Below are 144,179 nucleotides of genomic sequence, written 5' to 3'. Positions count from 1 at the left end.
TGGACCAATTAATGGCTGGGGTCATCGAGAGGTTTCAGAATACTGTGGAGTGGATGGGCACTTACCGTTGCAGGCGTGCTTGCTCATGTATGTGAGTCTTGAGCTGCAGGCATTAGACTCCCTCTCTAAATGATACGCTTTAAAGCAAGCGTCGGTTCGCTACCATTTGCACCCGCTCAGGAATGCTTCAAACTTCCAGCCTATATACAATGTTATACAAGGCCCTGTTTACACCTCATATTAAGATGTGTTTTGGGTGATCCAATCACACGTGGAGAGGCAAGAAACATCAATGTTAACACCTGGTTGTAATGTGTGGCTCTTTTGACCTCTTGCCAGTGATCGGTTTGAAACGGGACATCACTAAAGACAGGTGCAAACAGGGTTGAAAAGGGTCTGAGATTTGATCATTTTAAACACATTCAGAGGTGGTTGATTGTGGTCAAATGCATTTGATCACATTGATCTTGTAGTGTAAATGCTCCTCCGTTCGAATGTGTACGAAGAACAGAAGAATGCCGCCTACACACCTATCAATTAACAAATGCGCTAAAACAAGAGTTTAAACTTTGTTGGTTACGTGCGACTTTAAAATGCTTTAACCATTTGATCAGAACATTTATAAAAGCAAATACACGCATAAACGCTTCACAAAACTCCTTTGGTGTGTCTGAAATTAACATGCAAGGACACAGATGAGAAGCACATACATATAAAGCTCAGTTAAAATGGGTACTCAAATAAAATAACTGAGAAATCTGCTGTAAACATCATGTTTGTGCTTAGAATAAATGCAGGTATACTTAAGATAAACTGTGTGTGGCATGAGCCTCCACAAGCTGGGAGTCTCCGCAGTGTCATGTACAGTGAGCCACGTGTTAAGATGCGCGGATTGACTGTCTCAGAAGCGGAGGCAACTGAGACTTGTCCTCTGCCAACCGCATTGAGGTGAGTAACCGCGCCAACCATGAGGACCAACTAAGTAGTGGGAACTGTCCATTTCAAATTGGGGAGAAAAAAATTAGTTAAACTGCACTTCTTTTGCACTTTATCATGTAGTGATACACTGACATAATAATTGATGTGTTATCATGAAATCAGAGACCCTTCCTTTGAAATCCCAACAAAAGATGTCAAAAGAGATGCTTATTGCAAATAGGTGTAAATGGTGCTGTATCTCGCTTGTCCATTTGTGACCGAATTGCCAAAAATGCATCTTAATACCAGGTGTAAACAGGACCTGATTTCATGATTACATTAATTCAATCAATACATTCGTTTGTTACTGCATGATAATAAAGAGCAAAGAAGAAAATAATGCACAAAAAAAACGACACTGTTTTTCTCCCAGTTATACTTTCATTTAATCTAAGCAGAAATGTGATGCTTAGAGCAGAATTCTGTTATTTAGTGTAGTACTTACTGTGATTTAGTTGCACAGAAAAGTAAATGCACTTTCTATTTAAATTTTTCCTTTCAGTGGGTTGATTGACAGGTGAGTAGGCATTTTGAACACATTTGAATGGATGAACATTTACACTATGAGCCCAATGTGGTCACGTGCATTGTGGACAAGTGGACAAATCTCACAGCGTTTTGGACCCTGTAGCTGTCTGTATTCCATTTTTACAATTAATTGTGCAGCCTTACCTCGGAAAAATGGTCACTGGCAAAGTAAATAAGGATGCTTTTGTGAAGGTTGCATTTAGCAAGTGAAACTCACCATTGCTGCCCTTATTTGCCCCATTGGTTGCCATGGTCACAGGAATAAGAAAAAGGGACAGGAAGAGGACTGTTTTGAGTGAGAAACAGAAGGGACCAGGTAATGACTAGGTATTGTATGTAGGCTTGATCTATAGTGTTTGCTACAACAGCAGTATATCAAAGTCCTTTTGCAATGATTTTTTGTTCGTTGTTTCTTTCAAAGTAATTCAGGTGGAAAAAAACAGCCTCGAAAGCTTTATAGAGTCAGACATTTACACCTGCGCTTTGGAAACAATGTCTTCACGTCTTGTTATCCCACAGTAATTCTTTTCTCCTCTTCTCAACCTGTAGCCAGCAGGGCCGAGTTTAGATTCCCCTTCCAATGAGGAACACAATTTAGCAATGTAAGCAAGGACAGAGAGCCTTCAAACTGTTTTATTTCCATGCAAGAGTTTACCCTTCTTAAAGTGTTGACGATATATTCTGGTAGTTATATAATGGTTAGACCACAATGTAAAGTGCTGCGTGTACATGCAGTGCTGTTGATGCAAAAACAATTTTTTTTGTTCAGGGTTGCTATAATGTGTAAGTATAAGGTAAAACAGGCAATAAATGAGTTTCTCCACCATCTAACAGGAGCCATGGAGAATTAATCTATGGCTGCTTGTCTGCAGGCCAAAACAGCTGCTCTGTGACTGCGTTACATAAGTCTACAGAGGAACGCTCACTCAACAGTCATTATATCTGTTCTGATGTACTAAGCATAGTCTGGGAAGACTCCAGATTACTACCAAATACATGCTAACACTCTCACGCAAGCCAAGAATCCTTAGTCAGAGAAAACAGGGGAAAAAGTAAATAAATATATTTTCCTTTTTAAGAAGTTATGGAATTATTGGGTTTGCTTTCTCTCTCTCTCTCTCTCTCTCTCTCTCTCTCTCTCTCTCTCTCTCTCTTAACTTTAACCACATTTTTTCGAAAGGTTATTACACACTTGGAGCAGAAACATAGTTTACACAAAACATACAGAAAAGTGCACGCATTTCCAAAACATGATCTGGTGATCATGCTTTATGTGCGTTTTTGTGTTACTGTGGTGGTAACAAACACCCATACTCAAGAGGTCAATAGAGTTACCTTTAAACTTTTGTGTCATTAAAATGTATATGTTATTACGGAGATAAGATGCTATAAATATATTGACTTTCGCTTTAACCTTCTCTTTAAAGGGTAACTAAACACCTGCTCAGAGTCTGACTCCACCCAGTAGAAATATTTGAAAATGCTGGAAAAGTGGGCAGACCCCGGCGGGGATAGAGGGAACGAACCGAGTGCGGGGCTGAGCGGGGGCACCTGAGACTCGTAGTGACGGATTAATTGACAGCTGCTGTCAGACTCTATGTTATTATTATTCCTCACACGGTCGCAAGACGACATGTACATAAATCTGGCGTGGTGAGCTGGAACCTGCTTACGTCAGCTGTCACCGCTTACGTCACGAAGTACCGCAACAGCCAATAGGAAAATTCAACTGCAGTAGCCACCGTTCAACCTGAAGAGGGCAGCACTCAGACGTTTTTACACCATATATTGTACAATTAAAACACTTTATACACAAATGTCAAAAAAATTACTTGAATCAATGACCAGTACTAATAAAGCCCCATTCTTACAGATCATTAACTAAAAAAAGTTGGTTTAGGGTTTAGTTACCCTTTAAACTCTTTAAACACTCTGCAATGACAGTTGCTGACTTGAAAGAGAAACCTTGTTGTTCAAGCAAACAGTTCACACTAATATCCGCTATAGCAACCCTAGAGGCAACGTTGATTACTGGCAAATTTTGGAACGCAACAACAACAATACATGAAATCGAGCTTTCATAACTACAAACGCCTGGTTTCACGTACTTGCACAGTATATGTTTTGGTCTTATAAGGGCCTTATTCATGAAGCATGAGCAGAATATCTGATTATGTGTAAAAGTATGTAAATCGACAATTTACTCACACATGGATTTATAAATGGTTAAGAAGAAATTGCTCGTGTTTCATGAAGAATGGCCATTTTTTCAATAATAAGTAAAGGATAAACTTGAGTCAGTTGGTCATTATCGCAAAATTAACCCCAACTGGATGGGCATCACTTGTATAAAGGCCGATAATAGTGAGTAATGGCTGATTAATTAACTGGCTGACTGTAGAGCATCACCCTTATTGCATAGCTGCCTACCAATAAATAATTAAGTAGTCATGACATAATAATTTGAGTTGAAATTGCATTGTCAGAAGACTTCTGTTAGTGTTTATATAGCAAAAATTATCATCTGACTGTTAATTATCCAATTTCTTAAAGACAATTTGCCAAATAAATAAATAAAAGGTCATGACATTTTTGAGTATTTGAGTTAAAGTTATTTTATTAGCATACTTGTAGAGATTGCAGAGTCATGCAAGAAGTAGGAAAGGTGACTCACAATACCTGGATGATCAGTGATTGTCCCTGGATTCAGAAACATCAGATCGCTGGATGGCGCTTTTAAACAGAGCTGTGCCACAGTGGGTAGTGCACGTGTATAAGGAGCACTTTTCTCAAAGGGATCTAGGTTCGAATCTGTGCTGATCCCAACTTTAAACTCTTTACCTCCCTATAAAAGAGAAAAGCCTCTAAATCCAATAAAATAACAATAATGTAGCCTGTGTGCAATAATAAGCATTACTAAATAGTGATAATACAATTTTTTAAAGAGTTCTCGCATTGTGTTCAGAGATGGCGTTATGTAATTATATTTTAATGAGTGGAGACTGGCTCTCTGCATGTGCCTGTGCTGTGACCTCGTCTTGAACTCTGGCCACACACTGTGCGTCCACTCCACCCCTGACATGCCACATCTCATCCCATAAATCTGGAAGCCTCACAGTCTCAAACCTGAATGATGTCATCCTTTTGTCACTGCATGTACATTGTCACCGCCAAATAAGCCTTGCAGCTGAGCTAGAGGTGATGCTGTTTAAAGCTATTGTTTTATAAGGAAGTATGATGTTGATGTCATACAGTTTCCTCCTGAAACATAAATTTCATTAGCATGTGGTAACTAGGATAAACCCCTCAATTGTTTTTCTGTACAGTGCAATATATTGTGCTGCAACATTGAGTTATGTTCAGTCAGTGAGATGCAATGAAGTGGAAATAATAGTGTTAAATCCATGTATCATTCGTTCATTTCATATTCAATTAGGAATTCAAAATCCAAAAAATGACTTATTTATTAATAATTTATTTACAAGACCAATATTAAAAACAAATAATGACTTGATTTTTGTAATTTCTATTTAATGCTCAAGTTAAAAATAGGAAATTGGAAAAATAGCCATGGGACACTGTGCGTATTGATTATTTGATTCGCACCTGAAACGGCCCTTTCTTCTGATTGGTCAACTTGCACCGTTCAGATAAATTTGTCTCAGTTAATATTAAATTATTTACCATTTATTCTCCCAATCTTGCCACGTTCATTGCATCTGAGCTATCTCTCTCATAAATTAGTCAGACACCATGCCTACACACAACTGTATAATGTTCACTGAATGCAGACAGGGTTTCGTCTTCATGCGATTCAGCATTCGAACAATCATTGCTACGTGAAGCAATTGATAAGAGCGACACACAAAAACATTATTAAGATGTTTTTTAAGATTAATCCCTTGCTCTGTATGCCAAATGTCTTTTCACAGTTATCCTTCTTCTTGCCACTCAACTTATTTATTCATTTATAAATGGCGCTCTCCAGTGCAGTCGCAGATCAGTTGGGCACTGGTGGAGAATCAGCTGGCATTCGCAGTTAGGGTGACCAGACATCGCTTTAAAACTAGGCAGTTCTGATTTTACAAGTCATGTACCGCGTCACGGTGGACTGACAGTCGAGACGGGTGTTTTCAGACCTGTAGCTTGTTTAAATTGTTCCGAAACAGAGGCTAAAGTGTTACAATGTTGCATTTTCTTCTTGGTTCAGTTCACTTTCACAAGGTTTATTTCTAAACTGACCAAAACTGTGTTAATAATTGTCCAATGTGAGCAAACTGTCCTCTTATTGGTCAAAGTTTGTGTGATGTACAGGTATTTAGCTCTTACATCCAAAATACCGGTTATTTTACCACTTAGATCAGCTGACCAATTTCTGCTGAAAGTTTGCTTATGTAAAACCCAAACTGTGGAACAAGCTTTCGCTTCATATCAGGACTGCTCTGAAACAAATTTTTACTCATTTGCTTTTGAATACATTTTAATTATGGATATATATTTTAGGCTCCGGTATTTATCAGTATTTATATAAGGGTATATTATGCATGTTATGTTGTGACTGAAATGTGTATTACAAAGCACTTTGGGTCAACTCCTGTTGTTATAAATGTGCTCTATAAATAAAAGTTGAGTTGAGTAAAATTATATACCTGCATAAATTTGTCAACTGTTACAAATTTTAGTCTACTGTTTATGTTCACTTTTACAGCCAACAACAGAACACTTGTGATGCTTATGAAGCTGAGACATTATTCTTCTCACTGTATCTGCTCCAACGCTGAAAAAATGGTGGATTGTGTGAAGATCACTCTGGGGAGGATCTATGATAATAGGGTGGAGTCCGTCATCAGTCGTGGGGGAGTCACGTTAGAGCAGAAACGAAAACCATTCATTTTGACACACTGTTTTTGATTGATAGAAATATAAGAAAGAGGAGTGGGTGAACTTTTAACTTTGTAGGGTGGTTGTGTACACACACTGCTGACTCACTTTTATGTACACATGTAAAAGTGAATTTTGCATAATAGTCCCTTTTTAGGCAGCTATAGGTTGATTGCTTTAAATAAGTGTTTTAAATTGACATTGCTGTTCAGGAAATATACAGACTTAACAAGACAGATGAACATTCATGTCAGTGAATTATAACAGCTACAACTGTAAATAAAAAATTATTAATAATAACAAATAAATTGGAAGATAATATTACACTTAATATATAATATAAGACAATAAGAATTTACATGGCAGCAAAGAATACTAAATTCTAAGCTCAAATCATTCCGACATCCATGTTTTTTAATGGGAGTACATGGGAGCCTTTACCTACTCGTATATGTGGCAGTTTTGTGTGCCTTTTTTTATCTGACAAATGTGAAGGCTGTGTAAATGCTGATTTTAAATTCACTGGTTGAGCTTGTGAGAGAGGAGCATTCATGATCTTTTGCATAATTTCCATGATTTGCAAGTCCCTCACACCTAAGCTCCCAGAGTGGGGTAAAGTTATTTTTAGGTTCAGTATTTTTTGGATTTTCATGGGGTGGAGTTTTTGGACTGTCCCTTACGCACCATAGGCAAATATCCAATGAATATCAAACCTAAAACTAACTTTACCCCGCAGTTAAATGTAAGCCTATGTCTTTGCAATGTAGGCATGTGCTTCAATAGTATTATGAATGTATGGTTATTTTCGTCATCTCATTTAAAACCATGCCTTTTCAAACCGGAGCAATGTCAAAGACATCAGGTTTATGTGTAGGGCAGTCTGATAAATCTAGCTTCTTGATGAGAGAGATAGCTCAGCTGCAATGAACATGGTGAGTTTGGGAAAATAAATGGTAAATAATTTAATATTAACTGAGACAAATTTATCTGAACAATTAAACAGCAGATAACTTTTATTCTGTCTCGCAGCATTGAGAAGACGATGATGCAGGTTGACCAATCAGAAGAAAGGGGCATTTCAGGCCCACCCTTATGTGCGAATCAAATATTTTAGCCATATATTAGTGAAATCAAATAATCAAAACACAGTGTCCCATGGCTATTTTTCCAATTTCCTATTTTTGACTTGAGCATTAAATTGAAATGACAAAAAACAAGTCATTATTTGTTTTTTTGTTTTTATATTGGTTTTGTAAACAAATAAAGTTTTTAGTTTTTTCTGATTTAAAACTCCTAATTGAATATGAAATGAACGAATGATACACGGATTGTGTTAGTCCAGATATAATGGGCATGCCTTGCCTCTGTCATTTATGTGTGGTTTAACTTGCTTTTTTACTTGCTGTGGTGATCTGAAAGAATAGCAAGGAGGTTTTTTGCCAAAACGATAACATTCAAACACCTGGAATGAATAAAAAATGCGAAATTTTACATTTCGTTGGTAAAGTAAGTTGTACAAATTAATTTTTCCGCATAAAAATGTTACCATTAAAAAACTAAATAAGTAGCACTTTTGATTAGTAAGTTTGAAATGAGATAAAGACTCCAGTCATATCAGTGGCCTAGAAAAAGTTATTTTTTATTCTGCCAGGTGGGTCGCCCCCTCATGGTGGCCGCCATGTTGAGAGTACATCACCAAGCGTGTCTTTCAATTTGTTAATAAGCACAAACTTTAGACAAACTTAGTATACCTTAAGACTCTAACTTCACATGAACACCATGGGTGGTCCTCCATAGGAGCTAGTGGGGCTGCAGAGGCTAAGGCCAGAAAGATATAGTTTGCATGCACAGAATTTAGAAGTAAGCGTATGCAGTTGTTATTAGGAAGGTCATTTGCTATAAATATATTGGCTGTAAAAACCTTCTCAGTAATATTCTCTTAAAACTATTGCTCTGCCACGAAAGTTGCTTGCTTGAAAGGGAAAACAAATCTCTACTATATCGCTTGTTGCTGCAACGTTGAGAATGCAATGCATACTTTGAACAATGTACAAAATCGAGCTTGCGAAACAAGAAGCGCCTGTGTTCACGTACTTGCGTAGAGTATATTTTAGCCTTAATGCTGTCGAATTGGTTGCTTACAAAGATGAATAGAAGCCAGCGAAATATAAACATGTCATTACTTAGTGCAGTAAAGCACACTAAAATATTTACTAAAGGTAAAAACTTCTCTTGCCATAAACTTTTATTACTCTGCAAAATAATTTTGTCAGTTAATAAATGCATTTTATTTCAAAAACCAAAATATTGCATTAATGCACTTCATGTGTTCTATGTTGCAGCTGATTTAGAAAGACAGAGAGGACACTTTTGGAAATCTAGCAATGTGGAGCTGCATGGTTTACAATGAGACAAACGACAGCGTGGACCTCCGGCTCTGCCAGGACCTTGGACTCATTCTGTCCGTCTTCTCTCTGGTGTACCTCATTGTCTGCTTTCCAGTAGGGTTTTGCTACAATGTCCTGCTGGTGGTGGTCAACCTTTCCAACAAGGTTACCATGACCATGCCTGATGTCTACTTTGTGAACATCGCCATCGCTGGCCTGGTGCTCAACCTGGTGGCTCCGGTGGAGCTGTTGGGTCCCAGATTTACACGCTGGCCCATGTGGGAGTACAATAACGAGATCTACATCACCCTCCTCATCCTCTTCAACATCTCCTCTCTGGTCATCATGTACTCCACCACCTTGCTCAGTCTGGACTATTACATTGAGCGGGCTCTTCCACGCACCTACATGTCCAGTGTTTACAACACCAAGCACGTTTGCGGCTTCATTTGGGGTGGCGCTGTCCTTACCAGCTTCTCTTCGCTGCTCTTCTACGTGTGTAACCACGTGTCCACCAAGATCATTGAGTGCTCCAAGATGCAGAATAAGGAGGCTGCTGATGCCATAATGATGTTCATTGGGTACGTGGTCCCAGCGGTGGCCGTGCTTTACGCGTTTGTGTTGATCCTACGCATCAGGAAGGAGTCCACCCCTTTGGACCAGGACTCTGGGAGGCTAGACCCCTCGATTCACCGACTTCTCTTGGCATCTGTTTGTATGCAGTTCTTGCTCTGGACTCCATATTACATGACCTTACTGGTGCACATGGTGGCTGGAGCTCCTGGGAGCCATTCCACCCGGCAGCATGTCACCATGTACTCCTTTCTGAGATGCATATCTGAGTTGCTCGCATTCTGCAGTAGCTTTGCCATTCCCCTCATGTACAGGCAAATGAACAAGAACTTCTCAGTTAAACTCCAGCGGCTTCTAAAGAGTCTGCACTGCAGGGACCAGTCATGTCCTCATGAACACTCGGCAGTACAACAGGTGGTTACATGAGGGCTTCTGTCCAATCAGACCTGCCTCTCCCTCACTGGCACTTACTACAAAAGCCACAGAAGTCTAGCTAGTGCATTAACCTGGATATATTGTGTGCTGAAAGGAAGTATTTTCCTCACCACAAGGAGTGGAATGTGTCTCAGTGAATTTGTGGAACCTCCATGACACTTAATGACTTAACATTATTTGTCCATCTCTGTGGTGAATGGGCGACAGAGAAGAAACCACTAAGTGCTGTTTTCTTGTAAGCTACATCTATTCTCTGGAACTGGCTTCTTGGGCCTGGGGAAAATCTCAACCCATCTAATGACCCTTTCGGTAAAGGGGGAATAGTGAATTTGTGTAATGTGTGTAATCTGTTACAGGATATGCTGCATAGCCTTCTAATGTAATGCTTTTAGACTAACCTGTTCCCATTTAGCTCAAGGCCATGTCTTGCCCCAGACTTTCTGTTTGTGATCCACGACACATAAGCTCTTCAGTCTGGATTTCGTTTTCTGGTCTCACTTTCCATAAAACCTCACTGGCTAGATTGTAGACGCTAGTAAACGCAATGTAATTACCTCAATTTCACACACCAATGGGCATTACATTGGAACAATGTAACCAACTTTTACAGCACCCAGAAATAACTCAATGAGGCTGATATCAGGTAGCGGGAAAGATGTGTGTATGTGTATCAGTGGTTGTGTGTGTTTGTATGTGTGTGTTCTTGAGTGCTTGCTGCTAAGATTATGTGCAACATAAATGCACAGCTGCTCAGCCATATTATTACCAACAAAGAGAATCTAAAATAGAAAAATCTGTATAGCTCACTGAGAAAAGCTATTGGAATGATCCACCAGACAATGGATCATAGTTTTTTTGTCAGCTAGTTAGAGATGTAATTGCCTTTATACAATAACTTTTCAATCATTAGACTATTGCTACTGTAACCATTATCTGTGCACCATGACAAAATAGTTAATAATTCCAGAACATTTTGTGCCCAGTTAATCATTATTTGAATAGTGATCAAAGTTCTTTTGATACGGTCAAACATATTTGAAAGCAAGCCAGATATTCAATTAGATTTGCATGAACAGTTGCTTAAACTTGTACTAAAACATACGGTTAATGATTTCTGCAAGTAGTGATCAGACTTTAAGCAGATTTTAACAGCTGAAATCACATTGGGATAACATTTTATTCAAGTTCAGAAGAAATAGTCTTTATTAAAATTTGTTTGCATGATTGATTTCATTGTATGCATATACTGTATAGAGATATCCATAAATGCTCTCAAAATGGGGGGAAAAATCATAGACATTTCAGGAAAGAAATACAAGGAATCGCACCGATGAAGCTAGTAAAATGGTGTCTTTATCGAAAATGTCTTTACACTTTTTTTCTTGGTGATGAGCCAGCGAATGCGAAATTAGTATATATTGGAGAGAAAGCACTGTATGTGAATGGAAGATTTCAAGTCCCATTTAAATCCACTTATGTAAGCAAGGGTCAGAATGTATTTAAATTCATGAAGGGGAATAAAAACAGTGAACCCTCAATCATAAAACATGAAAACAGCAATTGCAATATTACAGCTGTTGTAAGCTTGGTAATGCCAGTATGTATAATATTAAGAATGTGTATATATTGTACTTCAGAGATTTACTGTAAAGAAAAAGAAACAGATATGCCATTTTAGATTACAGTGTTATTTTTTCAGAGATTTATTTACATACTAAAGTGTCAGTCATCCTCTGTCCTATACTGCGTCAAAGACTTCAATAAACTAACATAAATATAATATTACTTGCCTTTTAATTGACTTCCCACATCTAAGAACAGCTTTCCAAATAACAAATGATGCTTCAGTTTGTGTCAACAGGTATGGATGACTACACTCACTCACTCACTCACTCATTCATACCAAAGAAAATAAAATAATTATGGCTTAGGTAACAGATGCTAAAACATATTTTTTTCTTGCTCGTTTTGAGCCTCAGAATATTGCCAGGAGCAGAAACCACACTGAACTGTTCTTTGGCAGAATTAGTTTGTTTAGCTGCCCATCTGCAAGAAGAAAATACCACATATATTGGTACTGTGAAAATGTGCTTTTTGCTTGTTTTTCTTTTGGAAACTGTGATACTTTTTGCAACACGTGTTAAAGCATATTGAATATTTAGCCACTTCATTAAGATTTTATTCAATAAGAGTAGATTTGAAACAAGAGTGCTGGTTCAAATAATTTATTAAAGTTAAGGTGTGTGTAACTTGTGGAACCAAAAGCAATTGCTAAATTTTTATTGTTTTAAAACAGATCTCCTTAAAAGGTACTTTTCCACACAGGGATTTTTCCATCTGCCTTTGGTCACAAAAACAAAACGTACCACCCAAACTCACGCCATTGGCTGAGCAAATGTTGCTGTGTCGTGAACGGCCGGGATAAAACAAATGCAGGTGTCTCCTGACCTCCTCACACATGCGCTCTTGACATGCATATCAGCTGTTGTTGTTTTTACCTTTGTCTCACTTTATTTACCAGTGCTTACATCTTCTAGCATTTGTTCTTGACAGCAACGGCTCAAATGTGAGTGTTGCAACCTTGTTGATCCACTAATGCGTGCATATAATTCCAGGTGCATGCGCATTCTGGATTGAAAAATCGGGCTGCACGTGTTCAGTGATCACGCACTCTGCTGATGACAAGATTTGCATCATGTACGCGAACGCTCAGTGGCTGACCGAAGTAGACTTTGGGCTTAAGCTTTACTTGTTCTAAACCTGGAACTTTCCTTTTGGCGTTACATACAAAATACAAATATCTTAGTTTAAAGTTTAAACAGGAATACACACTTCATGAAATAAGCAGACTACCTCATAGTTAAAATGTACATAACCCCCAACTGTTTCAAATTACATTTACCGAGCGATTCGCATAGCTGTGCTAAGAAGTCGTTTTGTGCCCGCAGAATAAAAGAACTCACCTGGGTTTTGTTATTATTCGCAGAGTGGGCACCTTGATTCAGCAGAGTCAGCGGTATGTGCATGTTTGTGTGTGTGTACCTTTGGAATCGAGCAAGCCGGGTCAGAGTGGGAGTAAACCGAGGGGCCCCGTTCAGGCCTCAGCACTGTGTGCAGTCTTTCCTAAGTGCCTGTGGTGTCCCTAAACCAATCCGCTAAACCCCTGTGAAAGGAGTACATTGTAGACATCCCCAGCACTACATATCTGCCTGTAACAACACAAGAACAAGACAAGGACGCAAATGGGAAACACAAACAATTAGGTGTAGTTTGATATAATTCTCCTGAACTTTATCACTTAAAGGAATAGTTCTCCTAAAAATTATAATTCTGTCATCATTAACTTACTCTTGTGTCGTTCCAAGCTCATATGACTTTCTTCTACAGAACACAATAGGAGATTTTAGGTAGAATGTTGGGAATACTATCTGGCACAAAATAATAATTAAAAAAAATCTTTACAGACATAATATGTGTTTGGGGTATTTTGTAAGTAGATCACTCAGTCAAACTGTTCTTGACTGGCCACATTTGTAATTACTTTAGAGGGGCTGAAATTTGAGCTTAACCAAATGAAGGCACCACTGCATTAAGGACAACCCTTTAATCTACTTTGAAGGGGAACCTTCATAATCATTCCACTGCCGCTGCATGCCTTCTGTTCACATGTGCATGTTCAAACTCTTGCTTTAACCGAAGCATGCTAAAAGGGTTCAGTGTATTGCACACACAACTTAAACAAGTCACAGATATGCTCGATCTGCCAAATGTAAAACTGTCTAAGCACAGATCTGCTGAGCAGTTTGTTTTTTTTTCTTTTTTCTTTTGTACATCTGGATAGCATAGAGTTGAATGCCATGGATGCTTCTCTCAATTAATAATTCATGAAGGGCAAATCAGAAATGAATTAAACTGTGTACTTCTCAATCACAAGCCATAATCAATGTGCATTCTCTATCTGTAACACATTTTAAGTTCGAAATTCTGTCATAATTTGCTCAATTCATATCGTTCTAAACCTTTATTTCATTGAACACAAAATTGGAAATAATTTGAAGAATGTATTGGCCACTATTGTTCATGCAATTAGAATGAATGGGGAGTGGAGCTTTCATACTTGTGGCCCATCCGACTTGAGCACTATTACAAAAATCAGACCAGATTTAATACAATTATTCACAAAATATTTTGACATATAGTTTTCTAGGCGAGCGTTGATGAGAAAAATATCATCTAACTATGTTCGATTTGAGAGTGAATTGTTTAGACTGATCTTGTGAACCGGATCATACTTTTCATTGAAAGGCTCAAACAAACTGGAAAAGAACGATTCATTGGCGAATGAGAAAATTCACGAAAATTGTGCCACTTTTGTGTGTGATATTTCACTTATTCACTAACCACCTGCAATCTAGTTCAAGCAGGCCCAATTAGTACTGTGTCTTGAGTATTTTAATTAAGACATTGACGTTACTTTCCACGTAAACACACCTCTTTTCTGTGTAAATTAGGCTCATTGTAAATTGCAATTCATTTAAAAACTCAGTTTACATTGCACTGTTACCACCTGTGGAAAGCAGGTGGATTTATTTTCATTTGTGTTCAAAGAGCGTTGTAACCTGGCAGTCTAACCAGATGCTCGTCGAAGTCTTGCGCACTTTTGTCATGTTAAAGAAATTATTCAGGTCATGGGAGACTGTGATGGTCTGCAGCTTTCTTCTCTATATTTCTTCTCTATATCTATTACCAGCAAGATAGTTATGGTGCTGTGTAAATTGTGTTCAGCACAGATTTTTATGGATGTGTTTTGCACCTTTAACTGATCTGCATCAAAATGTAATTATTTATTTATTTTTGTGGAATGGGCACTAAACCAGTGCAGACACTGCATGCAAATAAATAGCACTTTTACAGGATGCAATTCATTCTTAGTGAATCCCTCCAGTCTCCATTCATTGCAAGCATGGAAAAGAGTGAGCAATACAATCTTCAGAGTTTCTCCTTACGTGTTTGAATGATGAAAGGAAGTCACACATGTTTGGAATGCCATGAGGTTGAATACATGTTTATAGCATTTTCATTTAGGGTGAACAATTCCTTTAAAAAAGTCTTTACAATCAACAAACATGCTTTCTAGAAACAGGTGGACGAGATGCTGAGTTACTTCCTCCACCAAATTACTGAAGCATCACCCCCTCTCTCACAAAGCAACACATGAGAGTTCAATATCCTGTTGCTAATACCCTATTATGTCCTGTCTAAAGAGAAACCCAGTTAAGTCAAACAACTGTGGCAGTTCTTATTATCACTGATGCTGAAACACCCCCGCAGCATGTTTGTTCTCGTAATAGCACCTCTCCCTTGACCATTCCAATTCCTTAAAAAAAAAAACTTCACAGTTTCTTAATCTGAAAGGCTCTTAATAATTAGCTTGAAATCCGCCCACCACACAAGCAGAATGTTTGCACAATGAATTTAAATCCCATGTATTGGGTGACTGGCCCCAAATAACGTTCTAACTCCAGACATGAGCTCAATTTACCCCTAGGAAGCTAGGGTCACAAATGTTCTCTGGTCTCGTTTCATAGTAAAATCGTGCTGAGCTTAAAAAGTAATTGTTTCACAGAGTGGGTGAGCCCAGCTCGAATCAGCTACAGAACACAAGACCACCAAGGTTGCATGCACATTTGGTTTGTCGCTTAAAGTTCTTGCTGTTTGAGTTGGCTCCCTCCCAGAACTTTCCCAGAAAATGAGGACAACAATTCCTTTTACAGGGTCAGGGTCAAATGTAATTGATTCACATAATCCTCTGCAAAAACATCAGATCCTCACAATAATAGAACAGAACCTTTAACATGACACCAACATGGGGGAGAATCATGAAAAGTAGAAGAAGAAAAAGAAATTCCAGACAATCACAGCCAGGCAGAAAGTGAGATTTTTTTTTTTCTTTTTAGTGGCTTGACCAGGATTTTAAAATGTCAAGTGTCTGAGGTTTGACCCCTTTTTCTATGAGTGTGACATCCTAACAAATGGGTCAGGAGCTTTGTATTTACATGTCTGATCTACCCAACCCACCTCTAACTATTTTAACCATGATAAGCAGAGAAATTCAGTCATGGGACCCAGAGTAACCTCTCTTTAGATCATTTTACTATTTTTCCACCAGAGATTTCCAACCTGGCTTTATGGCAAGTCGTAAAATTAGTATGAGATGGTGAAATCATAGTGAATGCAACAAGTTGGCATGTGTAAAAACAAGAAATTCTAAACGAAAGTTCAGGAAAAGCCCGATCATTCAGACCTGTCAATCTCGCCAGTTTGTCGCTAGTCGAGAAAATATGGCAAAAATTATGTTTGTTGATTGGTTGGTCTCCATGCAAATAAAAGTTGTATCTTTTTTTTATACAACAGTTAGTTCCGGTCCTTAAATCTGATTGGACGAAACACGTTCCATGAGAAATGATCTCTCATAACATCAGCACTCGGACGCTTCACTGTTTGTCTAACTCTCCTTGTGTTTGTGGTGTTCTAAACTAAAATGTAAGAGTAGCACAGATGTGTAAAAGAGCAACAGTGGGTGTGTGGTTTTTTTTTCACTTTGACATTAAAGGTTTTGGCCAGCAGGTGGCGACAAAATACAATCTTCATGTGTTATGAGCCAGTTAAATTTGACGTGCATTGAGTCAGCGCCCGTCAGTAAGCGAACGGTTTCTTTGAAGTTATCGTTGTTGTCTCTCACTCAATGATCACTCAGATTACTACTACACTACAGCTGGGAACAGCTTCAGCATTAGGTTTATCACAGCTGAAAAACACATCCAACGGAGTAATCACACATACTCAGGACACATACCTGATTTTCACCATTGTGAGGAGATGTAACAACATGGTGGAGGAGAGAACGATTTCTATAGTGAATTACTAGTGCACCTGATATGCTAAATACCCTCGATCGGATGGCTATTTTTACACAGAGAAAATAGGATGTATTTGATCAAAATTCCCATTATCTTCAGCAAGATGACACTACTGCACTACTGCACTACACTACAGACTGGGAGGCGTGACATTCGCAGGTAATCCCACAAGTTCAATCGCTCTCACGCTCTCTCTCTCTCTCTCTCTCTCTCTCTGTATGGGTAACCCTTTACAAAATATCATAATAATATCGTATTGACACTCATAATCACACACAGTTTGTTTCTGTCACAACGTGTCTTAACCAGAATCAGGATCAGCTTTATTGCCAAGTATGCTTACACATACAAGGAATTTGTCTTGGTGACAGAAGCTTCCAGTGCACTACAATACAAAAAATCTATAAAAAAAAAAAACAGCAGCAAGACATAGATAAAATATATATATATATATATATATATAATTATACATATACTGTACATACATACATACACACAGACACACACCTTCATACATCTAAACATCTATACAAATCTAAAACAAATCAAATAAAGTACAAAAATACAGTAAGGCAATGTAATGGCAGAAGAGGTAGATGTGTTAGATAATATAAATAGACTTAAACTGTGTGTTGCACATAGTTATTGCTCAATGGGACAGCTTTAACTGTTCATGAGATGGATAGCCTGAGTGAAAAAACTGTTCTTGTGCCTGATGATTCTGGTGTTCAGAGCTCTGAAGCGTCGGCCAGAAGGCAAGAGTTAAAAAAGTTAGTGGGCTGGGGGTGTGGGGTCCAGAATGACTTTTACAGCCTTTTTCCTCACTCTGGAAGTGTACAGTTCTTGAAGGGGGGCAGGGGACAACCAATAATCCTCTCAGCAGCTGAACCAAACCAGACAGTTATTGAAGAGCAGAGGACAGACTCAGTGAATGTGAGTAGAACTGTATCAGCAGCACCTGTGGTGGGTTGAACTTTCTCATCTGGCGAAGGAAGTACAACCTCTGTTGGGCCTTTTTCACAATGGAGTCGATGTGTATCTCCTACTTCAGGTCCTGTGAGATGGTAGTGCCCAGGAACCTGAATGACTCCACTGCTGCCACAGTGCTGTTTAGAATGGTGAGGGGGGACAATGTTGGGGTGTTCCTCCTAAAGTCCACAATCATCTCCACTGTTTTGAGCGTGTTCAGCTCCAGGTTGTTTTGACTGCACCAGAAAGCCAGCCGTTCAACCTCCTTTTTATATGCAGACTCATTGTCATCTCGGATGAGGCCGATGACAGTGGTGTCGCTCTGCAAACTTCAGGAGCTTGACAGAGGGATCCTTGGCGATACAGTTATTGGTGTAGAGGGAGAAGAGTAGTGGGGAGAGCACACATCCCTGGGGGGCACCAGTTCTGATTGTACAGGTGCTGGAAGTGAATTTCCCCTGTCTCACAAGCTGCTGCCTGTCTGTCAGAAAGCTGGTAATCCACTGATAGATAGACATGGGAACAGGGAGTTGGTTTAACTTAGTCCGGAGAATAGCTGGGATGATGGCGTTGAAAGCCGAAATGATGACGTGACCAGACGTGATGAATTTAAGCTTTTATCCTAAACAGCCATGACAAGCAACAGGACATTTTATCGATCACATGATTCTATCCAAAGTTTAACTGACTGACAGTTTGGTGGCGCCAGGACACTGCTGGACTGTTTTCTGGTTCTTGTCGCCGTAAGAAGCAATATAAACACCATTGAAACGAGTGATCCAGATGGAAAACAGCAAACATTTTAAGTGCTGGTTGGAGTAAACTTCAGGCTCAAATTGTGCAGTTGTTGGCTGTCATAACAACTCAAAGTATATAATGATATCAGAGTAACTAACCTCGGGTCATCGGCTTCATGCCATCTACCCACTCAGGTGAGGCACTGTCAAAAGACAATTTAATATGCTTGAGGGTGCATTGCAAAATTATGGTGAATCAACCAAGCTCCCCCCTTTCCTGCTAGGATGGTGAAACGAGAGAACCTATTGTCCACCCTTATGGTCAAAATGCCCCAACCCCAAAGAACTCTCTTAGTACCGGCCCTGGGCTGGGTGCCATACTGGGTAGCCCTGCCCACTGTGAACTTTCATCGGTCTGATTCAGTAATCCATATGAAGCTCCATTAACAGGCGCAGATATTGCCCAACAGACACTTTGACAAGAGTTTACATGTACAGTATCTCTTAGTACAGCATTATTACCCTCAGATTAGATAAACTACTTTCTCTTTTAACAGTGCGTCAATATAACACAGTCAGACTCTCAATAGCACACATTCCTCTCAGAGCAAGATATCGATTATTACAGTGATGCATAAATGTGGGCAGCTCATTGTTATTGTTTTCCTGCACTTACTGTGGTCCCAAATGTATTTGAACAATTATTCCACATCTCATATGTATGAATGCCTTTGCATTATATAATAAATTGTTGAGCCATGGTGCTTATGTGGGGTAATGCACTGCAAAAAAAAATAACTTATAGTATTAATATGACTTACAGTATATACAATATCTTACTCAGTATATTTGTCTTGTTTTCCAGTAAATTTATCTAAATATCTGTGAAGCAAAACACATTTACTTAAAATCTAATGCAGACATATTATAAGACAATTTAGCTTTTCAATTAAATATAAATATCTAAATATATATATATAGTCTTCTTTTTTTTTTTTTTTTTGGAAACATTTAACAACTTTGTGTGTTACCTTTTTTTTGTCTTTACTGGTAAATGAGACAAAAATACTGAGTACAAATTTATTTTTATTTTTTTGTAGTTAAGTTCGGCTTGTGAAATATCTCTTTTCTCTGAATCATTTCCAGTGCTCTTACCATTGTTTCTACTAATAAAGACGTCAAAAAGGCCAAAATAATAACTCATCAATAAGAATTCATCACAAACAAAGTGTGAGAGGTTAAAAAAGAGTGTTTACTTGCCACCCATATCCCAGGGGTATTGTGGTGGCGTACAGCAGTAGGGTGTCAGGCATTGTGTTTTGCTTCTTGTTATTTAGGAAACAGCTGGACCACAGAGTTGTGCTCACCCCTAGGCTAGCTCTGCTCTCACAGGTGCTGGATCTGTCACAACAATCTCTGCACTGACTCACTCTAGTCCACTTACCTCTTAAGTGCTTGTCTTTGAGAAAGCTGGTGCGCTTGTGTCTTGACCACTCAAATTAGCAACTCACTAAACCACTGCCCAAACCATTAGAATTTGACAGTATAATGTTACATAGTCCCATTTTTGTTTTCTCAGGGAATTTTTTTCTTGTTATTAATTTCACCAGAAGAAGGGAATTTCTTATTTTATTACTTTTTTTTTAAACCAATTTATTACTCTTTAACCATTTTTGAAGGAAATATCATCCATCATTTACACTTTGACTCCACCATGTGTTCAAAAAGAAAAGTACAACAGGACAGATTTGTTGAATGAACATCCATATACCAAAAGTGCCTTGTTTTTCCACAGCAGAACCACAAGTATGGTATGGTCACAATGAGCATTTCATCTTTCTATTCATTAATGATTCCTTGTGCTGACACACTGACTTAAATTCCTGACCTATTTCTTTCTGTTTAAAATGATAACTCTTTAGACATTACCAGAGAGTTTACAAAGCATGGGAAAAAATATCTGCAGTACATTCAGTATACCTTATATTATGGTGAAATGAGAATTTATGGACCTAGTCAAAGTCATCCTATAGTAGAGCCTGCCTTATACATTTATAGATATGTTGACTCGTTTGCTTTAATCTTTAAGTCAGCCATGATTCCTGTGTTGTGAATTCATTACAGAGCTTGTGTCTTATGTCCTGTGACTGGAACCCATTACACTGCCCAAGCTGCACTAGGAATTTATCATGTATACTATGTGTACTTTAGATTACAATTTATATGAATGTTTTAGGGAAATGTACTGTATATGTATGTATGTGTGAATGTATCAATGAATTTACAGTATTTATGTATGTGTCTGTCTGTCTGTCTAGCTATCTATCTGTCTGTCTGTCTGCTATCTATCTGTCAGTCTGTCTGTCTGTCTATCTATCTATCTGTCTGTCTCTCTGTCTTTCTATCTATCTGTCTTTCTATCTATCTATCTATCTATCTATCTATCTATCTATCTATCTATCTATCTATCTATCTATCTATCTATCTATCTATATCTGAATCTCTGTCTGTCTATCTGTCAGTCTGTCTGTATGTCTGTCTGTCTGTCTATCTATCTATCTATCTATCAGTCTGCCTGTCTGCCTCTCTGTCTGTCTATCTGTCTGTTTGTCTGTCTATCTGTCTATCTATCTAGCTATCTGTCTTTCTGTCTATCTATCTATCTATCTATCTATCTATCTATCTATCTATCTATCTATCTATCTATCTATCTATCTATCTATCTATCTGTCTGTCTGTCTGTCTGTCTGCCTCTCTGTCTGTCTGTCTATCTATCTGTCTGTCTGTCTATCTATCTATCTATCTATCTATCTATCTATCTATCTGTCTGTCTGTCTGTCTGTCTGTCTATCTGTCTGTCTATCTATCTATCTATCAGTCTGTCTGTCTGTCTGCCTCTCTGTCTGTCTATCTGTCTGTTTGTCTGTCTGTCTATCTATCTAGCTATCTGTCTGTCTGTCTGTCTGCCTCTGTCTATCTATCTGTCTGTTTGTCTGTCTGTCTGTCTGTCTGTCTATCTATCTATCTATCTATCTATCTATCTATCTGTCTGTCTGTCTGTCTGTCTGTCTATCTATCTATCTATCTATCTATCAGTCTGTCTGTCTGTCTGGCTCTGTCTGTCTGTCTATCTATCTAGCTATCTGTCTGTCTGTCTGTCTGCCTGCCTCTGTCTGTCTATCTATCTGTCTGTCTGTCTATCTATCTATCTATCTATCTATCTATCTATCTATCTATCTATCTATCTATCTATCTATCTATCTGTCTGTCTGTCTGTCTGTCTGTCTGTCTGCCTCTCTGTCTGTCTATCTATCTATCTGTCTGTCTGTCTATCTATCTATTTATCTATCTGTCTGTCTTCCTCTCTGTCTGTCTGTCTCTCTGTGTATCTCAATCTCAATTCAATTCAATGGGGCTTTATTGGCATGAATGTAAACAATACAGTATTGCCAAAGCAGAGGCTGTATAAAGACAGAACTACATCTATAATTATATTTAGTCGAAGAATTTAACAAATATAAAAAAATAAAAATAAATACAAAAACAAGATCAGAACTGGTGAAGACCACAGTGTTAAAATAGCTGAAGAGGACTGACATATACTTACATGTAAATTAATATACACACATAAACTGAGGGCCACTGTGGTGAACATTGCGGTGACACACGGGGGTAAAACACATAACACAGATTCACCTGCTGTCTCTCAGGCTGTGACACGTTAAAATGTATCTTGCAGCCAGTGCTGCTGTGTGTCCCGTATTATATTCATTTGTTCTTGTTCTGTTATGGTTATAAATTTGTCTATGCTGTTTGTTAATTTATCTATATAAATGTCCCTTGTATCTTTACATTTTGGGCAGTAAAGGAGAAAGTGCACCTCTGTCTCAACCTCACCTGTCATACAGTGAGCACACACCCTTTCTTCTCTGGGTAATCATGTTTTTCTGTGTCTGCCTCTCGATGGCGAGACTGTGCTCACTGAGCCTGTACTTGCTCAGGATCTGTCTCTGCTTTGTAACTCTGACAGTCAGGAGATACTCTTCCAATTCATACTATGATTTTAGAGTCTGATAGACTTGTAATTTGCTTTTTGTTTTAGTTTCTTGATCCCAATGTTCCAGATAGGTGATTTGAGATTGTTTGATGATCTGATTTATTCTGATGTCTGGTTGTAAAGCAGCGCTGGTCTGAGGCTGGTTATTGTTAGTACTGTTAACCGGGTTAGTGAGTCTCCGAACCAGCTGACTGAGGGGACCTTTTTCAGGGTTCAGTTCTTGGGTCTGTAGCGCTTGTATCTATCTGTCGGTCTGTCCGTCCATCCGTCCGTCCATCTATCTGGATCCCCCTCCACTTTGAGAAATAATAATGCCATTTTAAGACGTTTAGTTTGGTTAACCTTTTTGAGAAAACATTTAAGAGAAAAATTTTAGCTGTTTGCATAAAATGAAGCCTTTAAATCCAAGCAAAAGCCTCTGCTAAGTGGTTGCTTCAAGAGTGAGCACTAACGCAAAAACTGTAATCCAATTGGCTAGCGCTCATATGTCACCGTCCGAGTTTTGATTCAGCAAATCAGTTCAGACAAATGCAGACAATATGCAATCTACATTATCGCAAGAAAAAATGACGGCTACATTTTCGTTGTCAAAATGTTGTTTGATCTCGTTTAATGTAACATGAAATCATATGAAACTCTAATGATGACACACGAGAGCTTGAGCGTGTGAAAGATGAGGAAGAAAACACAGTTTGCAGTCCAGACGCACTCAAAATTTTCCAAACAGATTAAGGTGAATTTGATTGCAAAGTATGATGGAATTATAATAGAAATATACAAATATGTAAATACATAAGAAGAGTCACAGTAAAATTTCACTGGCATTTCACTGAAGCAAAACTTGCAAGTCAGAGTTTATTTAAAGGAAACACACCAGCATTATCTATTTAATGCATCCTTTATTCAATTTCAAATAATAAGGAAGTGGTTCACGTTAAAATAAGTATAAACTCCAAACTGTAATTTCTCTATGCAGTCAGAGCCGCTTCTAGTGTCACGTGAAAGACAGCATGAAAGAGTTTCAAATTGATGCCTGCTGATACATTCTCTCACGTGGAGATGTAGATGAAGCTGTGCATTGGTTCACTTGCTTCCAGTTCCATTATAAGTTATATCCAGTAGACTCAAAATGAGTTTCATGAATTACATGCTTTTTCATTTTGGGCAAGATACAGTTACAGCAAATGTATACAGCACATATTGCATCTTCCATAGCAAATGTGTAAAGGTCACACTTACTGTACTGTATATCACTATACAATATTGTACTGTTTACTGTGAGGTACAGTTGCTGCATGCTCATACATGTTTTACCTGTACATACTGGTAACGCAGCTCCTTCACTCTTTCACCATTTCTTTCAAACGGAACAGTGTACAGCTGCTTCATATTCATTTGGTGTCTTTTCAGCACCCTGTCAATGGTTGAGATGCTGACTGTTTGGATGTTTTCAAAGATGTTGTTGTCCTATATAATGGCACTCTTTATCTCCCTTAGTCTTATGGAATTGTATTCTACAACCATGGTGCAAATAGCCTCCTCCTGTTCAGGTGTGAAAAGGGGCCCTCTGCCACCCCTGTGAAGTTGTCTTGCAGTCCTACGTGGAAAACATTTAGTAAGATAAAATGTCACTGTTTACATGTAAAGTATACTTACTGTATATTGTAAAATGCAAGTGGAATACTGTAATATTGTATGAAGCATTACAGAAAGTATACAGTATTAGAGTACAGTGCCTATTGTTAGATTACATACCTGTTCTGTCGACGAAAAGTCTGAATGATTGAGGACAGAGTTGTTCTCCCAGCATTTGGCTGCACCCTTCGACCAGCCTCGGCCATTTTAAGCCCACGATTGAGAACGTGGTCTACAATTGTGGCTCTTATCTCATCAGGAACGCGCATATGTCCTCGGGCCTCTTCTGCCTGTTCCTCTGTTTTGCCTCCCAACTCCTCTGCCATGCAGCCTCACTCTCCTTCCCCTTTCTCTTCTCTCTGGTGTTGATGTTCATGAGATGCACCTTCGTTAGAGAAAGTCAAGATTCACCTGGGAGCAATTTACCAATTCAGGACAGATTTAGAAAAAAAGTCTAATGGAAATGTATAGAAATATGCTTGACATATTATGACAACTTGTTCAACCATTTTGCATTTAAAGACTTATGCTATGAACTAATGCCTAAATGTTGTGGGGGGGTGAGACTATTCAACAGAGACCCATTATAATACATTTTGATCAACATGACATAAGCAATTGATAATGTAGGAAACAGCAGAGAATTGTACACAATCATTTGCATGGATGTACCAAAGAATTTGCAACTTGTACAAAGAAATGAGAAACTGCTTTTTTGATGTGCACAAGTGACACGATGTGAAGATTGAACAGGTATTTTTGAGAATTTATATTCTGATCTGAGAAATATACCAAAGCGACTGAGAAAAACTGTAAGAAGACAGAACTTTTTATTTCAGTTTGAGTGAAATTTGTCGAGATGGAAGTCTTAACCCATTATACACTGCAACAAAATACGTTTTTAACATTTTTTTCATCATGTTTTCACTTATATAATTATATATCATATTACATTCAAGATACTTTCAAGATATCATTTAAAAGTATTTTTAAAAGATGATTTTTTCCTCTTTATTGTTAGTAAGCACGTAATACAACATTTTATCTTGAGGCACAAGCTAAATATTCGGTTAAGGGCCAATAATTAATTGTTACAATAATCGCCCGAATAGTCTAATAATAATTTTAATTATAGTTAGATTAGTCAATTATCAAAATAATTGTTTGTTGCAGTCCTACAATCTACCAAGTCTTGAGCAAACAGAGAAGTTAGCTTTGACTATTGTAAGTTAATGTTGTTAAATAGATGAAAACATTTGATATTTTGGGAACTTTTGGTGTTTTCAATCTTGGACGTCTTTGTTGTTGGTCTTTTTCACAGAAACACTAAATGACAAAAATTTCTAATGCACATCCACCAGTCAAAATAAATTTAATAAAAATAAAGAGGTCTGATATTCTGGACTTTTTTCATCAGGATCATGTGTGTGACAACAATAATCCTATGTCATAGTATTCTTCTAATTTAATAAACAAAACTGTTGTTCTTTGACTTTTCCATGTTTTTGTTTGGACATTATATTGAATTTAGATTTATGGTGATGTTTGTACCATATATTTTAGAAGAAGAAAAAGATCAGTGACCAAGTCAGGTAAGATCATATTTGACACTGAAATTAAAGTAGTGTTTTTACCTAAGAAACATTTTAAGACTATATTAACAGTATATTTTCTATAATAAAAATGCTTGATTGATTGATGTTTCATAAAAGTTCATTTGTTATGCCTTCAAATGACATCACATATTCTTCAAAACATATAGCATATGTCTGTCTGTCTGTCTGTTTCTCTCTGGTATCCATCTATTTCAGCTCTCGAAGTGAATGAAGAAAAATGTCATTTACAAAGCCAGCAGAGTGCCTTCGCTATGATGCTACGGTGATTCTGATCACTGATACAGATCCAATTCCACTACAAGAACCATGAATCCCCGGGGGCCTGTGTAGCTCAGTGAGTAAATATGCTGACTACCACACCTGGAGTCGTAAGTTCAAATCCAGGGTGTGCTGAGTGACTTCAGCCAGGTCTCCTAAGCAACCAAATTGGCCCTGTTGCTAGGGAGGGTAGAGTCACATGTGGTGACTTCCTCGTGGTTATATATGTGTGGTGAGTTGTGCGTGGATGCCGCAGTGGATTGCGTGAAGCCTCCACATGTGCTATGTCTCTGCAGTAACGTGCTCAACAGGCCGTGTGATAATATGCACAGATTGACATTCTCAGACACGGAAGACAACTGAGATTCATCCACTACACCACCAAGAGAACTGATGGCAATTTTCCACTGCACGTGGAAAATGGTTTATGGTTTGGTTCACCTGAACTCTACTCACTTTACTTTTCTGAGCTTGCTTTTCCACTGCAGTTTAGTGCTGCCTCAACGTGGGTGGGATTGTAGGTTGATTGTCATAGTTGCCCCGCCTTTACTGCCGTGACATCATCTTAAATGTAGCACAAACATTACTGACCATAAACAATAACACGACTGCTAGCTGTTAGCTACTAGCTCATTGTGCTACATAAAGCAGTTGTTGCATGGTGAATTTCCGTTTTATTCATCGCTAACAAGAGGAACATCTGCACCTCGTTTATTGACCACGCCGTGGTTTTGCGCACAGTCATTTCTTTTTACAATTCGAAAGTCATGTGAACAAATGATACTGCTATAGCTGTTGCTAACTTTAAACTAGCGGGTTGATGTCCCGTGTCGTACATCCAGTGATGCTGGTAGTAACGATTCTCTCTGACCAAACAGTGATCTGCAGGGTTTTGACGTCACATTTAGTATCAGTTCAGCTCGCTTGGAACCTTTACCGAGATGGTACTAAAAAAGGTACCAGGCACCATGTACTATCCACAGTGGAAAACCCCCCAAAAGTGAGCAGAGTTGAGTCGATTCGAGATGTACCATGCAGTGGAAAAGCCACATTAGAGTACATTGGAAATTGCATTCCAAATTGGAGAAAAAAAAAAGAATCATGCAGCCCCCTTCTGGATAGTTTTAAAACGGTGGCTGACTACTGTGAGAAACCAGCACTGTAAATATATGTTCAGTAATATTTGCCCTTTTAATAATGGGTTCAAGCCTGAAGGGCTGAAACCCTATTTTAATTGTAAGGATTTTTATAATTATTATTTTTATCAGGGTAGCTGGCCAAATTGAGGCCCTACGCAGAGTTCCGTTTGCGTAATATGAGCACGAAGCGATCATCTGTGTTCCGCAACTGCTTTCGGGTCCTTGAATAATGTATAACGTGTGAGTAAGGGCAGCCGGTGGAATTTGTGGTGCCCTCTTAGGGTAAGATGTTGCCCCCCTAGAGAGTTGGTGCCGGATTTCCGTATAGCTGCGTATGAAAATTGAATATGCAAATAAAATAAGTACAGGTGAAACTCGAAAAATTAGAATATCGTGCAAAAGATCATTAATTTCAGTAATTCAACTTAAAAGGTGAAACTAATATATTATATAGACTCATTACAAGCAAAGTAAGATATTTCAAGCCTTTATTTGATATAATTTTGATGATTATGGCTTACAGCTTATGAAAACCCCAAATTCAGAATCTCAGAAAATTAGAATATTGTGAAAAGGTTCAGTATTGTAGGCTCAAAGTGTCACACTCTAATCAGCTAAACACCTGCAAAGGGTTCCTGAGCCTTTAAATGGTCTCTCAGTCTGGTTCAGTTGAATTCACAATCATGGGGAAGACTGCTGACCTGACAGTTGTGCAGAAAACCATCATTGACACCCTCCACAAGGAGGGAAAGCCTCAAAAGGTAATTGCAAAAGAAGTTGTATGTTCTCAAAGTGCTGTATCAAAGCACATTAATAGAAAGTTAAGTGGAAGGGAAAAGTGTGGAAGAAAAAGGTGCACAAGCAGCAGGGATGACCGTAGCCTGGAGAGGATTGTCAGGAAAAGGCCATTCAAATGTGTGGGGAGCTTCACAAGGAGTGGACTGAGGCTGGAGTTACTGCATCAAGAGCCACCACACACAGACGGGTCCTGGACATGGGCTTCAAATGTCAAACGTCTTACCTGGGCTAAAGAAAAAAAGAACAGGTCTGTTGCTCAGTGGTCCAAAGTCCTCTTTTCTGATGAGAGCAAATTTTGCATCTCATTTGGAAACCAAGGTCCCAGAGTCTGGAGGAAGAATGGAGAGGCACACAATCCAAGATGCTTGAAGTCCAGTGTGAAGTTTCCACAGTCTGTGTTGGTTTGGGGAGCCATGTCATCGGCTGGTGTTGGTCCACTGTGCTTTATTAAGTCCAGAGTCAACGCAGCCGTCTACCGGGTCATTTTAGAGCACTTCATGCTTCCTTCAGCAGACAAGCTTTATGGAGATGCTGACTTCATTTTCCAGCAGGACTTGGCACCTGCCCACACTGCCAAAAGTACCAAAACCTGGTTCAATGACCATGGTATTACTGTGCTTGATTGGCCAGCAAACTCACCTGACCTGAACCCCATAGAGAATCTATGGGGCATTGCCAAGAGAAAGATGAGAGACATGAGACCAAACAATGCAGAAGAGCTGAAGGCTGCTATTGAAGCATCTTGGTCTTCCATAACACCTCAGCAGTGCCACAGGCTGATAGCATCCATGCCACGCCGCATTGAGGCAGTAATTAATGCAAAAGGGGCCCAAACCAAGTACTGAGTACATATGCATGATTATACTTTTCAGAGGGCCGACATTTCTGTATTTAAAATCCTTTTTTTATTGATTTCATGTAATATTCTAATTTTCTGTGATTCTGAATTTGGGGTTTTCATAAGCTGTAAGCCATAATCATCAAAATTATATCAAATAAAGGCTTGAAATATCTTACTTTGCTTGTAATGAGTCTATATAATATATTAGTTTCACCTTTTAAGTTGAATTACTGAAATTAATGAACTTTTGCACGATATTCTAATTTTTTGAGTTTCACCTGTATAACCCTACATAGCTTATTAAAAGAAAATAACTATAGGCTAAATGGGCCTATAAAATGTTAGCAGGCCATTCAGTGGCAGAGCTTGTTTATCTTTCAAAAGATAGGCTAATTAATTCAGATTACAGTGATCTATTTCACAAAACTAAAGAGATTCCTTCCAATTCCAAAGTGTTGTCAGAGGTCTTTTCTCTAAGAGTTTTCTTGCCACCAATAACACAAAGACAATCATTACACACACCTGAAATATTCGACATAAAATTCTGCCACATGCACAGTTCTTCGCTGTATCATTAGGGGGCTCTGTGTGGCAGTCTGAAGATGCCTTTCAGAATCCTGTTCAGTGAAACCCAACTATGATGGTTGCCATTTCATAAATAGAGTCTAAAGAAAGAGAAAAAAACAGTCATTGCATTGTCATTGTCTTCATTTTGAATATAACCTAAATTAGAGTAATATAGGCCTATTGTAACCAAATTAGAATACTAAATAAGATGGGCTAGATTTAGGTAGCCTTCCACACACATTTTAATTTTTTATTTTGTCTGTTGATGTGTCAAAATTTGGATTACATTGATTTTAACTCTATTGAAATTAACATCACTAAATGTCTTCCCAACTCGTCAATTTCAAGAAGTTTGACCTCTCCGTGGTGATTTACTCTTAGGCAATGGAGGTTTTGATTAAAAGAAAAGTCTTTTAACTCATGTATCCATGCAGTGATCAAACAGTCGTGGGCTCTCTCAGTGTAGACATAAACTGCAATGAGTTGACAGGTCACAACATCTCTTATTAATCTCATTATCAGCGGCCTGTCGAGGAGATTGACTGTCGACCACCTTTCTGAAATGTAACTGAATCGGACAGTATATGAACTGTCAATAAAATTTCTTGGAGATGGTCAGATTTATATGATTCTGTGCTAAAACTGATCGTGCAGACCAGGGAAGGTAGTCCCCCAGAGTACTACATCGTATAAAATTTTTGGCCCGATCGGCCTCAAGGTGGCGCTATAGTGATCATGTTTATGTTTTGGCCAATAAATCCTAAACCGTTTGTCGCACTCAAGCGTCTTATATCGTTGGATTCCTTGGCTCAAGACAAACAAAACGTATATCTCCGATTGCATTTCCATTATGAAAATGTTCATGCTAATTTGCATAATCAAAGCGTTGCGAAGATATAAGCCAACAAATTGGTCAGGCGTCGTCCATTTTGTACATATTGACCAATATATATCAAACAAAAATGCCAAATGTTATGAAAATTTATACACATCTACACAACAGCACATTTTGAGTCTGCATACAAAATCGCCTATAGAGGCGCTACAACAAAAAACCAAAAATGCTCATAACTCCGCATCTGTATTATCAATTAAGTTAAAAATTGGTATGCTTCTTGTAGGGGCTAAATGCTTACATATTCTATAATATGACTTAGACAAATACAAAAACATGGCCGCCAGCAGCCAATCATATTTCAGCAAAATGGCTGTATAAATGGTGTGTAAATTATTGTATATTATCCAATGTTACCTGCTATTGTGAACTACATCTAGGACTCCCTAGGTCAATAATTATCAAAGAAAAGTTGATATTTAGTTATTTATTTAGTTATTTAGGGGTTGCATTTATCATGTTTGACCAAGTGTATCCTAAAGTCTATAATTCCTAAAATAAATATTCAAACTTCTAAAACCTTTTTGGAGATTGGGTGCTTTGTGGCTTTATAACAGTTAAAAAGTAAAAAACAAAATTCATACTTTGAAAGTTCTTAAAAGGCTTGAACCCCGTTAATTGCTGCTTGCAGCTATATTTATCTAAGTTGATTGCTTTAGATCAAGCTCTCCTTCCAGTAAAGTGTGAGTGAATAGAGCTATTGTTCATTAGAACCAAATAACATTGTACATTATTAGTATTCTATCTAAAAAAAAATGACGAGTGTATCAACTAATTTTATGGATCTTCAGACTTCACAGTAGGACAGTGTTTTCGGAGAGAGCACAGTTCTTGGAATTTCATGGCGTATCATTAAGACATAACTCTGCGAGGGAAGATCGTGACAACCAATTTGCATGTAATTCACAAAGGTTGTAGAGCACCGGGCTTCCACCACATGTTGCTACCTGGCAAATATAATTAGCTCCCTGCAGAGGGACACGGTCAGGCTTGTAAAGTGAGAAAAGTAGTTTCATGCTGTCTGTAATTCATCAGTTGTTCCTGGTGTTATAATTAATCAGTTCCCTCTAGATTATTCTATGAGTCCCTGCCATTTGCACTGATGGAGAGTTTAATGGTGGAAGTCTAGGAGGCAAACAACTGCCACCCATTTATTATCAATACCTTTGAGCAAATGTTGCTCTTGGACAGGTGAACACTTTGGGACTGTAATTAAGATGCGTAAGCATAATTTAATATATTACCATATTAGATGTGTTTTATAAACTATTATTGAACAATAAAGTAAAATTATGAGAATGATGCACGGTGCGAAAGTGCAAGCCGGTGGAGTTTCTGGTGCCCCCCTAGGGAGTTGGTGCCCTACGCAGACTGCATAATATGCATATAGGGAGTGGTGATACCGAGGATAATACCTGATGGTTATGTAAAGGAAGATAGGTTCTAACTTATGGAAATCTTTCTTGCAGTTTCTTTTTATTTTGCATTTTTGAAGTAGTTTAGTGCTTTCCATTAAACATGTTGCTACAGTTAGTGAGCTTCGAAAAATATGCCAACTCTTTCTTTATTGTGGCCACCACAAAAGTAATTTTCTGGCTACACCACTGCCTGTAATTTTGATAGATGTGACCATATCAATCTGTTGAATTGATATTCAATTAATTGTAAATAAACAAATAAATGAATGAATCAATCAATCAATCAATTTAATTGAAAAAAAATAAACATAATAGCTGTCTAATATGTAAACACACAATGCCCCACTTACAGTAAAGAAAATGGAACCTTACATCAAATTGTGACATCCAGGAAATAACAAGTAACATGATGTGGACACTTCTTAAAACTTGGGCTGAGGAAATACTACCAATACATTTTTGAAATAAAGTCAAATGGTGAATGTTTGAAATTTAAATTCTGCTTGGTGCTGGTGCAGAAATGACACAATGCCGCTTTAAGCACCTTCTTTCACTGATAGATTGTTGAAAGAACACAAATTTCAAGCCATATTTTGTACTCTTTTTGTGGAAAGGGTCATGTGCATATATTTATATCTGCATTTCATGATTGTTATTTTGATCGTAGGCTGTTTATGCTAGAAATTCTTCTCCCTGCAGGGGGCCTGGGGTGAAATGCATGAAGAATGTGAATCACCAAAAACAAAAGTGGAGATCGACTGAGCAGGCTGGGAAAATTAATATATATAAATGTAATATTATATAAATATTGATCTATTTCTCACCCACACTTATGATATTGCTTCTGAAGACCAGGATTTCAACAATGGAGTTGTCTGGATTACTTTAAAGCTGATTTATGTGATTTTAGGAGCTTAAAAATTTTGGCACACATTCACCTGCATTTTGAGGACCTACAGAACTGAGAAATTCTTCTAAAAAAACGTTTGTTTTCTGAAGAAGAAAGAAAGTCATACACATCTGGACTATCCCTTTAAACTTTTCATGAGTAGGGTCCAAATTCCCCTGCAGTGCCCCCTGGAGTGAGTTATTTTTTTCAAGTGACACTGCACAGCTGGGAGAGGTGGGCAGAGTGTATAGGAGTATTTTTTATTTATTTTATATTATTATTTTATTGTCTTAAAAAATAAAACAAAATATTGTGTATCATATAGTAAACATGTAAACAAATGTGGTTATGTTATGTCTGCAGTATGTCTACTATTTTTGCTTTATTTATTTAGTTTTTATAGACGTAAAAAACAAATGAACAAATAATATCAGCAGTCCTGTTTGCTTATGCTTTGTTTGACATCACAGACGTGTGTGTGGGCAGGTTTAAGTGGTTTTCGAGGACTTTTTTTAGGTTACAAACTGGTAATTACAAGGGTATTATGCTATAAATGTGGGTTATGAGGACAATTCTAGCATCCCCATAATTAGAATGGCTTAAAAAACATACATAATAGTTTTTGTGTGCGTGCGTGCGTGTGTGTGTGTGACAAGCGCTAATATAAACAGACTTGGCTGTGTGCATCGGATAATCACACTCGATCAGCATGTTTTCACTGTGAGTATATGAGTTTTAAACTGTAATTGTGGTGCTTAAACTGTTATACTGTGTGCTTGAAATGACTCTTTGAGTAGCTGTTTGTTTGACGAATGACAACCGCTAAACAAATGGCAGCACACATCGCATTTGATATTTTGACTGTTCGTTTAAGAGCTGTAAACTTTTTAATCGTGGTATTTTAGTGACGAGTTGGATGTATGTATATAAAATAAACTTATTCTGTGGTTTAAAAGACTGCATGAGTAACTGTTTGAGCAAATATATATTACAGACGCTTGACCAGCGCAACCTGTGTCGGCACAAAAGACAATTTGAATCTGGCTGGCAGCTTGTAATGCACTGTAACTGTAGGCAGTTGCAGAAACACATACAGTATGTGTAACGCTATTCTGTAGGATCCAGTTATTAACCGTCACATATGTATATGTGTATGGGTATGTATGGGTAGGTAGGGTTAAGCAGTAAGTTAATTTTACTGGTTTTCTTAAGTAGCTCTGCAGGTGATATATGGTCCTTCAAAGTGTAAGTTTCCTCAAAAATAGATTATTGCATTCATAAATATTATTCACTCTGTCATAATGCAAGATGAATAAATTTGTTTTTCCTCCACTATGACAATGATATAAAAAAATCCCCTGAGTTACTGATTGTGATGCCACAACCTGCTGAGTGTGAAAAGACAGTAAAACAGACCCTGAAACTTCTGTTAGTCCTCACATGTTTTTTATCTTAACATTGTGATATTAAGGAACTATCATTTGTAAATAGTTCACTCCAATAAATAAATATAAAAAAGTAGAATATTTACTTTTTATCCTTTTTGGAGTAGTTAAAGCTGAAGTGTGTACTTTTTGCACCACTGAAGGGAACTGCAAAAAAAAAAAAAAAACATTGATTTCAAACAGCTTTTTCACACACTCCCCCCTTGAACGCTGTTGTTCGAACAAACAGATAGTCCCACCTCCAAACTTAGCCATTGGTCGAGTCAGTGTCCCAGATGTGTATGACTTTCTTCTATTGAACACAAATTAAGATTTGCAGAGGAATATTTCAGCTCAGTAGGCCTATACAATGCAAGTGAATAATGACCAGAATTTTGAAGCTTAAAAAAGCACATAAAAGCACCGTAAAAGTAATCCATAAAACTCCAGTGGTTTAATCCATGTCTTCATGATATAATAGGTGTGGGTAAGAAACAGAACAATATTTAAGAACTTCTTTACTATAAATTCTCCTCCCTGTCCTGTTAGGGGTGATGTTCATGAAGAATCTTTGTTGCAAAAAAAAATTATAAAAAATTTATAAAAATGATGTGAAATGTACAGTAAAGGTATAGATTTATAGTGAAAAAATAACTTAACTTTTGATTTATGTTCTCACCACACCCATCATATTGCTTTAGAATATATGGATTTAACCACTGGAGTCATATGGATTATGTTTATTCTACCTTTATGTGCTTTTTGGAGCTTCAAAGTTTTGGTCACCATTCACTTGCATTGTATTTTCTTCTAAAAATCTTCCTTTGTGTTCTGCAGAAGAAAGTCATTCACATCTGGGAGTGAGTAAATGACGAGATCAATTTCATTTTTGAGTGAACTATGCTTTTAAATTTTGCTGTATCCATCTGTTCATAATATTTTATAACTTTCTGTATTTTTGTATTTGTTGATTTGAAAAATGATATCTGCCATAAGAAAGAGAATGCATCAAATAAATTCACAGACACCCCAGTACTATAGGACATGGATTCACACCAAACCGTTGACTTAAGTGGGTGTTTGACATAAAAGTTGACGACACATCTGATAAGGCGACAAGAACCCTGTTCAGAAAATCAAATTACAAGCATAAATGTTTGTTAGTAATCTCACAGACTGCAAATGCCTAGTTGTCCCCGTTCTCTCAAAGTAAGAGCCGGTTGTCAACTGTTATGATTCAGACGAGGGCAGACGAGGAGTGAGGATCTAAATGCAGTTTTTAATAAAGGAACAAACGGTGAACAGGATAACTAAAAATAACTAAACAATACAGGGAACAAACAAAACATCCACGAAGGGAAATCAAAGTATAAACATGAGAAACATCCATGGAGAACACGGGCAGGAGAAACATAGAGGACAACCATAACATTCAACAACCGACAATGAAAGAACAAACAACAGGGCTTAAATACACAGGGATGATGATGATGATTAAATTACAAACAGGTGAGAACAATGACACTGGCAGTGATGAGGGCAGGGGATTATGGGAAGTGTAGTTCGGGACAAGTGACAGGGGAGAAACACAGAGCAGACAACGGGGAATCGTGACAGTCAACATTGTACTTTTCACCACAAAAACATTTACATTACATATAATTCTGCATTCTCTCTGTTTTCATGGTACTCTTTTCAGATACATTTTAATAAACATTTTGCAGTCAATACACAAAATGGAAAGTCCGTTAAAGGTGCACTACCAGCATTACCCAATGGAATTACAAAAATAACTGTTTTCATACAGGTTTCCCACTCCCCGTTTAACATTGGTTAGCAAACAGATAGTCCCGCCCCAAACTCACAGCATTGGTTGAGTTAACGTTGCTATGTCATGTTAGGTGAGATGCAGTAGTGTAGACTAGGGCATTAGCAGCTGGAGGCAGAACACAACTGAAGGCATGGGCAAGGCCCACAGTATGCCATTTGGGTGTTTTGTTGTCTTGTGAGAGCACATGGCTTTGTTTTGTTTCTGTATCGCCGCATGTCTCTCTGTCTTATGTCATACCCACCTCCTTGTTTGTACATTATTAATTTATTAGTCACACCTGTCCTGTCTTGTTAACCTGTTGATTTCTCTCCCTATTTTAGTCTCCTTGTGTTTGCTGTCCGGTTCCAGTTCGTCTTGTTTCCAGTCGCTTGTTTGTTCGCCCATGTCTGTCTTGTCTGTCGGTCCTGTTTCTTCCATTTTCCCATAGCCTGGTCTGGTTGGTCCTGTGCCCTGTTTTCCCTACCCAAGCCTGGATACCCTTTTTCCCCCTTTGCGGTAGTTTATGTTGTTTTTCCCCCTTGTGGGAGTTTGATTTGAAACCTCTACGTTTGTGTCTTGCCTCTGCCTACCTGACAACTACACCACTGGTGGGATGCTCAAATAAACAAACCAATGTTTTGTTAACACCAGAGTCACCATTTTTATAGTTTTTTTTTATGGGAATCAACCTAGGACTATGGATTACCACACAAAAATTATTTTAACATAGAACAAAAAAGTGCTGCATCATCTATTTAAAAAGTTGCACAATAATGGAATATTCCTGCTGCTCGGAGATCAGGAATTCTACAGTGTGGATATACATTTGTTTATTTAGCATGTCCATTATGTAAACACTCTGCTAGTTCTTTTATTTAACATATAGTGACTTATTTGAGTCTCACTGTGCAAATATCCTCTTTATAGCAACTAACGCACTGTGTATTTAAGATACCAGTACTTTACATAATCTTTAATAGTTTAAACTTTACAAAATCTAATAAATATACTAAATTATTCAACCAAGTGCTTTGATTAAGACATGGTCAAGGGATGTCTCTTCCCAAGTCTGGGACGTTAAAAATAGCCTGCACCTTTTAATTTAGTCATTCTTTGGACTAAAAAAGACTGTAATGAGCGCTAGTGTCACACATGTCTCGATGATTAAGACAGAGATGAAATGAGCCAGCACCCATCTGTCATGTGCTAAGAAGCAGTCATTGGTGGGTCTCCTGCTCTTGATGCTGTCCACATGCATGTAGTCATACTGGGGGGAGTCAGCGGAGAGAGGAGAGAGAGGAGCAGAGATTAGACAAGGAGGGGTGGCTAGTGAACAAATGGTCACAAAGACAGGAAGCTATAGTGATAGTCTTATCAAGACCTTCTCTGGAGGCAACTAGTTCTATGTTGTCTTGTCATTGCCTTTTAACAGTAGGTGGCGCCAGCAGTGGAACTTGTCCTGGTAAAGGGATTAGAAACCAGTGGCACTCTTGAAAACATCTGCAGCAGAACTCAATATTGACTGCATCACAAGCCCTCACCACTAAAGTGAGTGTCCATTCTTTTTTCCCTTTATTTATTCTTTTTTTGCTCTATGATTTTCACTGTGGTTTATGAATTTATCGCAAAATGAATAATACTGCTGAGGGTTATTCAATCACACGATAGTTTAATTACAACAGAGATTCAGTTTTTGAGGCACTAAAAAACAATTACCCAAACCTTCACTTTTGCAGTGTATGTTGTGTATTGAATGTGGGTGTAAAAACATTTTTTAAGCATATTTTTAAGATTTACACATTTTACATTCCATCAAATTGAACTGTAATGTTGAACTAAATTAATAAAACTTTAATAAATGTAAGTTTTTATGAATTTAGTTTTGTAAAAATTACTCAATTTGATGGAATTTTTATATTAAATAATAATATAAATCTTGAAAAAGGCTTTTTATTTATTTTTATTTAATCACCAAGCTTTTTAACTAGCTTTACCAACAAACTATGTTGGCCAACCAGCTTCAGCAGTTACATTTTGCTATTATTGTGCAACATGGCTATGCTGGACCAGCACCAAACCATCAACAACCTGCCTGGAACTTCTTAACTGGAAATTTGATCTTAACTCAAAATGTATGCTAGTGTAAGCTTGTCTTTTCAACAGCAAAAACTCCAACACTTTTTCGGACTTTTCTTTTTGGTCTTTTGATTTGCCGCACCAGGCATTCCTAGTATCTTCACGTGAAGTGACTTTTTTAACATTTAGTTGAATATATTTTGAATTATAAGAGAATAATTTGCATCACTATGGCATATGTGGGTCCTATTTAAACCATATGTGTTTCCTAGATTCAATGCATTTAAAACTGGTATTATTTTTGTAATGCATTGATTGTTTTCATTTTTAATTTGTTATGTAATTAAATGTAAGTTAAATACCATGTTCACGTTTATATTTATGTATAAAAAGTTGTCATTTTGTCATTCAAAGTGTTTGATATTACACCCATTATTGGGACAGTCTTAGTGGAGCAAATGCGGAAAAGTGGAGGTTAGATGACTAGTTCAAAGTAAGGGCACAATGGTAATAGCTTCTGGAACACTTCTTAGTGTATTTGAACTACAATTTTTTGTACACCTCACCACTGCAAATAATGTCATATGTATTATAGAGCTACATAATATTGAATTATAGTTCCATATAGAGAGATACATACATGTAGAATTGATAAGGTTGTCAGTTTATCATAATTCTTTTTGTAAAAAATTAAAATAAACATTTTATCCTAGTCCATTGTACTTGTATGTATGTGTTTGTGTGTGTAGAGTTGTCGAGACATTTAATATTTTTCCACCAAACATGGAAATTGCCCAATGTTCTGTTATACAAGCTTTTTACACTGTATCCCAAAAGTCCTACTCCATTTTCAATGTGTGTTAAACTCTACAGAGTTGAATAAAATATATATAATTATATACAAATGTAAATTACTAATACAATTATCATCAGACTTAATTTTCCTTAAGTGCTTTATAAAGAATAAGCATTTCGATTTCACCTTTCGATCCTTCTTTTTTGGATCTTATTTGACCCACATATGCATTTAAGGGGTGTGAAGTTGTTTTTTCTTAATTTATGCAAATATCTAATGGAAAAATTTGTTCGGGTTTTGCTCAATACAAGACAGTTTCTGACATTGTCTAGGGGACTAGCTTGTCTAGTGTTGATGTGACTACTCCATCACTGAATATACAGAATATACTGATTAATTATCATGTCATCTTGCACCTGTGAGTAAATGCACAGATTCCCTTGAAGGATTAACAATAACAAATGTTTCTTATTATGCAGTGATTAAATCTGACTCGTCTGTGGTTGAGAATTAATCACAATCATAGACTTTTTAGACACAGGTCTGTTACTTAATTATTAGTTAATGGTATTAGTTAAGTTCAGTTTAAAGGACATAATAGCCACTCAAAACCAATGCTGTGTTTATATACAGTATATCAGTATCCAAGATAAGATATGGACAGAAGTAATATATTTATCAAAATACTTTTTTTCCCTAAATTAAATAGTCAGATATTTCAAACTGTCAATCACAATTAAGACTGCATTTGATATGCATGGATGTTGGATTGCCAAAACCATTTACATTGACCACATACCCAAACTTTTGAAGCCATCTGTGTAAGTCTCAAAATAAATCTAAGTTTAATTTTGGATAGCTGGCAGTACTGCTTAGCCTTTACTGCTGCATGCCAACCAGTTTCACTTGGAATTTAATCCAGTCTCATTCTTTTAAAGGTTAAAGTATTTTGAGTCTGGAATGGTCACATAGACCTCATTAAAACCACTGAGTTTCTTTTTCCTTCTCATTGTAAAACTGGTCTTCTTCGGCAAGATTAAAACTATGCATAGGTATTTTTGTCATCGGCAGCATTTAACATTTTAAAAAGTGTTCTTACACAGGAATTGAAAAGGCAGAAATGTTCTGATTGTTTTCTGAAGATCAAGGTTTTCAGCCACACCTTGTTATAGTTCTCATTGATTGGAATATTCAAGCACAACATGAATTTGGCAACTATTAGGACTACTAATTAACCAAGTTAATTTGATTAATACAGATCTATATATAGATATTTAGATATCGACATATGTATTTCAAATATACAGTATATGAATTGTTGCGCAATATGTATTTAAACTAGCCTGGAATATTAGATTAAACTCATTATATACATCATACTATCTCATAATCATCTAAAATTAGCAATATAATGAGATTCTGTTTTCTTTTGACACCTATTAACTGTAAGTGAAAAATTATCACAGTGCCATCACAGTTCACTATCTTGGATTATCAATTAATGTAGTCAGAACTTAAATGCTGTGTAGTACCATCCAGTTTACCGTTTGCTCTTGTGAGGAAAATCTAGTTAGATCCTTTCCATCCTTATGAATTAGCTGTAGTGCCCAGCTTTTTCCTGTTTAATAATTGTGAGGTTAGCACATGGGTTGTTTGACAGCCATGGTTGCTTCAATGCATCTGTTTAAGACCTTGCTTTGCATTTTAATAATCTAGACACTCAATCCTTAAAGAGAATCAATTTAAACTGTTATGAAGGCTGCCATCAAGTGCAAAAGCAGATAGTATTAACATAATAGTTACATAGAGTTTTAGACTTGCTTAAAGGGATAGTTCGCCCAAAAATTTTAATTCTCTCATTATTCACTTACCTTGATGCCATCCCAGAAGTATATGACTTTCTTTCTTCAGCAGAACACAAATTAAGATTTTTAGAAGAAGATAGAGCTCTGTCAGGTCCATATAATGAAAGTAAAAGTGTGCCATGAATTTGAAAGTCCAAAAGTCACATTTATTCAGCATGAAAGTAATCCACACAACTCCAGTCGATCAATTAATGTCTTCTGAAGCAAATAGATCTGTTTGTTTAAAAAATAAATATAACATTTAAATGTTACTTACTTTTAAAAAGCCCTGGATGGAAGGACCGATTTAAAGTTAAAAAAGTTACAAATGTATTGACTTGATTCTAATATAAACCTATCGATTCACTTCAGAAGACATTCATTGATTGACTTAAGTCACATGGATTTCTTTTATGCTGCCTAAATGTGACTTTTGGACCATCAAAGTGCTGGCACCCATTTACTTGCATTATAAAGACCTGACAGAGCTCTATCTTCTAAAAATCTTCATTTGTGTTCTGCTGACGAAAGACAGTTATACACATCTGGGATGGCCTCAGTGTATGTGAATAATGAGAGAATTATCATTTTTGGGTGAACTGTCCCTTTAAACTGTGAGGTCAATTGCTTTGTTCAGAACTCAAATCTGTATCTGACACAAATTTATGTTGTTTTGTCTGAAGAGGGGATTAAAAAAACAAAAACAAACAAACAAACACACATGAATTTGATTTACAAAAATAAACCTATTCACATCTCTACAAGACGTCATGATTGGCATGAGTAGTGGCAAAAATTCTAATTTTCCATTCTCTCTTTCTACACTGACTCTCAGTTGTTGTCTCTTGGCATTGTGCTAACAGTTACATCATTAATATAGGAACCAATGTTGATACACTGGATATTGACTACACTGTCTGAACAAACAGATCAGATTTTGTCACCAATATATAGCTCAGATTTGAAAACCAATTCGGATTTGTGTGCAGTGTGAAACTAGTGGTCACAAATGACTTTTTGTCTGATATTTTGTTCTTGAGATATTATTTTCCTCATTTTTTTCTCTTTTACTGTGGCAGACAGAAAAATCATGCTCATGGACTGGAGGAGACAAGACAGCAGTGGATTTAACACCTTTGAAGAACCCAGTGTGCAAAAGAAAAAAAGGAGGCACAGTCCCTAAGGAGAGACCCTTGGTGTTTGATACCATGGATCATACAAGTCCAGGCAGCCTCCATAGCTGAGAGACTGCCTTGAAAATGGAGGAGATTATTTGTGCCTTCTTCCCTAGCTGTATCTCAAAAGGTGAATCTTCCTTGGTGGACTCTTACAACCTTTAAGAATCCATGTGAACAATTTGGCCTAAATGAAGGATACTTTCTACAAAGCAAACAGGCCACTGATACAAATGAAGTATGTAGCACAGTTAACGGCATCTAAATCAGAGACTTGGTCAGCATGGAAGAGCAGAGTACCACTGTGATTCAGATTTATGCGAATGGCACTGAGCAGCTAAATGCTTCGTATGACTTCAACCTAACTGATGTTAAAGAGAGTACAGACACTTATGAGTTTTATATCATTGGCCTGTTTCTGTCCTGTCTTTACACCATATTCCTTTTCCCCATTGGCTTCATTGGGAACATCCTCATTTTGGTGGTCAACCTTAACCACCGGGAGAAGATGACCATCCCTGATCTTTACTTTGTCAACCTGGCAGTGGCGGACCTTATCCTGGTGGCGGACTCACTAATTGAGGTCTTCAATCTCAATGAGAAGTACTACGACTACGCCGTTCTCTGTACCTTCATGTCCCTATTCCTCCAGGTGAACATGTACAGCAGCATCTTCTTCCTGACATGGATGAGTTTTGACCGCTACGTTGCTCTCGCCAGCTCCATGAGCAGCAGTTCGTTGCGAACCATGCAGCACGCCAAGCTCAGCTGCAGCCTCATCTGGATGGCTTCCATCCTGGCTACTCTGCTTCCTTTCACCATTGTACAGACGCAACACACCGGCGAGGTGCACTTCTGTTTCGCCAACGTCTTCGAGATCCAGTGGCTCGAGGTCACGATTGGATTTCTGGTGCCCTTCTCCATCATTGGCCTGTGCTACTCCCTGATTGTTCGCATTCTCATGCGCTCTCGAAAGCACAAGGGCCTGTGGCCCCGCCGGCAGAAGGCCCTGCGCATGATCGTGGTGGTGGTGCTAGTGTTCTTCATCTGCTGGCTGCCTGAGAATGTCTTCATTAGCATCCAGTTGCTCCAAGGCACGACCGACCCATCTAAGCGCACTGACACAACGCTGTGGCACGATTACCCGTTGAGCGGACACATCGTCAACCTGGCTGCGTTCTCCAACAGCTGCCTGAACCCAATCATTTACAGTTTCCTAGGAGAGACTTTCAGGGACAAGCTCCGGCTCTTCATCAAACGGAAGGCCAGTTGGTCTGTGGTCTATCGCTTTTGTCATCACACTCTTGACTTGCAACTTCCACGACTCAGGAGTGAGTCTGAAGTATAGCACAGAATCTCACAGCTAGAGGCCATCGGGAGAACCAGGACGTTTTCTGATGGGCTGCCCATGAAATGGGGCCATGATATGCCAAAGTGGGCCACGATAAGCTTAAAGGGTCTGTGAAATGTTGCTGCGATATGCTGAAGGGGGCCACAATATGCAGAAGGGGACAGCAAAACACATTATCAACACCCTCCTTCTCCTGGTTGACAACTTGACATCAAACATCCCACCATCTACAAAGTTTGTCCTGGGCCGATTTTGGTTTCCAGTTCGCTCTTGAAGTTGTCCTTTATCTTACATAAGAAATTCTAAACTCAGTGGTTTTACATATAAGCTTACAGAACTTTGGGAAGCTGTGATCAAGATGTGACAGAGAGACCCATGGTTTTGGCTTGTTGAAATGAACAGAGGAATCGATTTTCATCTGAAATCAGATTCACGGATGTTTCAGGGTAAATAACGTGTTGATGAAACAGATTACAAGACAAGGATGAAAAGCTTGGCTTAAAGCTAACTTTTTGCTGATATTTAAAATACATTGAGATGACATGATAAAATGAAGGCTATTAAGGACGATATTCTTATTGAGCCCATTCTAAAGGAAACAAATAAAGACATCAAAGCACATGCGACTCATTTCCCCTCTGTTTAATTGTGATATACACGCAGTGACCACTTTAATATGTACACCCGAACACCTACTTATCAATTAGTGATTATCTAATCAGCCAATCATATGGCAGCAGTGCAATGCATATAATCATGCAGATATGGGTCAGGATCTTCAGTTAATGTTCATATCAACCATCATAAAACATTTACCATCAGATTGGGGGAATACATTTGATCTCAGTGATTCTGTCAGTGGCATGGTTTTTGGTACCAGATGGGCTGGTTTGAGTATTTCTGTAACTGCTGATTTTCACACACACAACAGTCTCTAGTATTTACCCAGAATGGTGCCAAAAAAATTTTCATAAAAAACATGAAGTGAGTGATGGTTCTGCAGACGGAAATGTCTTGTTGATGAGAGAGTTCAACAGAGTATGGCCAGACTGGTTCGAGCTGACAGAAAGTCTACGGTAACTCAGATAATGGCTATGTACAATTGTAGTGAGCAGAATAGCATCTCAGAAAGCACAACATTTCAAACATTGAGGCAGATGGGCTACAACAGCAGAAGACCACATCGGGTTTGACTTCTGTCAGCCAAGAACAGAAAGCCTCAGTTTTCTGATAACATTTTTGACGCTTTCCACCATCCTCAATGCTTTCTCTGCACCGCTGAGCGTGGCACTCGACTTCCATAGGAATTCATTGAAAACGCTCGCTCACCACTCGCCAGTGGAAACGTATGGTCAGACGTTTTGCAGGTAGAAGTTTGGCTTCTACAGAATAAAGAGGGCTATTACAGTACTTTTCTAATGGTGCAGAAAGAAATCTGCTCACACCCGCTCACATTGCTAGACAGCTACCCCTTTGGGGCATGTTTGTAATATGCAAAGCCAGAGTGAATTGTCTATCATTGTTTTCAGTATACGAGCAATAATATCATCTTATATATGATCGATTACATATGGAAAGATGCCAGCTTAATTTCTGAATGCCCACAATGTACAAACAGTGTTGAATTATTGCACGTTTGCTTACCCAGCAGCAGGATTGCTACAATGAATGTGTGCTATCATCATTTGTTAAGCACTGAATTCAGCAGAAATTCCAATTCCACTTTAAATTTGATTGATTGTAAAATGTACTCCAAGTCACTTTAAACGATTTTGTAAACAGTAGTGATGATTGAGAACGTTTATGTGAAATCCACTACTTTCTCTCTGGGCTTGCACAGAAAACATCATTAAGGCAAAATTGAAGTAAATTCAGTTCAATGAAAAACATTTGGGGATTACAACTCATATGGACAAGTGTTTTTGACACTAACCCCAGGTGTTATCTTCTATTTTTCTGAGGCTGGAGCCAGTGGGCAGGTGTGCAGAGAGTATATAAACACATTATTCAAGACTTCAGAAGTGCTGGGTCCACTGGTGCTGTTTACTCAATCCTGAGTTATTAACTACATTCCTCTCACTTTCTTCCTGCTGATCATGAGGTCAATGAAGTAATTCTATAAAGGTCAAATTCATTTAGAATCAGAGTATCCATTGCAAGTGGAGAGATGGTGGGTTTTAATCTGAATGCACTGTAAGACATAAGATTTATGAGACAATGTTCTGTCAAAAATGTGATCTGATGTAAAATTGCTTTTAATATCAAATGAACTTACTCTATTTTCACATTCGGAAATCTATAACGATTAAACCATGATAACATGAGGATCTTAGGAACAGGAAGATGATAATCTCCCCTACAGAGAGCCCTGTCGTGCCCAGGGCTATAACTATATATGACTTACATTATTCATGAACATAGTGGCAGTCTGAGGGCTCTTTCACAAGCAATACAGATCATAGTTTAACAAATAAAAAGTAAAATTAAGATTTCAAAATAATCCCAAGATTCGTCTTTTGGGAATTTATTCCTCTTTACTATGGATAATTCCCCTTAAGACATAAAACAATGTTAAATCAATTTGACCGCTTGATGAATTTTTGGTGATTTAAGGCAATCTAAACAATAATTTTCTGAAAAGAGATAAAAAAAAACGTTAATTACATTTCTCATTACTGTCTGTTTGAAGCAGCCAGCTACATATAAAACAGAAAAGAAAAGAAATAATGATGCCCAATTAATTTTATTCCTTCTTATACTGTATGTGGGAAAGAAATATTACAGAACATCATTTTGGTGTAATGAAATATTAGTTTGGTTTTATTCCACAATTAACTTGCAGTTTATTATCCAAAGCCAATACAACAGGAAACTGATTTGCCTGCACAAACAGCTTTGGAAATGAATACAGGACAAAGGTTTTAGTATCTGTCAAATTGAAAAATACAACACATTACTGATGTAAATAGACAAGACATTAAAAACACGGTGTTTCTGTTGGTACGAAGTCATCTTAAAGCTTTTTGGTTATTTAAATTGTAATTGAAATGCAAGAGCAAAATGTCCACATGCATTAATGTACAGTGATTTTGAGGGTTAAATGTGCTGGAAGTGCAAATGACAAAATGCTCAAGGTCTTTAAAAATAGCCCTCTTTTTTAAATGTAAAATATAATTTCCTTTTGTTTGGGGGGATGTTCTGGATATGGTCTTCTATCTGAAAGATTTCACTCAAGGTTTGTCTGGAACAGAACAATTCAACATGCAGGCCTAGTGTCATTTGCAAAAAAAGCACCCACCAAAACGAAGAATTGTTTTTCCAGCTGTGACAAACCAGTATGGGAAAAGATATCTAACCACCATTTGAATAACAATTAATGAGTGTGCATAGACATCAGGAAAAACATCAGACTGGATGTGTATATGTACTCAAATTAACTTTGCATGTCACAGACAGACTTGTGGGGCATGGGTAAGGTTGAGAATCCATCCTGAGAACAGCCTGAAGATGTTCTTTAATGCTCACCATCACAGAAATATACTAGTGATGTAATGAATGATGAAATAATGACAGGGGGCTTGTTAGACAAGAGAGATGGACCCAGAACCCCCAGAGCTGATCCCCAAAGAAATAGCAAGTAGAAGATATGTTAATTTTGCATCAGTACAAACCTTAATAAATAGTCACATGGCGACTCTGAGATAGACAAAGAGCAAGAGGTGAGGGAGAGGGCGAGACAGAGACTGTGAGAAGAGTGTGTGCAGCTGGGACTAGAGCAGGGCGTGACGTCATTGAGAGCCAGTGCATACTTTTGTCTATTATTTCTGTTGTATGCGGTTCAATTAAACCGTGTAACAGGACTCATGCTGTCGAAAAAACATTGGAACATATTGCTACCAAAACCTCCATGACTTTTTTTTCCCATACACTGAAAGTAATAATAATTTGTCCAAAATAAGACTCATTTTCAGAGAATATATACTGATTTAATCCATTTCTTGTTTAAAGTACTTTATAAACCATAATGCACTTGGTTAGATTTATGTTAAAATTGCCATTGGAATAGCAATTAAGCAAAAAACAAATTACATGTCATGAAAATATTGTGGCTAATAGGAGGATGAAATGTGAAAGCAATCTGACAGACATCTAATAAAATAAAAGAGTTGACCAACACCAAGGAGTGACTGCCTTTTTTCAAGAGTAATTAAAGTAGTGACAGTTAATGAATATGCTTAGAGATAAAAAGTTTGAATAAAAGATCAGATCAACAATTACATTTACATATTAAAATCTTCTCTTGGAAGGTTGGGGGGCAGGACAGTGCTTAGGTAACATCAAGAACGAGAGGGTCAAAAAGACAGTTTGCTTTGGCCTTTGAGTATAACCTTTGTGTATTGTAAAGCTAGTAGGCAAAATAATTGCAACATCTAAATGACCTATTTGCATTCCTATTCAAACCATAGGATTCAAGCTGGCTTTCTACCACAAGAGGGCGCCGGCACACGAGCACGTTCATAAAGATTTGAACAGAAAGAACATGACTGATGAATGTTTGTGGTTTGAATTTACAGAGTTGTGACATCTACAAAGAATGGCTCCCAAATTCTTAAGAAACTTGGAGATACGTTGACGAAATCTGCATATTTATGTAGTCGGGTAATAGTAGAAGAGGCACTCACAGTAAATTGGATAAAATGAACAAGCGCACTTCAGGAAATAATTACAATGTAGAATTCTAATCAAAATAGTCTTAAACTAATGTTCCAAAAATCAAAAAACCACAATCAAACCACAAACCACAATCAATTCGGACACAATTTCCATGAACACTTTTGAGGTAAAACGACACTATTGCACCCCCTGGTGGTTAAAGTATTTACGCCGCAGCTTTATAGCTGCTCGTAGTATTAGTACCAGAGATATTTCAATATATACAAATTCTAATCATACTCACCCTCATACCATCCCAGATTACTTTTCTTTTATTGATAACAGTATTTCTCGGCTCTGGTCAAAACAATGCAAGTGAATGGGTGCAATTTTAAAGCTCCAAAATGCACATACAGGTAACAAAATTACTACTCTGGTGGTTAAATCCAGATTTTCTGAAGCAATTTTATAGGTATGGGTGGGAAACAGCTCAATATTTAAGTCCTTGTTTTTTTTCTTCCTATAAATTCTTCCTGCTCAAGTCCAGTTCCACTTTTTGGCAATTCACATCCTTCTTGCACGTCACAGGGAGATGTATGACAGATTTTTTTTTACTTTTATTGATTGGTTCTATCCAACACCCATCAATAGTGTTTGAACACATTTTACCACGGTCATATGGATTACTTTTTTGGAGCATCAACTTCGGCATCCAGTCAATTACATTGTATTGACCTACGGAGTTTAAATATTCTAAACCTCTTAATGCATGTTCTGCATTAGAAAAGTCATGCACATCTGGGGTGACATTGTAAATCGTGATAATTCTCATTTTCAACAATCCCTTACGTTACTTGTGGGAACAAGTAACGATTAATAGTCTAGCTCTAAAATGATAAAACTGTAGCCCAAATTTTTTTTTTACCAATTCTTCAACAAGCAGTATCTAGACATCCTTGCATTGGTTCTACAATTAACTTAATGTGTTTTCACCAGTAAAATTTCTAGTGTTATTGCAACATACTTAAAACAATCCATAAAATTAAAATCCTGAGGCGAAGTACATGCAATTAACAGCACACCCTTGAGGTAGTGTAATGTCTTTTTTTTTTTATTTACAATCCAATTATGTAAAAGTGATAAATACTTTTATTATTAGCATGCATCTAAAGCCACTCTACAATGTATATTCTAGATACACTCACTTTAAAAACCTGAGTCCGTAAGGAATGTTCTACAAAAATGACTCCAATGTACAAATCCATTGATTTATGAGTGTTTCTCATTACAACATAAAATTATGATAAAAAAAAAAAAACATTATGCCCGCTCTCCTCGGATTCGCCTTGCAAGCTGGATGTCCTTGGGCATGATTGTGACCCTCTTAGCATGGATGGCACACAAGTTTGTGTCCTCAAACAGACCAACAAGGTAGGCCTCACTTGCTTCCTGTTAATAAACAAGTTAGATTAATATCGGTCCAAGATAGTTGATATGCTTCAATATAGCAGAACACTACACAAAGTGCTTGATGCATGTTGTAGGCTAACCCCTACACTGTTAAAAAGGTTAAGTCAAGACCTAATGAACCCAGTCCTGAATTAGGCTACACCATAATTTGAGATAAAACAGAAATGGATCATTATGGTAACAGCTTCATACAACCACTTCCATTTTAAAATTGTTTTAAATCTATTGGGTGTAAATTATGTATATTAATATGCATGCATAAAATGTAATGCACACACCTGAAGAGCACCGATGGCTGCACTCTGAAACCTCAGGTCAGTTTTGAAGTCTTGCGCAATCTCCCTGACCAGACGCTGAAAGGGCAACTTGCGGATAAGCAACTCTGTTGACTTCTGATAACGACGGATTTCTCTCAGCGCAACGGTTCCAGGCCTAAAAAAATATATATAATAATTATATTTACACACCCAGTTAGCTAAACACTGCAAACACCACCACACACACAGCTAAACACCGCAGTCTCCCTTCACTCACCTGTATCTATGAGGCTTCTTGACGCCACCAGTAGAGGGCGCGCTCTTCCTTGCGGCTTTTGTCGCCAGTTGTTTCCTTGGCGCCTTTCCTCCAGTGGATTTACGCGCGGTCTGCTTGGTACGAGCCATTGTTCCTCAATCTCTCTAGAATTCAAACAGCAACGACATTATATTACGAACACTGGACAGGTTTCAAATATTCAAACTGACACTTAAAATGGCGGCATCATCCGGGCCTTTTATTTTGCCACTTCCGCCTCAAGCGTAGCCGCAAAGTGAATCTTAATTAAATACAATTTGGTTACATTTCCCAAAAGATGTCCATACACCAATTTACACCTTACTATCCATATAAAACTACGTATTTTGTCGTCAACACAACCAAACAATCTCAAAAGCGTAGTTTCAGCGGGAGATATGTTGTCGTAATTCTATGACAACCGCTGATCAGTCTCCATCTGCAACAAGCAGGACAATGCTGAGAAATACACAAATACTGCAGATCAGACGAAAACTCGCCATGTAAACTCACACTCGCCGAGAAAACAGCAATTACCGAAGTTAGAAACGGCGGGAAACTGCTCAGAAGCACAGGGGTTAAATTATTTGAACGCAGCACCCCTAACAACCGGCAACTCGAGCTCTTCATTCTCAAGCTGAAACGGTTGAACACAGACCATTGTCCAAAATGGCGGGCAACCCCCCATTGACAAAAGCAGCGCAGAAATATCAGTTATACTTAAAACACAATTTTAAACAGTTTGACCTTAAACGCCACAATGATTGAATAGGCGTTTAAATTAACCAAATTCAAGGCTACCTTCTTGTCCGTTTGTTTCATATAATGTCGAAACTGAAAAATAGCGAGAAAATGACCCGTCAGTAAGTACGAGAAGCTGAAAGCCTGAGCAACTCTTCTTTAAAGTCCGGGTTTTGAGTTCCCTAGTGGAACTATTGTGATTACCAACCAATACTAAATCTAATTTTAAAACAATTCAAATGTAAACTTACATAAACTTCGTTCTAATAGCTATATCTCCCACGTCGTACCTCGTATTTGAAAGGACAGGGGTTGGGCTCCTATTTATACATTTCTGTGGCCTTGCATTAGACACACCCATGAATGACGTATCCCCTTCTCATTGGTTTATCTTTACACATATTTTCATCTAAGGTTGTTTCGGTTCATTTACATTGTTTACATGTTGGAAATGACAAGAGAATACAATTGAATTGTAAACGTCTTAACATAGTAACAGAAAACTCAATAGTAGTGAAAAACATATGTTGATTTGCAATAGACATTTTTATGAAACGGATAATGGGGAGTTATACAGACTTAAAATTAATAGTTTAGGAAATGTCTCCAATGTGGTATTTAGAAATTCACACATCGTAGGAATAGTTTCAAATGTATTTATAAATGTTTAAATTATTATTTGTTTAAACAAAGTATTCAGTTACCAGTTGAGAAATCAGCTCAAATAAAAATAAATAAACTCTATCGATCTACCTATCTTATAACTGACTACTTAACTACACAACACAATTTTCTATTGTGTGTTTAGAAAATATTTATAGTCTCTTTCGTGCGAGCATTCGTGCATTATGGCAGTGCTGCTATGCAGCATGGTCATTGTCCCGTTTGTTTGTCCCGCCAGTTGCTCATATTGGCCTTGCAGCGGCGCGCGAGAGCACGAGTAGACGAAAGAGTCCCCGCGCACGCGCTGTTATTGTTTTGACTAAAAATGCCGTCGGTTTCGAAAACGGCGGCGTGCGCTTCTCCTCAAACCGAGAAACCAACCCACTACACGTAAGTAAAGTAAACATGAAAGGGACAAAAATACGTTTCTGTACACCGGGGTGCCTATTCGACACTCTGCAGTCGGATTTATATTGGTAATGCTCGCTTGTTTCCTCACCCTCCGTGCGTTTTAAAATGGTGCTTTTCCTTTTGTAAATTCTTGCGAATGCACGCGGCTCCCTGGGATCAGTGTTGATTTAATCAAACAATCTAACCTCGGATAAATATTGCGTTGTATTCTGTTTTAACGCTTTTGTAGCGTTTTGCGCCTTCGGTGATTGAAAAACTTAAAGTGCTCTTCGCTTATTTGCTCGAGTCTGCTTCTACAAAGCTTAAAGACGTGTACATTGCACTGAAAAGCGAGCGAATCGAGACGCTCGCTAGATGTAGCTAGCAGGCTGGTTTGTTAGCTGCATCCGCCTCTTTCTCCTGCCCGTGTTTCTGACTCTACGCTCCTTTCCCGCCGTACGCACTATTGATTTGAATGGGACGTACGTCGGAATTTTGACGTAACTGTAAACGCTAATCGCAGAGTACTTGGCGTTAGCTCATAGCGTTGTAGTGGGGAGCTTTGATAAATAGCTCACCATGGCTAGAGTGGATTCAGTTGGGTTTTAATGTCGTTAAACTGAGTTTTACCCATTTAGCTGTTCAATGAACATGTATAATGACCACGTAAACATGTTTTATAGATGGGTAAGAAGTGATGGGTGAAATAAAACATTTATGTATGGCTAGTTTTGGCATCGTATAGTAGCATCTGGACAACTACGCAGTGTAGTAGACAAGCCACCACAGCTCCAAAGTTGAACACTGAAGTCTGGTGCAGGTGGTGTCTGGACTGGGCAAACCTTTTAAACATACCCTTTCCATTTGAATTGCAGGTATTTGAAGGAGTTCAGGACCGAGCAGTGCCCACTGTTTTTGCAGCACAAATGCACACAACACAGACCCTTTACGTGTTTCCACTGGCATTTTCTAAACCAGCGAAGACGGAGACCCGTCCGGAGACGCGACGGGACTTTTAATTACAGCCCCGATGTTTATTGCACGAAGTATGACGAAACAACAGGAATATGCCCAGATGGAGACGAGTAAGTACCTGTTTGTTATTTAATTTAGACTGAAATTGTTAAAAGAGAATACACGTTTTGTAAAGTACTGTTTCAATAGTCATATTTTCGCGCCTTTATTACATTATTTTGCACAAGCAATGTCTTGTTTGTGCGTCGGATGCTCGAAACGGACTGTTTTGAGTCGTCTTGTTGTTCAGTGAAGCACACGCCCTCCGTCTCCATAAAATGTGAGACCAAGCTGCCCGTTGCTCCGTAAATTCACTGCAGTGTTTATTCATGTTTTACTACCCAACTCGACTTGTTTATTTGTAATTGCCTACTCGATTTAAAGCTTTCCTCTGGTCAGTCTTTTGCTATTACTATTGTTATTACTCGCTTTTTCGTTTCAACTTTAGCTAGGATATGAAAGACAGCGGTCCGATGGTGGAGCAAAGTCGTACTGTTTTGATGCTTTGCTTGTGTACTAAGCTTAGGGAACTAAAGACACACCCCCTGTTCTCTAGCTTGTGATTGGCTCTCCTGCGCACGTACTTTGCCCTGATTGGCTCACACATTGACATTCTGTCGCTTCAAAAAAAAACTCGTGTGTTTACAGTCGTTTGTTCATAGTTAATTGTATTTGTAACAACTAGGTTAACTTTAGGTATAGTTTAAGTCTCTCCATAACCCAGTTTGTATATTATTTCACATCTTTAAAATACCAGAACTCACACTTCCACTTTGACTTTGTGTGAAAATTGAAAAACAGTATTTGCTTACATTATAAGACATTGCACAAGATGTAGTGATAGCGACTTTATTGATCCCTTCTGTGAAATTATACTGTCCTTCTTTGGTGAAGTATTAGAATCAAGGGTTGTTGAAATCAGAGCTGTGTGCTTATGTTTTTACTTTCTTAATTTCCATAGTTATTTAAGTTTTAAGCAGCTCTACAAATGGGTCATATAATAAGTGTTACCCTATTAAAGGGATAGTTCACCCCCCCCCCAAAAAAAAAATTATCTCATAATTTACTCACCCTCATGCTATCCCAGATGTGTATGACTTTCTTCTGCAGAACACAAAACAATTTAGACGAATATTTCAGCTCTGTAGGTCCATACAATACAAATGAACAGTAGACAGACCTTTGTAGCTCTAAAAAGCACAGTCAACATAAAAGTAATCCATATGCCTCCAGAGGTTCAATCAATGTCATCAGAAGTGATATGATAGTTGTAGGTGAGAAGAAGATTAATATTTAATTCCTTTTTGGTGAAAAATATAAAAGAACATCAAAGTGGAGATTTATAATAAAGAAGGTCTTAAATATTGTTTCTCACACAAAACTGATTGGATCGCTTTACAAGACATGGATTTAACCACTGGAGTCGTATGGATTACTTTTATGTTGACTGTGCTTTTTGGAGCTTCAAAGTTTTAGTCACCATTCACTTGTATGTATGGACATTCTGAGCTGAAATATTCTTCTAAAAATCCTTCTTCTGCAGAAACAAATGAAGAAAGTCATACACTCAAGGAATGGCATGAGGGTGGCAAGTGTGTGCATTTCAAATCAAATCACTTTCTTGTCACGCTACTGTGTACACAAGTGCAACAGTAGGTGAAAGTCTTGTGTGCAATTCCGAAGAACATAGCAGTACCAGTTACAATAAACAACATATTTACACAACACAATTTACATAACAAATGTGCACATACACAACACAATGTACAGTAAACAATACACACAATATAGAATACACATACAATAAAAATAAAAAATAAGGGTATGGGTATATAAAAATATATATGCAGTAGTTGAATTGGGGAGAATATATTTGACAGTCCAGTGTGTGATACAAGATGTTGATTAATAAAGTCCAGTGCTGATTTTTGATCGTGAGAGATCAAGTGTTCAAAAGTCTGATTGCTTGGGGGAAGAAGCTATCATGTAGCCAGCTGGTGCGGGTCCTGATGCTGCGATACCGCCTGCCTGATGGTAGCAGTGAGAGCAGCCCATGACTCGGGTGGCTGTGGTCTCTGATGTTCCTCCGAGCCTTTTTCACACACCGCCTGTTATAGTTGTCCTGGAGGGAGGGAAGCTCAACTCCGATGATGTTTCTGGCAGTTCGCACCACCCTTTGCAGGTCTTAGCGGTTGTGGGCGGTGCTATTGCCGTACCAGGCGGTGATGCAGCCAGTCAGGATGCTCTCAACAGTGCTGGTGTAGAACCGTGTGAGGATGTGGTGGTTCATTCCAAACTTCCTCCGCCATCTCAGGAAGAAGAGGCGCTGGTGAGCCTTCTTCCCAACGGCCTCAGTGTGGACGGACCATGTGAGTTCTCAGTAATGTGGACACAGAGGAACTTGAAACTGCTGACTCTCTCCACCGGTGCTCCATTAATGGTGATGGGGCTGTGTTCTTTGTCTTTCCTCCTGAAGTCCACCACAAGCTCCTTGGTTTTACTGACGTTGATGGAGATGTTGTGCTCCTGACACCAGTGTGTCAGAGTGTGCACCTCCTCTCTGTAGGCTGTTTCGTCATTGTCAGTGATCAGACCTACCACCGTCGTATCATCAGCAAACTTAATGATGGCATTGGAGCTATGTGTTGCCACACAGTCATGCGTGTATAGGGAATACAGGAGTGGGCTGAGAACACAGCCCTGCGGGGCTCCAGTGTTGAGGGTCAGTGATGACGAGGTGTTGCTGCCCATTCTAACCACCTGACGTCTGCCTGACAGGAAGTCCAGGATCCAGATGCACAGCGAGCTGTTTAAGCCCAGGGCCCGGAGTTTCTCATCAAGCTTGGAGGGCACTATGGTGTTGAATGCTGAGCTGTAGTCTACAAACAGCATTCTCACATATGTGTTCCTTTTTTCCAGGTGGGAGAGAGCAGTGTGTATTGTAGATGCAATGGCATCATCAGTGGAGTGGTTGTTGCGGTAGGCAAACTGCAATGGGTCCAAAGAGTGTGTATTACATGTGTGTATTAGGGATGCTTATGTCCTATGACTCGATCGGTAATTTGGTCGATTGCATGAACCGATCACTCATGTCTCAAAAAACGCGTGGGTCCTTTAAGACCTCCGGAGGGCTGTCATGGCATCACAGAGTGTGGGGAATACTGGCATATTGTTGTTAGACAACAAAATTGATTCATCAGTTAAGAATGATGTAGTGCGAGAGATTTGGTGAATGTAAAAATTTTGTGTAATGTTAATGTGGCTTTTCACATGCGTCAAGGCAAAGGGGAAATAGCTCAAGCTCTAAGGGTCCTCATTATCATTCATGGTGGCAGCTTCTCTGTCTCCACCGGGCATAGGCATCTCAGTGATAATGTGAGTTACAAGTAGGGCTGTCAAAATTGCTCAAAAATGACATTCGAATATTCCCTCTAAAAAAAACACATATATTCGAACTATTCGAATATCTGGTTGCGCATTTGGTCAATGACGCGCATTACGTCAATAACAGGACAAATTAATACAAAGAGACATAACTATTTGTATAGGTAGTTTATTTAAGTTTAAACATATTTGACAACGTATTACCTACACAAAAACAAGTAAATCAACTAATGGCCAAGACCTCACTCTCGCTCGCACGCGCGAGGCACTCTTTCTCTCTCTCTCGCCCTCACGCTCTCTGCGATAACGGTTTAAAAGTAAGAACAACAACAATAAACAAATGTTGAGTGCTGATCAAGAGTTTTGTGCAAGCAATATAAGGTCGCGACTGTTGTCCCAAATATAGCAGGCTTCATTCAGTGATTAAAACAAATTATTAACATTAATTGAAGTTTTACAGTATATAGAACCGACATTGAACGCTCCGAGCGAGCTGTGCTGTGGTAAACATGGAACTTTTCCTTGACATGAAACGGTAAATAATCAAACCAGTGGAAGCCTGCAGTGCATGAAACTGCTGTATCTAACCTACCTTATTCATGCAACATCTATTCAGTCAGTACAGTAGCCTTACATTTTAGTCATGTTTCTGTTTAACGTTAAATAAAATGAGGCACACAATTCCAGAAATGTGACAACAAAGACCCCTCAGGCAGCACGCCCACTCGCAAAGCAGACAGCCGCACATCTGCTACCACGGGCGCGTTTTTTTCCACATTCGAATATTAATTTTCACCTTCGAATTTCTGTTTTTAAAACTATTCGAATATATATTCGAATTTAGAATATTCGTTGACAGCCCTAGTTACAAGATGTGGTGTAATAATTTTTTTTAAAATTAAATATCTCTCGATTAAACAGCTTTAACAAATGTAGCACCTGTAGAGTCCAGAAACATGCACTCTTTCTCCGCTTTCCTTTCATCTCTTGTGTTCCCCTCATTAAAGAAGTTCAAGCAGCAACAAGTGATAAATGATCTATTAAAGAGGCCCCATTATGCTTTTTGGGATTTTACCTTTTATGTTGTGTGTAATATAGCTGTTTGTGCATGTAGCTGCCAAAGGGATTTTCTCTCTCCCACAGAAAACACTGCTCCTGAATTGCCTGAAACACCTGGTTTGCATTCCAGCCATTACTTCTGTGACATAGCTATGTCACTGTGTAACACATTTGTATAATGTCCACCTAATGCCCGGGAGCTGAAACTGTTATGGTTAGGGGTGTTATATTTCTGACACACGATCCAAGCGGTTGACCAATCACAACAGACTGGGCTTTTTTGGAATGGGGGGCTTTAAAGAGACAGGAGCTACATTAGAGCATTTCAGAGAGAGGGTGAAAAGAGGTGCTGCAGCTGTGTACACTATGAGAAAAATAATGTGTTTTTTGAACATTAAAGCATGTTTAAACAAAATCCAAAATAAATCAAATCTGTTATATTTTAGCATCTTCAAAGTAGTCACCCTTTGCCTACAATTTGCAGACATGTATTCTTGACATTCTCTCAATCACCCTGGGATGCTTTTTAAACAGTATTGAAGGATAAATAATGAAATAAATTAATATGGTGGCACAATTATATTAAAGATTTTTAAGATCATGACAATAATTTCAGTCAAGTGTTTCAAAACTTTTGACTGGTAGTGTGTGTATATATAATGTTGAGATCTAATTTCTAAATAATGTTATGGGGACTTTGTTTTGCTTTTGTAAATACTGTTGCTTGATATCAGATGGTATTTCTGATTTCTGGTCTGCAAGATTGTGATCAAGATCTGTAAGATCCTGTGATTCAAAGGATCTGTGATATTGATATATTGTGATATATTATTATTCATCCTTTGTTATTTTGCACTTTTTGTGCTTGACTCACTCATGAAATCTCATATAAACAATCTTCTCCCTCACAGTGCACATTTATGTTATATAGGCTAGTTTCAGTATATGCATAGCTCACGCAGTCATTTATCCAGTAGCAGACGTGCTATGGTGACATCACTGCTGTTGCCATAGTTACTGTTGCTACCTGAGCAAGATGCAGTTGCTATATTTGAGAAGAATATTGGGCATGTAGCATTTGCAGTATAAATCTGTGCTCTGCCAGTGTGCTGTCTCTGTTGTCACAGCCCTATTTTCTCTGTGCCTTAAATCCTGCCTCTCAAATTAAACACCTATGCTGTTCTCAAACTGATTGTTTTTTTTATGTGATTTGCTTATGTTGTACTCCGTTTCAATCAAGTTTGCAGTATTTTGAAACTTTAAACGTGCTGTTGTCTATACAAAAATATATTTAGAAAGGATGAATGCAATGATGACAACAGAGATTACACTATTTCATAGACCATAAAAAGTCAAATAATAATATTAAAATACTATAAGATGTTGTGAAGAGGAGGAGGGCGTGGGCGGGCCATAAGGATGCACGCCTGGCACTGAGTTACCCCAAATAGCCGAGAGGGGGAGAAAGAGTAGCCAAAGACACCAGTTTGGGAGACCGAGAGAGAGAGAGATGCACGCAGCCGCTAAACGTTTGCATTCTGCGTGTTGGGCAGAAAAAACAACTGAGTGAGAGAACACACTGAGCTGTGTGTGTGCGTAAATATTTGGTTTTGCTAAAAAGCAGTTTTATGTTTTATCTAATTAAAAGCCATCATGGTCGTTCACCCGGTTCCTGCTTCCTCCTTTTCGATAAGCAAGAGACCTTTTGCCACAGATGTCTTTCAACAATTTAGAAAATATATAATTAGGTTATTTTAATATAGTGTGCACATGTCTTGTCCTGTGTGAAACTATAAACAACTCTATTAAAACCAGTAATAATGTAACTCTATGTGTAAACAACAGCTGTTGTCAAGTGTAGTCTGTCAACCTGAATCAAACCTTGTGTACTATTTACAGAATATTAATGTATAGTAGAAACAGTTGTGCTAGGGAACGCTGGAAGGCCAGTGATAAAATAATTTCCAGGACATGCTTGCACATATTTTTTCACAAATGCTTGGCCAGTGGTAGTAATTTGGAGGCAGAAATACACAGAGAAATGTTGATATATGATCTGATTCTAGCACATAGGAACGCAATATAAAGTTTGTTGTCTTTTATAATTTGTATCACTCTGTTCTCATATTGTTGTATGTTAGGAATGGCTGCAAGGTGAGAGCATGAACCCAGTCTTATTTTGCAATCAGAAAAAGCAATAATGTTTCTGGGCCCTGTAACTTTTTATTTTGTAAGTTATTTTATTTTTGTGCCAGGAAGTGCAGTAAGCATACGATAAATGAGACATGCTGAGCCATATGATACTGGTGAAATATAACCTTCTAATAGAGTACATAAATGTAATTTCATTGCATTAATGTCATTGTTTTTATTGCAAAATGAACAGAGAAACTGTACCTATCTGCAACGACGTGTGTTAAAATAGTTGTTTTTTTTCCCTCCTTGTAAACATTTAAAATGTATTGTTCATTCAGGATCTATATTTTCCTCCTCCACAGTTGCCCTTACTTACACCGGACCACCGGTGACACAGAGCGAAAGTACCATTTACGCTACTACAAGACCGGCACTTGCATCCATGAGACAGACGCTCGTGGACACTGTGTGAAGAATGGCCTCCACTGCGCCTTTGCTCATGGACCACATGACCTACGGCCACCAGTTTATGACATAAGGTAAGAGAATTCACTTTTTGTGTCCTAATTAAATGTATATGTATAGCACATATGTTTTAATTTGAGAATTTTAGAGTGCAAGGAAACCTGACACTCAATGGCAGTAGCAGGAAAAGGAAGTGCTTTGGCTTGTGGCACTTAAATTCCTGTTTTTCAAAGGCAGGGGAATTCTGCCACCCTGTCCAACCCCCAACAAATGTAAATGGCGTAAATCCAAAAATAACTACTGTTTGCGCTAGGCATTGTTTTGCTATGATAATTGCTTTCAGTTGCAAAATGCTGCACATGTTTTCAGGTGATTTGCACCATGTGTATTTGCATATGCATACATGTCAAAAGAAAGCAGCCAGAGTGGTGCTTACAAGTGGGATGGGGGCAGAGTTAACCTAATTTACAAAGTTGTGAACTTTCTTTGTTATTGTACTAATTGCGTACACTGATTGACAATCACCCATGTGATTTATCTAATTAAACAATCATGTGGCAGCAGTGCAGTGCACAAAATCAGATACGGGTCAGGAGCTTCAGTTAATGTTCACATCAACCATCAGAATGGGGAAGAAAAACAAATATATCACAGTGATTTGGACTGTGGCATGATTGCTGGTGCCAGATGGGCTGGTTTGAGAATTTCTGTAACTGCTGATCTACTGGGATTTTCACACACAACAGTCTCTAGAATTTACTCTGAATGGTACAAAAAACATCCAGTGAGCGGCAGTTCTGTGGACGAAATGCCTTGTTGATGAGAGAGGTCAACAGAGAATGGCCAGACTGGTTCTAACAAAGTCTACAGTTACTCTGATAACTGCTCCGTATAATTGTGGTGAGAAGAATATTATCTCAGAATGCTATTCTTAAATGTGGGTTGGCGCTGTTTTGACGGCACGAGGGGGACCTACACAATACTAGGCAGGTGGTTTTAATGTTGTGACTGATTGGTGTAAATTATAATTGCATTGATTAGCAGTCTGTACAACAAAGCAGCACATGATTTGATTCCGTTCTCTAAATGTGGCTAACCAGTGATTTAAATAACACGAAACTTAAAGAAATACCCCACCTTAGCAGTTGCCTAGCAACGTGCATATGGAAATAGCTGTTGCATCAAGACCTGTTTTTTTGTATCGACCATTCAGAGTTGTTGGTGGGCTGACTTGAATAAACATGTTCACAGAGAGATCCAGGCACAGGAAGCTCTGCAGAATGGCCAGTTAGGATCTGGGGAGGGAATTCCTGACCTGCAGCCAGGTGTGTTGGCCAGCCAAGCCATGATTGAGAAGACCCTGAATGAGGACCCCCGCTGGCAAGGTGACACACAAGCTTCCTACACTGATACAAACCCAGTAGAACAGAAAAAAATGAAACTGAACAAAGATTGCTCAGGTAGAAAGGGAACATTTATAAAGTTACATTGTATTCAGTCAGGTCACCTGATTGAATTGCAGTTTATGCTGGGTGTTGAAAGCAGTAATCTGATGTTTCTGTTCTCCTTTTCTGCAGACACCAATTTTGTTTTGGCTAACTATAAAACTGAGCAGTGCACCAAGCCTCCACGTCTATGCAGGCAGGGCTATGCATGTCCCCACTATCACAATAGCAGAGATAGGAGAAGAAATCCCAGAAAGTTCAAATACAGGTAAGAATTTAACACTTGAAGAATTTTTTTTTTTCCCCAAATAAAACACATGTATAAAGCCTGCCCCACACTAGCCGATTTTTCATTTAGTCATTTCTGCGCCACCCAACAAAATAAAAAAAAATTAAAATTGTTTTCAAAGAGTCTTCTGAAAATGTCCCTTGTCTGCTGTTAATCAAACAAACAGATTGGTCGAGCTAATGTTGTTGTGTCAGGATGACAGGTTGCTTAAAACAAACAGAGACATATTTACATATTTGAGATAATTTACCTACAAATGGCTAACTTATATTTAGGGTTGAACAATTAATAAACAAAAAAGAAATCGCGTTGTGACCGTGTGCTTATCAAATGCGATGGGTACAATTTAATTAAATGAATAGGCTGCATTACTGTATATGCGCAGTTCTGTTCTCTGTAGTGTTACACGTACTAAAAGCATACAATTTTTATATTACAATATAATAATCACATACCATGTTTTTTTTTAATATAATTACAACAGCAACAATAATAATAGGCAAAATAAATTGACCGTCTGATTTCAAACGGAGAACATAAAAAACTACAAGGGAGTCATTGCATGAATATAATCTAAACGAATGTTTAGGTGTTGTTTAATAGGCTGAAGGCAAATAGTTCACTGGAATAAGTATACATTCTCAGGAAAGTGAAAAACAATAAATACATTGCTGCGATTACAGAGTACTTCCCGAATGGCATCAGAATTATTGATAATGTTTCGTCGGTCTCTAGATTATAGCAGCTGACGAAACGAAACACCTGTTGACAGAGCTGACATTTTACAGTGAGCAGCACATCTGCAGTTTATCTTGAAGCAAATGGAATGCAAATCTCATACATTTTCTCATTGTCACCAGACCCAAAGACATTTTAGACCCGTTTATTGTGACACAAGTACTTTGCCCCATGAATGTTACTCGAACGGTGTCGCAGAGATAATTAATTTCCACAGAGCTGTAATCGTGTAGATGATGAGTCATAGCGAAATAAAGTTTAATAATAAATGTTAATATCATTGAGGGAATTTTAAACAAGTGGATCTTGTTAAAAACTGCGCTGGCATTCGGTGGCTATTCTTACATATAGCCAGTCATTCCATTGGAACATGAGCATCTACCTGAATGGCAACTTTACAAGACTAACATGCACAGTCAACAGAGAATTAAATTAAACCATCATATTTTCAACTTGCACTCATCCAAGGCTCTTAAAGTTGATTAAAGTGAAGTTATGTTTTGTCTTTGGGACTTTGGGCCAGGATTTGTCTTTTTGTGAGTTCGTCCGTTTCTTAGCGCTTAAACTACACATCAAGCATTTATGTAACGCATTTCACTAGAGCATGAATGGCTGTTACGTTGAATAAAATGTATTAATTCAAGCAGTACATTGCAAAAGCAAGTTACTTTAACTGTGGACAACCCCCATCACTGTTTCCTCTCACATTCACTGCTGCAATGGCAGTCTTGCTTGCAATTGCAGAAACTCCTTCAAGATGGTGCCAGTTATCGGTGTATCCGATATTACAAAAAAGATATCCGATTAAAGAAAAATGCTTGAATATCAGAAAAGATATTAGAAAATCCAATTATCGGTCGATCTCCACTCTATATTTACCAAAATAAAAGCTTCCACCAAAACAAAGACTTAAGGGTTTTACCGGACTGTACGTGTACTTAAAATAATGGTTTCTAATTTAAGAATGCACCATGTCGTCCGACAGATGCATCCTGTGTGCTACTCCCTTTAAGTTACCCTGCCGCTCACACTTTACCAATGTTTTGTTGAGAAATATGTTTAAAGAGACATAAGGCTGTTGTGTCGGGGGACAAATGCAGATTTAGATCACTAATCAAACATTTCTGATTATCAATTCGATAAGGCGTCGATCCCATTATTATTGTTGTTTATTGTATACAAACATTTATTTCATTAAAAATTCTTATCTTGATAATAACTAAAAGGCTGAGATCCTATCACAAAGTTGAAATACTGGTACACAGTGAACAGATACAGGGCCCTTTTTTAGGAGGCCATAATTCACAAGTGCAAAGTCAACTGGCCGGGCAATGAAGTTTTGGTATTTTTGTGCAAGCATACGCCAAGTCTAGGCGCAAGTGGGTTTGGCGAAATAGCACATGCAACGCACTAAGTTCAAGTGCAATTAAAAAAAAGAATTCTGCATATTCTACCGTCTGCGTCCTATTATATAGTCCATTCCCTGTCAAGTACCAGTAATATAAACAAAGGCAGCAGATTCATAAGTTGGTATTGTAAATGGACTATGCAATGAATTAGAATAACATAAATATGGACACGCTCCTTTTATATACTTAAAATTTGTTATTCTCTTTAGAATTTGGATGTAAGCTCCATTAATTTAATTTATAGGGAATGTAAGTATTATTGTTATGGTTCCAGTAACAAGGAAGGAAGTTGGAAGTGGGGTGGCTGTCAAGGTAAGTCAACCTTTAATGGCGTTTCAGTTTCACAAACACAGTCTTTGGGCTTTTCAGCCTAACAAACACAGCGTATAATTCTTCAGCTTCACAAATGATAACAACGGTAAGACACACACACACACACACACACACACACACACACACACACAACGTCACTGGACTGTCTGTCTCTGCCTCTCCGGCATTCTCAGGAGCCTTTTCAAGCCCATCACTGTAATAAAACTGGTGTTTAGTGTTAACAATCACCAGGTGATGGCCCTTACCAATTCCTCTCTTCCCGATGACAGACACACGACCAAGTCCCGCACCACATACCCCCACCGCCCGACTAGGAAATCGACCACAACCATCTGCGGTCCTCCACCTCCTGCGAGAGTATGGCCCCCAACCTCCTCTGATGCATCTGTCTGTGAAATGAAGGGGAGAGAGAAGTTAGGAGCATGTAAAAGCAGCCTGCCACAGAGTGCAAATTTCACCCTCATAAAAGCCTTTTGGCATGCGTATGTCCACTGGACTGGATCTGGTGCCCCCTTTTTAGTGAGACCAGTCAAGGGGCTGGTGACATAAGAAAAATTAGGGGACACCTTCTGTAATAGCCAGCCAGCCCCATGAACAGTCTCACCTCCTTTTTGGACTTGGGACGTGGGCTGGCTGCTATCCCTGCGGTCTTAACAGTTTGGGGTCGTACCTGCCCATGACCCAAGTAAAAGACCAGAATACCGTACATCCACCCCTACCAATTGCACACTTTTTTTAGGTTTGCCGTGAGCCCCGTCTGTCTCGGCGACCTTAGAATGGCTCTCAGATGCTGCATATGTATATTCAGTCATTACTGTATATGGTAATGTTGTCTAAATATGCAGCGGCATACACAGCGTGTGGCCGGAGAATCTTATCCATGAGGTGCTGGAATGTGGCGGGAGCTCCGAACAAACCAAACAGAATAGTGACGAATTGGTGTAATCCAAACGGTGTGGAAAAGGCAGTTTTTCTTGGGATAATAATGGAGTCTGTTAACATCCCTTAGTTAAATCCAGCGTTGAGTAAAATTGAGCCGCACCCAACAGTTCGTCATTTCGGGGCATTGGGTACACTTCAAATTTAGACACTGCATTGACTTCCCGTAATCAACACTCTTAGGTACAAGAACAACCGGGCTGGCCCAATAGCTGTGCGATTCTTCTATTACTCCCATTTCGAGCATTGCTTCCAATTCATTCAGAATAATTTTTTTTCTTGTGATTGTGTACACTGTATGGCCGACTACGCACAACCACTCCAGGTGGGGTCTCGATATAATATTGTATGAGGTTACAACCAGGAAGAGGAGAGAATACGTCCGCAAATACGTTTTGCTGCCTGGCCACCTAAGTGAGCTGGGACGATGGGAGGTGGTCTCCCCAAGGGACCGGGATGAATGGATCGACTTTGAACTTCACCTCCAGCCCGAGCTCTGCCCTCTCTGGAACTACTGTCGCCATGGACACGGGGACCACCTCTCCCCATAATTTCTGGAGGTTGAGGTGGTAAATTTGACATACACTGTCTCTATCCGTTTGTTTAACCTCATAATAGAGGTACCAGACTTGCAGTGTAACCTCAAAGGGCCCTTGCTATTTGGCAAGTAATTTTGAGCTCGACGTGGGGAGCAATACAAGTACTTCGTCTCCCGGTGCAATTCCCATAGCACCCCTATTATAGAGCCGGCTTTGTGTCTCTTGATCTTGGAGAAAATTTTGTTGTGACAACTGACCCAGTGTGTGTAACTTTGCTCGAAGAAGGACATATTGAATTTTGTTTTTACTCTTGTAAGATCCTTCCTCCAACGCATCCCGTATGACGTCAATAACCCTGTGGGGCCACCGTCCATACAGGAGCTTGAAGGGGGAAAACCCCGTGGAGGCTTGCAGGACCTCCCTAACTGCTAATAATTGGTGTTCCAGCCATTTGTTCCAATTTCTAGCGTCTTCATGCGCAAATTGCTAATTATATTTTTCAGGGTTCGATTAAATTGTTCCACCAGCCCATCAGTATTTAGGTGATAAACGCTGGTGCGAATCGATTTAATCCCCAGCAACTCATAAAGTTTGCGTAGTGTCCGTGACATAAACGTTGTGCCTTGGTCGGTGAAGATTTCTTTTGAATCCCCACCTGGGAGAGATAAATGAAGAGTGCCTCCGGAGCACAGCGTGCTGAGATGTTGCGAAGAGGCATTGCTTCTGGATATCGTGTTGCATAATCCACCAGGACTTGTACAAACCGATATCCGCATGCCGACTGTTCTAATGGCCCGACGAGGTCCATACCAATTCTTTAGAAGGGTGCCTCGATTAATGGTAATGGGTGTAATGGTGCTCTTGGTGTGGCTGGTGGATTCACCAACTGACATTAGCGGCATAACGCACACCATCTGCTTACATTCCCACGAATGCCCGGCTCATAAAATTGGGTACAAATTCGATCGGATACGATTAAGGGGCCTGCGATCGATATTGCGATATTTTGTCTATTTTACCCAATTTCATTTATAATGTCAAAAAACATCTTTTTTATATTTTGAGCTCTCTAAAAAGTGCAAATCCAGCATCCACATTGGGACATTCACAACAAAATATGGTACTTAAGTTAATACTGGAAAAAAAGATACAATCACAAATAAGTGATCATCAATCGTTTGATGACCGCTCATTGCATTGTGGAATGAGTTAAACACTACATTGAGAATTTGTCATCTCTACAACAGTAAAGCAAGACTTTCAATCCAAAATACTTCAATACCCATGACAGGACAGTATGTGCTATCCGTGTTTTTTCTTGGCTGCATCTTCCAAGGTTTTACTGAAAAATTCAGTTACAGTTTACTGTGATAAATGTTAGTAAGGGTGTTGATGTGAAGTGAAAAGTCTTGTAATTTATATTGGTGCAGAACAGGTGTTTCTCTTTCCCTCGTCAGCACTGTTTAGAATATCGGGGCTCTAGCCATTTTTTGGTTGGACATGGTTGAATTGCTCCAAAGTGCTTTAAAAGCGAAAATGCTCATAGAATTTCATGAATTTTATGTGGCATCATATTGAGGGAAGCCCGATTTAATCGCATATGTGGGCCGCTCCACGCTATCCTGTCACTAGAGCTCGCAGCACTGCACACGGATAGAGCAGAGCACAACTTCAATCACTCCGCTCACATCCGTGTCCCACATGAGAAACATATTTGGTGCTTGTGAAGCAAGATGGATATAAGGTTGCTGAATCGCATGACATAAATGCTTACAGACGGGGCTGGAGTTGGAGTGTTAAAATAACGGTGCATCTTGAAAAAATATACATCTATCATTACGCTTTGTATTAATGACATCGCATCGATCCAGATCGATGGATCGTTAATCCCCTAACCGACACGCAAATCATGGCTAGTATTAATGGGGATTTTATTGCCATGGATGATTTTAGATTTTGGACAATTAAATTATTTTATAGAAACTCAAGGAAAATTATAACAAAAACATTTCTAAATTCATAATACACGTCAAATGAAAGGAAAATATGATAAATAATGAAATGGTCAAAAAATTATTAGAAATCCAAACATTTTATTTAACCACTTCTACCGGCTCTTAAAACAATAGGTGGGAAATACCAATACAAACTAAAATCAAAAATACATTTGTAAAATAAACATTAGTAATTAATTGAAAAATAAACCATGACCTATAGATAGTTAAAAAAAATTGTTTCACAAGGTGGCTACAACTTTGATCGTCAGGGACTTAATTTGATGTTCCACTATATTTCAGAGTTTGGACATGAACTTTATTACCTTGTGGAATCTCCAAACTGCAAAGCCAGGAACTGAATTTAGACTTTCCGATGAAAGCAGACCTACTTTTGAAAAGACTTAGAACAATGAGCTATTTCTCAGGTAAATAGCAAATTGCTCTTTATGCTACTTCATTAACATATGGTCTGCACTTATATAGCACTTTTTTTTTAACCTTAGAGGTTACCAAAGCGCTTTACACTGTTTCCCAATCACCCATTCACACACACACTCATACACCAATGGTGGCAGAGCTGCCATGCAAGGCGCTAGCCTGCCATTGGGAGCAACTTGGGGTTCAGTGTCTTGCCCAAGGACACTTCGGCATGTGGAGTTGTGTGGGCTGGGAGTCGAACCACCAACCCTGCGATTGGCAGCTGACCCGCTCTACCAACTGAGCCACAGCCGCCCCTAAATTAAATTTTGAATAATGTACAGATTTTGCTCTTATGGAAAGAAATTGTTACTTTTATTAACTAAAGTGGCATTCAACTGATCAAAGTGTGTAGTAAAAAATTACTATTACAAAAAATTGTCATAACTTCTTAAACTACTTTCATCAAAAAAAATCCTCCACGTGCAGCAATTACAGCTTTGTAGATTCTTGGCATTCTAGTCAGTTTGTCCAGATACTATTTCACCCCACACTTCCTGTAGCACTTGCCATAGATGTGGTCGCCTTGTCGGGCACTTCTCACACACCTTACAGTCTAGCTGATCCCACAAAAGCTCAATGAGGTTAAGATCCATAACACTCTTTTCCAATTATCTGTTGTCCAATGTCTGTTTCTTTGCCCTTTCTCACCTTTTCTTTTTGTTTTTCTGTTTCAAAAGTGTTTTTTTCTTTGTAATTCTTCCCATAAGGCCTGCACCCCTGAGTCTTCTCTTTACTATTTTACTTGAAACTGGTGTTGAGCGGGTAGAATTAACGAAGCTGTCAGCTGAGGACATGTGAGGCGTCTATTTCTCAAACTAGAGACTCTGATATACTTCTGGTGCATTTCATTTACCTCGGATGTCGGAGCTTGGAATGGCGTCACACTGCGTTGACCGCGTTCCAGTACACAAGTCATAAAACCAAGATGGACTCATCCAGGCAAACCTTAGTTGTGTTTGGTCTTTTGGAATACAAACAACTACTTAACAAATATGAAGTCCACCTAAAAAACATAATGGAAGAAGAATCATGTCCACAGATAGAGGTTGGATAGTACTGTGTGCACCACTGAGTTTATTGAGACACAGACATATAGAAGTGCTAATAAACAATATATTACTACTATTGATGCGCTGAGCAGCCATTTTGAATTCTGAAGTCGGGATTGTTGCGGTTCCTCTGACTTGAGGGGGCATTCCAGTTAAAAGTTCCTACTGGGAACTTGGAATTTCCAACTTCTGAGTACCAATAGGCTAAATGCCAACGGCTGTTGTGACGTACTTCCGCTGAAATGTCAGCCACCACGAATACTTCCGGTTAGCCTAAGCGTCGACTTGTTTTAGTAGCTGCTTCTAGTTTTTTTACAGTCTATGAGTTGATATGAAGTCATCAAAGTTTAAATACCAGAGAGTGTCTGGTACTACTGCCGAACACTGCTGTGTGCCACAGTGCCAGGCATCCGGAAAGTACAATTCTGTACTTAGTTTTTTTACTTTTCCTGCTGATGAGGAGCTGAGGCGTAAGTGGATCGTCAATATTGGCAGGGACAAATTCACTGTGACGCCTCACACCCGGGTGTGTAGCCGGCACTTCAGAACGGGAGACATCCGTGAACCAGCATCAGAAACAGGTCGTCGGCTGTTAAAAAAGGGTGTTGTTCCGGTTTGTGATATTAAAAATAATTGTTAGTAATCTGCTTTTGTTTGGTCTCTCATTTTTAATTCCTATCTCTTACCTATGAAAGCTTTGTGATATTAAAAATAATTGTTAGTAATCTGCTTTTGTTTGGTCTCTCATTTTTAATTCCTGTCTCTTACCTTTTAAAACTAAATTTAAGCCGTACAAAACACCAAAATGCTCAGATTTATCAAGTCATTTATTACTTACCCTAAGCATTACATCACAATCAAAACCATTACATCACAATTAAAAACATTACATCACAATCAAAAACATTTCACTGTCAAATATATTTACACTGCAATCAAGTCATTAATTGGCCAAGAAGGCATTGAGGTAGAAATAAAAAAGAAATAGTCAACTTTTTCTTTAATGGTTTGTATGACTTGCATGTCATGGGGAATTCTCTGAATGAACATGTCATCTTCTGTGTAAATGACAAAGTCACACCAGTCACAGCCAGAAATCAACATTTGTCCCTGGACTTGCCAGTAATAAGGATGGGTTCGCCTCAGTGTATGTGTACCCTCCTTTATCATAACATAAGGGCAGTCCACATAGCTAGTTACATTTGGGCATTTAATTTCAAACAGGCCAAACACTGGCTGCCCCTCAGGATCGTACACAAGCCCATCAGGTGTTGACCCCATCCATGGTGAGTCAGGATGGATCAGGAACCCACATGGGTAGTGGTTGACTTCCCTCACCTTACAGTACTCCTCTACTGCTACAGGCTCCAGGGCAAGACCCCGCCGCATGTCAGCAGTCTGATGGCAAGATCCCAGAAGACTTTTTGCCAGGTTTTCAGCAGAGCTTTCCCTCCTGGTGTGGCAAACTTTCTAAATTTAGTAGAGGTGATGCGACACCTCCTTAGTTGGTGCCACTCAGCGCAGGAACTCTGCTCTCGCGTGCTTTTTTCAACTTTGTGTGCCGTCTCAAAAGATGTCGCAAGGGATGCCAGATGATGGTGCTGATGTTCAGAAAACACAAATGCACAGGTAGGGGGTCCCAGTCTGTAATCCGAGAGTGGCAGCTGTGGGGGAGAAGGGGCATCTGTGTGTGGACGGGTACTGGGGACTGCCATTACTGGTAGCTGATAGGAAAGCACACTTCCCTCCTGCACCGGACCGAACATGGACTCAATCAGAGGTACATCACTCGAGATAGCCATTGCTGTGATCATGGGAGCTTCGTCTGCACTAAGTCCATGGTACGCCTCCTGAACTTTCAGAGTGGAGATGTCTGGCAGAGGGCAGCTAACTCCTTTATACAAGTTGCTTCTGTGGAAAAAAGACAAACAAATATGTTAGAATTAAGAAGTACTGTGCAAAGCAATGAGTTTTGTGCGTGTGACAGATCGCAAATGTATATATAATCGCAATATGCATATGGCAACGGCTTGCAATAACTGCGGTCATGAACAAAAGACAAAGAGAAAATCACTCACTGCTCTGGGCTGAATAATTTTTGTAGCTTTAATAAGAACCTGTTTCTTCTGAACCTGAACTGAACCTGCAGGATGACTTTCCCTTACACTCAGACAGTGAGGCTTCTGGCTTTTCCTCATAGATCTGAAGCACTCAGACCTAACCGTGACCTCTCCTGACTCCTTGTTTGAAACTGTGATTAACATAGAGGTTAGGGTATTGCATTTCAGAAACACAAAATATTCATGATGTTAACCTATCACTCTGCTAACATTATTAACGTTGCTTCCTCACTGTGCTATCTTTGGCTAGTAAAGAGCCAATGAGCTAGCATGTATCGTTTTTGGTAAACTCAAAACAGAGGCTTGTTAACTTACCTTCGTAGTTGTTTATATAGCTGGACACATACAATTTAAAACCTTTGTCCTTTTTTGATGTTGGTGTCTTCGATGTGGTCTGGGTGATCCGATGTACATCGTTTGCCGTTATACTCGGCAGGTCCTGCAGCGATCGCGTAAAAAACGACATAGCTACAGCGTACACTACCGTGAACAGGAAGTACTGAAGCTGGCTGAAGAATGCGGAAGCACCAGAACGGAAGTGTGCGGCATTAAGCCTATTGAATGCACCATTATCCTCTTGTTTAGTTGTACATCTGGCCTTCTGCATATCTTTCTGTCCTTGTTAGAGTCAGTTGTCCTTTTACTTTGAAGACTGTAGTGTACACCTTTGCATGAAATCTTCAGTGTTTCAAGCATTGTATAGCCTTCATTGCTCAAAACAATGATTGATTGACCATTTTCTAGAGAAAGCAGTTTCTTTTTTGCCATTTTTGACCTAACATTGACCTTAAGACATGCCAGTCTATTGCATACTGTGGCAACTCAAAAACAAACACAAAGACAATGTTAATCTTCCTTTAATGAACCAAATAGCTTTCAACTGTGTTTGATATAATGGCAAGTGATTTTCTAGAACCAGATTAGCAATTCAGCATGATAATTCAAGGATGTTGGGGTGATGGCTGCTGGAAATGGGGCCTGTCTAGATTTGATTGTGATGGTGTGGTTTTTACATCAGTAATGTCTTGACTATACTTTGTGACAGTTGAATGCCACTTTGGTGAATTAAAGAACCAATTCCCTTCCGAAACAGCAAAATCTGTACATTATTATAAAGTTTTGCCCACCAGTGTAAATCTATTTTAAAATTACATTTGTAAATAAAGCCTATTCCCTGTTATTATCTGACAGGTCGACACCATGTCCAAGTGTAAAACATGGCGATGAATGGGGCGAACCCTCCAAGTGTGAGAGTGGGGATGGCTGTCAGTACTGCCACTCGCGCACTGAACAGCAATTCCACCCAGAGGTGAGATTGTTACACCTTTACAAAGCTTAACTTTGTATAATTAGATTTTACCTTCATTTTATATGCCTTTTTATATTATTTTCAGTCTCTTAACAACTCTTGTTTTTTTCCTATTTCAAGATATACAAATCTACGAAATGCAATGATATGAGGCAAACTGGATACTGTCCAAGGGGGCCATTCTGTGCTTTTGCACATGTGGATAGTAAGCATATAAACGATTCTGACTGACGATTTATCGTACAAGTCTTTTGTAACATTTTATCTATTGCTAAATTTAGATTTAATGCTAATGAATATTTGTGCTTGTGTGTGTCTTGAAGGAATTCCTTCTACAGAAGAGGCCATGAGTACGTTGCTCACAGTGATGCAGTCGGGTCCTCACTCCAGTCTGGGCTGTCAGCAATACCCAGAGTGTCCAGTCAATGAGTGGAGCAACACAAATTCCATCACCAGCAGTGCTAATAACAATGGCCAAACAGGAAATGTATGTTTTCATTCACCTGCCAAACATCAATCTTACAGAGGGATCTTCATCCATATGTAGATTGTTCTGTTAAATATGGGTAGTAATGCCCCTAATTCTGAAAGCAGATTACAGATTTGTGACATAAGAGCTTTTTTTAATTTCTGCACTGTTTAATTTTGTTTATATTGGTTTCTTTTGCATTCCTTTGTGCTTATTGCAGTTTGTGTTGGAAGCACCTCAAAGTTCTGATCAATCAATTAATAAACCAATATCGCATGATCGATAAATCAGGAATGTATACTGACTAGATCAAAATGGCTTTTTGCTAGTAGTCTGCACATATTTCTTCCTGTTATTGTGAGGAAAACCCTTTCCAACTCTTCCATTTGGATCTTCTAAATCAACAACAGAAAACACCAACTCTATTTGGCTGGCTCCCAAACTACCTCATAAAGATCGTCTGTGCTTTTCTCCTTCAGGTGTCATGCTCTAATAGTCCGACTGTAACACCAAGCTCAGGAAGCAACAGTTCTTTGTCCCCAATTGGACCCATCGGCAGGCCAAAATGCTTTACTAATGGTAGCTTATGTTCAGAGTCCACCACGTCCAGTGTTTCATCTCCGACGTCTAACTATCCCAAAGCTCCGGGTTTTGAACGGGAGGATCAGGTACACAATGACAGTTGTTTTTTTGTTTTTTTTTAAATAGCCCTTTCTTAAGGGAACTCCTGCAGGATTGCAGGCATGACACACACTGCAAGCCTTTTGTTTCAATTTGATTTCTTTGCTCTTAGGTTATTTAATGTTTTCCACCACTTTTCTCATTTGTTTTACAGTGCTTTGTTGCTAAATGAGGATCATTACTCTTTAGTTGTCTATTACTCTTTAGTGTTAAGCATTCCACCTGTGCGATTCATTGTGTGGTAACATTGTCTAGTCAGGTATTAAATACATCGCCATTTGAAATGCCTTCCATAAGAACTTTTATATCGGAAAATTCTCTCTGTCCCATTTTTATTTATTGGTCATGTACTGGAAATGCATGTGCTCAGCCCTGAAATAATAATTTTTACCTTGCCGTTATCATGGAAAGAAACCCAGTAGTCACATGGCCATGTTGTGTTCATCTTAAAAGATAAAAATGAAGCAGACTGTAACATTACACTGTTTAAAAACAATTTAACAGAAGGGTGTTACCTTTTTTTTTTCTCTCTCTCTGAGCGAGTAGCAACTTCTTACATAACACTCCTGGTTGCCCTACCAACATCAAGTCACATGATAGACTTTATTATCTGATTTTAGGCAAAGAACCTGAAGAGCCAGTCTGGAGAAAATAATCAAAAGTTAATGGACCAAGACAAACAGGTAAAGCCTAGTTAATTTTCATGCATCTTCCAACCCTTCAAAAATATGGATTGTAGATTACAAAAAAGTACTTAGTGATAGACAGTGTTATCATCCATATTTTATAGAAAACATTGCTGCCTTGATTTCTAAGAAGTCATACAATATTAGAATCCTGCCTAACAAACCATCTAAACACAATCCCTTGCTGTCCATTTAATATATGGCCCTGTAAAGAAATCATTAATAGGCTTGCAAAAAAGTTTTGCAAGACATGAATCACTTTTGGCAAGAGCTCTTTTTAGTCAAATCGTCTTAAGGGTTCTTGCCTTCTTTTTATTCTACTTTTGCAATGTGAAATAAAAAACAGACATTATGGTCTTGCGATGTGGTCCCCCAGACCATGAATTACTTCATCAGACTACATTTGGAATCTCTTGTTTCTCGTCACAGATCCTCATTCGCATCTCTCTCATGGTCTATTTTTGCAGAGACGCTTCGAAATTTTTTCTCCCGTTCTTTACCTCTAATGCCTTTAGCATCCTTTACTTCAAGAAAAGGAGTTTCTAAAGGAGGCACATGAAATAGAACAGATACCTTATTTTTTTTATCTGTCAAAATAATTGAAAGCATCATTAAAAATTCAGTACATTATGGAAACATTTTGGTGGAACCTCTGAATAGAACAGTGACATATTTGAAAGAAAACTAGGGCTCTTAACTAGGGCTGTCAATCGCTTAAAATTTGTATTCAAATTAAATGCTGATTAGGCAACAACCGATTATTTAGATAATCGACTAATCTAACAATTGTTAGAACGATTATGCAACTATTCGGGCTATTGCAACTATTAATCATTAGCTCTTAACCGACTATTATCTTAGTCATTTTTTTAAAATACCTCAATGATATTCACTGAATTAAAGGGAAGAAATTTTTTTTTTTTTTTATAAGATATTAAGAATTGCTTTCATAGAATGTATCTTGAATATAAGTGTATTTTCTTTACTTCTGCCAGTACAGTAAAGACAAAATATACTTGTATTCAATATATATTCTCTGAAACAAAGTCTAAACATCTTATATGATGCTTCTTAATGTTTTTTCCAACCTTCTCAGATAACACATTTTCCTTCTCCATTATAGCTCTTAAATAAATGTATGTTGTTTTAAAAGAGTTTTAGATATTTATATTGGGAAACAAGCCAAAACAAACATTAATTTACCCACAAAGACAGACTACCCACTCTCACCTTATTGTTCACTTCGATCCAACTTTAACTCGCAAGAAACAAACTCTCTTCTTAATAAAGCTGCGTATTACCGATTTTCACAAAGTGGTACGTATATTGTGATTCAGTACATCGTGAGCATAATGTAATAATCTAGCTGCAACAAAAGAGCATGAGAGGGACAGGCATCCCCACACCAGAGTGTGCATCAGCTGGGATGCAGTTTCAATCTCTCCCCTTTAGATTGGGTAACTTCACATGACTTAGAAAAGCAGCTCTGACCACACAGTGAAATTACAATTTTGGAGTTTGTACTTATTTACATGACTTCCTTCCTTATAATTTGAACCTTAATAAAGGATGCATTAAAGATAAAACACTAGGGTCTTTCCCTTTAAAGATGCTCGACAAGCAAGTTTTGCTTAAGCGGAATGGTGGCTCCGCTTAATTTCACAACAAGCTTCTGTATTTACTTATTTTGTATTTTTGTATAATTCCCTCATACTTTGCGATCTACATCACCTGAAGCTATTTTGAAGTTTCGAGTACATCTGGACTGATCTGTGTTTTCTTCCTCTCCTCAATCAAGCATGAGCTGCAGTGCTCCTCTTGCATGTCATCAGTATTTTCATATGATCTCATGTTACGTTAAATGAGATCAAATGACAATTCGACAACTACATTTTTGTAGACAATTTTTTGTTGTTGCCGTTGTCGATAACATTGACTAATTATTTTCTCCCTAATGACGATTATTTAAATTAACCACATATATTAAGATTTGTTGGTGTGTTTCAGTATTTTTGGCATTTAGCACCATAAATAACATGTTTTTACGATGCTGTGTCAAGTTATATATTTTTTAAAACTTGAAAAAAATTTATGTAGATCCCTGTTTTCTTTTGTGCTCCATCCAGCTGTCTTTGAACAGCTGTTGGTTTGTTGCCTGTACAGCTGGAGATGCACAGACTGCTCACTGCGAATCGCAAAAACACGAAGGTGTTACTTCAAGCTTGAATTGCTCCGTTGGTAAATCCTTATTACGGAATTTAAGTACAGTCAGGGGGCATGATTATTTGCGTAACTTGTTTATTTTTAATTTTTTTTATTAATCGTACTGAATTTATGCGTTAAATTGACAGCCTTGGTTTTAACAGATGCTCAACTGAAATTGCAAAAAGATCTTGAATTTTCACAGATGTCCTGTCTGACCATTTCCTTTCACAGGTTCACAGCGGTGTGTTCTCAGTGGTGAACCCACTAGCGTCCAGCATAACATCAAGCATCACGTCCAGCTTGGCCTCCAGTGTTGGATCTGAGAGCTCCTCACCTACCACTTTATCAACAATGAATGCAAAAGCCACACCTTTCTATCCAGGCAGCAATACTGTAGAGTCAGTAATAGGTAAGTGCCACTGTCCTTTGCACCAATCATTCAGCATAGAGCTGTCCACACAAACAGAATCCTAGGGTAAAAGTATTGGGTGCTATATATGTGGCAGACTGTAATGCAGTGCAGATAAATGCAGAGCATTTTGAAGTTTTAAGTCTTTGTGGCAGTGCATTAGCCATATGTCAGTAAGTTCACTAAAACCCATCGACATCAACAGCAGCCAATAATGACTCGGCAGCACAGATCTAAGTGGATGGTAATTGCTTTTGCCTTTATGTCTGCTTTTCCCTTTGAGCTAATTCAAGTTTTAAATAGTTGACTTTTGTAAAAAAAAAAAAAAAAAAAAAAGACACCATGTATGTACAGTTATTGTAGGCTCCAAGTGGACTTGGATATCAACTGAAATGAGTCGCATATCACAGAAGGAAGACTGGATTAACAAGCATTTTCAGCTCTACCATTTAAAGTTTTTATAGGTGCTTTAAAATAACTTCATAAAGGTCTTTATGTAATACTGTGTTTTGAATTAGCTTCATTGTTCCCATAGTCATGGAAAACCTAGAAAAATCAGTGAATTATACAATTTGAATTATCCTTTTTTTCAGGAATGGAGAGGTCATGGAAATGAATAAAATCCTAAAAATGTATATTAAACATAAAATATATTTCTAGTTTTATGTGTCATTAAACTATTTTATTTGCAAGAAATGTATATTTGTGAGTTCAATCTCTAGAAAATTGTTTAAAATACCGATCCAGTACTTTCAAATGATTACAAAAGTCATGGAAATGTACTGGTGTTGATAAAAGGGTGTGGGAACCTTGTACATTTTTCTCCACTTTACTAAGACATTAAAATGGACACTACTCTTCTTGCTCTTAGGATCTGCACTTGACTTAAATTTTTGTGACATCAACGTTGCCTCCCTCGACAAAGAGCTAGAGGATCAAGACAACAATGGCCTTGGCTTAACATGTAAGAAAATGTTGTAGTTGTTTTCTAGCTTGTACTTGCTATTGGACACAGGTAATGATTAAACTCCTCCTTTATTTTTTTATTTTTTCATAGGTCAGAGGTTAATTGGAGGCTCTGCTCCTGTCAATATTCCTGGCTCTCTGGCTCGGTCTTCCTCTCTGCATTCCTCCTCCTCTCTCTCCGCCTCCCCGCTCAGCTCTCTGTCTCAGTCCCTGTCCCAGTCTCTTCTCACTGGAATGACCTCCCAGCAGAGCCAGCCACAGGCACAACCTGTTAAAACTGAGCACGGCCGCCTTGGAACACCCACATCTTCGCAGAACAATTTAGGTAAGAATTGTAAGGTTTGAAAATGTCCACATTCACCAGAGAATACTAAAAAGTATATACAAGAGTATTATACATCACAAGTTCAGACTTTTGACTATCAGCATAATAACGTCTTGTCCACAGTGTATCTTTGGCTATAAGTAAATTGAATAAGAATGACAAATGTCTATAACATTCTACATTTATTTAATCTTCCATTTAAAAGCTCCCTTGCACTCTCACCTACACCCACACACACATACATATGCACACACACAAACAGAGCCTTGATATAAATGTATCCCTGCTACTTGATCAATACAACAGTTTCTTTATTATCTGAAATAAGTTTTAATATCTGTGGAAAGCACTCTCATGCTCACTCTCTCCTACACTTTCACTCTCACACACACACATTCACACTAGCAAGCAACAAACAGCCTTCATGTCAGCGCATGTCATGTCAGTTGGGATGTAAGCAGTTTTAAGCAATGGATAAGCTATATTAAAGAATGGTCGCATTTCCTGCTGCTGAGAAGTATACTTAAACGTACATCTTGGCAATTAAAATCGATGTTACTGCTGACAAGAGCTGTGACAAATAAAGGTAATAACACATCTCTCTCAGTTTCTCTCTCACTCCCATACACATGCACTACAGCTGTTCAGACATTTATTTATCCTCTCAGTTACATAATTTCAACTCAATCAAATCAATATTGTATGTCCATGTATTTGGTTAGTAGCCATGTAATAAGCAGAATAATGTACAGTCAGCCAGATTTTATCGCAAAATAAACCCCTTCAGGGTGACGCAAGCTTCACGTCGGGATCCTGATCACCCTGTCAGTGTTTATTTTGCGATAACCAGCTGACTATACATTATCCCTTATTAAGCCTATCATTGGTCTACAGTCCAAAGCAATCCATTTTGCAACTGAATTCGTCAATCTGAGGTAGACTAATTATAAGGGCTTTTCTAAGAATGTGTCTATGTACACATGCATCAGTTATACACTTTTGAAGCATCGCATTTCAATTGTCGAATCAAACACAGCGTTTTAGAATGCTGTGTCAAGTTTAACATTGTTTGAAACTTAGAAAAACACGTCTCGAGACCCCTGCTTTCGGAGTTGCTCTCCGTCATGCTGTGTTTGAACGAAAAACAAGTCCTCATCTTGTGCTGTCTGCCACCTTTAAGTGTGTTTTGTTGCCTCTATAGCTGTACAGCTGGTGTTTTGCCTACTGCCCCTTGTTGAAAACATGAAGGTGGTAATTGTAGCTTGAATTGCTCAGACGTTATGCATATTCCTTTTTACAGTCCAGGAGCATGATTGATTGCATTTATTTTGTATATACTGTAGTTAGTCATACTGAATTTAAAATGTAAATCGTAAAATCGATAGCCTTAGGAATACTTAATTTAAATGGTATATAAAAAGTTTCTCATTGCGGTATTGAAAATTTGGGGGTGAAAATGAATATATATTCACAATGTAAAAAAAATCATAAAAGTCCTAAAAATAGGCTTCATTTTCTGTGCAAAATGTAATTTCTTAAGGCTTCTTTTGATTTTAAGAAAAAAAGGACCAGGGCATTTTCTTTACAGTTTTGTGAGAATCACCTAATTATTATAAAATGTCATTTGTTGTCAGAATTTCGCCTGCCCTAAAATATTAAATACAGGCTATTAAATGGGCAAAAAACTATGTTGAATGCATATCTTGTTTATGCACTGCTAACTGCCTCAAACAAAACACTTGAATGTATAAAATAAAAAAAGTATGGTATTAACTCGAGACGCACTCATTGCAGCAAGCTGGTCAAACCTGTAAGCTTGTTGATGGCATCTCTGGCAAAAACCTCTGCACCCAAACTCGTGGAAGTAACACGCATCAGATGATTTGTGGTTGGTCAGCGGGTTTGCATCTTGATCAGACTATTACTTTCTAAACTTGACTCTTCATTACAGTCACAATCTCATGAAATAGTTGTATTTGATTAAGTTAAATTTGTTAAATGTTCGGTTTCAGGTTTGAATGGTGGAGCAGGGAGTATATGGGACTTTATGAGTGGCAGCTTCTCTCCTAGCCCATCTCCAGTGTTCAGCAGCCTTACTTCCAGCACGTGCAGCTCCAGCAGTGCAGACATCGGACGGCTCCTTCGAGAACTGGATGAGGCCAAGCGCAAGATAAAGCAATGGGAGGATGCCTGGCACCAGGTCAAACAGGTCAAACATGCTTGTTTTTCTTTGTTATTCTTATTTATGGGTCTCATGGTCAAGATTCTAGCCAACATGAGTGCTTTAGTGATGCTTACAAACAAGCAGCTTGCAAGCAGACATTTATTTTGTATTTCTTGTGTTCACTTAGGTTGTTTCTTAGAAAGTGGGAGCCATTTAGTTTAAAGAGATATACACCAATCGGCCACAACATTAAAACCACCTGCCTTATATTGTGTAGGTCCCCATCGTGTCACCAAAACAGTGCCAACCCGCATCTCAGAATAGCATTCTGAGATGATATTCTTCTCACCAAAATTGCACAGAGCGGTTATCTGAGTTACCGTAGACAATGTCCGTTCAAACCAGTCTGGTCATTCTCTGCTGACCTCTCTCATCACAAGGCATTTCAGTCCACAGAACTGCCACACATTGGAGGTTTTTGGCACCATTCAGAGTAAATTCTAGAGAATGTTGTGGGTGAAAATCCCAGGAGATCAGCAGTTACAGAATACTCAAACCAGCCCATCTAGCAACAACAATATTGCCACGGTCCAAATCACTGAGATCAAAATGTTTCCCCATTTTGATGGTTGATGTGAACATTAACTGAAGCTCCTGACCTGTATCTGCAGGATATTATGGACTGCAATGCTGCCACACGATTGGCTGATTAGATAATCGCATGGATAATTGTTGGTGCCAGATAGGCTGGTTTGAGTATTTCTGTAACTGCTGATCTCCTGGGATTTTCACACACAACAGTCTCTTGAATTTACTCTGAATGGTGCCAAAAAAAAAAAAACATCCAGTGATTGGCAGTTCTGTGGATGGAAATGCCTTTTTGATGAGAGGTCAACAGAGAATGGCCAGACTGGTTCGAACTGACAAAGTCTGCGGTAACTCCGCTCTGTACAATTGTGGTGAGCAGAATATCATCTCAGAATACTATTCTGAGATGCGGGTTGGAGCTGTTTTGACAGCACGAGGGGGACCTACACAATATTAGGCAGGTGGTTTTAATGTTGTGGCTGATTAGTATATACACTTTCATCTGAAACCTCTCCGCACCTCAATTAAAGTGATTCATTTTTAGTTGTCGGCTGTTAACTTATTTATGCTACAGTGATACTCAAAGCTGTTGTCCTTTTGCTTTGCAGCTCGAAAACAAAGAATTGCAGGAAAATCTCACAAGGTTTAGAATAGATTTATCTAATTAAAATTTTCTTCTGCTTACCATTTCTCCAAGGCCTGTGAAGCGTGGCAGAAAGACGCTCACGAAGCGAAAGAGCAAGCAAAATCGGCAGAGGCGGAGCGTCAACTGGCGGAACAGAAGCGGGTGGACACAGAGCGAAAGCTGAAGGAACTGCAGGGAGACTTTGACATTTTGTGTCGCTCCCCCAAAACGCCTCTTCTGCGCAACTATGGAGAGCTGGACCAGCTCCCCCTGCCAAAGCTCCGCTCAATCCAGAGCCAGCTGCGCTCTGACCTAGACCTCATAGACGGGGTAAGAAGGACCAGGTCCAAGCACGCACATACGTCATCATGTCACATTTACACACACTCTAATTAGACTGTCATACTCTTCTCATCACATTGATGTAAGTGTGGTGATTTCATGGCTTACGGGGGAAGAGTAGGCAACGTGTCAGTCAGTCATGCATGACGCACTGCATTGCAATGGTCCTGACTTCTGTAAAGTGTGTGACTGATGTTAACTCTTCTTTTTCTCAACACAGGTAATATATCAGCTTCAGTCAAAGAAATGTATAGTTTGCCAAAAGCATGATCGTTCCATTGTCCTGCAGCCTTGCCAACATTATTTACTTTGTCAGAACTGTGCGTCTGGTAAAATGGAATGTCCTTACTGTAAGACAAAAATATTGAAGTGGTGATGTGCGGCAATTCAAGGTACTATTTAATGGTCTAGCCCTTTGAAGAACTACTAATACATTACCTACTAATGCTTACCATTTCTAAATAGCATTTTTTTTGTGTTTCAGTATTTCATATAGTGATTAAATTGATTAGTTTTATCAGAATTTAATAAGTGGTGTTTGACTGATACAAATCAAGAACTTACATGCAATACCTATTTTGTACAAGCTAGAATATCCATTTTCATAAAGCATTAAACAATTTCCCCTTACCGCTGATTTGACTGTTAGCGACAAATTAATCGGTCAGACAACTGCATATTTGCTACTAGATTTGTGAAGAGGATTAATTTCTTGTTAAAAGCACTTTGTTGACTTGGAAAAATTTATCTTGAGGGTATTTTAGAAATTTTTGCTTTAAGCTGCTTTGTAGCTTTTGGTTATTTTTTATTTTCTTAGATTTATATTTTTCCCAAATACGCTAAAGTATGAAGCTTTTGTGTGTACTGTGAAACATAATAGAATATTTCATTTTTCTTACTGTTAAATCATGGTATATTGTATATATCTTGTTAGTTTTCATATAAAATAGTACTAAATAGTAGTTACTACTTTCATTGTTACTTAAATTTTTCAATCAAATAAGTGCGAACTTAAAATGCATTTTAGGCATAAGCAGCAGCTGTAATATCAGTAAGGCACATACTGTATGCTAAAGCATTTAGTAAATTGGTTTCTTTGTCTTATAGTGACTCTTTATGTAGACAGTATGTAGTTGTTAGATGAGCACATGTGTTCTGATGTCTTCAGTGACAGTATTTTTTGTTTGTTTTTGAATTCAGCTTTCAGATATGTTAGAAGATATCTGATTCTGGGCCATTCCCTCTTAAGTGCCTTGCTTTAAAATATTTGAAGCATCTTTGAGGAGCTTAGGATTGTAGTATAAACCCCATTGCTTGTGCAAATTGCATATTTTTCAGTAGCATCATATGTACTTTATTTGAGCACGCATCGGCCCATTCAGTACTTAAGTATTTCCCAGAGATTTCATTTTGGTCAGTGCCCGAGCTCTGATATTCAGCTAAGTATCGTTCCCTCTTTCTTCATCAACAATGGTGCTTTTTGGGCACAGCTTCATTATCATTAGAAATGTTGAATCGTCCTTAATTTAAATGTAGGGATATTCAGACCAGGAAATCTATATATTTCTTTGATTGCAAAAACTAAACTGGCTTAGTGGATTTTTTGAAATATTTAGAATTGTAGTGCTCTGTAATGTTTACAGACAGAAATCGTCAGTGTTTTTTTTCTTGTCCAAATTCGACAGTGAAATGTGCTTAGGTAATTTAATTGAAATGACCCGCTACTGTGTTATCGGAAAAATACTTTTATTTTCTTGTTCCTTTCATATTTACAGCAATGAGTTTGTGCAGTAAATTGTCAGGTACACAAAGGTGCAAGTTTTTGTTTTTAAATTGGGATAAACAGTTTTCTTCAAAAGGGATGGTTATTGAGGATCTAATTGTCCAGACCCTCATATTTTACTTTAGCTTCTCGAGGAATAGACCGTGTATATATTATTTCCCTCTGCTTTTCTTCTTGCGTTCATTTCTAAATCCACATTTTCTGTATGTAGCTCATGTGTGTAGATTTGTTAACCAGCTGAAGCTCTAGATCACACTGCCAAATGTGTTTGTGCTGAGCAGACCTTTCCAGTTGTTGGTCATCACAGTTCATAGCTCTTAAGTATTCAAAAAAAAAATAATTGTACAATGCTTCAAATGCATTGACTACGTGCTTATCTTTTCTAGTATGATTACTGAAGCTGTGTTCCTTTTCGTAAGATGTTTGGCATAGATAGGGTTTAAACATTTGTAATGGATCAAAGTAGCTCTGGGTATTGTGATGTTTCCAACACTCAAGTGCTCAAGAGCTTTGTTGAGGGATTAATTCCACTTGTTTGGTTATCGGACCATAATGTAGGATTGTTTAACTAAAAAAATGCGGTTGAAATGTTTTGGATCTCACTTGACATTTATTTCTGAAACTAAGTCAAATGTGGACTTTACTCAAATGAACCAAAGTGGTATTGTAGTTTATCTTTGTTTCAAAGTTCAAATGAAGTGGTGTACAATTACTATGTCAGTTTTTCAATGTTTAATTTGACAGGACAACTATGCCAACTGCTTTTGCTGACAATGTTAATGGACTGAAAGCCCATTTTTGTAGTTTTTACCAAAGACCTTTACTGTTTTTCTTTGTTTTCTTTTCTCAATTTTATAACTGCATTTTTATTTTAGCATTCTGAGGAAATAGTTAGAAGTAGAAAAATGACCAAATCTAGTACCTTTTTACATAATATGTGCATTTAAAAGAAAAAATCATAATGGTATCATAATCATTTTCTAATATAAAGATTGTGGGTTATTTTTTTTCTTTAATTCCTCAGTAAAAAGAAAAGAATTGCATTGAATTGGCTGTAATCCACAGTGAAGGAATGTCCTAGTGATGAATGAATATTTGTGTTAATATTTTTAAGTGGCCAGATGGATCAGTGCTTATTTAAAAAATATATCTCTTTTTCTTTTTTTTTTTAGACTAATAGTACTTAATTGTACAATTCTCAAATCAGTTTTGAAACATTAGTGGTTGTGCGCTACTTGTATACTGTCAAAATTTTAGAGTATAATTGGACCGTAAGGTGCTTTCTTTGGTTTCTTTTTGACTGGTTTTTTGTTTTTCTGTACGTTTATTTGTGATTTCTTCAGCATTTGGAGATAAAATAAGAAATCTTCTAACTTATTTTTTTATTTTTAATCTTGAAGTGAAGTCTATGGTTGTGTCAAAGTTTGTCTGCTATTTCTTTGTAAAACTTATTTGATTGTGATGTAAAATGGGTCCCTTGTTTGTGCTAGTTGAAATGGCTGAAACAGACAGTGGGTCACATTTATGAAAACGGTTAAAATATCTTCATTTCCTAGCCTTAAACCAAACTTTATTTGGCCTAGTTCAGTTTTAATTTAGTTAGATTTCTGAAAATATAAGCTTGTCAGACAGTTGAACAGTCATGCTGCTTGTTAATACTGTTAACTTTGTTAATTTGTGAAAAGAACAAATTTGTGCCTTTATTACAACACATTGAAAGTATTTGAATTGAACAAATGAGTAATTCAAGCTTACAAATGAGCCGAATTTTAGTGCCTTGGGACATTTTAACCTGCATTTCGCAATGCATGAGAATATTGCCACAGATTCCTACTGACTTTACCAGTGTATTAAAATATTACCTAATTACTTTGCCATGCCTTTGAACTTTTGGCTTTGAGTAATATGAAAGTGATATATTTAATATGTATTAAATTCTGTTGAAAAACAGCATGATGATGCATTACAGATTACAACTGTCTGTTATGAGCAACAGTTAAGATGTAATGCAATTGTATTCTCTACCAAGGATGTGTTTAAAGTTGCAGGCTAGCAGCTCATTTAAACAGATTGTGAAGAAAGACTTAATTACAGTAGAATAATAATTCATAATTATAAGTTTGGGCTTCCATTTAATTTTGTGTGTTCTATTATTGGTTTCCTAAAAAGTGATTTTCAGTATCATAAAAATCTGTATTAATGGCAAACAGCAATTTTTGTATAATGTCTAAGTCACATACATTTTAATCACAGCAGATACTACATGTAAATTTTATGCATTTTAAGGTTTCCCACCTAACCCCTCTGTCTGCATCAGCCATTTAATACCAACTGTAATCTTTAACACAATGATCATTTAATTTCAATGTATTGTGGATATGAAAGACCAGGCATCTGCAATTAAAGAAGCACCAAGGACAGTGTCTTTTTTTTTGTTTGGCAATTTGTAAATTAACTGTATTGTAAATTTACCACAATGCTCTGCAGTGGAAATAATCGTCTTTTTTTTTTCTTCTTTTGAATTCTTGTGGATTTTCTTTTGTTCATTTATTGTTTTCTTATTTTGTTCTTTATCAGTAGTGTGATTAATGAACCTAAGGATTTATGCAATCATGTATATACATATTACATATGTAACTGGTTAAATTTAGCAAACTAGCCAGGGAAAATACCTTTTACAACAGTAAACTTACATAAGAGGCTAAAACAAGTGATAAAAAGGGGGGAAAGCCAGAAGTTAGGAAACACTGTTCCCTATAATTAATGTTAAGATTAATCTGACATAAATCCTTGAATATATTGAATGTACCATTCAAATTAGATATGAAATGGGTCACTGGAATAACATGGAGAACAGTTAATTGATAATGATGTAGCATTAGTTTTGTGAATTGCGATACATTAGAAATAAATTATAAGTTAAACACAATTGCAGTTTTCAAGTTTGTGTATTTATTAGTGTAACAATTTGATGGAAATATGAGATGTATTTTTCTCAGGGTTTTACAGGAGAACTAGTATAGAGAGAGATGTCCAATTTTCAAAGGAAACTGCAACTCACAGATTTATTTGCTTAAGTCAAAATGAGTAAAACATTTATATTATAATGAAATGAGAAAGAAACATATCCCTTATTTTGGTACAGTATGCATCATATATAGAACTACTTATATTCTAATTAGTGTTGAAATGCTATACAATTCGCTGTCAATATAATACTTTGTGTATGTGTTGTCAACACAAGACCTTAAAACATTTACTGGGAGATATGTGTTTAAGTTATGGAGGCTTCTTTATGAAATAGTTGTGCGTTTTGATGGCGTGTAAAGCCAGATAGGTCTTTCTTCACTAGAATTACTTAAGATGGTATTATTTATAATGCATAATCTTTTCTCGTAGTATATCATTTAAAATTGTTAACACTTGTCTACACTACAGCAGTTATGCAATGGTTTACAAAATTCATGGAATTATTTTTAATTAAAGAATGTTTGATCTTTAACTTCTCAAGTGTTGTGTGCTTTCTCATTTGCCTCTTGTATTTATGTGTTCTCATTTTTCCTTATCATTTACATTAAAAACAATGAGTTAGAAACTATTTAATACACACAATATGCTAGTCTTGACTCAATATATTACTAGGGAACAGTGAAGTTAATAATCAATTACATTGAAATAAAAATGTAAAAGTAGACATTCATCACTGAGTACTAACTGCTGGCTATCATGGAACGATGCTGTGATGACTGTCAGGACAAGATAAGTCAAACAAGTAGTTTATCAATTTCTCTGCCTGCAGACATAAAGTTTAGGGGAATTATAGAAAATGGTTAAAAAAAAAAAAAAAAAAAAACAGACAAATGTTTGAATGCTTACTGTGCATTTCTTACCCCACTTTCAGAGTTTGGGTAAAGAATCTTCGTCCGAATTTTCTCAAAGTCAGGTCGCTCCCTACAAATGCTACCATACAAAAACAGAAAACAGTTTTGAATATGGTGCATGATAAGGTCTAATAAAGTTTTCTCCAAAGCATTATGTCAGCCTTGTTAGTACCTCTTCAGAAGGATGTCAAGGCAAGAAACAGCATTATCTTTTTGCAAAGCAATGATAAGACAGGGACCCTCAGATAGAAGTGATCCCTGAATGCAACACAAAAATAGATGTTAAATGTTTTCTACATTTAATCAAAATGTGTTGTAACAGGTGAAGCTAGCCAACGCACATGAAGTGCTCCATCAACAGGGGGCCTCAGTAGCTCAGCCATGTGCCTTCTTTGATTCTCATCTGGAGTGCAAAGCCTTCCAGCCACCAGGTGGCAGTCTGTCCTGAGCAGCATCTCTAGTATCTCTGAGTAAAAGGGAGGCTGACTCTGCTGCATGAGGTTGGAGGGTATCAGCAGGCAGGTGGTTTGGCACATATTGCTGGAGACTAAAGGCCCTGCTGCACCAAAACACAAAATAAATAACGTTCCTGCTCTCATTTCAGAGGTTGGTTGCAGCTAGTAATCATCAAGTTTGGATTTATGTTGTTTCAATGGCTCTGTGTTCTGATGTGCAAATAGTTGGACGAGGAAGTGGGAGAATGCCTTGCCTTGACTGAACCCTGATTCTGAGTGAAATTTGTCCTTGACAGCGGTTCGGAGGGTGTCCGATAGTTCACGTTCCGAACTTGCCTCAGGATCTGAACACAAACAGCAAATCTGAAATAACAGAGAAAACATGCTTAACTTAAAATAAGTTGAGCTCGACTTCCGGTTAAAGGGCTAATGGAGTAGACGTGTTGTCTCTTGCTCTTGTACCTTTCAGTTTAACCCAACATTCTAAGCCCATTTGATCGTTTATTTCGTTTCAAAACGAACAAATCTATCACACACGCTATAATTTTGTCTAAACATGACTTCTAAATCGGCTAAGCAGAGCAAAAAAGAAACGAAAAAGGACTCTGCAGATGACGCCGCTAGCGAGCTTAACATGGCGGCGATGGCCAGGCTTCTGGAACAACATCGCCAGGCTTTATCGGGCGAATTCAAAACAGCCATCTCGACACTCGAGGAGAAGATTGATCGCATTCAGACCACGCTGTCGGATCAAACATAAAATTGCCTCGCTCGAATCGAGTGCCAACGATCTAGACGAACGGGTGCGGGCGTTGGAAACCTGTGCCACAATGGCTGAGTGTAACGCGAAGTTACAAGATAAAGTTGTGGACCTTGAGTCACGCAGCCGCCGAAACAATATTCGGATTGTGGGCTTACCGGAATCGCTCGAAGGGCCGCGTCCTTCAGTTTTTTTCGCACAAGTACTCACCGACGTTCTGGGACAAGACATTTTACCTTCTCCACCGGAGATTGACCGGGCACACAGAGTTCTCGTTAGTAAACCATCGACCGGGAAGAAACCAAGGCCAGTCATCATCCGGCTCCACCGCTACCGTCAAAAAGAGTTGATCGTCCGTGAGGCTCGAGCCAAAAGAGGCAAACTGGTTTATCAAGGCAACCCAGTCGCCATCTACGAGGATTACGCGCCTGAAGTGGTCACCGAACGTGCTAAATACCGGTCTGTAATGGCAGAACTATATAACCTTGGATATAAACCAACTTTGTTTTTCCCTGCACGGCTCTCTATCTGGACCAAAGACGGAGGTAAAAAGATGTTATCTTCGGTGACGGAGGCCGAGAACTTTGTTGCAGCTGCTCGCTCCTCGGATCATGTGCCATAACTTGTCCGACAATCAACCAGCCGGTGGCCAGGGTTAATATTGCTGTTGGCAGTTTTCTAGCGGTTAAATCGATGCAAGTTGCAGGAACTATTTCAATTGTTTCCCCTTTGTATTGTATTGTATTTATTTCATTTTTCTCCTTCTCTCGGTCACACCAGAGAGTCGGAAAGCATACTAGTTCTTCTAATGGCTCAATAGGTCCAACTATTGGTAACTGTCTGTTTGATGTTTTGACTGAAGACATGCCTATTGCATTGATTACTCCGATGACTTGCCGTGTTTATGCATGCAAGCGTGAATATACAGATGCATTGTTATTATTCTTCACAGTTTTGATAGTTTTGTTGTTCTGTTTTCAGGTTAAACTATATCATTTTACATTCGTCTCTTTTACTCTCTGGAATTAGTTGAGGGCCAACTTTTATATGTCCACGTGTATGCTGAGACTAGCCTATTTATCTATCTTCAGGGTTTTTTTGTTTGTTTTTTTTTTCATACTATCGTATTGCAAAATAAATTGGTTGCTTCGTAGCTGGCAATTGCACCTAAAAACTATTATTATTATTTTCTTATATAGAATTATTTTATTCAATTTATTTTTATTTATTTATTTTGGTGTGTTGGGGCTCTTCCCTTTTGTACTTTTATGCTATAAAAAGTTATGTTTTGAATCTGTTCAAGTTTTATAGGGCTTACTATTGGTACTGCGGAATGAGATCCAGAAGGATAGAAGTGGTAGCGGAAGTCGAGACTAAGTGCTCAGGCAAGTCAGATGTTGAAAGTGGGTGGGGGGTGGTTAGTTGTGGGACGGGGGGTGTTGGGGTATTTGGTCTCCCTTTTAATTTTTTTTTTTTTTTCTCTGTATTTATTTTTTCTTTTCTTTTTTTTTCTTTTTCATTTTCTCTCCTATGTTTGGATCCAGGATGCTTTCTACCAGTTCAGTGCTGTCCTGTTTCGTTAACCTCTCAGAATGGTTAATACCAACATGTTAGGGGATGGGAACCTGCGCCTAGTATCCTGGAACACCAAGGGGATGAACAGTGCCATCAAAGCTAGTAAAATTTTAGCGCATTTACGGGATCTTAAGGCAGATATTATGTTTCTACAAGAAACGCACCTGCGAACGGCAGATATACTCCGTATCAAGAGATCATGGATGGGTCACCTGTTTCACTCTAAATTCTCTCAGAGAGCTCGCGGGGCTGCTATCATTATTCATAAAAGTTCACACTGAGACTATTATAGATCCAAATGGCCGTTCTGTTATGGTCTCGGGCAAGCTCCGTAACATACCAGTAATTTTAGCTTCCATATGCGCCCCCAACTGGGACAATGAGTTTTTCGTTAAGTTTTTTTCAAGCTTACCCAAAGTAGATGAACATCATATAATTATCGGAGGGGATTTTAACTTGGTTCAAGATGTATCCATGGACAGGTCTTCCTCTAAACAGTCTACTCTAACAAAATCAGCCAATGTGGTGCTAAACAACGCCTCACAACTGTGACTCTCAGATCCTTGGAGATTTAAAAACCCTCAAGGCAAGGCTTATTCATTCTTTTCTCATGTTCATCATACATTTTCTAGAATTGATTTCTTTTTGGTAGACAATAAAATGTTACACTATTACAACGTGCACTTATCACTCATTAGTGGTCTCTGATCATGCCCCAGTATCTATTGACATAACTTTGCCACCTAACAGACCGTCACCCCCACCCTGGAGATTCAACTCTTCTAGACTATCAGATAGCGCATTCAAAGATTTCCTTTCCTCGCAGATACATTTTTACTTCGAACTCAATCAGACTCCAAGCATTAGCAGTCACACCTTGTGGGAGGCTTTCAAAGCATTCATTCGCGGCCAGGTAATTTCATATTCCTCACATGTGGGGAAAGCCAAAAAACTTAGACTAGCTACAATAGCCGACGAACTAAGTTAGATGTCTCCTATGCCTCTCCACCTTCGCCTGCCCTCTATGCTAAAAGAGTTCAATTACATTCAGAATTCAACCTTCAGTTGACAGATCTAACAGAGAGACAGCTTAGGCAATGTAGACAGCTTTTTTTTGAGCATGGAGACAAGGCTGGTAAACTCTTGGCCTACCAGGCTCGATCGGCTAGCACTTCAAGGTGGATCTCTGGTATCAGATCCCCAACAGGTGAATTGATAATGGAACCGGCTGAAATTAACCTGGTTTTCTCAGACTATTATGCTAGACTTCAGAAAGCCCTCCCAATAATAGTACAAACTTAGATCTTCTCAACTCGCTTGAATATCCCACAATTGATGAAAACTCTGCTAAGAATCTAGGTGACCCAATCACAGAATCAGAGATACAGGTAGCAATTAATTCTATGAAACCGGGAAAATCTCCTGGCCCTGATGGCTTTACTGTTGAGTTTTATAAAGCTTTTGCTCCCCTTTTAGTTCCTACTTTAGAAAAGCTTTTCAATGACTCCTTTAAAGTGGGCTGCCTCCCTCCTACTTTATCCGAGGCCTCTATTTCTTTGCTCCTTAAAAAGGATAAAGATCCCACCTCTTGTGGTAGTTATAGACCAATATCACTTCTGAACGTAAATTCTGGCTAAAGTTTTATGTTTTCGCCTTGAACGGGTATTACCATGTTTAATTTTTCATGACCAGACAGGCTTCACACCAAACTTTTTTGAAAAGTTTGGGTTCGATTCTAATTTTATCTCCTGGATCCGACTTCTTTACTCCTCTCCTATGGCATCAGTACATACTAATGGCATACGATCACCCTATATCTCGCTTCAGCATGGGACACGACAGGGATGCCCCCTTTCTCCCTTGATTTTTAATCTAGCCATAGAACCTTTAGCAATCTGGCTCCGCAGCCACAATGGCTTTGAGGGAATTTCTCGCCAGGGTTTCGTTCACAAGCTCTCTCTTCATGCTGACGACCTTTTATTGTATGTCTCAAACCCTGCTTCCTCTCTTCCCCCAGTTTTAGATATCCTAGACAAATTTAGTCAATTATCTGGCTACAAGATAAATTTACAAAAAAGTGAAGTTTTTTTTGTTAACTCTGAAGCTAAAAAACTTCCACTATCACTCGTACCCTTCAAGATTGCGCCTGACGGTTTCAAATACTTGGGGGTCTTCTTTTCAAATACATATAATAATCTATTTGCAAAAAATTTTCAACCGCTTGTGGACAAGTCTAAACTAGATATGTCTAGGTGGGCCTCTCTCCCTTTATCCCTTGTAGGTCGCATAAACTTGGTCAAAATGGTTATTCTGCCCAAATTTATGTACCTCTTTCAACACTTACCAATTTGTATTAGTAAATCTTTCTTTACTGGCTTCGACAGTCTTTTGCGTTCATTTCTATAGGGGAATAAACCCGCTCGCCTTAAGAAATCAATTCTACAACTTCCTAAAGCTAAAGGAGGCCTTGCACTTCCCAACTTTCAACAGTATTATTGGGCCTGTAACATCAACAAGCTTCTTTTTTCGAACAAAGATATCCACTCTGACAGTCCTCCCTGGGTGCATACGGAAACGTCATCAATGAAAAGCTCTCTCTATTCGGTCGTCTGTTCTCAGCTTCCCTTAGTTGTAAACAGAGTTTCAGATAATCCAGTAGTCACTAGCTCCCTTAAAATTTGGGTCCAATTTAGGAAACATTACGGTTTACATAGAGGCTCCACTTATATGCCCATCCTCAATAATTATTCTTTTCCCCCATCTAGTTCAGACCCTGCATTTCGCCTCTGGTCATCTAATGGCCTTCTCAAGATTGGTGACCTCTATGAGGAGGGTGTATTTGTCTCTTTCTCCTCTTTATCTAAAAAGTATAACCTACCCAGTCATCACCTATTTCGGTTCTTTCAAATCAGACACTTCATACAGAAGCAGTTCCCCTACCTTCCCAATCGTCCCCCTGAAACAAAAATTGATCACTTTCTTGCTTTAAAGGCCAGCCACAGGCATTTAATCTCAGTCATTTATAATTTAATAAATTCTATTAATTCAGACCTTAATGACACTCTCAAAGATACCTGGGAGCAAGACCTTGGTGTTACTATTACAGAGGATCTATGGCATAACATCTTGAGCCAGGTACATACCTCTTCCATATGTGCCAGGCATGGCTTAATTCAATGTAAAATACTATTCCGAGCGCACTTAACCAACGCCAAATTGGCAAAAATGTTTCCAGACAAGAGTGCTGCCTGTAATCGTTGTAAACAATCACCTGCCAACCATCTACACATGTTTTGGACTTGCCTGCAGCTGGTAACCTTTTGGTCTAATGTATTTCAGATGCTTAAAAAAGCTCTCAACACTAATATTGACCCTGATCCAATTATAGCCTTATTTGGGGTCTCCCCTATGCCTGATTTGGTTGCCCGAGATCGTAAAGTCATCGCTTTTACTACAGTCCTGGCCAGACGGGCCATCCTTCTTAAGTGGAGGCATGCTTCTCCTCCAACACATGACAGGTGGATACAGGACATTTTCTACTGTATTGGACTTGAAAAGTTAAGATACTCACTCTCTGGTTCACTTAAATCCTTTTTTAAATTACATTAAGGGTTTACCCTGTGCACCTGTAACTGGCACTGGTACATAATTTTCGCTTATCAGAAGGATCTTTGTAGGGAGAATGTAATTATTATATATATATATATATATATATATATATATATATATATATATATTTATTTATTTATTTATTTTTTTTTTTTTTTGAGCTATTGGATTGAGGGGGGAGATCATGTAAGGGATTAATAATGGACAATATTTTACTGTCCACTGTTTATGATGTCTTATTTTGTACTGTCACTGAAAACCAGTAAAAACATTTGGATTAAAATAAGTTGAGCTCAATCGACAGCATTTGTGGCTTAATGTTGATAACCACAAATTTAATGTCGACTCGTCCCTCCTTTTCTTTAAAAAAAAAGTAAAGATATGGGTTAGAGTGGGGCCAATCCCAAAACAAAACAAAATAAAATCACATTTTATAAAGGTATGGACATGAGATGTAAACAATATTCGTGTTAACATGATTTTAGTGTGATAAAATCTCTTACTAACCATCTCTGTGTAAAGTTATAAGAAAAGGACAAATTAAAATTTGGAATGACCTTAATTTGCATTGAACCTAGAATTCCTTTAAGATCAAGTAACACGAGCTACAATACCTGCTCATGTCTCATCATTGATGTTTCTGTGCAGCACAAACCCTCTGGAAATATCAGTTTTATGTCCTCTACTGCCTTTCGATATGACAGTGATCCTGTAACATAAGAAACAAATGGTATCAGTAGGCTTTGACCAGAGATTTTCTACCATACATCGGTGATTATTATTATTCTTTTAATGCTGACCATAGATGCCATTATGCAGTTTGTCAGAGCAAAATTGGGCTCTCCATTGGTTCTGATCTTCAGTGCAGGCTACAACAGGATCCACTGGACCCATCAGCTCCAACAGCCTCTTAACTGCGTTTACTCTCAGTAAGCACAGAGCCAATGAGAAGCCAGATCTTAAGTATTTCATCACCATAACCCTTTTAGTTGGATTCTGGACATACAGTACACAAGACAAAACATAGTTTCACATAAATCTTCCAGAAATAAAATAGAGATGAATACTTAGATGCCATGTTCTGCATAGATGAAACTAAAATATTTTTTGTAGAATTTGTCTTTGTTAAATTTTATTTTGGCTGTTTCTGAACCACTGGGTTCATTTATTTTATGACCTTCTCTACCCAACCTGTTGCGTTTATGACTAATGCTTTAAATAGAAGCTTCAAGCATCATCCTGTGCTCTATGTTAGCCCATCACTGTTTTACAAGAACATATTACCAATATACAGATTAATTTAATTAAAAATATTATTTAAAATCATGCAGAATTATTTGATTGATCTTTCCAAAATAGTGTACATTGTAGGGATAGGAATTGTAAAGAATTGAATGATTCCAAGTCCTTATTTCAATTAACAAATTTGTTTTCAGGAAGAAATACTTGGAAATAAGAAATGCAACTACTATTGGGGTGGGGTGGAATAATAGGGTTAAAAACAGTGTTACTATGAATGCAAAGCTTAATACAGTGAAAAAGACACTATTAGCATAACATAATTAAATCAAAATTTCCAACATTCTTTGAATGTCCATGTACTAAAATAAAATATTTGATGCCATGTGTGTACCTTCATTTAAATATTATTATTATTTTGAATGGCCATGGAAAATGAAGCAATGTTATAACAATTTTACCTGGTCGTAAAAAGTAGTCCGTTAATTTACCTGATGAACTTTCACCTTTTGCTGACCCTTTATGCATCGCATTGCTAATGTGTGCTTCTAAATAACTTGCACCTTTATTATCAACTGACACAAAAGTGCCAGCTTTACATGTCATACATTCTGCTTCCCACGGATCTCGACCTGGACAAAGCATTGGAATTTTTTGTGCAATTCTTCTGTAAATTTGCACTTTCGTTGGGCATTGTTTCCACTCAGCTGTCATTTGCTGCTACTGTCAATCAACTGTTTGATGCCGAACACAACAGCACTTTGTGCATTCTTGGTGAGATTGACAGGCAGGAATTTGGCCAATAGTTGCTGCAAGCTTCTTATAATCGACCAATTGGTGTGCGAGAAGGCGGGACTTACAAAGAGGGGTTAAAGCAGCCCAAATATGCGCATGCACACAAGGAAGTATTAGACCAGATGCACATCATAATGCAACTAAAGCAGAATCCCGGACATTTTCACAAATATAGAAATCCCGGCTGGACACTTTTCTAAGGTCCAAAAAAAAGGACGTATGGTCACCCTAGATTTAAGTAAGCCTCAAACATTAAAAAAACACAATGACAGGTTGTTTATTTCGAGCTGGACATGACGGTAGTCAGGTCCACTAAAACGAAATGGCTCAAAAGTGTCATGCGTTCTAAAACCTCATAACATTGGTTGTGCTGTTTACCACTGTAGATTTAAAAGAACTGAGTCATTCATTCGGGAACAGCACTACACTGGTAAGGCTGAAGATTCAAAAGACCGGCTCATAAGATTTGTTTGTTCGGGAATCACACTATACTGGTAGTGTGATATGTTGCATGTCAAAGATTCAAAAGAACCAGCTCATTATAGTCATACTTTCAGGAATCAGACTATACTGTACATGCTGTGTGTTCCACACTGTAGTTTTAGTAGACGGGCAGTGCTGCTGTTGATTAGCTCAAGTACCAATTACACTTGTAGAATAAATGTTGAATAGTAATGTGGCTATTTGCACTTTTAAAGATACTTTGTTCTAGAAAAAAATAAGTGAGACCTGTTGCTCTGGTGGACGCATCAGTGCTTGAGCCATGTTTGAGTCCAGTAGAAGTATGCGCAAGCCCACTAGAGTAAAGTCATTTTGTTTGATCATGCTGAGAATTTTACCAAAGCAGTGTCTCCATGCTCCAGGTTTAAACAACGCCAGAGTCAAAATAGGCTCTGGGCCTGTAGAGTACAAAGGGAGGAAGTTTAGAGAAAAAGACTTGAAGGACAGTTCTGAAAAGGACATGTTCAGAGAAGACGACACTTACCCTCTGTCATGTAACTGTAAAGCGACTGACTTCTCAGACCTGAGGGGTGTCAAAGATTGTTAGTTAGATATCAGAGTGAAGCACATAAGAAATGCAATATATTTTGGCTTAGTTCTGTACCAAGAGTGTCAGTGTAAGGCGATGCTAGGAATTTCAATGATGGACGACTGCTGTGATCTAAAGAAAAATGGAAATTAGGTTACGCAAACTGCTTTCAACTCAACTGCAAAATATCCAAACCTGGTCTATTTGAATCCCCACCTGGGACCAATTCTGCCTCAGAAAAAAAGAGGCAGGCCTGTCTGAAAGCAGTCTCTGGAGTGGGGGACATCAGTATGCACATGTTTCCTGGGTCACTTTGTGATAATATTCTGCGTAGAGTGATGAAGGCCCTCACCTTCCTCAGAACAAAGACCAGGGCAGGGGTCGACATCAGGCCAAGCACACTACTCTGCCACTCTCTTTCCCCAACCTCAAAAAGACTCAACTCTTGTGCCTGCCACAGAGAAAGCTTTGGCATCCACTTCAATGCCAGCAACTCAAATTCCTCTTGTTCTGTTTGTGAAAGATAGAGGTTGATTTGGGAGCCAGATTCTGAACATTACTTTGTAGAGATTCAATCAAACAAATGAAGTTCATAGTTAACATTGTGAAGGTATAAGTTCAGCTACTGGTGTAGTTAAGGGTGTACCTGCTGTATCTCCCCTGAGAACTTTATGAAGCAGGCCCATCTCTTTCTCCACAATGTTCTGACCAGTCAGAGTGAGAATCACAACCTGCTCAATGTCTGGACAAGAGAGATACCTGTGTTTTGACAAGATCACGTGGCTGAAATCTGGCATATTCCACATGAGCCCACCTGTAGGAAATTATACAATTGTCAAACCTATTGCCTTTGTGGCCATTCATTAAGAGCTTGTTCTTGTGCTAAAATCTAGATGCAATGAACAGAACAGAACACGGGCATCTCGAGAATTTCTTTAAAAGTTGATGTTCTTTTTCACCTGACAGCATCTAAAAAACACAGTGTCATGTCTAGAAGAGAATCATCGGCTGGGAAAAGTCTTGTGAGAGTCATGTGACATTCATACACTGGATTTATTTGGATACACACAAAAACTCTAGACCTAACTTGAAACCAAACCTTAATAACAGAAAATATCCTCCGTGAGCAAGACGTGAGCAGCACGCTTTAGTTTCAGCACCCACATTAACAGATTACACCCTTCACATTGCAAGCATGAGTCAAACTGCTTTTGCCTGTTTATGTATATATAGGGATATAGTAGGCTATTGACAACATTAACCGATCACGACCATGTTCGCCAATAAATTTACATCATTCCAATTTGCATGACCACAACAATGGACGAGACCCGAATGATTGTGGAGGTTGAGAATTGCAAAGTGCTGTACAGCCCTCAGCATTTGTTATAAAATGATGTATTAGCTAAGGAAAATGTGTGGGAGACATTAACTTCAGCAGATTTGTACAGATGGTAATCTAATGTTTTAATTTACTGTAATGACTGTCGTGCCTTCGTGTTGTGCAATATAGTCTACCTAACATGGTTTTGTCAGGTGTTTTAACAAAACAAGTTCATTATTTGAATGTTTTTACTTATTTAACTATTTATTGGCTGTCTGGCTGGATGTAAACTCTCTCGATTCTCTGGAACACTGCACTTTTTGTTCTCTGACTAAATGCAGACGATTAAGGACCCAATACTGTGTTTCAGGGCAGGGGTCTATCTGTAAATTATTTATCATTTTCGATTTATCACAAACGATTTCATGAAGACCAAATTTGTTATATTTATTAATTACCCCCTCTCAAAAAAATTACAGTATGGCCACATTATAGAAAATGTTTGGTAGGAGCACAGAGATAACTATTTTCTGTGCAGAGCCGCAGCTGTGTCTCACAAAAGAGATGCGGCAAATGTGAAAGTCCAACCCGCCAACACAGCACACACCCAGCTCACGTCTTGCTCATGCCCCGTTCACGGAGTATATGTGAAACCGGCATGAGACTTTTCTAGCCCAGTGGTTTCCTTTTTATGACCAAAAAACGCAATGGTAAAATACTGTCTAGGGCATGTTTACATTGAAAAATAGCACAGACAGACACAAAAACACATTCTTTAACGGCCCCAAAGTGGTGAACTGGGCACAGTATGAAAACTTAAATAAATGTATATACCTAGTATGTTGAGCAGATTTATAGAGTAGGGCAAAGTGTGAAAGCAAAGATGTGGAAGCAGAATCAAGTCATCTGCGAGTCTTGCACGAATCGATCCCATAAAGCCTAGAGCAGCCAGCTCATTCATCAAACCTTCATCAGACAAAGAAACAGGGCAAGTTACAATAAGTTTTTTGTAGCACCTCTATATAGCTTTGCATTAAATGACTATACATTAGGGCTGAGAACTGTACCTATAGACAGTCTGGAACAGTGCTGCACTGCGCTTTCACTCCTCATCAGCAGCACCAGGCAATGAGAGGACAGCTCAACATGTTCTCCATCCAGAAAGACTGTGGGAGCCTGACAGAATACTGCAACCTAATGCAAACAGGCAAAGTTTCCAGACAAACGCAATCAGTATCAATGTCATGCTAGTGTCCCACTATCAGTTCCAATGTATCTCTGTACTTGTACAGGCTCACTGTTGGGTTTATTCACCTGCTTGGTTGTAAGACCCAGAGAGTGAATGTGTTTTTTGTTGATCTGCACCCTTTGAAGTCCCACCATACTGAAGCCTCTTTTTGCACATGCAGATAGAACATAGCTGTAACAGCATGGTCCAACCACTGGAGACACAAGTAGAAATATATCTGCTGTATAGGGCAAGGGATGAAAGTCACTTGTTAGATGTCAATGTAGTGTTTGTATACTCTGCCAGGTAGCTAAGCCCAGACAAAATCTGTAGACTTTTATTTCACATATTCTGTTCTAATTTTTGGGAGAAAATCTGCAGAAATCTGTAAAATGGATATTAACTGGATCGAATGGATAAAACGTATTAAAGGGAGCTCACAGTACTACACTTTTATCTGTAGCTGAATCATAATAAAATTAGCCAAAAATAATGAATATGTGAAATTGGTAATGTGTAGAACTTTCAATTATTCTACAAAAACAGTTTCCGTGTGGGCCAACTAATGGGACTTTAAGCAACAGATGCGGATGGGTCAACTTAGGTCTTCTATTGTGCATGTACAACATTAACTCACTATTTCCTAAAATGGTACAGTAACCATCTACTATGGGAGAATCACAACTTTACCATAGTCGAACCTATGTGACAGATTAGGTCAGTAAATATTTTCCAAGACAAAATGTGAAGCGAGCACAGTAAGTAGTCGAAAGAATCTACTTAAAACTCATATCTTAAGTTTCTTACTTCTTTTGACAGGAGGTCATCATTAGACACAAAAAGCAACCCTTTTCTTTTTATATTACATTACAATTTGTACTTGGGTGATTGAATGCCTCTTTTTATCATCCTCTATATTATTACTTAATGATTGTTGTGTTTCTTGGCTACAGCATTTGATCAGTTTACTTCCGATTGCCGTAGTGTCCTATCTACAACTGTGGCTAAAGAATCCCTAAAAACTCATTCATCTCCTACAAGTGGTATATGAATGTTAAAGTGACAAATTGTGTTGATTCTCTAGTCACCTTTCACAGTGGCACATAAAGTTGCTAGAGAAGAGGTCAGAACCATAGAACCTCTGTCGCCATTATCACCAAAATTCTGAATCCTGTTTAAGCAACAATAATCAGATTTAGTAGGTGGTTCAAATCAATGTCATTGTAGCATTAAGTCCATGACAATACATATACTGTAGGTACAAACTGCCCAGGTGTTGCCATGGTGTTGTTTGCTATTCTACCACCAAACCACAGACAGAGCCCCAGATGCACAAGTCTAGATTGACAGGGTGAGTATATCAGGGGCTGGTCTTGACTGTGAAAGTACAGGGCGTTGATGGTTGCTGGATCTGTCCTCCTTGCCAGCTGGTGGTCTGATGGCCCTGTGATTTCTTGCCACACTGAGTTAGCATGAGGACCACGAAGAGCCAATGCAAGAACTGGCTGATGAGAATGTTCTCCTCTATGCATGCTTGACACACTTACTAGAAGACAGGATATGTATTACTACATACAATTTGTATACATGAATTTTTGAACTTTTTATGGTGGGAGAAGATATGTACCTGCAAAGTTTGTCAGTAGCTCATGAGACGGGTAGAGGAAACGGATCCCACATACATCTAGACTTGAGCTGTGCATAAGCTCAAGAGTATGATGGATTGCCAGTGGATTGAGAAACAGTGAGCTGTATATCAGAGCAACTGCAGTCTAAAAGCGAAAAAAAATCATAATAATTTACCTTGTGATACAATTCTGTAAGAAAACGGTTTCTGTTCATGGGATGATATAATGCCATTCACAAACAGGGTTGTTTTTAAAGGCATCTTTCACCTCAGTATGACACTCCTGAGAACTTGTGGCTTCTGTCCTTTGACATTTTTGGTCTTCTGTCTCCAGAGTTTGCCAGTAAAATCCTGGGGTCATACCAAAGGCCTTTTCAACAGCCTAAAACAAAGTGCAATAAAGCCAGTAAGTGGAAAAGGATTTAGATGCATCTCAAGAACAAATGAATCATGAAGGTGAGACCTCTCTGTTTGGGTTGACTGAGATAAAGCAGTCTAGGTAGGACGAAGGCAAGTGGACATGTGTAGGATAAGCCTGTTCTTCCAACAAATTATTTAGCTGAGTCACCCAGGACGCAGCAGTCTTCAATGATGTCTGAGAAAAGAACTTGCATACACGTTGATGAAACATGGTCTGTTCCTTCTCCATGTCCCCTGTCTATGGGCAAAAATTCTGTATCTTAGTGTGCAATATAGTACAGTGCTGATTTAGAGTTAGCAAGATTTTATTCTCTTCTTGATATATACAGAAATATACTCCTATCCTATACTCAATATATACAGATACATTTTACACACCCTGGGTTTCCTACAGCCTGGTTGCCCATCCTCAGGAGACATAGCACAGATGTATAAAGCCAAGCCATCTTCTCTATAAAACTGCTGTAGCCCAGCCACCCAGAATGGGACATCATGCTTATTACCTTTTCTACTACAGGTGTTGGGTGTAGTCTATCACAGAAAAAACAACACATTTGTTGTCACAACAAATATAAAATGAAAATTTAATAAAATAAATGGCCAACTCGAGCATTTGTATACAAAATAATAGACACACCAAAGACAAGAACCAAGCTACAAGTGCGTTGTACACATGTGATTTAATGAAGAATGAATCCACTGTATGTGCCTTTCTCTGCACACTTCCAGCAACCACTCCAAGACTGGACAAGTCCACAGTCAGCAACAAACACTCCCTGATCTGTAGGTCTGGAGGCAGTGTGTTTACGGAAGGAAGGTAGGATGCTTCCTAAAGAATGGATGAGGTAAATGAGGACCACAGTGTGACTTTAAACATGAAACTGGACTCCAGGGTTTTAACTTTTTAAGATTTTACAGATTAATAGCATGTAACTCCATCATAATCACACAGGTGTTCCAGTACCCTATGATCAGACACACAGTTTATCAAATTTGCATTCCTATTTACTTAATGTCCTACTTGCATCATGTAGATCTGAAAAATAACTTTTTGTGCACCTCCGTGGACATTGCACCCAAAATGGAGCTCACAAGTGCCCATTCGCCCAACAACACTTAGTTAGCACTGACAGATTTAAAGGCATAGTTATTCTCTCATGTTTTACCCTCTTGGCATCCCTGATGTGTAGAACTTGCTGTCTTTTACAGGGCACAAATTAAGATTTTTAGAATATTTCAGCTCTGTATGTCCTCACAATGGAAGTGAATAGGTGGCATCCATTCACTTGCATTGTGTGGAACAGCAGAGCTGAAATATTCTTCTAAAAAAGTTAATTTGTGTTCAGTAGAAGAAAGTCATTCACATCTGGGATTGCATGAGTGTGAGTAAATGATGAAAGAATTTTCATTTTATGTGAACTATCCATTTAAGTTGAGTGAAAGTCAGCCTACTGTTTTAAATTTCACTGTGAGATCAGTCTGGTAACTCACATGATCATAGAGAATATCTGTCATCTCATCAGCTTCATCCTTTTTATTTCCAGAACATTGAGATTTGAAATCTTGCAAGAACTTCAGATCCTTCTGCTGTCTGACTGTATTACTGTGTTGCTCTCTTTGCAAATGTTTACTGTTAATAACAATGTTCAATTATTATTATATTTTGTTATGTGATTTAATGCATAAAGCACACTCTCACACACACACACAAATAGAAAAAAAAACTATTGTACCTATGTTTATTTTGAGATTGAGTTGGTTTATCAGAGGATAGATTACTCTGCGTTTGTTCATCATATTTAGCAATAGAGCAAATATTGGCCTGCTGAATACAAGCAGGTTCATTGCAGCTTGTTTTTGAATTACTAAGTTGCACTTCCTTTATCCTTGATGTGTTTTTCTGCTGTGGGTCAGCAAAATCTTGTGGATTTCTCCTGCTCTTCATCTTTGCCAGACTTTGTTTTGACTGTCTGATGTTTTGGAGTAATAAAGTCTTCCCAGAAAGTTCTCTAGACATGGAAATAAGATGCATGCAATGGATGTAAGATGGGTGTAAATGTAGAAAAACAAAACAAAAAAACATTATAATATTTATGCTAATTACACAATGTCATATGAATTCAATTAGATAAATGTATAGGTCATAAGAATATATTTTACTGTTCATCAGCCATTTGTTATCAAAAATAAGACCCAAGTATTTTTCCCCCTGAATATTCTCCTGAATACAGTGCTCAAAATCCATTTAAAACTATCATGTCATTTTTAAGTTTGACCTTGCAATTTACTGAAGATGTGATCTAAGATTGTTGTGATCACATACCCTTTCCTTCTGTCTGCTCTTGCATTTGTGTTACTAGTCCTCTTAGTGGAGCTCATTTCCCTGTCCAGATTTTCAGGACTTATCACACCATTACTGTCACCAAGGTTTGTTTGCTTTGTTTGAAAATCACTGAAGCGCAAATCAATATATATTGTGGGAGATTGTTGATTGAGCTGTATTTGCGCCATGGCTCCGGTAGTTCTGACCAAAATAACAGATGTATTTAAACTACAGGACAGTAGTATGGTACCATGTCATTATAATGTATGCCAATTTACAATTTTATGCCCATAATACTAGTGGTGGTGGTATAATTTGGCTGTACCTGAGGAATGGTCTTTGAGATGCATCATGTGCTTTCAAAGATGAAATGTCTGTTTTTCTCTCCATCACTTTAGCCTGAGTCTCACAAAAAGCCACCAACCGCTCCATTACACTATTTTCACACTTCTCATTGTCATTACCTGTAACAAAATGATGTTTTCCTTTTATGTTTATCTGAAATGTAAGTGTATTAGAAATAATTAATTATAGCTGTCTGCAATCCAACCTTTGAGTTTATCGGGTTGAATATGCATAGGCTTGACAAGAGGTTTGTGTTGCTTTAAAGTTTGAAGTACTTGGTCAAGATCCCAGTTACTGAGAGCCTGTAGAGAGAACGATTTGTTATATACATTTATCTAGTCGCACTGGTTTGATGTAATGTGAATACAACCTAACTCACAGTCAGCGGTAATACAGGGCAGGACTGTGTCTTTATCCACTCAGTCTTGTTTACTTCATGTTGCAAAGAGGGTGTGTTAAAACTGTTTCTTTCAGTGGTATGTGTCACTCTTTCAGTCTGTGATCCTTCTGTTTTATGATCAGACGGAAGCCACAGTTTAGTGTTGTCTTTATGTTCATTGTCTTTCCAAGTGAAAGGCTGCGTAACTGATTTGAATATATCCTGTATCAAAGAAATATGTGATATGAGACATAAGAGATGGCAGACTTTCAGTACACACTTACAAATGCATGCACACCTCGATTTCTGGCTCCTCCACTGAAACACTTTCCAAGTCCACCCCAGTCCCCTCTGGTAAATGAAACACTGGTCTCTCCTCTTCAATGTCCCACTGCAGTTTGAAATGTTTAGTTAAGCAATGGTTATTTCAGTTACTCCAACAGTATTTATATCAAAGAAAAACTAGTCAGTATGGTAGCTTGTAAGATTGATCATTTAACGGGAAGCATATATATATATATATATGTATGTGTGTGTGTGTGTGTGTGTGTGTGTGTGTGTATTGGCTATAATAAAAATAACTTACTGATGATAGGTCACAGTCAGGGGAAGGTATCTTGGACATAATGTTATTTAGATACTGATTTCACTGCATTTACGAATGTACTCGACAGGTGTGCACACATTTTCTCTCAAAAAAATAAAACTATTAATGAAACGCAGCTGAAATAAAACGAAAATCAAATTAGTTGATTCTGAATGCGGTCTCGAGCCCAACAGCCAACGATTGAAACTGTGGTTGTCATAGCAACCGCACGCGCTGTGGACACCAGACACGCACACTCATTGTTGGAGTTTGTTGACATCTCTCGTGCCGTTTGTATATGTAGTTTTTTAAAAAAAATAATTTTTAAGGGCCCAAGCACTGAAAGTGCGGAGCGCTATTGTTCTTTTAAGGATTATTATTATTATTATTTTCAAGGTTTTCGGTACTTTGGGGGTCCAAAAGCAACATGCGTGGGGGGGCCACCTAGAACATGGACATGTTCGGGGGGCTACATCCCTTTTGAGGTCTAGTCACCAAATCTCATCAAACCGGACAACTTTCGCGCTGACAGTCGTAGGCTCTGCCCAAAAGGAAGTTGGCTTCCTTTTGGATTATTCTGGAATTTTTGATTGTTTTAAAAAAGGCATACTGAGGAATTTGAAACACGTCTCCCAAGGATGTAATGTTACCAATTGTGTCATCAATTGCATCATGCAAAGACGTTGATGATGCTAAATTGCTAAGCGATTTTTTATATATCGAACGGTACGTGTTGCCGAAGCGACAAAATAACGTCAAAAATATGGAATAAGGAAAAGTCTCATATCTTCTGTGTGCAGAAAATTAAAAACATCAAAATTGAGCCAAATGTTTATCCTTGCAGGCTGATCACATTGAGGTGACTTTTGTGGGTCTCGTTCATAGCGCCACCAACTGGCGGAAGGAAGTGTGTCACTTTTAACAGACGTTGAAAAATCCCTGTTATGTTAGTCTGAATTGCTTTAAAAAAAAATGTCAAGGCATTGCACATTTTAAATTCTGAAGAATTTTCTTGATATCTTAAATACTGTTGGCATGGCAACGCATTAAATGTAATATTTTTTTTTCGTGCATATTCACATGCTTTGAGGTAGGTTTAGGTTTATTTATTACATTTTATATAAATAAAATATAGTAAAAAATATCAAGTGCAATGTAAAAATACAAGAAAACCCATGTCTAATCCACTGTCTGTCAATTCTCTGACTGGCAAATACCAGAAATGTCCAATAGAGGGCATCCAAGCTCCATTGATGAATGATTCCCAAACACTGGGTCTCGCTCAGGGCTGCCAGATAACACCCCAAGCAGACATTTGTACTTGCATAAATGGGAAATATTTCGCCTTTTTTCATACTGAATTTATGCAGTCTGGCAACCTTGCATGAGATCTTCGAAAAATAAACAACTAAAGATGCGTTTAAGTTTGAGCTATTTTCCAGTTGAATCCCATAGAAAAATGCAAACAAATGTATCCCCACTCTATATATATAAACTGAGGTGCAGATGCAATCTTTGTTAAATAAAACATATAGAAAAACATATACAACATATATATGGACGGATTAGAGCCATTCGGAGCGTTCAAATTTGGGAACAATTATTCCCATAGTTTTTATTTCTGAAAACTGCCAGATACTCATGACAATATAAGCTAAAGGCACATATGATTGGTTAAGGGGTTACTGGGCGTGAAGAATAAATGTATTGTCATCATCGTCATCCTTCATTTGCCTGGGCAGAGACAGGGGATATCCCGGGACATTTATTCCAGTGTTGGAGTAATTGAAAACTGAGGCTGAAGTAAGAAACGTTATTTAACATGTTTTGTCAATATTGTCTATTGAAAGTCAAAACATTTTAGTTACGAAGCATTTATTTGTAGGAGTATTGCTAGTTATTTTTGGAAAAAATTACATGACTGTCTGCGTTCATCGGCAGCCTCTATTATTGAGCAAATTTCTGTGAAACTTGCTAAATAAACATAAGCTAGCAATACTATGTAAATTTTTAACTATATATATATATATATATATATATATATATATATATATATATATATATATATGTTGTCGCCATGATAAATCCACCTGAAGTAATGTGAGGCAGAGAGCAGACGTTCAGACCTTTTTTTTTATGCTGTTCAGACAATTTTTTTAAGCTGTTTTTTTAAACCGTCTGAATGCCCAGATGTTCGTGGCGGCACTCGAAAATTAATACTGAAGAAACATCACCTGACACTCGACATAAGATTTAGTTAAATACACTGCAAATGAGCAACACGATAACTAAAACGTTCCGTTCTAATCAAGGCACAGAAGTTGTTTAAATAATTGATTTATTATGCTGATTAGACAGCTTTGTTTTTAATGAGAGCATTCATGATAGTGCAGAAAATTGTGCGGAGCGTCATTGAGCTTGCGTCGAAAAGCAGATCTCAAACAGTGTGACCTGCAGTGAGTGACAGCAGTCATTGTAAAGGGAGAGTTTGTTGCGTTGTTCGAACAGTTTTGTTTTGTCATGATAATAAGTAGGCCAATGTGAATTTGATTTGTACAAAATAGTAATAAAGGAATTCCGCTGAACTGTTCTAAGTGTGTTTTGGAGGTTTAGCCAACATAAAGAATATGACATGAATAGCATATTTCAGGAATCACTGTCATTGTTATCACACCATTGAAATCTGCTACTCCAAAGAGCCACACGTTTGCTTACTTTTTGACGTCATGGTAATTTAACATTTTAAATCAACATTAGTAATCGCGATTACAATATCAAAGGCAATAATCGACAATTATGATTTTTTCTATAATCGTACAGACTTAAACTGGGTATGTATGAATGTGTATGTATTGTTTGTTTCTATTTCTCATATGACTGATACTCACAGTAACACAGTAATACTCTTATTATTTTTGGTATGGCTGGCCATTCTTGCACTGGTCCCAAGTCAGCTGGAAAGCGTAAATGCTTCCCTGTCTCTGTTTCTTATCCCTCACATCGATTCACAGGTACTGATATATTAAAACCCGAAGGTGTTGCTCTTTGGACTTTTGGATTGATATTATGTACATATACCCATATTGAGGTTTGGTTGATCAGACTGGGCATTTCCTCAATGTCCTTTATCTCTTTTTGTTGCTTATTTAGAGACCTCAATAAAAAAAAATGATTTTTGAGGAAGAGGTGGCCATATAAATAGTAGGGCCTACCAGAGGCTAGGGCTGGGTGATATTGCCAAAATTGTTATCACAATAATCTTTTTCATATTGTTCGATATCGATATTTATCACGATATACATTTACACATTGCACTTTCTTTTTTTTTATTTCAAAGTTCACAGAAGAAAAGAAGAAAAAATTAATTCTAAACAGTCAAAATAGTCTCTACAAAACTGCACATGGGGTCCAGAGACAGCCAAAGCAGTTGGGTCAACTCATGTCTACACACATGCAGGAAAACGAGGCAACACATGCGGAGCAGGACAGGGCAGAAATGATATATGTTTGGTGCTAGAGAACAATATTCAAGAATACAGCGCAGAAAGATCAGAGCTGTTGTCCACATCACTGTTGTTCTGTTGCACTCTTCAATAGAGATGATGAGAGGGCGTAACCATTGTCATGAAGTCTTGCGGTGTGGATGGATCAATCCGGTGTCTGACACGGCTAGCATTAGCAAGTTCATCCAGTCTGACCCTACGTTACCACTGGCCCGTTGTGGGTGAAGCTGAGAGCGTTTTCAATTAATTCCTATGAAAGCCGAGCGTCATGCTCGCAAGGTGGATCGTAGGATTGGTAGCGGTGCGGGGCAAGCTCTCTCCTAGCGCTGTGAGCGCCTTTGAGCAGATTTCGTCCGCCCCAGAGGAAACACAGCCTTTGAAAGACGAACTGCTTGTGTTTTAGCGACACGCAGTAAATATAAAAAATTCCTCAAAATCTTATCGTCGATATCGTGGATTTTCTTTATTGTGATAAATATCAGTATCGTTTTATTGCCCGGCCTTACCAGAGGCCATCTCAAAGGGACAGTTCACCCAGATATGAAAATTCTGTAATAATTTCGGCCACTAACTCTTATGCCGTTTTAAATCCATTTGACTTTATTTCTTCTGTAGAATATAAAAAGAGATTTTTCGGATGGCCACTGACATTGGCGTGTGGAGTAAAGACGGTGTGTGATTGTGTAGTGTTGTCCTAGAGACTGTGTTTTGTTCCACTCTTTTTTCCATCCAATATTCTGTTTCCACTCTTAATATTTCCTTTACTACTACTTAAAATAATAGATAAAAATGAATGTAAATGTTGATTTCATTGCAGTGATGGTCACGGTGAATGTTGGGGAGTGCAGAGGCGGGGTCTATCTATCGCACTCGTTCCCGTGTGAAACCATGGTCACTGAATGAAATAATTATTGAACGTGTCATTGTACCGCTTTTTCTGACACTACACTCAAAGTCAAATGTTATTTTTTTCTAAGGTAAGGTTAGGTTTAGGTGTAGAGGTTAATGTAGTGTGTCTATGGGAACCTAAATAAATACTGTATATTAGTATTTAAATATGGGTGCAAATAGTATCTGACACTATTTGCACCAGGGTTGGGGTGCAAATAATATCTGCCATTATATGCACTGCAATGTAAAACGCATATACCATTATTTGCACTAAAAAAGGATGCAATGAAAGCAATAGTGCCGCTCCCTACACGCATACTACGCTGTCTGTGTAGGACACCAACTCCCTAGGAGGCACCATCTTACACTAGGAGGGCACCAGAAAGTCCACCGGCTGCCCTTACTCGCACGTTATATGTTATTCAAGGACCCGAAAGCAGTTGCAGAACACAGACGATTGCTTCACGCACATATCACGCAAATTTCTTTACTTGGCTCAATGTTAGTGAGTTGGATTCTCTATCAGAAGTTTCTCCAAGTGACTGTGATTTTTAAGCTCCCCCAGAAGTGAAGGATGTGGTGGCTAACATAGTTATAAAAAATTTTTAAGTGCTGTTTACTGCCTTCAGAATATTACCAAAGTTTTGAAGTAATCTCTGAGTTTTGTCAATCGGATCACAGTCCTGTTATCTTTCATGCTTCATTCTCATGCCAGACTTTGAATTCTAATTTGTCTGGGTATTATTTGAACCAACACCTTCCACAGCCAAAGTTTTCTCTTTCACCTATTTCTATGCACAATTCCCTATCAAACTTAGAGGAAATAACTACTATGTTTAATGCCACAGGCACAAACATTTTAGATTCCAAGAAAACCATCAGTAAGACTCAGCCCTGTCTAAAAAAAGATATGTGTGCTACAGGCAGGCATGTAGCAAAGCTGAGTGTAACTGGAAAAAAGACTTCAAGTGTCTTTTGAAATTTTAAAGAATTGTCTATCTGAATATCAGCACTCTGTTAAGGATGCTAAAAATAGGAATCTGTTAATTAAATAATTTCTAATAACTCCCACAAACCTAAAATTCTTTTTAACACAATAAACAAAATACTCTCTCCTGTTGTCGTCTCATGTCTTTAGATTACCTCTGAGAATTGTACATGATTTTTGGACTTTTTTACTAGTAAGGTCAGAGCTTTCCGTTCATGCTTCACTGATCATTCTGAAGAGCCCGCTGATTCTGTTATCTGCTCTGCCCATTTAGATCGGTTTGAATCCATATCTCTCTTAGAGTTAAATTATATAATCTGATGGATGAAACTAATGACCTCCTCTGCTGATGTCATCCCTCTCGGCTATTTATAGAAGTGAAGGACACCGTTGGTTCTAGTGTTTTATCCATTTTGAATGGCTCCCTAAGAGACAGCATCATTCCTTCTTGTTTTAAGCATGCAGAGGTCCTATCTCATTTTAAGAAGCATAATCTGGATCGTACTAATCTTAATAATTTCCATCCTTTTTCCAAACTTCCATTTTTATCTAAAGTTTTGGAAAAATAATTGTGTGCTCTCAACTCTCCACATTTTTAGACAAAAACAATATTTTAGATACATTTCAGTCTGGGTTTAGAGCTTGACATTACACTGAGTCTGCACTTCTGAAGGTGACTAATGACTTGTTCCTCACTTTGGACTCTGGGAGATCAGCTATTTATATATTGCTTGACCTGAGCACTACATTAAATACAGTAGACCATACTATTCTTCTAGATTGGCTTAAGTGAGAGGCGGAAATAAACGGTACAGCCTTGGACTGGTTTACATCTTACATTTCAGATAGAACTGTGAGTGTTAGGATTGGGAACTCGTCCTCTCACACTTTACCTTTCACATGTGGGGTTCCACAAGGTTCTATTCTGGGACCAATTTTATTCTCAGTATACATACTTCCATTGGGCTCTATTTTCTAGTAGCATAATATATAATATTATTGTTATGTCGATGACACAGTTATATGTCCCTCTCAGTCCAAATGGTGATTCCTTTTCTTCTATCATTGCGTGCCTGGAGGAAATTAAATGCTAGATGGCAAGAAATGAGTGATTTGAATTATGGGGACACTGGAAATGTCCTCATAAACCACATTTATAGCATAATACCCTTGTAATTACCAGATTGTAACCTAAAAAACATTTAGTAGACGTGTGTTAATGGAGATGTTCAAAACATTTAGATTATAATAAAGCATTTTTTGTCATGTATTTTGTGCAGAGGTTCAAATAGTGGTACTGTAAATGTTATATATGATTTTAAACAAGTTTTCCCTAAATTTTCTGTGCAACCGTACCACAAGTTTTAGGTGAAAAAACTTTCTCTAAATGGTGTTCCACAGTTCATGTGGATCCACCAAGCCATCAGTAACATTTAACACTTACTCCTGTTTTGGCTATCTGTTGGAAGACATCAAATTCTAAAAAGTTGAGTCAGTTAAAGAACAGAGCCGAAGTGAATGTCATATTTTCTGATTTGTTTTTTGACTGAAACATTATGGAGCAAAATAATAGAAATTAATAACACTGATTTATGAAAATAAAAGTTTCCTTTTAAAGTTTCTTTGGAGGACCAGAAATCTAATGTGTAAGTCATTCTATAGTATTCAAATAATTTTAGGAAGTTGATTCTACTGTAAAGGTAAACAGAGATGGGACCCAGCTCTGGCAAACATTGCAGTCCTCAGTACTGATACTGCAACCAATACAGACATCTCATTCACATACTGTAATTCATAAATGCAGAAGTGGCTTTCTGTCATAGGATTAATGAAGACTAGTAGACACTTGTAGGCCCAGAGATATACTCAGTATAATCTATATGCTAATGTACATGCTAAATAAAAGTGTTGAGCAAAAAGAACTAGTCTAGTCCATGACAAGACCATCACAGCAGATAATTATTGCTGAGCTTACTTGCATTCTAGGAACCACCTACAGTATTAAAGGGATAGTTTAGCCAAAAATGAATTCTCTCATAATTTACTCACCATCATGTCATCCCAGATATGTATGACTTTCTTTGTGCATGGAATTACTGCTGAGTTTGATACGAGGGAGGAATTGCTGTCTTTGCAAGCCATGCATGGCACTACCAAATGTGAGGATTTGTTTGAGCAAGTTGTTTTGGCGATGAACAAATTTGAACTATCATTTCAAAAGTTAAGTGGCCTTGCCACAGATGGAGCCCCAGCCATGCTTGGCCCTCAAAAGGGATTAACTGCATTGGTTAAAAAAAGAAACGAGTCATCTCAGTATCGATCCAAGTGATTTAGTTGTAAGCCACTCTATCATACATCAAGAGAGTCTGTGTGGACATTCCCTGAAGCTCAACAATGTAATGACAACTTCATATATGAAGAAAGTCATACATATCTGGTATGACATGATGGTGAGTAAATGATGAGAGAATTCATTTTTGGCTAAACAATCCCTACAACTTCAGTTTAAATCACAAGCAATATAATTGGTGTGGGTGTGAAAGAACAATATTTATCCTTTTTACTCTAAATCTCCACTTTCATGCACTTTCAGATGTTAAAGTGAAACTGAACAGGCACCACATCTGATTTTCAGATGTAAAGGTGAAAATGGAGATTTAGAGTGACAAAAATAAAAAATTACTTTTCTCACCCACACCTATTATATCACTTCTGAAGATATTGATTAAACCACTGAGTCATATGGATTAATTTTATGGTAAATGGTCTGCACTTATATAGTGCCTTTGTTTAACCTTAGAGGTTACCAAAGTGCTTTACACTGTGTCCCAGTCACACACACATTCACACTCATACACCAATGGCAGCAATTTCATGTTTTCTTTATGTGATTTTGGAGCTACAAAGTTCTGATCACCATTCACCTGCATTGTATGGACCTACAGAGCTGAAATATTCTTCTAAAAATCTGAATTTGTGTTCAGCGGAAGAAAGAAATTCATAAACAACTGGAATGGCATGAGGGTGAGTCAATTATGAGTAAATGTTTGGGTGAACTATCGCTTTAATCTGTAAATTACTGATGTAGGAATTGATGGAAAAGGAATTAAGAAAATATTGTATTTAAGACACATTTCTTTAAAATCACCAGTAGAGGGTAGTACAGCCTTTAGCTCACAACACTTCAATTTAAGTTAATTTCAAATGTTACATGATTGCAAGAAATAGCTCACATATTGTCAGCCCTATTATCATAAAATATTGAATATAATGTTTTCAATATTGAATATAAATTGAAAAAGGAGCCACGCACATCTCTAAATAAAAAACATTTATCTTTTTTCTGTTTTATTGTAAAGCTAGTTATCTCTGTTTGTATTTCTTTAAGTTATGAAATAAATGTTCAAAATTAAGATCCAAAAAATAAAGATATAAAACTCACAATTAAGCCTAATTAAGCCTGTTTGTGTTGCTGTAAGGGATAGTTTACCCAAAAATAAAAATTCTCATAATTTACTCACACTTGTGTTGTTCCAAACCCATATCACTCTCTTCTGTTGAATACAAAAGGATATGCTAGGCAGTATGTTAGGCCACATCCACACTAATACCTTTGAAAATGCATTAATTCAGTTTACGCCTTTGTTTACTTAAAAATATTTATGCCTCTCATCCACATTAGAACAGAATTTTCACATCAAACTTTATTGGCAAGAGAAACCTAAGTGTACATTGCCAATGCATTATTGGACACTACATACAGATATAAAACATATTAAATGCTGAAGTTTAAAATCTCAAAACTCTTATTTTTCCTGGCTACTATTCATTCTCTACAAGTATACCTGACTGCAGCTTGCAGAACGGCCAGGTCCTTAAGTCTCTATCGTGCACTCACTGGGTCTCACTTGGGTGGTTTCACTTCACAGTTGAAAGTAAATGTGTTTTTGGTCAATGTGAAGATATATGGAAGCTTGCCTGTATCTCTCGCATGCCTGATTCACAGTGTGCGGTGAAGTCTCCATTCTCTATACAGTAAATCTGATCCCGTGTTTATTATGTCAGGGCATGCGCAGCTCTAATGAATAAGCATTCTCTGCTTCAAGCAATCAATTTCTGTGCTAGGATGTGCAGTCAAGTCGAGCGTGTACCTCCTATGAAAATTATATATGCCAATTTTAACCTCTCTAATGCGATAGTTGGAATTGCTTCTCTTTGGCAGTGATGATGATGCTACTCTCAGCTGGTTTTCCAAGTTTGGGTCAGTCAGTCTTGAGCGTAATAGAGTCTTTGCAAGAGTCAGTTTTGAAAAAAACTGCTCACGGCAGTAAGTTGTCCCAAACAGAGATGCAAACTCAGAGATGTCTCCTCAGAATGGGAAAATCCTCAGAGCGTACATACAGTTTATAGAACTCGAGCAGAGGGAGGTTGTTTACTTGGCTTTGAGCTCATCATTGCTTTGCAGCTCAATTATTTCGTGTTGTAGGTTGTCAGGTACATCAGCTGGCTCCACGTTAAATGGTGTAGCAAATATCTTCAGTTCATTTTGTTTACTTTTCATGTCCTGAATCCTCTCTCCAAATGCCTGAAGCAGTTTTGCACACTCACCAGCATATTTGTATGTCATAGCAGGCTGTTGTTCTTGCAGAGTAGGAAAATGCACAGTGTTACCCTTTTCCAGTTGCAATTGCCACAGCTTTAATTTCACTTCAAAAGATTTCACGTTTGAAAGCAGAGAGCTGAGAAGCTGGTTTGGACCTTGGAGCTTGACGTTCAGCTCTGACAGGTACTTGGTTATGTCCACCATAAACGCCAAATCACACAGCCACTTGCCATCACTAAGCTCCACGACAAGTTTTCCCTTGATCTCCATGAATTGTTTTACTACTTCCCTCAGTTTGTAAAACCGTTTGAGCATACCTGCATGACTCAGCCATCACACCTCACAGTGGTAAACCAGATCTCCGTACTCAGATTCAAGCTCACTCAGTAACTCCTTGAACTGGCGGCTGTTTAGCCCTCTGCTTTTGATGAAATTTATGGTGGAAACGACAGTTGTCATTACATTGTTGAGCTTCAGGGAATGTCCACACAGACTCTCTTGATGTATGATACAGTGGCATACAACTAAATCACTTGGATCGAGACTGAGATGACTCGTTTCTTTTTTGACCAATGCAGTTTTGAGGGCCAAGCATGGCTGGGGCTCCATCTGTGGCAAGGCCACTTAACTTTTGAAATGATAGTTCAAATTTGTTCATCGCCAAAACAACTTGCTCAAACAAATCCTCACATTTGGTAGTGCCCTGCAACCCCTGTTCCACCACAAAACCTGTGTGTATGACATTGTCTCTGTCAGAATGTGGTCTTGTGAAAACTGCTTGTTGGGAACTCAAAATCCGCCGAAGAGAATTAACTTTATCCAAGCGCATTTGTCCTTGCAACTCATCCAGTTTAGCATGTTTCAAGCTGTAATGATGCTTGAGAATGGCCTTTTCCATCACTGCAAGTGTATCCCCACAAACTAGGCACACTGGCTTACCTTTCACTTCAAAAAAAAAAAATTATCGTTTGTCCATTTTTCTTGAAAAGCGTGACATTCTTAATCTACTTTTCTTTTCCTGAGAGTCGACATGATGCATATCAGCGATATGACACCTAACCACTACATGCCTGTTGCGTTCACCCTGACTGTGACCCAGAGAGCATACAGTCTGAAGACTCCACCCGGAAACCTGATGCTACCATTTTATTTCATTTTGTTTTAGCGCAGGAAACTTTGTATTTATTTTTTTTTTATTTATGAATTGACTCGAGGGCCGCATCAAACAGTCTTGCGGGCCCCATACGGCCCGGAGGCCGGACGTTCCCCACCCCTGCTGTAAGGCTTAGCAATGCACTTCCTGTCGTGCCACAAGCGAATGTAAATACATATTTGCACTTGGATCAATGCAAAGATGGCATTATGAATAATTTGGCATAATAGGGCATGGGAAGTTAGGCTACTGGAACATTCAGAATCAAGATTCTGACTGTCTTTGTGAGCACGTTGAACTGAAAATTTAAGTGGATTAGTGTGGCTTTTATCCGTAGTATCAGTCCTTCTCTTCACATTCACTTTTATTGCATACATATATATATATATATATATATATATATATATATATATATATATATATATAGTGGTTGACGATGGATGGATGGATGGATGGATATATATATATATATAATGAAAGTAAAAAGGTGACTGAGGCTGTCAGTCTTTCTAACATCTCCTTTTATTTTCTCCATGAAATAGAATTATATGGTTTTGGAACGTGGGGAAGTAAATGACAAATTTTTAATTTGTGGGTGAATTATTCCTTCAATGACTATTGACATTTGTGTTGAAATTAATGATTCCTTTTCATTAAGTTGCTGCCTTATTACCTCAGGGGCCGGATTAACAAAAATTGTTCTTAAGAAAACAATTAAGAAAGTTCTTAGGATACATTTTAAGAAGTTTGTAAGAAAGTTCCTAAGTGCAATTCTTGATAAATTCTTAGAAGTTCTTGAATATTTTCTTATAAGAACATCTTAATGTTTTTCTTAAGAATAAAAAGACAGGCTTTGATCTGTCTTTGATCTTTGTCTGATCAGCCTGCTAACAGATTTGCCTTGTCTAATAGTCTACAACAAATTCAATACTTCAACACTGGTAAATTGTAACAATAAATATTTCTATAATCATTTTTTAAGTAGCATCTCGTGATACTTTTTTATGTAAAGTGCATATCTCTGAGGTCTCATTGAGGTCTCTAAACTCCTCCTCTCCAACCAACCTAACAATGGTTCCCTTGACCCCATTCCTTCTAACCTTCTCCAGGCTATCTCTCCGTCCATCCTACCCAGACTCACACACATAATTAACAAATCTCTATTTACAGGCACTTTTCCAACTACATTTAAGCAGGCTCAAGTAGCCCTGCTGACGAAGAAACCTGCACTTAACTCCACACAAATAGAACACTACAGACCAGTCTCTATCATCCCATTAATGGCAAAAAGACTTGAAAGGGCTGTTTTCAATCAAACTCTGCCTACCTCTCACAGAACAAGCTGCTGGATGACAATCAGTCAGGCTTCAAAAGTGGACACTCCATTGAGACTGTCAGTAACTGAGACACTGAGACCAGATCATCCGTCCTGATTCTGCTGGACCTTTCTGCAGCCTTTGACACAGTCAACCATCAGATATTACTCTCCACCCTCTCCTTGCCGGGCATCACAGGAACTGTGCTTGACTGGTTTAATTCCTATCTCTCAGGTAGGTCCTTCAAGGTAGCCTGGAGTGGTGAGGTATCCAAGACACATCAGCTAATTACTGATGGATCAGTGCTTGGGCCACTTCTCTTCTCCATATACACAACATCACTGGGACCCATCATTAAGTCACATGGTTTCTCCTACCACTGCTACGCTGATGACATGCACCTCTACTTGTCTTTCCAGCCCAACGACACCACAGTGACTTCTCAAATCTCTGCCTGCTTGGCAGACATCTCGGCCTGGATGAAGGAACTCCACCTGTAACTCAACCCAGCCAAGACAGAACTCCTTGTCTTTCCAGCCAACCCTGCTGTTGAACACAACATCACCGTGCAGCTTGGTACAACTACTGTATCACCTTCCAAAACGGTCAGAAATCTAGGGGTAACCATCGATATCAAGCTAAATTTCACAGACCACATCTCAAATACCGCAAGATCATGTAGATTTACACTACAATATCAGGAAGATAAGACCCTTCTTCTCTGAACATGCCACACAACTGCTTGTTCGGTCACTTGTCATAACTAGACTGGACTACTGTAACTCTTTCATTGCAATTAGACCTCTGCAAATGATCCATAATGCAGCAGCACGTCTGGTCTTTATTGAACCAAAGAGAACATATGTTACACCACTCTATGTCTCTCTCCACTGGCTGCCGGTTGGTGCACGTATCAAATTCAAGGCTCTGATGTTGGCATACAGAACAGTCATTGGGTCTGCTCCAGCATACCTAAAATCATATCTGCAGAGCAACACGCCAACCAGAAGCCTGTGGTCGGCTAATGATTGTTGCCTTGTTGTACCAACACAAAGAGGCAAAACACTTTCCCAGACTTTCAGTTTTATCATAACACGTTGGTAGAATGACCTTCCCAACTTCATCTGTGAAGCTGACTCACTCTCTGTCTTCAAAAAAATGACTTAAAACACATGAGCACCTAAACAGTCACCCAAAAAAAATCTGTAATTAATCTTTTTGTATACTATACTGATGCTAGTGAAACTTTGTAGTATGGCACTTTTCGTACCACTGTCTCCTTAAGATGATTTGCTTATGTTTTCCTCTTTTGTAAGTCGCTTTGGATAAAAGCATCAGCCAAATGAATAAATGTAAATGCATGAGATGAGTTAGTTTATTGACATTAACCGTCAAAAGGGAATTTACTTGCTGCTAACCATTTATAACTTTTAATTTGACATGGAGGAATTGAAAATAAACAAAAACTTAAGTAGACAAGAGCTGGATATTCTTTTTGAGGAAATTACTGCAAGGAAAAAGTTCTCCTTGGGAAGCTTGATAATTATATTATCATGTCGGAAAGTACGAGGCAGGTAAATGGAAAAGGGTGGCAACAGAGATGGATTACCGACCTGGCCAATGGGACCAGTGCCCAGGGGCTGACTGCCTGGGGGGGTCCTGATATTTAAGGGTGCACGATCCAGTTTGGCGATCCCCCAGCTCGAAAACCCATCACAATGAAAACAAACCCCCCCTCCCAACAACTTTGGAAGGGGGGCCCTTGGAGATATTTTGCTCTGGGGCCTTTGCAAGTCATAATCAATGGAGAATGTCTCTGCTGTGCCCAACTCTGATAGGGATGTGGTGGGTCTCAGCTTTCTAATGTTATAATTATTATGTTTCTATGAACTCTAAAGATCGTGGAGAGAGAGCACTATATGAAGTGCATTAATTAGCATGATTGGTCACCACATTAAGAAGCTTCAAAATATTATATATATTTTTTTATTTGGTGATAACATTTACAAGGTTTACAAGCTAAAAATAAAAAATATAATTAAACACAAAAGTCTAAATTATTTTTTTGGTCTAAAATAAAAATTCTACTTAAACAGCCCATTGCAACTTGAGACTAAACAACTGTGAGGTTATCCTAACTTAAGAATTTGCTTTTGAGAATTTGAATGCTTCTTACATTTTTTCTTTAACAATCTTAAGAAAAAAGATAAGAACTTTCTTAAGAAGTTTATTTGGGAATACAAAATATTCATACATTTCTTCTTAAGAACGTTTCGTGAATCCGGCCCCAGGTCTGTTTTCCACTGCTTATGCTGTCTTTGACTCATGTTCTTTCTGTATGTGAGATGTGCTTTTATTAAAAATGAAGAGGGAATTTTTTAATTTTTGTTTTGTTTGTTTTGTCATTTTCTAACCCTCATGTTTCACAGGTGCACCTAACTGGCATGATCGGCATTTCCATGGGAACGTTCATTGTTCTCAGGGTGGCGCCGACCATGGCACTGATTGCTTGTCGAGTAACCCCTGTTCCAGCCTGATTGCTCTCCCTACATATGCCCTCATAATTTGAGTGCTAACCTCACTCTTTTTGTCTAGCTGGTCCTGTCTTGTCACTTTGCTGGTTTTCCTGCATTGTTCGGGTTGTGGTTTGCCTTCCAGTCTTCACTGAGTTCAGCCTAAGGAATTCCGCTTCATGCCCACATGCCAGGGATCTACACTTCTGCTGTTGCGCGCATTGTCCACTGGGCCTCCCTCTCATTGCCAAGCTTCTACGGAGGATTCTGCCAAGCTCCTCCTGACTTCAAGGATGCTAACACTGCACTGACAAACACACTCATCTCTACTCACTCCTCCACTTCTGACTATTAATAAATATATTTGGAACTGATAACTCTGCTCCTGGGTCATTCTGTCCAGTACCTACACATTACATCTTGCACAATATTGTTTGATTGACAATAAGCTCCTCAGCAGTAAAATAAAGTTCCTTCTAAAAACACAAAAGTGCATACATATTCCTTTGCAAATTCTGTATGAATATCTCAATTAAGGAAGGCATTCTGTGACTTTTAATGATTGCTTCTTCACAGATAAACAGCTCAGTCTCCTACAGTCAATAAGATATAAAGGTTTGGAACTTTGTCATTTGGATGTGGCTCACCTAACATGATCTCACTGTAAGCAGAAGAGGTGTCAGTCTGCATGACAGTGCCAGCTGCTCACACACTGCCAGCTGAACAAAGGTGCCAATCAGCAGTGTCGGCATGCTTCACAAACAGGCTCTTACATCTAGCTAACTAGTGGGGGAGTTTTAGTGTTTTCTCAGCATTGGTGCAGGCCTAAAGGGCAAAATGTCAGATTGAATTAGAGAGGGAATATTTATGATGCTTATGTTTATTTCCCTCTCTGGTCTTCCCCCATCTGTCCTCAAGGAATCAACGTATATCGATTCTTTTCATTGCTTTTAGTTTTCGGGTTCCGATGGATGATTACATTTTTTCTGTAAAGGTCCAAATACAGTATAACTAGAATTAAAGTGTCAGCAAAAATGCTACCACTCCTCATTTAGCATGCAATATTATATAAATATATTTTAAACTGCATCATGCTGAACACTAGGATATTGTTGTTGTTGTTTGCTGGATTGAACTCCTTGTGTTAGGAGATAAGATAGCATTTGAAAATTCAACACAAAGGACTTCCCCCAAGCATGCTGAGGATATTGCATGAATATTGAAATACAAGGATGTCAGCCTCAGTGATAGAAAGAAAAGAGCAAAATCCACTTCTCTCAGACTTGAAGATAACTGGGAATACTTTAGAACACGTACAAGAGTGTACTGGGATAACATGATGTTATGAAACTTTGGAAACAACTAGAAACAAGTGCAAAGCAAGAAAATAACTTTTCTTGGCCATGTATATGGAGTCAGTTCCATATACAGCATATACAAAGTTTACACAGCAGTACTTTCTGTCTTTATTTTGAGCAGTACAACTGTTATTACCATTTGCAATCACAATTACCATTTTTATATATATACAGTATATATATATATACAGTGTATATATACACACACACACACACACACACACACACACTACCAGTCAAAAGTTATAGAACACTCCCATTTTTCCAGTTTTTATTGAAATATAAGTAGTTCAAGTCCAGTGAATAACCTGAAATGGTACAAATATAAGCGGTAAACTGCCAGAGATTAAAAAAAAGTTAAGGTTACCAAAAACTGAAAAATTATGTACATTTCAGAGTTATACAAAAGGCCTTTTTCAGGGAAGAAGTAATGGGTAAACAACATACAGCTGTTCTGCAGCAGAGTAAGTAAATTAAGCCATGAAAGTTGATGTTAACAATTCCTACAGGTGTCCCAACTTTTGCTGATTACTTACAAACCCTCTGTCTGTATTAAAGCAGTGTTGGAACAGACTGTGTCACTATACCCTCTTAAGCATTATTTGGACAGTATTCTACTGCAAAAAGTAGTATATTGTGCTCAATATATGAAAATGGCAATTATCAAAGGAAGACAGACAGATCATTATAACCCTTAAAAGTGCAGGTCTTTCCTTTAGAGAAATTGGAAAGAAAGCCAAGGTGTCAGTGAGTACAGTTTCCAACACCATCAAAAGGCACTTGGAAACTGGAAGAAACTCTGACAGGAAGAGGTCTGTCAGACCCAAAGTCACAACAGAATCAGAAGACAAGTTTCTGAGAGTCAACAGCTTGCGTGATAGGCAGCTCACGGGACAATAGCTTCAAGCTCAGCTTAACACTGGTCGAAGTAAGCAAGTCCCAATTTCAACTGTGAAGAGAAGACTGAGCTGCAGGTTTGACAGGTCGAGTGGCTGTAAGAAAGACATTGCTAAGATGGCAAAATAAGAATGAGGCTTGCCTGGGCCATGAAGCACAACCAGTGGACTACTTAAGACTGGAAGAAGGTTGTATGGACCGATGAATAAAAATGTGAAATTCCGAGCTAGGCAACCTCAATAATAATAATAATAATAATAATAATAATAATAATAATAATAATAATAATAATAATAATAAAAAAAACACTATCAACATTCCGTTGTAGAAACTACTGGAGATATGGTAAGATTACCCAACCTCACCAATCCACACACATCCTTGACAATTTCATCTTTCTGATGCATCTAAATATTTTCTCCTTTCATCCTACAATTAGTATTTTGTATTGCACATTGTAAGTTATCCTTCCCTAGAATATCTAATTCGATTAATTTGGTTTTTGGATTAATTGCGTGACCACTATACTTAGCAGTGTGCTTTAACTATGTTAAAAATTCTGTGAAGCCTCACATGATCTCCAAATAATAAGGTTGATAAAACTGTGCCTATCTGAAATCACTGTGGTGGAGCTTCTAATATAAGGAGTGTGATTTATTCTGTAGTGTGAATAGCGAACAATTTTGCCCTCACACAATAGCACATGCAGGCCTAACAGTCAAGGGGTTTCGCCTGAAGAATACACAGGGTGATTATTTGTAATATCACATCTTATTTTTAGGCACAAGCAATGGCAAAGCATCCTTAGAAAATTAGCAAATTTGACTTTTCAGGATTTCCTTTGGAGCTTAGTTGTGTGGTTTCGTTTTTTCCCACCCAACTCTGATATATGTTTTAAGTTACACGGCATGCCAAGTCTGTGTGTGAAGATTCAAATGCAATAACACTGATGGAAGTCTGTCTGTAGCATTGGGCAGAAAAGCACACAAAAACTTTGCTTGTTTAAATCTATTAATTCAAAAGATGTGATTAAATGGACATCCACCCCTGCACTTTCTTGAAAATGATTAAATAAAATACCTTGTCCTGTAATCAACAACTGTAATCGGTCCATCCGATCCATAGCTGCCAGCGCTGAGAAACCTTACATGTACCTTGTGACAATAAAAACCACTTGACTTGACTTGACTTGACTTGACCATGCCCTTGTAAATGTGCGCTCCATCAATGATCTGGATGACAACAGCTAGTTTTGATGACTACAATTAGTCTAAAATGTGTTTTTTTCTGACAGAATGCATATTACAGTGGCCATCGGATTGCAGAGCTACTTCCTGGATAATTCTGTGGGAATGACCAGCCTCCATATCCAATAATGTCAAAGCAAAAAACAGATTTGTGATGACTTTACAAATGTTTTAAAAAGAAAAAAAAGGGGCCTTGGTACCTCAGCGAGTACTGACTCTGACTACCACCCCCTGGAGTTGTGAGTTCGAATCCAGGGTGTGCCAAGTGATACCATCCAGGTCACCTAAGCAACCATATTGGCCCGGTTGCTTGGGAGGGTAGAGTCACATGGGGTAAACTCCTTGCGGTCACTATAATGTGGTTCTCGCAGGGGCACGTGGTAAGTTGTGTGTGGATGCCGCGGAGAATAGCGTGAATGTCTCCAAATGATTTCTCCACAAGCCACTTGATAAGATGCACCCATTGACAGTCTCAGACACGGAGGCAACTGAGATTCATCCTCCGCCACCCGGATTGAGGCAAATTATTACACCACCACAAGGACTTAAGAGTGCATTGGGCATTCCAAATTGGGGATTAACAAATCATTATCAACGCAACACGATGAGACAGCCAATAGCAATTGTTTCAGCATGGTAACATATCAAGGGAAAGATGACTTGTTTTAAAATAAATAAAATACATTTGTGTAATTACATTTATTTGTAGGCTGTTGTATTTAATTAATTTCTCAAATGATGTTTTCTTTGAAGTGCATGAATGTAATAATGTATGGTAAAGTTATCAATACATATGCTTACACACACACACACACCCACGCACGCAACCGCGCACACACACACACACGCACTTGTTTCACTGTAATAGTGAGGGCATCTCATAGACTTCCATTGATTTCATAGAAGACAAAATATATTTTATATCCCCTAACCCTCATGGAAACCTGTGCATCCTAATCAGGAAATACCTGTAAAATAAAGGTGTTTCTCTGTAGAACTTTTAGTGCAATCACTTCATTGATGGTGTTTGATCATAATAATTCAGGAAATACCTGTAAAATAACGGTGTTTATCTGCAAACCCTTTAATGTAAACTTCTGTAAATGTATTATTTTTGCACTTTATTTGAATAAGGATATTTTAGTTAAATTTTATGTTTTTTGTTTGGCAGTCGCTGCTGCCAGTCATTTGTTAAAGTTTTTTTTATACAGTGCATAAATATAAATCTAATAAGATTTACCTTAAAATTACAAAGAACATTTTTAAATTGTTAATATGGACATCAACCTTTATATAATGAGCTACATATTTAATTACAGATAATTATTGTCATTTTACATAAATTTGTCTGTAGTTTTAGAAAACGGAAAAAATACAGTAAAATAATCTAGTAATTTATCCGTAAAAAAATTGGAAAAACATGTAATTTGTCATGAACCGTAAAATTCCAGTTAGGTTGTTAATTTACAGATAATTTCTTTGTTTTGTTTTTGATGTAAATAAATTTTCTGTAAAATTAGTAATTTTGTTTTTACAGTGCACAGTCTATAAACTCCATCCTCAAGTGAACTTTGGTTTGCTCTTGGTTGATGCACCAAAATATGTATTTGGTTAGATGCTGGATTTAAAGGTGAAGTGTGAAATTTCTTCAGTACTAGCATCACCAAACAGAATTGCAATGGTTGGACAAACAGAAAGTCCCGCTCCAAACTCACACCATTGGTTTGAACCAATGTTGCTGTGTCAAGCTGGTCAGGATGATCAAATAAACAGAAGAAATTTAATGAATTAAAAGTGCCACTCAGTGTTTACACTTTTTGAGGGAATCTGCCTACACTGAAAAAAAAAAAGAAAAGATTTTGTGGTGAAGTAAATACAGCAGAAAAGATTAAAGCTGCTGTAAGCCATTTTTTTCATGGACAAGTATGCCAAAAATGTTCCTACTCCCTTATAGATATTACTGAAATAAGTGTCCTGAGATATCTTACTGGTCTGTGACAGCTGTAGACTTTGTAATCAGCAAACAAAAATGTGTCCACGGACTGCAGATATTGACGCTTTTCATTTTGCTCATCATCACGCATTTTGCTCGTTCTCATAGTGTTGTATTTGCAGCGGATCATTGAGGCTATGATTCATAATGTTTGTCAGTTGAGGGCGCTATTGTGCCACTGTTGAATTTGACAGCCACAGGAACAAACAATGCTGCTCTTTTGCTTGGTTTTGGTCTCAAAAGTATCTTTTGAGTGTGGGGTTTTGGAATGAAGGGGAGTGGCTAATTCATTGTCACATGAATGCTGCAGAAGCTAAAATCGCATACAGAAAATGTAAGTACTTTCTACACTGAATAAGTTAGTGTGAACTTGAAAATATTAACTTAATTCTACATTTCTACTCAATTCAACCGTGCAAAATTGAATGCTCTAGCTTAAAAGTAAATATTATTGAATTTTGCCAAATTGTTTGGTGTGGTGAAAATTATGCCACAACAATGGGACAGTGGTGATGTTTAATAGTTTATAGAAATAACTGTCAAACTGGTTTATGTCTATCTCATTTTTTTGTTTAGATTATCATAGTTTGAAATGTAATAATTCATATTTTTATAAGGGATTTTCATAGTTTAATATTGAAAGTCTGTGTCTGGGACAAGGCTTAAACAATAAAACCTAAACATAAAAGGCATATGAGAAGTACTAAAAATAGATGATTTGTACATGGTAAAAAGTTTACAAGTCTGTTTTGAAGTTTAAACATGTACTGTATTAATACAATTCTAAACCCTAGGAGAATAAATTGCCAGAAGTTGAACACCAAAAAGGTTTGATTGACTTTGAAATTTGGAGTTAGTTCAGAAAGAGTACTTTTCAGTTTTCATTGCAATGTTTACACAATTGCAGCTGTGGCCCCCTCCGGTTTCCACATTTTGCTTTTCATGTTTAGACAATTGCAATTTTTTTTTACTTTTACGTTTATCATAAGTGTTTTGTTCACAGAAGAGGTCCAAGTCTCATTTTTTATGTATATACGTACAGTCCTCAAGGTAATGTTTCCACAAATGGAAAGAGAAAAACAGTTTAAAAGAAAATAGCCAAATTCCTGCAGTCAAACTTGACTCAGGGAGTTCTAAACCTGACTGCTTCATTCCACAGGGAAGTTTAGAAAGATGAGATGTTGATGATCAGTTAAATTCTTTTGACAGTCCTTCTGAACAGCCAAAGTCCTATTAATGCACTCCATTATCCTCTCTCCTCAAGATACATCTCATGAGATTTCAGATACTTTTGGGAGGAGCTGTCTATAGAAACCTAGTAACTTTTTAAACACCTCTTATTTATATGAAAATAGAAACAGTGCTGACATAACATTTAATCCAAAAGAAAAGTGCAAAGTACAAATTAGTTCAATTACTCCAAAATGAGGAAAGTGTACAGTGTTTCATTATCACAATTATCACCTTGGACTTGATTGAACAATGTGTCCTTATGATTCCCGTTATAGACTTCAACTTTTATTGGCGCTCCATATATGATTTGGTTATTTGAGAGAGTTTTTTTTATTTTAGCTGAGTGTAGAAAAGCTGTAATATTCTTACCATAATATTAAGGATTTTGCAGCTTATGTCTTTCAAAAATACTTTGTCAGTTGTTTCTTACTAGGAAAATATCACAGTTATCAAAGATGAAAACAAGTCTCTGATGTTGCTTTTGTTAGTGATGAGACATCAAGATAAACAGTAAAATTATACTTAGCAATAAGATGAAAAAACATTATATTTGAGATTTTCTCTCTAAATTAACTGCAGTTCTTTCTATGGTATCCCACTGTTTTCATGTGCCATATTCTGTGAGACTTTGGTCGCAGAGGGATTGATGGGAATAAAATTGTGTCCCTGGCAGAGAGGAGGCTGCATGGTGTGTGTTGAGAGGAGTTTAAAGAGAAGCAGGTGGAAGCCTGGAGCTGAACAGCAATATGGGCCATGAAGACTTGTGGGAGCTCACATAACATCCTCCCTTTGATCTCTTTCCTTATTAGTATACATTTGCTCTGCAAATCCAACAATGAATACTCCTGCAGCCCCTGTGGTAACAGTGGGCTTCATTAAAGTGAGGCTATTGAGACACTCATCTTCGATGAAAACATATATTCCAAACATATTCATATGACTCATGATAGAGGTAGTTCTCCAAATGCAGCCTCTGTTTTACTTTTTCTGAAAGCCCTTAGATGAAGGAACACAATCCCTTGATCCTCTTTACAGACTACAAGTTTAATAAACAATATGGTCAATTAAAGGAATAGTTCACTTGTAAGTTAAAATTCTGTCATAATTTCTGTACTCACCCTCATGTAGTTCCAAAACCAAAAGAATACATTTAAGAATATATTTTTGTTAATAATTATTACTTTTTTCAATGAACAAAAAGACACCATAAAATGATAATACAACTATTCCATTATATGTAATATATTCCAAGTCTTCTGAGAACACACGATAGCTTTGTACGAGGAACAGACAGAAAATGAAGTTCTTGTTTACAGACGATCTTGCCCTCCCAGATGCTTGCGTGTAGCCCTTGTTCCAATCCAGAATTCACAGTTGACGTGTCACGTTCTGTTTCTAAACACGTTAGAATCAATGCACTTTTGGATTATGATACGCACCATTTTTTTATCTGGATGTGAACGCAGGCTAGACATAAACAGAGGATAAGATTATAAGTGAGTAGCAAATTAACCTTTGGTCCACACACACACACACACACACACACACACACACACACACACACACACACACACACACACACACACACACACACACACACACACACACACACACACTTATATCATTATGGGGATTTTCCATAGACTTTCATGCATTTTATACAGATCTAATGATAATTTTGATCCCCTAACCCTACCCAAAAACCTAACCCTCACAGAAACATTTGAGCATTTTGACGTTTTAAAAAAAAACAACAAAGTTTAGTGTGTTTTATATTCCATTTTCCTCATGGAGACCACTGGCTGGACCCCACAAGGTAGGTGATTTCAGGTTTTACTATCCTTGTGGGGAAATTTGGTCCCCACAATGTAGTATAAACATGTACACGCAAACAATATTGACAATTATAGATTTTTTTTTTTTAAGTGCTTTTAAAAGCATTAAAATAGACAGAAAGGCAATTTTGTTGATGTAACAAGATATCACAATTATTCTGTATATTTGAACACAAATTGTAAATGGGTGGCTACCTTTGCCAGCCAAACAACTACTTTTAAGATTACAGATACAGTTGAAGTCAGACGTTTACATGCACTTTGGTAGTATTTAGTAGCATTGCCTTTAAATTGTTTAACTTGGGTCAAACGTTTTGGGTAAACTTCCACAAGCTTCTCGCAATAAGTTGCTGGAATTTAGTTGTAATTTTCTATCGGATTGAGGTCAGGGCTTTGTGATGGCCACTCCAATACCTTGACTTTGTTGTCCTTAAGCCATTTTGCCACAACTTTGGAGGTATGCATGGGGTTATTTTCCATTTAGAAGACCCATTTGCGACCAAGCTTAAACTTCATGGATGATGTCTTGAGATGTTGCGTCAATATAATCACATAGTTCTCGTTCCTCATGATTACATCTATTTTGTGAAGTGCACCAGTCCCTCCTGCAGCAAAGCTCCCCCACAACACGATGCTGCCATCTCATGCTTCATGGTTGAGATGGTGTTCTTCAGCTTGCAAGCCTCACCCAACATCTAAACATCATTGTGGCATTAATGCATTAATATGGTGATCTTAGATCTTAACTCTCAGACCACGTCCACACTAATACATTTTTAGTGACATGTTTAGATGTCTTTTAACAATGCATTAATATGGCTATGTTTATGCCTCTCATCCACACTGGAACTGCCGAAAAAAGAAACATTCGAAAAGCTCTCTTCATTACTGCATACTTTTTAAAAACAATGACGTTAGGAAATGGAAAACTGAGTTAAGCGGATTAAGTGTGAATGTGGCCTCAAAACAGGTGAACAGGTTTGAATGCTTGAAATTATCATCTTTCAAATAATAATAATAATAATAAAAAGACATCACTGTTAAAACTGTCATACCAGTTTATGGTGGTTAGTGGTTTGAAGACATTGTAGCTGATTTGTTGCTGGTCCAGTGTGGCTTACTAAACTTAACCTCACCTAAGAGAGCCTACCAGGTTTAAATCAGGCACCAGCTGGTAGTCCAGCTAAACAACCAGCCTGAATGATGAATCACCATAAATGACCAGCTTTGACTAGCTAGACCATGTTTTACAAGCTACCATCTGAAGTTGGTTTTAGCTTGATTGTCCACCAGGGAAAGCTAAAATTGTTTGAGAGCTGTTCGATGTGCTAACTGTTAGATTTAAGTATCTCTCATCAAACATATCTGTTTGAAAGTTTAATGACACAATTCAAGCAAAATTGTGAAATTCTTTTAAGTTACTCTGATTCTCAGTTCTTACCATACTGTGTTCTAAATGGATAGGAAAAGTGTTGCACTAATTATGCTGATTTATAATTTAAGTTATTACCTTGCCATTTGTTTTTTGATTTTGCCAAGATGTCAGTAATCAGCATGTTTTGGAGTGATAATGATTTTGCTGACCCATCAGAGACCCAATTAAGTGTAAGCACACAGGCATCCCCTCTGCACCATCTTGTTTAGTTTGTTCCATCAGTGCCTGCTGTTTGGTAATCCAGCTTTCAATTAGGAACTCCACTTTGTGACCAGCAGGGTCTCGCTCAGACCCATCCCTGTCAAATCTCACTAATACAGCTGTGCACAGTGAGCCCTGACACTACTAATTTAATATCAGGCCTTTCTTACACTCATTTTAGATGCTGATAACAAGAGCAAATCCTATATCATCTGATTTCAACCAAGCATTTTTTTTCTGCACCGATCCTGACATAATATTACAGTACAGTTTACAGGAGACATTTGGGGTCAATTGTACATTAGAATTCCTACATAAAGGGCAGTTCTAGCACACATTTTGGATTTGGTTAGACACTGATATGTATACTATAAACAGAGTATTGAACCTGAAGCTATAAACTTGAGCTTTGATGATTAGTCCCTTCTGAAATACATATATAAATAAATATGCCATTTAGAGATCTTTCTCAGAAAAATGTCAAAGATTTCCTGGTAAATGTGTGTCCTGCTCTAAGGTTGTGTGAGAGTATTGAACTCAGTCACGTGTGGTTGCACCCTTGTAAAGGTTCCATCAATTTTGGTTCCAACCAGTCTTCAAAGGTATCATAAATATTTCTACCCCTCTGAAGTGTATAAAAGGGGTTTTGTATTAGATGATGTCAAAATGTTAATCGTGTACATTTCAGTGTCTATCCAATACAAAAATATACATGTACTGTACATTTACATACTTATGTGAATAAGCTCAACCTGGTAGAAGAGCACTTTTGTGTGTGTGTGTCTGTGTGTGCGTGTGCCAATGAAGTGAAAGAAGATACATGGAATACAAAACATTTTCATGACAACATTTACACTTTTTTTATGAGACTTGAGATTTGTGATGCCTGCTTTGCATCTTAGATGCTTCTTAAACAACAGTTCTTTTATAAACAATGAAAAGGGTGCTGGGTAGAATTCTGTTGGACTAAATCAGTAAATTTAGCTGTTTGTTGGACAAGAATAGATTTGTGCAAGACACTGACAATGAAAGCGCCATTAGTGGTACACCTATCGGAATTCCTTTTCACTGGGTGGTTGCATCAGCTTCTTAGTGTGGGATAAGAAGTGTGAGCTTGACATTAATTAGTGGTTTCTTTCTTCTGGGGCTAATTTTAGCTTAATAAGTCTACGCATATCTTGTGCATCTTCTCAGTGTGTGTGTGTGTGTGTGTGTGTGTGTTCTATTTTTTTGTGTTTTGTATGATTGAATATTCATACCTGTTACAAATGTTTGTAATTTAGGAGTAGCAACAATCATATATCAAAGGAGAATTATAGTTCCCCGTCTGTCGCTCACTCAACGTTGTGTCGAATGAAGTGACACTAGAGGTCTTTCTTGAAGGCTTCGGTTACCTCTGAACTTGAGATAATGAGAAATTGCGAGACAGAATTTGCATGTCCCTTCCCCAGACATACGGGTATAAAAGGAGGGAATCGTGCATCTGTTTAGTCAAATTTTTTCTTTGGTGTCGAGCAGTTGTGTGTTCAGCAAGCTGGTGTTCCACTACTGTTCCACTCACCTTTAAGAGCATTACTGTTGGATCATACGGCGCATTACCAGCGGCTTTCTCCCTTCTCTGCATGCCAGTGCAGACCATGCCCCTGAACTCTTCAACAGAGTTTCCTTAAAAAGACTCATCTTCAAAAAGACATTCTCTTTTAGAGGAAATATACTCTTTTACAGGTGTATTTGCTCTTTAATGGCTAAAACTTGGAGATCTTGCAATTACAACATACATTGAATCATAAAACACTTAATAAATCACTTATTCAATATCAAGGAATAACAGAGTGGCTATATTGTGTACATATGTTAAGTGTAGTGTAATCAGTTAATTTTAAATATATGGTTTTGAACATATTTTACTATAGAGGTAGGTTAAAAAAATGTAAAATAAAGTTTGTATAAAAATGAAAACTCAAACACACACAAAATATATATATAGGCCCCCATAAGAGTTAAGGGATCTCCCATAAGACAAAATAATGTAACTTGGAGTGTCCCCTGGTGTTTCATCAAAACTAAAAACATTAAAAAAAATAAAAATTCTAATTTTTGCAGTAACAGAATGCAACATTGTCTCTCCCCATTTTCATAAATAACCTAAACCATATTTGTGAATATATTGTAAATATCTAAACATGTCCGAATGCACCACATGCTTAAATAAACATCTAGGTTACTGTTGTAACCTCCGTTCCCTGATGGAGGGAAGCCAAGCCAAGCCAGCCGCGCCCTTTTCTCTCTCCAGGTTTCTCGCATTGAGTTAAAGCGGCTGGGGCCATTTAACGCTATAACACACATCAGGGAAGGCGTTCTTTTCCAACTCCTATTCTTTCAGGGGGAAAAGACCACACCCTGCCCAGGCTGGAGAGAGGTTAAATGTGGGGAATACATCACATGGGTTTTCAGGCCACATGAGGAAGCGGCGCGGTGGTAGATCCTACCTACTGCGAGGGAGGAGTTGCCCAAGGGAGACGTGGGTCCGCTGGTAGGGGGACCATACCGTGGAAAATACACACAGGGGGATTAATCTATTAAGGCCAACCCTGTGGAGCACATATTCCAGTACAGAGTAATTAGTACCCGTACCGAATTCTACATGCTCGGACCTGAGAAAATACAGGACGAGACCGACTCAACCCTGAGATTGTAGAATCTCATAAGGGTATTGGGTGTTGCCCAGCCTGACGCTCTGCAGATGTCTGCTAGGGATGTGCTGTTGGCCAGTGCCCACGAGAACGCCACACTGCTCGTAGAGTGTGCTCAAACCTGAAAGGGGTCGGACACGGCCTGGGTCTGATAGGCCAGCCATGGCATTGACGACCCAGTGGGCAGCCTCCTTTCAGTGCCCCTTTCTGCTGTCTGCCACAGCAAACAAAGAGCTGCTTAGAACATCTAAATCTCTGCATGCGGTCCACATAGGTATGCAAAGCACGGACACAGCAATGATAAGGCTGTGTCTACCTCCTCCTGGGGACCCGAGGGCTTTGCTTGCAGGTTCACTACCTCTGAGGGAGTCATAGGAACCTTGGGCACGTAGCCTGGTCGGGTCTTAGGATGAGGTGAGCATCTGCCGGACCGGACACCAGGCAAGTGTCGCTGACAAAGAACACTAGCAGGTCCCCAACCCTCTTGATGGAAGCGACACAATCAGGAAGTCCGTCTTCAAGGAGTTGGCTCTAAGCTCGACTGACTCTAGCGGCTCAAGGGGGGGGGGTCTCTGAAGTCCCAACAGGACCACAGAGAGATCCCATGAGGGGAACAGGCATGGCCTGGGAGGGTTCAGCCTCTAAGGAACCTGATGATCAGGTCATGCTTCCCTAAGGACTTGCCATCCACTGCATTGTGGTAAGCCAACATGGCAGCTACATAGACCTTCAAGGTGGGGAGGTGGGGGGGGCAGTCTCCCCTTCAGCCTCTCCTGCAGACATGAGAGCACTGACCTGACTTCGCATCTCTGCAGGTCTTCAGATCGTGAAGAACACCAATTCGTGAACAAGTGCCACTTCAGGGCATAAAGCTGCCTGGTAGAGGGAGCTCTGGCTTGGTTGATCATGTCTACGACAGCAGGTGGTAGGCCACTTGGATCTTCCGCAGCCTGTCCAAGGGCCAGACATGGGGGTTCCAGAGATCTGGGCATGGATGCCAGAGGGTTCCCCGTCCCTGAGAATGAAGGTTCCTTCTCAGGGGAATCTGCCAGGGAAGTGCTGTCGCAAGGAGCATAAGATCTGAGGACCAAGTCCGAGTGAGCCAATAGGGGGCCACTAGGGTGATTTGTTCATTGCCCTCCCTGGCCTTGCAACAGCACCTGTGCAAGAATGCTCACTGGGGGAAATGCGCATTTGCGCAGCCCCCGGGGCCAGCTGTGTGCCAGCGTATCTGTTCTGAGGGAAGCCTCCATTAGGGAGTACCAGAGCGGGCAGTGGGAGGTCTCTAGGGAAGCAAACAGGACCACCTGTGCTCTCCGCTGAGCATGCGTCACAACAGCACGTCCACTGCCGTGTTGAGGCTGCCTGGGATATGAGTGGCGTGCGGCGACCTGGGTGATGGCGGGCGACCTGGGAGTTGGCGGGCGATTTGTGACACATGACGAGAGTGTACACCGCCTTGGCAATTTATGTACGCCACCGTCGTGGTGCTCTCTGAACGGATCAAGACGTGCTTGCCCTGGATCAGCGGGGAAGACCTCCACCGGGCAAGAAGTACAGCCAACAACTCTAGGCAGTTGATGAACAAATGTAGGCACGGTCCTGTCTGGGAGCCAGCAGCTGTGTGACCATTGCACATGACAACCCAACCTAGTTTGAAGGCGTCTGTGGTGACCACGACGCGTCTGGGTCTGTCTAAGGGTTGGATGTCTGGCGGCAGAAAGAGGTGATGAACACACGGTATGTGCCACAGCACCATGCCCATCTTGGGACTCAAGCCAGTATGAAGCCAGTGCTGAAACGGTCTTATATGCATCAACTCGAGCGGCGCAGCCACTATGCCCCAGGAGCATCTGGAACCGCAGCAGTGGAACTGCTGTGCCTTGTCTGAGTGAACTTAGGCAGTTCAGCACCGGCTGAGTGCGCTCATTTGTGAGGCGTGCTGTCATTAAGACTGAGTCTAACTCCATGCCGAGTAAAGAGATGCTCTGAATTGGGGAGAGCTTGCTCTTTTACCAGTTAACCTGAAGGCCAAGAGAGCTGAGGTGCCTGAGCACCTGGTCCCTGTGGACGCACATAGACACTCACGGATGCCCACTTCCCTTAGCGGGGCACGGGCGGCTTCTGCTACCTTCGTGAAGACGCAAGGGGACAGGGACAAGCCGAAGGGGAGGACCTAGTATTAGTACATCGGGCCGTCAGACACGAGCTGTAGGATGAGTCTGTGCCGAGGCAAAAGTGAGACCTGAAAGTACACATCCTTCAGGTCTTCCACTGCCAACAAATCTAGATACTAGACACATGTTACAATAAGTTTCCGCGTGATCACCTTTGAACCGGAGTCTGTGTGAGGCCCGGTTCAGAACTCGCATGTCCAAGATTGGCCGCCACGCACCACCTGTCTTGGGTACGATGAAGTGAGGGTCATAGAACCATGGCTCTTTCGCATCCCTGTGGGGTGAGTGCCTGGCAAACTAAATCACGTTGCTGAGTCGGATGGTCACGTCTAGCCAGCGCAACGGGTTGGAAGCATAAGTACTGCGTCCAAGCTCCGAGCGGGGGGGTGCTAAGGGGACGATCACGTATGACATACCCAGTGGGGCTTCGCAGCAGGGGAAGCAGGTATTATTATGTCAAAGCAAAGTTGTGTCCAAAAAAACTCAAAGCACTTACCTTGCTCTGCGTACTCGGATGGGGGCGGGAAAGTTGGAGGTCCTATGGAGGCATCCTCTAGACTCATCAGAGCTGGCCTGCCGGGAGTCTACTGTTGAACGTGTGGAGGTGAGGTTAACACGTCCATGGTGCCGTGACTGTAGGTGGGGGCAACTGTTAGGTGACTAAAGGAGTGAGGGAACCACTTTTTCTTGGAAATGTGGGTACTGTGGCCCAGGCAAGGGCCCGGCAAGTAATTTCCCTCCTGGCCCTGCACCAGGGGATGGAGTGACTCAGATACTAACTCCGTAGCAGCCATCTCGCTCCTTGGTTCGTGAGATGGGAGCATAAGCTTCCTGCAGGGAGCTCTATGCTGGGGCTGAGAGCTGGGTCCAGGTTGAAGCGGAGGTACCTGTTGTTTAGAAGCCGCAGGGGGATGCCCTCGGTGAGCAGACGGAGCATGGCTTGCGCTGGAACGCCGGCGAGGCATGATGTGGGAGATGGCCTCCACGGCTTCAGCGACTCATCATGCACCTCGGGGCCATGGCTGTGAGCGGCGCCCTGACCCGAGGAACCAATTGTCTAGCCATGAGGGGGGGACGGAAGGTTCCAGTCCAGCCCCGTGCTCACGGCGGCCCGGGCAAGCTTAGCGGACATCTGTGCGTCAGACTCCGACTGGACAAGCAGACCCAAAGGTGGCAGAAGTCGAGTCATCATCATAAGACACCACTGTGATGCTCTCCGATGCAGCGGTGAAATCATCATCCAGCAGGGGGTGGCTTGTGGGGATTTACCCTGCGGAACCGAGCCTGCTGCATTCCCAGTCATGCTGGCCCCAATCCCGTAGGAAGGAGGCATGGCGTGGAGGTAATGTTGGGGGTTATGCCATGATTATGTTTTCGCACTGAGAACATGAACCATTCATAAAACGCTGCCTGCGTGGGATCGCAGCCCAGACATGCGAGGCAGCTCTTACGACCATCAGAAGCGGAGAGATATCTACCGCATCCAGGAACTACACAAAGTCGGAAAGACATCTTTAAGTTGAGGTACACAGTCTTAAAGGTACTTTCAGTCATAAATAATATTAACAATTTCTGTTCTCCAACACATAAAAGCTGATCTTGGAGAAAACAAACCTGTTTGCTTACATCATCAAAGACTCCTGTTGAGAGGAAAACACTTTGTTGGTATGAATATTCATGTTTAGCACTCACCAGTGGGTGTTGCAGTCAGAAGTGGACAGGTAGCATTTGACTTTTTATTAATTTTCATAGGCACCTGCCTTGAAATAAGACTCTTGACTCAATTTCCAGACCAAAGGCTAAAATCCAGCTGCTTTGCCTTTCTAGCTGCTTCATTGGCTTTCATGCTGTTCATTTTAATATATATATATGTTTCTGTATCTTATATTTGTCATTGACTGAGGCTAAATACTGAATCTAAAAATGTAATAGATAATTTAAGGTATGACAGAAACCTTATTTAGGTTGTTGCACTTGTGACTAGATTTTGACATGAATTTGTTCTACAAGTGTAATCATGACTCACACTGAACATTATCTGAATTTAGAGAACAAAATGAGATAACTATGCTCTAGCCATCAGAAGATATTGACTTTTTCACACAAAACATGAAACCAATTCTGGTCAAACAGACCTTTATTTAAACTGTCTGCCACCAAAGCTTCACTCATGAGGAATTGCACATAAAGGTCCCATTGGGACACACTGGCTGTATTTTGCTTACAGGCAGAACAGCTCCATTGCCTCAGTGTATGTGTCAGGCATTATGAGCTGTTCAATACACTGAGTGTACATAAAACATGGCAGAGATCTGATATTTCACCCACTAAGCAGACGTCTGCATCAGATGTTCGTATGGCATTTAAATTAATAAATTAAAAGAATTTCAAACCATAAAGAATCAGGCATAATGAGCAAGTTATATTCTGTGATCATCTCTCTAAATGGAATTATACCTAGATGTATTTTACAGAGAGAGCGAGTGAATCACTTAAAAGCTTGCCTGAGGCAATGCTATTGTGAATCTATAAAAAATCTGTATTGAGTCAACCATGACATCCGTGTACAGCGGCAACTAGAGATAAAGTCTATAATTATTGTGACTCATGGTTTAATTTCATTTAGGTTCTTTGTTAAAAAGACAGATTAAAGAACAGGTGGAGAAATGACTAACAGAGATGTAATTAACAGAGCAAGTAAATATTTGCAGAGAGTAAATATTTTCTGATGTTGTGCTTCTTGCTGCAAATCATGCACAGTTGCTTTGTATGTCACATTGAGAAAGATTAGCAAGAGAACAGTAATGCTGGCGGAAGAAATGGAAATGTTTAATGGAAAAGGAATAATGGCATTCTAAGGAGTAGTGACCATGGGCCAATGGTACCATAGCATCATATGCAAAAATAAATATAGGAAAATAAATAATATACTCATAATTTTTCATTTATTCACAAGTTTAATTTAGCTTAGCCTTACACTATTACTTCATGATTGTGGGATGGAAATTTACATTTTATTTTCCACACTGATAAAAACTCCTTGGATGAGAGTGCTTGCACCATAATTTTTAAGGTATAGTTCATCCAAAAACAAAAACAATCTGCTATAATTTAGTCACCTTCGTGTTGTTTCAAACCTGGGTGACATTCCTTCAGCCTGATCTCATGAATTTTACATGACTGTGGCTCCATTTTTGCAAAAAGTCACTGTGTGGCACTAAAAGAGATTTACATTTTCTCCCAAACAGATGAGGTTTTTAATGTTAATGCTCTATCAACTTTTAAAAAAAAACGTAGCAACTCCTTCATGCCAACTGAATAAAACAATGCAAAAATAAACATTTCACAATGAAAATCAGTCAGAGATATGATTCATACACTAAAAGTAGTTAAAGTAAAATCCTGCAATGAATTCATTAATTATGTTTTATTTCACATCTAGGCTATTTATCCAGATATTATTTTTGTTAATATTGTAATTAACTACATTGTAGCATTTGGTTACATTGTATTTTGTGTTCCCTCAGACCTGATTAAGTTCATAAATAATAAACATCCATCCCTCCCACACTTTTGGCTTCTAGCAGCCTGTCCATGTATGTATTTAAATCGTTCGGAGCAGTGATATACTGGATGTTCTTAATGCAAACATTTTATTCAGCATGTACAGTGTGTAGCGTTATGTGTAAATAAAAAGTGAGAGAGTGCAATAATGACTATTTCCCTAAACTTATTTTAATGTTAATAGTACAGTATAGCGTATTACTGTAATAACGTTTGAGCTTTGGGGATTTCAGTCTTCTAAAGAATATGAGAGGTTGCTGACTATTTGGATTTAATTTGTTTGGTATGGATGATAAGTATTATATGTTTTTTAATTATTCGTTTGATTCTGTTTCGAGAACATATACAGTCCTAATTCATCTTTAATTCGATTTGAGATTAAAATCGTATTTTAACAAAACTGCATATAGGCTATATTCTACAATAACAAAACTAAATAACATAATATTGTAAAGAGAATCTATGAAGCTATGCACATGCACATTAAAAACTTCCAGTGATGTTGATTATGTAGTGGATTAAATGTACTACTTCATCGCTCTACAGTCCACAGCGAGGACAGTCTCCATCGCTGTGTCGGAACCACTGATATATAAATAGAACTGGATCGCTGATGCAATGTTAAATTGCCAGCTGGAGGTGAATCCACCGGAAGTGTTCGAGCAGCCATTTTAGTATGCCCAACCTCTTACTCGCCAATGACTTATTGGAGAAAACATCCCCGTTTCACTGTCTCTGACCTGTGGATAAGAAAATTGCATTTCGCCCTCTAGTGACAATCATGTTTAATGTATAATTTGCTTGTATTGGATAATATTCGTTACTAGAGAGAAGATATTAGTGGATCGCGATGTCAGAGCATTCACTTGCCCCAGTGTTCAGTCTATCATTGCAGCACAACGATCACCAAAGGAAGCGGGAAAACGGTCCACAAGGGTGACAATACATCCTTACCCCCGAAAGAGACTTTAAGAAAGTCAGACCAGGATTTCTAAATTTACGTAAATGCCCGGTATTTGCTTGTTTTCATATTGAAGTGTTCTCTGTAGTCAGTTTAATTCACTGTCCTCCAGTCGAACTCATATCAGTTTAATTAGACCCAACTTTACATGTCTCTCTCTCGCTCTCTGTGTGCCCGCTGCACGTGTGATTAGTGGGAGAGAGAGTGCGCACTCTTATTCAGGTGACCCTGAGTAAAAGGTACTTTTTGATAAAAACATAACAAAAGCTACTATGACCAAACACTTTGATGTTCACAATAAATAAGGCTGTTTGTATCTTGCCTCCATTTCAGTGAACTTGTTTACATTCAGCTGATCTGTTCGCTGATGAAGTTTGTTAGAGGTGAATACTATTTGATATACAGTAGATATACTTAACTTGGCTCTGGCTTTGTCATGTTCACTGTTGTCTTTTGTTTTTGTGCTTTTATGTTGAAGTTTAGTTTAGTTCCTGTTTCCTGTTTGGTTTTTGTAATTTCTTTTTATGATTGGTTTTCCCCTGATTGTTCCTCCTTCCCTGATTGTTCCCCAGGTGTCCCTCATTCCCTTGCTTGTTCCTTTCTGTATTTAAACCCTGGTTGTTTGTTCAGTCTCTGTCGGTCGTTGTTTGTGAATGTTGTTGAATGTTTATGTTATGGTTGCTCTTCATGTTTCGCCGTTATTATCCCACCTTGCTCATCAAGTTCTGTGTACCCTCGATGTTTTCTTGTTTTAGTTTCAGTTTTGTCCCCCCGTGGATGTGTTATTTTGTTCCTGTGTATTTTGTCTTCACTTTGATTTAAATAAAGAACCGCATGTGGATCCCACCTCCTCGTCTGCCTCTGTCTTCGTCCACATCGTAACAGGCTTTCAAGAAACAAGAAAAATTCCAGACTTCCATAAATAAATAAATAATTACATGTGTAGGACGTTTGCATTGCAGGTATGTACATGTAGATTTCAGATATAAAATCGGTGATTGAAAGACTAATGTTTATGCACTGAAATTAGTTGATTTCCTATTAAGTCAATAGGGACATTGGAATGTTTGGGCATTGCAATATGGCAGTGGCTTCACTGATCTGATGTCTTGAGCAATCCAGTTCTATATACACTACTGGTCAAAAGTTTTGGGTCACTTATTCATTCTTTAATTAATTATTTTATTTTTTACATTGTAGAATGATAGTAAAGTCATCAAAACTTTGGAATAACAAATGGAATTATGGGAATTATGTTGTGACTAAAAAACATTTCTAATCAAAACTATGTTGTATTTTAGCATCTTCAGAGTAGTCACCCTTTGCCTAGAATTTGCTGAAATGTACTTTTGGCATTTTCTCAATCAACTTCTTGAGGTATCACCCTGGGACACTTTTCAAACTGTATTGAAGGAGTTCCCATCTACAGTACTGTATGTTGGGCACTTATTGGATGCTCTTCTTTATTATTCAGTCCAAGTCATCCATTTCAAAAAACTTTTTTTTTTTTTTAACAACATTTATTTTTGTAATGAAATATTTATAAGTTAGCATTGAAAATCAATTATTCTATGGAAGAAATTAATGGGATTTTTTTATTTCCGGAACAGACTGTTGTGCTCTATAGCACTCAAGGGACTGATGTGGGTCTCACACCATTGAATTATTGAAAAATACACACCTGAGGTGATAATGCGACCATGGCGCACATTGGAGACATCGTTCAGGGTTTTATCTCAAGACATATTCTGGTTTTCCTCCCTAAAATGCTCTACTGGAACTACTTTCTTCCACCATGGATTTAGCGTCTTGCTTTGACACAGCCTCCGTTGCTAGTTTGAATATGTCACTTTAGAACTAGTAGCTAGTGCTTTCAAGTACTTTCTGGAGAAACAAGGTATTTCGAGTGTATATGTGTGTGTATAATCCGGGTGGTTTATGTGTAATGATTCAGTGTGACAAAGTAAATGGTCGTGTATCTCTTTAAAGGGCATGGCCGATAAGACGTATTGCAGCCAGCACAGTGTTAATTATCAGTGAGGTCTATCCAGCACATAGCGCACACTTCTTCCCCCCTCTTAATTTCTTCAATTTAAGATTTTAGCCTAATTCATTTTCTTAATTTTAGCTTACTGTTCCCTTCAATAGTATGTAGTCATGTGTGTTTTTGAAATAATATATTGTATTACTCAAGGGTTCTGTTTTTAATGCTTGATTCTGACTTGTTCATGGACGTTCTAAGGTGTGGAATTAATTGTCAAGTAAACGCACGGCTATAAAGTAGTTCCAGGTCTTGACAGTATAACGGTTCCATGTCACTTCGCCAAATTATTTCAGTTATTTCAAAGAGCCCTACAGGCTACCACAACAAAATAACAAATTAAAAGAAAGACATTGGACAAGTACAACGGATAAGAATCACAAACATTGTCTATAACATCATACATTTATTTCAAATTTGACTGAAAAGCATCCTAGGGCTCCATATCTTTCTCTCTCTTGCTTTTGCTCTCGTCTCACCCACCCACACACGTGCGCACACACGCACGCCCACACACCTGTGTTACTCCAATGCCGAAAAGCAGCACATCCTCCATTGCTAGTTCTAACGTGGCGTTTTCGAATTAGCAACAAATGCATGAACTGTATCAAGGCTACATACACTTGATCAATACAACAGTTTCTATATTATATTAAATATTTGTGGGGGAAAACCCTTGCACTCCACCTCTCAAACATGCACTCCCACACTCATGGACACACAGACAATATACGCCTAACGCACACACATAAGGCCCAAACATACTCGAGAAAAACAGAGTCGTCATCTCAGCGCACTTCTGCATCTCAGTGGGGATGAAAAAACGTATTAAGGTTTACAACGGGAATATGACGACACACACCTTGGCGATTTTGAAGCGATATTACTTCTGACGAGAGCTGCAACAAAAATGGTAATCCCAGAAGCAAGAGCTCTCATTTTCTCAGTTTCTCTCTTTTGATCCCTCAAATACAAACTCATATACTAACTGACACACACACGTACTAACTTGTTACTCCAGTAAAGCAGCGCAAGCCTCACAATCCATTGCTAGTTCTAACATGACGTTTTCGAATGAGCAACGAAGGCTCGGACTGTATTAAAGCAAGATGCTGAATCTGTTGTGAAAGAAAGTAGTTCGCTCTCATAAGAGCGTTTTAGATACGAAAACCTGAATATGTCTTGAGATAAAACCCTGAACGATGTCTTATGGTGTAGTAACCATGAGATAAAACCCTGAACGCGGAATAATTGATGACGAACCGTTGAATTGTTTACAAATTATGCACACCTGTGCATCGTGACCGCATTACTACCTTGTGTGTGCATTATTTTTAAACAACTGAACGATAATTGATTCAACGATCAATTACTCCTTAATGCATCTGTTCTCAGTTCAGTTATTTTAAGAATTTAAAAAGTTGCAGATGCAATCTGCATCTGATAACATATTATGTAAAAGGAATTTAATAACGGTGATATTTCCTACATCTATAATGGGATTTACTGTATTTAATTTCAAACAAATACTATCTTGTCACATTTGTTGAAATATCATGATATGTTTAAGATATCATTGTATTTGGTATAAACTGCGCAGTCAATGCATTCTAAAGTCAATATTTATTGAAATGGTACCTGACTTACTGCTTTATTTTAAGTTATCTAAAGTTTGTGTGTTTTACTTTATTTGTAATGAGAGATCGCTGTGAGGATTTTAATCAGAAGTATTGCACCTAGAGCTGTGTTGATTATCAGTGAGATCTATCTTTTATTTTCAATAAATGAACCCTTTATATAATGTGTTTTATTTATTGAATTCATACAAAGATGATCTCATTCAACAGTACTCTCCAGTTCATACTTCTAACGCTTATTAGACCCTGGAATAAATCCAAATTATAGAGGGAGAACCAGGAAATATCATTCTGTGTAAGACTGAAGAGTCTGTTACTCCTATGCTGCTTGATAGTGGAAAAACTCATGAAGGAGATTGGCTCAAAATGGAAGAAGTTAGAAGAATACTGCCCTAGTGTCAGTGCATCTGCAGATGCTCAGAAAGAAAGTAACACTGCTTCTAGCAGGGTGCATACTACAATTGACAAACCCAAGGTTTCAGCTTTTTTTTGCAGTATAACCATTGTCGTTCTTTGTTTCTGCTGATGTACAGTGTGTTATAGTGGAGCTGATGTACAGCACGTTATAGTGGAACAAGCCTGAAGCACATAGAGCAGAAGTATTCTCTGGAAATGTTCCAAAGCACCTGGCAGAAGTTGATTTTTGTACCTGGCAATTTCGAGCAAAGCAGATAATCACAGACAAAATTCTCTCTGCAAGTCAGAAGAGACACATAATTCTGGACTATCTACTGTCTCCAGCCTTGAATGTAGCTCTTAGTGCCTCCCCAAGAGTGTATCTCCATGAGCTAGATAATGCTTATGGCAATGTAACGGGGTGATGAGTTATTCATTCAATTTCTTGAAACTCACCAGAATACTGGAGAAAAGGCATCAGATTATCTTTGTAGACTTCACTCTCTTCTTCAGGAAGTTGTCAAAAGAGATGGCTTGGTAGACGGAAATGCTGA

General features: G+C 38.4%; 4 protein-coding genes across 4 annotated transcripts in view; 3 read left to right on the top strand and 1 right to left on the bottom strand.

Annotated features, from left to right (window-relative positions):
- The window catches only part of LOC127647695 (probable G-protein coupled receptor 146), a 16,797-nt gene extending 5,245 nt beyond the window's left edge, over positions 1 to 11,552 (top strand). The window contains exon 2 of the mRNA XM_052132115.1: positions 8,730 to 11,552. Coding sequence (XP_051988075.1) covers positions 8,772 to 9,773 — 1,002 coding nt within the window. The 5' untranslated portion in view covers positions 8,730 to 8,771 and the 3' untranslated portion in view covers positions 9,774 to 11,552. The remainder of the gene's footprint in view (positions 1 to 8,729) is intronic.
- A 25,645-nt stretch (positions 11,553 to 37,197) lies between these two features.
- On the top strand, positions 37,198 to 43,528 carry LOC127648388 (G-protein coupled estrogen receptor 1). Its single transcript, XM_052133052.1, has 2 exons — positions 37,198 to 37,303; positions 41,551 to 43,528. Exon 2 carries the CDS (start codon positions 41,930 to 41,932, stop codon positions 42,992 to 42,994), a length of 1,065 nt encoding a protein of 354 aa, XP_051989012.1. The 5' UTR covers positions 37,198 to 37,303; positions 41,551 to 41,929; the 3' UTR covers positions 42,995 to 43,528.
- Positions 43,529 to 48,732: 5,204 nt separating this feature from the next.
- On the bottom strand, positions 48,733 to 50,743 carry LOC127647902 (histone H3.3A). The gene is made up of 4 exons (XM_052132425.1): positions 50,665 to 50,743; positions 49,655 to 49,797; positions 49,399 to 49,552; positions 48,733 to 49,099 (listed from the first exon to the last, which is right to left on the bottom strand). The coding sequence occupies exons 2-4, from the start codon at positions 49,780 to 49,782 to the stop codon at positions 48,971 to 48,973; spliced, it is 411 nt and encodes a 136-aa protein (XP_051988385.1). The 5' UTR covers positions 49,783 to 49,797; positions 50,665 to 50,743; the 3' UTR covers positions 48,733 to 48,970.
- A 625-nt stretch (positions 50,744 to 51,368) lies between these two features.
- LOC127647684 (putative E3 ubiquitin-protein ligase UNKL) lies at positions 51,369 to 85,954 on the top strand. The gene is made up of 16 exons (XM_052132095.1): positions 51,369 to 51,466; positions 52,342 to 52,551; positions 59,422 to 59,598; positions 60,776 to 60,909; positions 61,102 to 61,237; positions 72,054 to 72,171; positions 72,292 to 72,376; positions 72,495 to 72,658; positions 73,120 to 73,308; positions 73,942 to 74,004; positions 76,444 to 76,621; positions 77,493 to 77,585; positions 77,679 to 77,912; positions 79,925 to 80,121; positions 81,362 to 81,619; positions 81,852 to 85,954. Exons 1-16 carry the CDS (start codon positions 51,402 to 51,404, stop codon positions 82,005 to 82,007), a joined length of 2,457 nt encoding a protein of 818 aa, XP_051988055.1. The 5' UTR covers positions 51,369 to 51,401; the 3' UTR covers positions 82,008 to 85,954.
- The last annotated feature ends 58,225 nt before the right edge of the window (positions 85,955 to 144,179 follow it).

This window comes from Xyrauchen texanus, chromosome 8 (assembly GCF_025860055.1).
Source record: "Xyrauchen texanus isolate HMW12.3.18 chromosome 8, RBS_HiC_50CHRs, whole genome shotgun sequence".
NCBI lineage: Eukaryota > Metazoa > Chordata > Actinopteri > Cypriniformes > Catostomidae > Xyrauchen > Xyrauchen texanus.
The sequence above is the reverse complement of the archived record's forward strand: the minus strand, read 5'-3'. Positions and strand labels throughout refer to the sequence as shown.

What these genes read in the sequence shown, in the direction of transcription:
- LOC127647902 (XM_052132425.1), bottom strand. Translation starts at nt 49,782, where the DNA reads ATGGCTCGTACCAAGCAGACCGCGCGTAAATCCACTGGAGGAAAGGCG. An exon ending in AAGAAGCCTCATAGATACAG is followed by an intron (nt 49,553 to 49,654) that starts GTGAGTGAAGGG and finishes ATATTTTTTTAG; the next exon opens with GCCTGGAACCGTTGCGCTGA. An exon ending in CAGCCATCGGTGCTCTTCAG is followed by an intron (nt 49,100 to 49,398) that starts GTGTGTGCATTA and finishes GTTTATTAACAG; the next exon opens with GAAGCAAGTGAGGCCTACCT.
- LOC127647684 (XM_052132095.1), top strand. Translation starts at nt 51,402, where the DNA reads ATGCCGTCGGTTTCGAAAACGGCGGCGTGCGCTTCTCCTCAAACCGAG. An exon ending in TGAGGACCCCCGCTGGCAAG is followed by an intron (nt 60,910 to 61,101) that starts GTGACACACAAG and finishes CCTTTTCTGCAG; the next exon opens with ACACCAATTTTGTTTTGGCT. An exon ending in ATCTTCGCAGAACAATTTAG is followed by an intron (nt 77,913 to 79,924) that starts GTAAGAATTGTA and finishes GTTCGGTTTCAG; the next exon opens with GTTTGAATGGTGGAGCAGGG.
- LOC127648388 (XM_052133052.1), top strand. Translation starts at nt 41,930, where the DNA reads ATGGAAGAGCAGAGTACCACTGTGATTCAGATTTATGCGAATGGCACT.